Raw genomic sequence first — 129,279 nt, forward strand, 5'->3', positions numbered from 1 at the left:
AGTCCCAAAACAGGCCCAGGTTTGGCTCAAAACTGGACAGAAAGGGCCAAAGCAGGCCCAGATTTCAGTTGAAAAGGGCCAAAAAGGGCAAAGCACGCTGAGATTTGGGTCAAAACAGCCAAAATCCATAAAGCAGGCCCAGATTTGGGTCAAAACTCACCCAAAAAAGGGCCAAAGCAGGCACAGATTTTGGTTGCAAGGGCCAGGAAGGGCCTAAGCAGGCCCAGATTTGGTGAAAACAGTCAAAAAGGGTGAAAGCAGGCCAAGATTTATGTCAAAACTGGGTGGAAAAGGGACAAAGCAGGCCCAGATTTGGGTTGAAACCACCTAGAAAGGGCCAAAGCACGCTGAGATTTGGGTCAAAGCTTTCAAAAAAATGGCTGAAGACGGCCGAGACTTTGGTGGAAATGATCCATAAAAGGCAAAGCACAGTGAGATTTGGATCAAAATGGGCAAAAAGAGTCAAAGCAGGCCCAGATTTGAGGCAAAACTGGACAAAAAAGGGCCAAAGCAGGCCCAGATTTGAGTCGAAAACAGCCAAAAAGGGCTAAAGTAGGTCTACATTTGAATCAACAACGGACAAAAAGAGTTAAGCAGGCCCAGATTTGAGTTGAAAAGGGCCAAAAAGGGCTAAAGTAGGTCTACATTTGAATCAAGAACGGACAAAAAGAGTTAAGCTGGCACAGATTTGAGTTGAAAAGGGGCAAAAAGGGCAAAACACTCTGAGCTTTGGGTCAAAATGGCCAAAAAGGGCCAAAGCAGGCCCAGATTTCAGTTGAAAAGGGACACAAAGGGCCAAAGCACGCTGAGATTGGAGTCAAAATGGCCAAAAAGCGTAAAGCAGGCCCAGATTTGGTCAAAACAGTCGAAAAGGGCGAAAGCAGGCCCAGATTTGGGTCAAAACTGGATAAAAAAGGACCAAAGCAGGCCCAGATTTGAGGTGAAAATAGCCAAAAAGGGCTAAAGTGGGTCCACATTTGAATTGAGAATGGCCAACAAGGGCCAAAGCAGGGCCAGAATTGAGTTGAAAAGGGGCCAAAAAGGGCAAAACAGGCAGGGATTTGGGTCAAAACAGCACAAAAGGATCAAGTAGGCTCAGATTTTGATCAGAACCAGCCAAAAAGCGTAAAGCAGGCCCAGATTTGGGTCAAAACTGGCCCAAAAATGGCCAAATCCAGCCCAGATTTGGGTCACAACTGACCCAAAAGGGGACACAGCACACCCACATTTCGGTCAAAACTGTCAAAAAGGGCCAAAGCAAGCCCAGATTTTGGTGGAAACCAACCAAAAAGGGCAATGCACACTGAGATTTGGATCAAAAAGGGCAAAAAGTGTCAAAGCAGGCCCAGATTTGGGTCAAAACTGGGCAGAAAGGGCCAAAGAAGGCCCAGCTTTTGTGCACACCTGGCCAGAAGAGCCAAAGCCGTCCCGGATTTGGGTCGAAACTGGCCATAAAGGGAAATCCTCCCCCTGGGGAAGGGGCCAGGAAGGGGAAGGGGGCACAAGCGGGGGCTGGTCCCCCGGGAAAGCGGAGCCCCCACCGCCGTTTTTGTCACACCATCAACCACCGTGAGAAGCACAACTAGCACCAGCACAAGCACCCCAACCACCTCCCACGGTGACACAGGGGGTGACAAAATCCCCCGCCGCAGCCCCCTCCTCTGCGGGGCCGCACGCCCCAGCGCCCACAGCCTCAGCTCCTCCCTCCTCTGCCCCAAAAATCTCCAGCCAGTGGGAAAACTCGCCCAGGTTTCCGGCAAAAGTCGGGATATAAAGGACACAAGCATGCCCGAATTTCCTCCCAAAAGACACCTGTAAAACCGCAAAGCGCCTCGTATTTCGGGAAAGACCTGGCATCAGAGCCAAAACATCCCCAGATTTTCAGCACAATCGGCCACAAAGGGCAAAACGCCCCCGTTGTCGGAGCAAAAATGGCCGTGAAGGGCTAAACTCCACCACATTCGGGGCAAAATCGGCCCCAAAGGGGAAAACTGTTGCCATATTTAGACCTAAGTGGCCGGGAAAAACCAAAAACATTGCCGTAGGTTTGCAAAAAGAGCCATTAAGGGAAAAAGCGGTCCCACATTTAGGGCAAAACTGGCCCTAAATGACAGAACAAGTACATTGTGGCTCCAAAACAGGAAAGAACGGGGGAAAATGTTGAAGTAGCCCCAGGTCTGGTGCCAAAAGAGACATCAAGAGCCAAAGCAGGCCCAGCTCCGGGTTGAAACCACCCAAAAAGGGCCAAAGCAGGCCTAGATTTGGGTCAAAAAGGGCCAAAAAGGCCTAGAACAAGCCTAGAGTTTGGTCAAACCAGTCAAAAAGGCCAAAAGAGACCCAGACTTGGGTCAAAAATGGCCAAAAAGGGACAAAACAGACCCAGATTTGAGTCGAACACGGCCAAAAAGGGCCAAAGCAGGTTCATGTTTGAATCAAAAATGGACAAAAAGGGCCAAAGCAGGCCTAGATTTGAGACAAAAATGGCCAAAAGGGCCTAGAAGAAGCCTAGAGTTTGGTCAAAACAGACAAAAAGGCCAAAAGAGACCCAGACTTGGGTCAAAACTAACCAAAAAGGGCCAAAGCAGGCCCAGATTTGGCACAAAATAGCCATAAAGGTCCGAAACAGGCCCAGATTTGAGTCAAAAATAGCCAAAAAGGGCTAAAGTAGGTCCACATTTGAATCGAAAACGATGAAAAGGGCCAAAGCAGGCCCAAATTTCAGTTGAAAAGGGACAAAAAGGGCCAAAGCACACAGAGATTTGGGTCAAACTGGCCAAAAAGCGTAAAGCAGGCCCAGAGTTGTTTTAAAACTGGGCCGAAAATGGGCGAAAGCAGGCCCACAATTTAGTTGAAAAGGGTCAAAAACGGCAAAGCATGCCGAGATTTAGGTCAAAATGACCAGAAAGGATAAAGCAGACCCCGATCTGGGACAAAACCCAAGGAAAAGGGCAACGCAGGCCCAGATTTGGGGCAAAACTTTCAAAAAGGGCCAAAACAGGCACAGATGTTGGTGGAAAAAATCGATAAAAGGCAAAGCACAGTGAGATTTGGGGCAAAATCGGCAAAAAGGGTCAAAGCAGGCTCAGATTTGGGTCAAAACTGGGCAGAAAGGGCCAAAGAAGGCCCAGCTTTTGTGCACACCTGGCCAGAAGAGCCAAAGCCGTCCCGGATTTGGGTCGAAACTGGCCATAAAGGGAAATCCTCCCCCTGGGGAAGGGGCCAGGAAGGGGAAGGGGGCACAAGCGGGGGCTGGTCCCCCGGGAAAGCGGAGCCCCCACCGCCGTTTTTGTCACACCATCAACCACCGTGACAAGTACAACCAGCACAACCAGCACCACAACAACCACCTCCCACGGTGACACAGGGGGTGACAAAATCCCCCGCCGCAGCCCCCTCCTCTGCGGGGCCGCACGCCCCAGCGCCCACAGCCTCAGCTCCTCCCTCCTCTGCCCCAAAAACACTCCTCCACGGCCAAAGCATCCCAATGTGGGGGGAGAAACGGCCAGGAAGGGTGAAACCTGCCCAATAGTTCTTCCTAAGAGAGCCGTAAAGGGCAAATACCGCCCCGGTCTGGGGCCAAAATGCCCAGAAAAGGCACAGAATTGCTCCTCTTCGGGGCAACATCAGCCGTAAAGGGCAAGACTTCCTCAGGCTTGGGCCAAAAAGGGCCACAAAAGGCAGAGAAACACCAAGATTTGGGAGGAAACTGGCCAGAAAGGGCCAAACGGTGCCAGCTTTGGGGCCAAAGTGGCCGGAAAGGGCAAAAACATTCCCACGTATTGGGCAGAAATACTTGTAAATAGAAAAGCATCCCCAGATGGCTGCCAAAAATGGCCCAAAGGGGAAAATAGGCACATATTTAGGGCAGAATTGCGCATAAAAGGAAAAAGTATGGCCACATTTGCGTTACGAATGGCCAATAGAGCCAAAGCAGGCCCAGATTTGGGGAGAGAATGGCCACAGAGGGCTAAATCCTTCCCAGATCTGGGACAGAACTAGCCCAAAGAGACACAACATCACCAGATTTAGGTCAAAAGTGGCCCAACAGGGACAAAACCTGCCCTGATGTGGGTCAAAACTGGCCAGAAGAGGCAAAGTGTGCCCTGGTTTGGGCAAAAGTTGACCATCAATGGAAATCCATCCCCTGATTTGCAGCAAAAATTGCCCAAAAGGGGAAAATCTCCCCCGCTTTAGGGCAAAAGTGGTCATGAAAGGAAAAGCACTCCCAGATTCGGCTCGAGAATGGCCACAATGGGCCAAGGCCTGCCCAGGTTTGGGTCAAAATGGCCAAAGCAGGCCCAGATTTGAGTCAAAATTGGCCCTAAGACACAGTTTATTGCCAAATTTGGGATGAAACTGGCCAAAACAGACCAAAGGATGCTCAAATTTGGGTCAAGAATGGCCCAAAGAGCCAACGCAGGCCCAGATTCCGATTGCGAACGGCCAAAATGGGCCAAAGCCTGCCCAGACTAGGGTGAAAATGGCCAAAGCAGGCCCAGACTTGGCTCAAAACTGACCCAGAGCCAAATCCAGCCCAAATTTGGGGCAGAACTGGGCAAAAAGGGGCCAGAGCACACCCGGATTTGGGTCAAGAATGTCCAGAAGAGCAAAAGCAGGCCCAGATTTGGGTTGAAACCGGACAAAAAGGGGCAATCCCTGCCCAGATTTGGGTCAAGAACGGCCCACGAGGCAAGGCAGGCCCAGATTTGGGGCAGAACTGGACATAAAAGGGCCAAACCGTGCCCAGCTGTGCTGAAAAATTGACGACAAAGGGCAAAAACATACCCAGATTTAGGGCAAAACTGGCCATAAAGGGAAATCCTCCCCCTGGGGAAGGGGCCAGGAAGGGGAAGGGGGCACAAGCGGGGGCTGGTCCCCCGGGAAAGCGGAGCCCCCACCGCCGTTTTTGTCACACCATCAACCACCGTGACAAGTACAACCAGCACAACCACCACCATCTCCCACGGTGACACAGGGGGTGACAAAATCCCCCGCCGCAGCCCCCTCCTCTGCGGGGCCGCACGCCCCAGCGCCCACAGCCTCAGCTCCTCCCTCCTCTGCCCCAAAAATCTCCAGCCAGTGGGAAAACTCGCCCAGGTTTCCGGCAAAAACCGCCACTGAAGGAAGAACAAGCGATATCATTGAGCAGGACGGGGGACAAAGGGCAAAAGCATCCTCGTATTGGGGGCAAAAAGGGTATTAAAATGCAAAACCCCCTCAAACATCCTCCTCAACATGTCCTAAAATCTAAAACCATCTTTGTAATTGGGCCAAAATAATCGTTAAAAAGAAAAAGAATGCAAATATCTGGAGAAAAAAGGCCATAAAGGGCAAAACATCCCAAGACTGGGGTCAAAACTGGCCCTGGGGGACAAAACTTCCCCATGTTTGGAATAAAAGTGGCCACAAAGGGCAAAACATCCCCGTATTTGAGGAAAAAATGGCCATCAAGGGCAAAACATCCCCACACCGGCTGCACGACTGGCCCCAAGATTGACAATCATCTCAGGTTTGGGTCAAAACTGGACCAAAGAGGGACAAAGCAGGCCCAGATTTGGGTCAAAAGCAGCCAAAAAGGGCCAAAGCAGACCTAGATTTGACTTGAAAAGGACCCAAAAGGCCTAGATTTGGTCAAAACAGTCAAAAAGTCCCAAAACAGGCCCAGGTTTGGCTCAAAACTGGACAGAAAGGGCCAAAGCAGGCCCAGATTGGAGTTGAAAAGGGTCAAAAAGGGCAAAGCACACTGAGATTTGGGTCAAAACAGCCAAAATCCATAAAGCAGGCCCAGATTTGGGTCAAAACTCGCCCAAAAAAGGGCCAAAGCAGGCACAGATTTTGGTTGCAAGGGCCAGGAAGGGCCTAAGCAGGCCCAGATTTGGTCAAAACAGTCAAAAAGGGCCAAAGAAAGCCCAGATTAATGTCAAAACTGGGACAAAACCGGACAAAGCAGGCCCATGTTTGTGTTGAAACCACCCAAAAAGGGCCAAAAAGGGAAAAGCACGCTGAGTTTTGGGTTAAAACGGTCAAAAAGTGTAAAGCAGGTCCAGATTTGAGTCAAAATTGACCCCTAAAGGGGCCAGAGCACACCCATATTTGGGTCAAAACTGGAACAAAAAGGGCCAAAGCAGGCGCAGATGTTGCTGGAAACCGACCAAAAAGGGCAAAGCACGACGAGATTTGGATCAAAAAGGGCAAAAAGCGTCAAAGCAGGCCCAGATTCGAGGTGAAAAGGGCCAAAAAGGGCAAAGGATGCTGAGATTTCGATCAAAACCGCAAAAAAGGGCCAAAGCAGGCCCAGATTTGGGTCAGAACTGGCCCAAGAAGGGCGAAAGCAGGCGCAGATTTGGGTTGAAAAGGGCCAAAAAGGGCAAAACACTCTGAGCTTTGGGTCAAAATGGCCAAAAAGGGCCAAAGCAGGCCCAGATTTGGGTCACAACTGACCCAAAAGGGGACACAGCACACCCACATTTCGGTCAAAACTGTCAAAAAGGGCCAAAGCAGGCCCAGATTTTGGTGGAAACCAACCAAAAAGAGCAAAGCACACTGAGATTTGGATCAAAAAGGGCAAAAAGTGTCAAAGCAGGCTCAGATTTGGGTCAAAACTGGGCAGAAAGGGCCAAAGAAGGCCCAGCTTTTGTGCACACCTGGCCAGAAGAGCCAAAGCCGTCCCGGATTTGGGTCGAAACTGGCCATAAAGGGAAATCCTCCCCCTGGGGAAGGGGCCAGGAAGGGGAAGGGGGCACAAGCGGGGGCTGGTCCCCCGGGAAAGCGGAGCCCCCACCGCCGTTTTTGTCACACCATCAACCACCGTGACAAGCACCAGCACCAGCACAACCACCACCATCTCCCACGGTGACACAGGGGGTGACAAAATCCCCCGCCGCAGCCCCCTCCTCTGCGGGGCCGCACGCCCCAGCGCCCACAGCCTCAGCTCCTCCCTCCTCTGCCCCAAAAACACTCCTCCACGGCCAAAGCATCCCAATGTGGGGGGAGAAACGGCCAGGAAGGGTGAAACCTGCCCAATAGTTCTTCCTAAGAGAGCCGTAAAGGGCAAATACCGCCCCGGTCTGGGGCCAAAATGCCCAGAAAAGGCACAGAATTGCTCCTCTTCGGGGCAACATCAGCCGTAAAGGGCAAGGCTTCCTCAGGCTTGGGCCAAAAAGGGCCACAAAAGGCAGAGAAACGCCAAGATTTGGGAGGAAACTGGCCAGAAAGGGCCAAACGGTGCCAGCTTTGGGGCCAAAGTGGCCGGAAAGGGCAAAAACGTTCACAAATATTGGGCAGAAATACTTGTAAATAGAAAAGCATCCCCAGATGGATGCCAAAAATGGCCCAAAGGGGAAAATATTCCCCCACTTAGGGCAAAAACGGTCATAAATGGAAATGCCATCCCAGCTTTGGGTCAAAAAAGGGCTAAAGTAGGTCTACATTTGAATCACAAACAGCCAAAAAGGGCCAAAGCAGGCCTAGACGTGGGTGGAAACCACCCAAAAAGGCCCAAAGCAGGCTTAGAACAGGCTGAAATTTTGGTCAAAACAGCCATAAAGGGCCAAAACAGACCTAGATTTGAGTCAAAATTGGCCAAAGAGGGCCAAAGCAGGCCCAGATTCGAGGTGAAGAGGGCCAAAAAGGGCAAAGGATGCTGAGATTTCGATCAAAACGGTAAAAAGGGCCAAAGCAGGCCAAGATTTGCGTCAGAACTGGCCCAAGAAGGGAGAAAGCAGGCGCAGATTTGGGTTGAAAAGGGCCAAAAAGGGCAAAACACTCTGAGCTTTGGGTCAAAATGGCCAAATAGGGCCAAAGGAGGCCCAGATTTGGGTCACAACTGACCCAAAAGGGGCCAGAGCACACCCACATTTCAGTCAAAACTGTCAAAAAGGGCCAAAGCAGGCACAGATTTTGGTGGAAACCAACCAAAAAGGGCACAGCACACTGAGATTTGGGTCAAAAAGGGCAAAAAGCATAAAGCAGGCCCAGATTTGGGTCAAAACTGGGCAGAAAGGGCCAAAGAAGGCCCAGCTTTTGTGCACACCTGGCCAGAAGAGCCAAAGCCGTCCCGGATTTGGGTCGAAACTGGCCATAAAGGGAAATCCTCCCCCTGGGGAAGGGGCCAGGAAGGGGAAGGGGGCACAAGCGGGGGCTGGTCCCCCGGGAAAGCGGAGCCCCCACCGCCGTTTTTGTCACACCATCAACCACCGTGACAAGCCCAACGAGCACAGCCAGCAACACCCCAACGAGCACCAGCACAACCACAACCACCACCCACGGTGACACAGGGGGTGACAAAATCCCCCGCCGCAGCCCCCTCCTCTGCGGGGCCGCACGCCCCAGCGCCCACAGCCTCAGCTCCTCCCTCCTCTGCCCCAAAAACACTCCTCCACGGCCAAAGCATCCCAATGTGGGGGGAGAAACGGCCAGGAAGGGTGAAACCTGCCCAATAGTTCTTCCTAAGAGAGCCGTAAAGGGCAAATACCGCCCCGGTCTGGGGCCAAAATGCCCAGAAAAGGCACAGAATTGCTCCTCTTCGGGGCAACATCAGCCGTAAAGGGCAAGACTTCCTCAGACTTGGGGCAAAAAGGGCCACAAAAGGCAGAGAAACGCCAAGATTTGGGAGGAAACTGGCCAGAAAGGGCCAAACGGTGCCAGCGTTGGGGCCAAAGTGGCCGGAAAGGGCAAAAACATTCCCACGTATTGGGCAGAAATACTTGTAAATAGAAAAGCATCCCCAGATGGATGCCGAAAAAGGCCCAAAGGGGAAAATATTCCCCGACTTAGGGCAAAAACGGTCATAAATGGAAACGCCATCCCAGCTTTGGGTCAACATTGGCCAAAGCAGGCCCAGACGCGAGTCAAAACTGGCCCTAAGAAGACACAGTTTATTCTGGGAAAAAACGGGGGGAAAACGTTCAAGTAGCCCCCGGTTTGTTGCCAAAGAGACATCAAGAACCAAAGCAGGCCCAGCTCTGGGTCAAAACTGGCCAAAAAGGGGCAAAGCAGGCCCAGATTTGAGTCGAAAATAGCCAAAAAGGGCTAAAGTAGGTCTACATTTGAATCACAAACAGCCAAAAAGGGCCAAAGCAGGCCCAGATGTGGGTGGAAACCACTCAAAAACGCCCAAAGCAGGCTTAGAACAGGCTGAAATTTTGGTCAAAACAGCCATAAAGGGCCGAAACAGACCTAGATTTGAGTCAAAATTGGCCAAAGAGGGCCAAAGCAGGCCCAGATTCAAGGTGAAAAGGGCCAAAAAGGGCAAAGGATGCTGAGATTTCGATAAAAACGGTAAAAAGGGCCAAAGCAGGCCAAGATTTGCGTCAGAACTGGCCCAAGAAGGGCAAAAGCAGGCGCAGATTTGGGTTGAAAAGGGCCAAAAAGGGCAAAACACTCTGAGCTTTGGGTCCAAATGGCCAAATAGGGCCAAAGGAGGCTCAGATTTCGGTCAAAACTGACCCAAAAGGGGCCAGAGCACACCCACATTTCAGTCAAAACTGTCAAAAAGGGCCAAAGCAGGCCCAGATTTTGGTGGAAACCAACCAAAAAGGGCACAGCACACTGAGATTTGGGCCAAACGGTGCCAGCTTTGGGGCCACAGTGGCCGGAAAGGGCAAAAACGTTCACAACTGTTGGGCAGAAATACTTGTAAATAGAAAAGCATCCCCAGATGGATGCCGAAAAAGGCCCAAAGGGGAAAATATTCCCCCACTTAGGGCAAAAACGGTCATAAATGGAAATGCCATCCCAGCTTTGGGTCAACATTGGCCAAAGCAGGCCCAGACGCGAGTCAAAACTGGCCCTAAGAAGACACAGTTTATTCTCGGAAAAAACGGGGGGAAAACGTTCAAGTAGCCCCGGTTTGTTGCCAAAGAGACATCAAGAACCAAAGCAGGCCCAGCTCTGGGTCAAAACTGGCCAAAAAGGGGCAAAGCAGGCTTAGATTTGGGTTGAAAATGGCTAAAAAAGGCCAAAGCAGGCCAAGATTTGGCACAAAACTGGCCCAAAAGGGCCAAAGCAGGTTCACGTTTGAATCAAAAATGGCCAAAAAGGGCCAAAGCAGGCCCAATTTCAGTTGAAAAGGGCCAAAAAGGGCAAAGCATGCTGAGATTTCAGTCAAAATGGCCAAAAAGGGTGGAACAACTGCAGATTTGGTGCCAAAAGAGACATCAAGAGCCAAAGCAGGCCCAGATTTGGGTCAAGAATGGCCCAAGAAGGGCCAAATCAGGCACAGAATTTGGTTGCAAGGGCCAGGAAGGGCCTAAGCAGGCCCAGATTTGGTCAAAACAGTCGAAAAGGGCCAAAGCAGGCCCAGATTTGAGTGGAAAAGGGACAAAAAGGGCTAAAGTAGCTTCACATTTGAATCGAAAACAGCCAAAAACAACTAAAGCAGGCCCAGATTCGAGTTGAAAAGGGCCAAAAAGGGCAAAGGACACTGAGATTTGGGTCAAAATGGACAAAAAGCGTAAAGCAGGCCCACATTTGTGTCAAAACTGGCCCAAAAAGGGACAAAGCAGGCCCAGATTTGAGTGGAAAATAGCCAAATTGGCAAAATTACATCCACATTTGAATTAACAATGGCCAAAAAGAGCTAAAGCAGGCCCAGATTTGAGTTGAAAAGGGCCAAAAAGGGCAAAACACTCTGAGCTTTGGGTCAAAATGGACAAAAAGGGTAAAGCAGGCCCAGATTTGGGTCAAAACTGGCCCAGAAAGAGCCAAATCCAGCCCAGATTTGGGTCACAACTGACCCAAAAGGGGCCAGAGCCCACCCACATTTCGGTCAAAACTGTCAAAAAGGTCCAAAGCAAGCCCAGATTTATGTGGAAAACAACCAAAAAGGGCAAAGCACACTGAGATTTGGATCAAAAAGGGCTAAAAGAGTCAAAGCAGGCCCAGATTTGGGTCAAAACTGGACAAAAAGAGGCCAAAGAAGGCCCAGCTTTTGTGCACACCTGGCCAGAAGAGCCAAAGCCGTCCCGGATTTGGGTCGAAACTGGCCATAAAGGGAAATCCTCCCCCTGGGGAAGGGGCCAGGAAGGGGAAGGGGGCACAAGCGGGGGCTGGTCCCCCGGGAAAGCGGAGCCCCCACCGCCGTTTTTGTCACACCATCAACCACCGTGAGGAGCACAACCACCACCACAACCACCACCACCACCCACGGTGACACATGGGGTGACAAAATCCCCCGCCGCAGCCCCCTCCTCTGTGGGGCCACACGCCCCAGCGCCCACAGCCTCAGCTCCTCCCTCCTCTGCCCCAAAAACACTCCTCCACGGCCAAAGCATCCCAATGTGGGGGGAGAAACGGCCAGGAAGGGTGAAACCTGCCCAATAGTTCTTCCTAAGAGAGCCGTAAAGGGCAAATACCGCCCCGGTCTGGGGCCAAAATGCCCAGAAAAGGCACAGAATTGCTCCTCTTCGGGGCAACATCAGCCGTAAAGGGCAAGACTTCCTCAGGCTTGGGCCAAAAAGGGCCACAAAAGGCAGAGAAACGCCAAGATTTGGGAGGAAACTGGCCAGAAAGGGCCAAACGGTGCCAGCGTTGGGGCCAAAGTGGCCGGAAAGGGCAAAAACGTTCACAACTGTTGGGCAGAAATACTTGTAACTTGAAAAGCATCCCCAGATGGCTGCCAAAAATGGCCCAAAGGGGAAAATAGGCACATATTTAGGGCAGAATTGCGCATAAAAGGAAAAAGTATGGCCACATTTGCGTTACGAATGGCCAATAGAGCCAAAGCAGGCCCAGATTTGGGGAGAGAATGGCCACAGAGGGCTAAATCCTTCCCAGATCTGGGACAGAACTAGCCCAAAGAGACACAACATCACCAGATTTAGGTCAAAAGTGGCCCAACAGGGACAAAACCTGCCCTGATGTGGGTCAAAACTGGCCAGAAGAGGCAAAGTGTGCCCTGGTTTGGGCAAAAGTTGACCATCAATGGAAATCCATCCCCTGAGTTCCAGCAAAAATTGCCCAAAAGGGGAAAATCTCCCCCGCTTTAGGGCAAAAGTGGTCATGAAAGGAAAAGCACTCCCAGATTCGGCTCGAGAATGGCCACAATGGGCCAAGGCCTGCCCAGGTTTGGGTCAAAATGGCCAAAGCGGGTCCAGCTCTGCGTTGAAACTGTCAAAAAGGGCCAAAGCAGGCCCAGATTTGGCTAAAAAATGGCCCCAAAAGGGCTAAAATAGGTCCACGTTTGAATCGAGAACAGTGAAAAGGGCCAAAGCAAGCCCAGATTTCAGTTGAAAAGGGACACAAAGGGCCAAAGCACGCTGAGATTGGAGTCAAAATGGCCAAAAAGCGTAAAGCAGGCCCAGATTTGGTCAAAACTGGATAAAAAAGGACCAAAGCAGGCCCAGATTTGGGTCAAAACTGGATAAAAAAGGACCAAAGCAGGCCCAGATTTGAGGTGAAAATAGCCAAAAAGGGCTAAAGTGGGTCCACATTTGAATCGAGAATGGCCAACAAGGGCCAAAGCAGGCCCAGAATTGAGTTGAAAAGGGGCCAAAAAGGGTAAAACAGGCAGGGATTTGGGTCAAAACAGCAAAAAAGGATCAAGTAGGCTCAGATTTTGATCAGAACCAGACAAAAAGGGTAAAGCAGGCCCAGATTTGGGTCAAAACTGGCCCAAAAATGGCCAAATCCAGCCCAGATTTGGGTCAGAACTGACCCAAAAGGGGACACAGCACACCCACATTTCGGTCAAAACTGTCAAAAAGGGCCAAAGCAGGTGCAGATTTTGGTGGAAACCAACCAAAAAGGGCAAAGCACGACGAGATTTGGATCAAAAAGGGCAAAAAGTGTCAAAGCAGGCTCAGATTTGGGTCAAAACTGGCCAAAAAGGGCCAAAGCAAGCCCAGATTTGAGTCGAAAATAGCCAAAAAGGGCTAAAGTAGGTCTACATTTGAATCAACAATGGCCAAAAAGAGCTAAAGCAGGCCCAGATTTGAGTTGAAAAGGGCCAAAAAGGGCAAAACACTCTGAGCTTTGGGTCAAAATGGCCAAAAAGGGGCAAAGCATGCTGAGATTTGGGTCAAAACTTTCCAAAAAATGGCTGAAGAAGGCCCAGACTTTGGTGGAAATGATCCATAAAAGGCAAAGCTCGCTGAGATTTGGATCAAATTGGGCAAAAAGAGTCAAAGCAGGCTCAGATTTGAGGCAAAACTGGTCAGAAAGGGCCAAAGCAGGTTCACGTTTGAATCAAAAATGGCCAAAAAGGGCCAAAGCAGGCCTAGAATTGAGATAAAAAGGGCCAAAAAGGCCTAGAACAAGCCTAGAGTTTAGTCAAACCAGTCAAAAAGGCCAAAAGAGACCCAGACTTGGGTCAAAGCTAACCAAAAATGGCCAAAGCCGGCCCAGATTTGGCACAAAATAGCCATAAAGGTCCAAAACAGGCCCAGATTTGGCTAAAAAATGGCCCAAAAAGGGCCAAAGCAGGCCCAGATTTGAGTCGAAAACAGCCAAAAAAGGGCTAAAGTAGGTCCACATTTGAATCGAAAACGATGAAAAGGGCCAAAGCAGGCCCAGATTTCAGTTGAAAAGGGATAAAAAGGGCCAAAGCACACAGAGATTTGGGTCAAACTGGCCAAAAAGCGTAAAGCAGGCCCAGATTTGGTCAAAACTGGATAAAAAAGGACCAAAGCAGGCCCAGATTTGGGTCAAAACTGGATAAAAAAGGACCAAAGCAGGCCCAGATTTGAGGTGAAAATAGCCAAAAAGGGCTAAAGTGGGTCCACATTTGAATCGAGAATGGCCAACAAGGGCCAAAGCAGGCCCAGAATTGAGTTGAAAAGGGGCCAAAAAGGGTAAAACAGGCAGGGATTTGGGTCAAAACAGCAAAAAAGGATCAAGTAGGCTCAGATTTTGATCAGAACCAGACAAAAAGGGTAAAGCAGGCCCAGATTTGGGTCAAAACTGGCCCAAAAATGGCCAAATCCAGCCCAGATTTGGGTCAGAACTGACCCAAAAGGGGACACAGCACACCCACATTTCGGTCAAAACTGTCAAAAAGGGCCAAAGCAGGTGCAGATTTTGGTGGAAACCAACCAAAAAGGGCAAAGCACGACGAGATTTGGATCAAAAAGGGCAAAAAGTGTCAAAGCAGGCTCAGATTTGGGTCAAAACTGGCCAAAAAGGGCCAAAGCAAGCCCAGATTTGAGTCGAAAATAGCCAAAAAGGGCTAAAGTAGGTCTACATTTGAATCAACAATGGCCAAAAAGAGCTAAAGCAGGCCCAGATTTGAGTTGAAAAGGGCCAAAAAGGGCAAAACACTCTGAGCTTTGGGTCAAAATGGCCAAAAAGGGGCAAAGCATGCTGAGATTTGGGTCAAAACTTTCCAAAAAATGGCTGAAGAAGGCCCAGACTTTGGTGGAAATGATCCATAAAAGGCAAAGCTCGCTGAGATTTGGATCAAATTGGGCAAAAAGAGTCAAAGCAGGCTCAGATTTGAGGCAAAACTGGTCAGAAAGGGCCAAAGCAGGTTCACGTTTGAATCAAAAATGGCCAAAAAGGGCCAAAGCAGGCCTAGAATTGAGATAAAAAGGGCCAAAAAGGCCTAGAACAAGCCTAGAGTTTAGTCAAACCAGTCAAAAAGGCCAAAAGAGACCCAGACTTGGGTCAAAGCTAACCAAAAATGGCCAAAGCCGGCCCAGATTTGGCACAAAATAGCCATAAAGGTCCAAAACAGGCCCAGATTTGGCTAAAAAATGGCCCAAAAAGGGCCAAAGCAGGCCCAGATTTGAGTCGAAAACAGCCAAAAAAGGGCTAAAGTAGGTCCACATTTGAATCGAAAACGATGAAAAGGGCCAAAGCAGGCCCAGATTTCAGTTGAAAAGGGATAAAAAGGGCCAAAGCACACAGAGATTTGGGTCAAACTGGCCAAAAAGCGTAAAGCAGGCCCAGAGTTGTTTTAAAACGGGGCCGAAAATGGGCAAAAGCAGGCCCAGAATTGAGTTGAAAAGGGTCAAAAACGGCAATGCATGCTGAGATTTGGGTCAAAATGACCAGAAAGGATAAAGCAGACCCAGATTTGGGTCAAAACCCAAGGAAAAGGGCAACGCAGGCCCAGATTTGGGGCAAAACTTTCAAAAAGGGCCAAAACAGGCACAGATTTTGGTGGAAACAATCGATAAAAGGCAAAGCACGCTGAAATTTGGGGCAAAATGGACAAAAAGAGTCAAAGCAGGCTCAGATTTGAGGCAAAACTGGCCCAAAACTGGCCAAAGAAGGCCCAGCTTTTGTGCACACCTGGCCAGAAGAGCCAAAGCCGTCCCGGATTTGGGTCGAAACTGGCCATAAAGGGAAATCCTCCCCCTGGGGAAGGGGCCAGGAAGGGGAAGGGGGCACAAGCGGGGGCTGGTCCCCCGGGAAAGCGGAGCCCCCACCGCCGTTTTTGTCACACCATCAACCACCGTGATAAGCACAACCAGCACCACACCAACAACCACCTCCCACGGTGACACAGGGGGTGACAAAATCCCCCGCCGCAGCCCCCTCCTCTGCGGGGCCGCACGCCCCAGCGCCCACAGCCTCAGCTCCTCCCTCCTCTGCCCCAAAAACACTCCTCCACGGCCAAAGCATCCCAATGTGGGGGGAGAAACGGCCAGGAAGGGTGAAACCTGCCCAATAGTTCTTCCTAAGAGAGCCGTAAAGGGCAAATACCGCCCCGGTCTGGGGCCAAAATGCCCAGAAAAGGCACAGAATTGCTCCTCTTCGGGGCAACATCAGCCGTAAAGGGCAAGACTTCCTCAGGCTTGGGCCAAAAAGGGCCACAAAAGGCAGAGAAATGCCAAGATTTGGGAGGAAACTGGCCAGAAAGGGCCAAACGGTGCCAGCGTTGGGGCCAAAGTGGCCGGAAAGGGCAAAAACGTTCACAAATATTGGGCAGAAATACTTGTAAATAGAAAAGCATCCCCAGATGGCTGCCAAAAATGGCCCAAAGGGGAAAATAGGCACATATTTAGGGCAGAATTGCGCATAAAAGGAAAAAGTATGGCCACCTTTGCGTTACGAATGGCCAATAGAGCCAAAGCAGGCCCAGATTTGGGGAGAGAATGGCCACAGAGGGCTAAATCCTTCCCAGATCTGGGACAGAACTAGCCCAAAGAGACACAACATCACCAGATTTAGGTCAAAAGTGGCCCAACAGGGACAAAACCTGCCCTGATGTGGGTCAAAATTTTTCCGGAAGAGGCAAAGTGTGCCCTGGTTTGGGCAAAAGTTGACCATCAATGGAAATCCATCCCCTGATTTGCAGCAAAAATTGCCCAAAAGGGGAAAATCCCCCCCGCTTTAGGGCAAAAGTGGTCATGAAAGGAAAAGCACTCCCAGATTCGGCTCGAGAATGGCCACAATGGGCCAAGGCCTGCCCAGGTTTGGGTCAAAATGGCCAAAGCGGGTCCAGCTCTGCGTTGAAACTGTCAAAAAGGGCCAAAGCAGGCCCAGATTTGAGTCAAAATTGGCCCTAAGACACAGTTTATTGCCAAATTTGGGATGAAACTGGCCAAAACAGACCAAAGGATGCTCAAATTTGGGTCAAGAATGGCCCAAAGAGCCAACGCAGGCCCAGATTCCGATTGCGAACGGCCAAAATGGGCCAAAGCCTGCCCAGGCTAGGGTGAAAATGGCCAAAGCAGGCCCAGACTTGGCTCAAAACTGGCCCAGAGCCAAATCCAGCCCAAATTTGGGGCAGAACTGGGCAAAAAGGGGCCAGAGCACACCCGGATTTGGGTCAAGAATGTCCAGAAGAGCAACAGCAGGCCCAGATTTGGGTTGAAACCGGACAAAAAGGGGCAATCCCTGCCCAGATTTGGGTCAAGAACGGCCCACGAGGCAAGGCAGGCCCAGATTTGGGGCAGAACTGGACATAAAAGGGCCAAAGAAGGCCCAGCTGTGCTGAAAAATTGACGACAAAGGGCAAAAACATACCCAGATTTAGGGCAAAACTGGCCATAAAGGGAAATCCTCCCCCTGGGGAAGGGGCCAGGAAGGGGAAGGGGGCACAAGCGGGGGCTGGTCCCCCGGGAAAGCGGAGCCCCCACCGCCGTTTTTGTCACACCATCAACCACCGTGATAACCACCACAAGCACCAGCACCCCAACAACCACCTCCCACGGTGACACAGGGGGTGACAAAATCCCCCGCCGCAGCCCCCTCCTCTGCGGGGCCGCACGCCCCAGCGCCCACAGCCTCAGCTCCTCCCTCCTCTGCCCCAAAAATCTCCAGCCAGTGGGAAAACTCGCCCAGGTTTCCGGCAAAAACCGCCACTGAAGGAAGAACAAGCGATATCATTGAGCAGGACGGGGGACAAAGGGCAAAAGCATCCTCGTATTGGGGGCAAAAAGGGTATTAAAATGCAAAACCCCCTCAAACATCCTCCTCAACATGGCCTAAAAACTAAAACCATCTCTGTAATTGGGCCAAAATAATCGTTAAAAAGAAAAAGAATGCAAATATGTGGAGCAAAAAAGGCCATAAAGGGCAAAACATCCCAAGACTGGGGTCAAAACTGGCCCTGGGGGACAAAACTTCACCGTGTTTGGAATAAAAGTGGCCACAAAGGGCAAAACATCCCCGTATTTGAGGAAAAAATGGCCATCAAGGGCAAAACATCCCCACACCGGCTGCACGACTGGCCCCAAGATTGACAATCATCACAGATTTCAGTGAAAATGGCCCAAAAATGCCCAAGGCAGGCCCAGATTTGGCTCAAAACTGGCCAAAAAGGGCCAAAGCAGGCCCAGATTCAAGTCGAAAATAGCCAAAAAGGGCTAAAGTAGGTCCACATTTGAATCAAAAACAGACAAAAAGGGCTAAAGCAGGCCCAGATGGCTGCCAAAAATGGCCCAATGGGGAAAATAGGCACATATTTAGGGCAGAATTGCGCATAAAAGGAAAAAGTATGGCCACATTTGCGTTACGAATGGCCAATAGAGCCAAAGCAGGCCCAGATTTGGGGAGAGAATGGCCACAGAGGGCTAAATCCTTCCCAGATCTGGGACAGAACTAGCCCAAAGAGACACAACATCACCAGATTTAGGTCAAAAGTGGCCCAACAGGGACAAAACCTGCCCTGATGTGGGTCAAAATTTTTCCGGAAGAGGCAAAGTGTGCCCTGGTTTGGGCAAAAGTTGACCATCAATGGAAATCCATCCCCTGAGTTCCAGCAAAAATTGCCCAAAAGGGGAAAATCTCCCCCGCTTTAGGGCAAAAGTGGTCATGAAAGGAAAAGCACTCCCAGATTCGGCTCGAGAATGGCCACAATGGGCCAAGGCCTGCCCAGGTTTGGGTCAAAATGGCCAAAGCGGGTCCAGCTCTGCGTTGAAACTGTCAAAAAGGGCCAAAGCAGGCCCAGATTTGGCTAAAAAATGGCCCCAAAAGGGCTAAAATAGGTCCACGTTTGAATCGAAAACAGTGAAAAGGGCCAAAGCAGGCCCAGATTTCAGTTGAAAAGGGACACAAAGGGCCAAAGCACGCTGAGATTGGAGTCAAAATGGCCAAAAAGCGTAAAGCAGGCCCAGATTTGGTCAAAACAGTCAAAAAGGGAGAAAGCAGGCCCAGATTTGGGTCAAAACTGGATAAAAAAGGACCAAAGCAGGCCCAGATTTGAGGTGAAAAAAGCCAAAAAGGGCTAAAGTGGGTCCACATTTGAATCGAGAATGGCCAACAAGGGCCAAAGCAGGCCCAGAATTGAGTTGAAAAGGGGCCAAAAAGGGCAAAACAGGCAGGGATTTGGGTCAAAACAGCGAAAAAGGATCAAGTAGGCTCAGATTTTGATCAGAACCAGACAAAAAGGGTAAAGCAGGCCCAGATTTGGGTCAAAACTGGCCCCAAAACGGCCAAATCCAGCCCAGATTTGGGTCAGAACTGACCCAAAAGGGGACACAGCACACCCACATTTCAGTCAAAACTGTCAAAAAGGGCCAAAGCAGGCCCAGATTTTGGTGGAAACCAACCAAAATGGACAAAGCACACTGAGATTTGGGTCAAAAAGGGCAAAAAGCGTAAAGCAGGCCCAGATTTGGGTCAAAACTGGGCAGAAAGGGCCAAAGAAGGCCCAGCTTTTGTGCACACCTGGCCAGAAGAGCCAAAGCCGTCCCGGATTTGGGTCGAAACTGGCCATAAAGGGAAATCCTCCCCCTGGGGAAGGGGCCAGGAAGGGGAAGGGGGCACAAGCGGGGGCTGGTCCCCCGGGAAAGCGGAGCCCCCACCGCCGTTTTTGTCACACCATCAACCACCGTGACAAGCCCAACGAGCACAACCAGCACCACCCCAACGAGCACCAGCAGCAGCACAACTACAACCACCTCCCACGGTGACACAGGGGGTGACAAAATCCCCCGCCGCAGCCCCCTCCTCTGCGGGGCCGCACGCCCCAGCGCCCACAGCCTCAGCTCCTCCCTCCTCTGCCCCAAAAATCTCCAGCCAGTGGGAAAACTCGCCCAGGTTTCCGGCAAAAATCGGGATATAAAGGACACAAGCATGCCCGCATTTCCTCCCAAAAGACACCTGTAGAACCGCAAAGCGCCTCGTATTTCGGGAAAGACCTGGCATCAGAGCCAAAACATCCCCAGATTTTCAGCACAATCGGCCACAAAGGGCAAAACGCCCCCGTTGTCGGAGCAAAAATGGCCGTGAAGGGCTAAACTCCACCACATTCGGGGCAAAATCGGCCCCAAAGGGGAAAACTGTTGCCATATTTAGACCTAAGTGGCCGGGAAAAACCAAAAACATTGCCGTAGGTTTGCAAAAAGAGCCATTAAGGGAAAAAGCGGTCCCACATTTAGGGCAAAACTGGCCCTAAATGACAGAACAAGTACATTGTGGCTCCAAAAAGGGAAAGAACGGGGGAAAATGCTGAAGTAGCCCCAGGTCTGGTGCCAAAAGAGACATCAAGAGCCAAAGCAGGCCCAGCTCCGGGTTGAAACCACCCAAAAAGGGCCAAAGCAGGCCTAGATTTGAGTTAAAAAGGGCCAAAAAGGCCTAGAACAAGCCTAGAGTTTGGTCAAAACAGTCAAAAAGGCCAAAAGAGACCCAGACTTGGGTCAAAAGTAACCAAAAAGGGCCAAAGCAGGCCCAGATTTGAGTCAAAAATAGCCAAAAAGGGCTAAAGTAGGTCCACATTTGAATCGAAAATGATGAAAAGGGCCAAAGCAGGCCCAGATTTCAGTTGAAAAGGGACAAAAAGGGCCAAAGCACACAGAGATTTGGGTCAAACTGGCCAAAAAGCGTAAAGCAGGCCCAGAGTTGTTTTAAAACTGGGCCGAAAATGGGCGAAAGCAGGCCCAGAATTGAGTTGAAAAGGGTCAAAAACGGCAAAGCATGCCGAGATTTGGGTCAAAATGGCCAAAAAGGATAAAGCAGACCCCGATCTGGGGCAAAACCCAAAGAAAAGGGCAACGCAGGCCCAGATTTGGGGCAAAACTTTCAAAAAGGGCTAAAGCAGGCACAGATTTTGGTGGAAACAATCGATAAAAGGCAAAGCACAGTGAGATTTGGGGCAAAATCGGCAAAAAGGGTCAAAGCAGGCTCAGATTTGAGGCAAAACTGGCCCAAAAAGGGCCAAAGAAGGCCCAGCTTTTGTGCACACCTGGCCAGAAGAGCCAAAGCCGTCCCGGATTTGGGTCGAAACTGGCCATAAAGGGAAATCCTCCCCCTGGGGAAGGGGCCAGGAAGGGGAAGGGGGCACAAGCGGGGGCTGGTCCCCCGGGAAAGCGGAGCCCCCACCGCCGTTTTTGTCACACCATCAACCACCGTGAGGAGCACAACAAGCACCAGCACCACCACCACCCACGGTGACACAGGGGGTGACAAAATCCCCCGCCGCAGCCCCCTCCTCTGCGGGGCCGCACGCCCCAGCGCCCACAGCCTCAGCTCCTCCCTCCTCTGCCCCAAAAACACTCCTCCACGGCCAAAGCATCCCAATGTGGGGGGAGAAACGGCCAGGAAGGGTGAAACCTGCCCAATAGTTCTTCCTAAGAGAGCCGTAAAGGGCAAATACCGCCCCGGTCTGGGGCCAAAATGCCCAGAAAAGGCACAGAATTGCTCCTCTTCGGGGCAACATCAGCCGTAAAGGGCAAGACTTCCTCAGGCTTGGGCCAAAAAGGGCCACAAAAGGCAGAGAAACGCCAAGATTTGGGAGGAAACTGGCCAGAAAGGGCCAAACGGTGCCAGCGTTGGGGCCAAAGTGGCCGGAAAGGGCAAAAACATTCCCACGTATTGGGCAGAAATACTTGTAAATAGAAAAGCATCCCCAGATGGATGCCGAAAAAGGCCCAAAGGGGAAAATATTCCCCCACTTAGGGCAAAAACGGTCATAAATGGAAATGCCATCCCAGCTTTGGGTCAACATTGGCCAAAGCAGGCCCAGACGCGAGTCAAAACTGGCCCTAAGAAGACACAGTTTATTCTGGGAAAAAACGGGGGGAAAACGTTCAAGTAGCCCCCGGTTTGTTGCCAAAGAGACATCAAGAACCAAAGCAGGCCCAGCTCTGGGTCAAAACTGGCCAAAAAGGGGCAAAGCAGGCCTAGATTTGGGTTGAAAATGGCTAAAAAAGGCCAAAGCAGGCCAAGATTTGGCACAAAACTGGCCCAAAAGGGCCAAAGCAGGTTCACGTTTGAATCAAAAATGGCCAAAAAGGGCCAAAGCAGGCCCAATTTCAGTTGAAAAGGGCCAAAAAGGGCAAAGCATGCTGAGATTTGAGTCAAAATGGCCAAAAAGGGTGGAACAACTGCAGATTTGGTGCCAAAAGAGACATCAAGAGCCAAAGCAGGCCCAGATTTGGGTCAAGAATGGCCCAAGAAGGGCCAAATCAGGCACAGATTTTGGTTGCAAGGGCCAGGAAGGGCCTAAGCAGGCCCAGATTTGGTCAAAACAGTCGAAAAGGGTGAAAGCAGGCCCAGATTTGAGTCGAAAATGGCCAAAAAGGGCTAAAGCAGGTCCACATCTGAATCGAAAAGAGCCAAAAAGGGCCAAAGCAGGCCCAGATTTGAGTGGAAAAGGGACAAAAAGGGCCAAAGTAGCTTCACATTTGAATTGAAAACAGCCAAAAACAACTAAAGCAGGCCCAGATTCGAGTTGAAAAGGGCCAAAAAGGGCAAAGGACGCCGAGATTTGGGTCAAAATGGCCAAAAAGCATAAAGCAGGCCCACATTTGTGTCAAAACTGGCCCAAAAAGGGACAAAGCAGGCCCAGATTTGAGTCGAAAATAGCCAAATTGGCAAAATTACATCCACATTTGAATTAACAATGGCCAAAAAGAGCTAAAGCAGGCCCAGATTTGAGTTGAAAAGGGCCAAAAAGGGCAAAACACTCTGAGCTTTGGGTCAAAATGGCCAAAAAGGGCCAAAGCAGGCCCAGATTTGGGTCAAAACTGGCCCAGAAAGAGCCAAATCCAGCCCAGATTTGGGTCACAACTGACCCAAAAGGGGCCAGAGCACACCCACATTTCGGTCAAAACTGTCAAAAAGGGCCAAAGCAGGCCCAGATTTTGGTGGAAACCAACCAAAAAGGGCAAAGCACGACGAGATTTGGATCAGAAAGGGCAAAAAGTGTCAAAGCAGGCTCAGATTTGGGTCAAAACTGGACAAAAACAGGCCAAAGAAGGCCCAGCTTTTGTGCACACCTGGCCAGAAGAGCCAAAGCCGTCCCGGATTTGGGTCGAAACTGGCCATAAAGGGAAATCCTCCCCCTGGGGAAGGGGCCAGGAAGGGGAAGGGGGCACAAGCGGGGGCTGGTCCCCCGGGAAAGCGGAGCCCCCACCGCCGTTTTTGTCACACCATCAACCACCGTGACAAGCCCAACGAGCACAACCAGCACCACCCCAACCAGCACGAGCACAAGCACAACCACCACCCACGGTGACACAGGGGGTGACAAAATCCCCCGCCGCAGCCCCCTCCTCTGCGGGGCCGCACGCCCCAGCGCCCACAGCCTCAGCTCCTCCCTCCTCTGCCCCAAAAATCTCCAGCCAGTGGGAAAACTCGCCCAGATTTCCGGCAAAAACCGCCACTGAAGGAAGAACAAGCGATATCATTGAGCAGGACGGGGGACAAAGGGCAAAAGCATCCTCGTATTGGGGGCAAAAAGGGTATTAAAATGCAAAACCCCCTCAAACATCCTCCTCAACATGTCCTAAAATCTAAAACCATCTTTGTAATTGGGCCAAAATATGCGCAAATATGGGGTAAAATTGGCCATAAAGGGCAAAACATCCCAAGACTGGGGTCAAAACTGGCCCTGGGGGACAAAACTTCCCCATGTTTGGAATAACAGTGGCCACAAAGGGCAAAACATCCCCGTATTTGAGGAAAAAATGGCCATCGAGGGCAAAACATCCCCACACCAGCTGCACGACTGGCCCCAAGATTGAAAATCATCACAGATTTCAGTGAAAATGGCCCAAAAATGGCCAAAGCAGGCCCAGATTTGGCTCAAAACTGGCCAAAAAGGGCCAAAGCAGGCCCAGATTTGGTTGGAAAGCAGCCAAAAAAGGAAAGTAGGCTCGGCTTTGGGTGAAAATGGACCAAAAATGGCCAAAGCAGGACTAGATTTGAGTTGAAAAGGGCCAAATAAGCCTAGAACAGGCCTCGGTTTGGTCAAAACAGTCAAAAATTCCCAGAACAGGCCCAGATTTGGCTCAAAACTGGCCAAAAAGGGCCAAAGCAGGCCCAGATTTGAGTCCAAAATAGCCAAAAAGGGCTAAAGTAGGTCCACATTTGAATCGAAAGCAGCCAAAAAGGGCTAAAGCAGGGCCAGATTTGAGTTGAAAAGGGGCCGAAAAGGGCAAAACACGCAGGGATTTGGGTCAAAACAGCGAAAAAGGATCAAGTAGGCTCAGTTGTTAAGAGACAAAAAGGGCAAAGGACACTGAGATTTGGGTCAAAATGGCCAAAAAGCGCGAAGCAGGCCCACATTTGTGTCAAAAGTGGCCCAAAAAGGGACAAAGCAGGCCCAGATTTGAGTCGAAAATAGCCAGAAAGGGCTAAAGTAGGTCTACATTTGAATCAACAATGGCCAAAAAGAGTTAAGCAGGCACAGATTTGAGTTGAAAATGGGCAAAAAGGGCAAAACACTCTGAGCTTTGGGTCAAAATGGCCCAAAAGGGCCAAAGCAGGCTCAGATTTGGGTCAAAACTGGCCCAGAAACAGCCAAATCCAGCCCAGATTTGGGTCACAACTGACCCAAAAGGGGACACAGCACACCCACATTTCGGTCAAAACTGTCAAAAAGGGCCAAAGCAGGCCCAGATTTTGGTGGAAACCAACCAAAAAGGGCAAAGCACGACGAGATTTGTATCAAAAAGGGCTAAAAGAGTCAAAGCAGGCTCAGATTTGGGTCAAAACTGTCCCAAAACGGGCCAAAGAAGGCCCAGCTTTTGTGCACACCTGGCCAGAAGAGCCAAAGCCGTCCCGGATTTGGGTCGAAACTGGCCATAAAGGGAAATCCTCCCCCTGGGGAAGGGGCCAGGAAGGGGAAGGGGGCACAAGCGGGGGCTGGTCCCCCGGGAAAGCGGAGCCCCCACCGCCGTTTTTGTCACACCATCAACCACCGTGACAAGCCCAACGAGCACAACCAGCACCAACCCAACCAGCACGAGCAGCAGCACAACTACAACCACCTCCCACGGTGACACAGGGGGTGACAAAATCCCCCGCCGCAGCCCCCTCCTCTGCGGGGCCGCACGCCCCAGCGCCCACAGCCTCAGCTCCTCCCTCCTCTGCCCCAAAAATCTCCAGCCAGTGGGAAAACTCGCCCAGGTTTCCGGCAAAAACCGCCACTGAAGGAAGAACAAGCGATATCATTGAGCAGGACGGGGGACAAAGGGCAAAAGCATCCTCGTATTGGGGGCAAAAAGGGTATTAAAATGCAAAACCCCCTCAAACATCCTCCTCAACATGGCCTAAAAACTAAAACCATCTCTGTAATTGGGCCAAAATAATCGTTAAAAAGAAAAAGAATGCAAATATGTGGAGCAAAAAAGGCCATAAAGGGCAAAACATCCCAAGGGTGGGGTCAAAACTGGCCCTGGGGGACAAAACTTCACCGTGTTTGGAATAAAAGTGGCCACAAAGGGCAAAACATCCCCGTATTTGAGGAAAAAATGGCCATCAAGGGCAAAACATCCCCACACCGGCTGCACGACTGGCCCCAAGATTGACAATCATCACAGATTTCAGTGAAAATGGCCCAAAAATGCCCAAGGCAGGCCCAGATTTGGCTCAAAACTGGCCAAAAAGGGCCAAAGCAGGCCCAGATTCAAGTCGAAAATAGCCAAAAAGGGCTAAAGTAGGTCCACATTTGAATCAAAAACAGACAAAAAGGGCTAAAGCAGGCCCAGATGGCTGCCAAAAATGGCCCAATGGGGAAAATAGGCACATATTTAGGGCAGAATTGCGCATAAAAGGAAAAAGTATGGCCACATTTGCGTTACGAATGGCCAATAGAGCCAAAGCAGGCCCAGATTTGGGGAGAGAATGGCCACAGAGGGCTAAATCCTTCCCAGATCTGGGACAGAACTAGCCCAAAGAGACACAACATCACCAGATTTAGGTCAAAAGTGGCCCAACAGGGACAAAACCTGCCCTGATGTGGGTCAAAATTTTTCCGGAAGAGGCAAAGTGTGCCCTGGTTTGGGCAAAAGTTGACCATCAATGGAAATCCATCCCCTGATTTGCAGCAAAAATTGCCCAAAAGGGGAAAATCTCCCCCGCTTTAGGGCAAAAGTGGTCATGAAAGGAAAAGCACTCCCAGATTCGGCTCGAGAATGGCCACAATGGGCCAAGGCCTGCCCAGGTTTGGGTCAAAATGGCCAAAGCGGGTCCAGCTCTGCGTTGAAACTGTCAAAAAGGGCCAAAGCAGGCCCAGATTTGGCTAAAAAATGGCCCCAAAAGGGCTATAATAGGTCCATGTTTGAATCGAAAACGGTGAAAAGGGCCAAAGCAAGCCCAGATTTCAGTTGAAAAGGGACACAAAGGGCCAAAGCACGCTGAGATTGGAGTCAAAATGGCCAAAAAGCGTAAAGGAGGCCCAGATTTGGTCAAAACAGTCGAAAAGGGCGAAAGCAGGCCCAGATTTGGGTCAAAACTGGATAAAAAAGGACCAAAGCAGGCCCAGATTTGAGGTGAAAATAGCCAAAAAGGGCTAAAGTAGGTCCACATTTGAATCGAGAATGGCCAACAAGGGCCAAAGCAGGCCCAGAATTGAGTTGAAAAGGGGCCAAAAAGGGGCAAAACAGGCAGGGATTTGGGTCAAAACAGCAAAAAAGGATCAAGTAGGCTCAGATTTTGATCAGAACCAGCCAAAAAGGGTAAAGCAGGCCCAGATTTGGGTCAAAAATGGCCAAATCCAGCTCAGATTTGGGTCAAATCTGACCCAAAAGGGGACACAGCACACCCACATTTCGGTCAAAACTGTCAAAAAGGGCCAAAGCAGGCACAGATTTTGGTGGAAAACAACCAAAAAGGGCAAAGCACACTGAGATTTGGATCAAACTGGCCAAAAAGTGTCAAAGCAGGCTCAGATTTGGGTCAAAACTGGGCAGAAAGGGCCAAGGAAGGCCCAGCTTTTGTGCACACCTGGCCAGAAGAGCCAAAGCCGTCCCGGATTTGGGTCGAAACTGGCCATAAAGGGAAATCCTCCCCCTGGGGAAGGGGCCAGGAAGGGGAAGGGGGCACAAGCGGGGGCTGGTCCCCCGGGAAAGCGGAGCCCCCACCGCCGTTTTTGTCACACCATCAACCACCGTGACAAGCCCAACGAGCACAACCAGCACCACCCCAACCAGCACCAGCAGCAGCACAACTACAATCACCACCCACGGTGACACAGGGGGTGACAAAATCCCCCGCCGCAGCCCCCTCCTCTGCGGGGCCGCACGCCCCAGCGCCCACAGCCTCAGCTCCTCCCTCCTCTGCCCCAAAAACACTCCTCCACGGCCAAAGCATCCCAATGTGGGGGGAGAAACGGCCAGGAAGGGTGAAACCTGCCCAATAGTTCTTCCTAAGAGAGCCGTAAAGGGCAAATACCGCCCCGGTCTGGGGCCAAAATGCCCAGAAAAGGCACAGAATTGCTCCTCTGCGGGGCAACATCAGCCGTAAAGGGCAAGACTTCCTCAGGCTTGGGCCAAAAAGGGCCACAAAAGGCAGAGAAACGCCAAGATTTGGGAGGAAACTGGCCAGAAAGGGCCAAACGGTGCCAGCGTTGGGGCCAAAGTGGCCGGAAAGGGCAAAAACACTCCCACGTATTGGGCAGAAATACTTGTAAATAGAAAAGCATCCCCAGATGGATGCCAAAAATGGCCCAGAGGGGAAAATGGGCACATATTTAGGGCAGAATTGCGCATAAAAGGAAAAAGTATGGCCACATTTGCGTTACGAATGGCCAATAGAGCCAAAGCAGGCCCAGATTTGGGGAGAGAATGGCCACAGAGGGCTAAATCCTTCCCAGATCTGGGACAGAACTAGCCCAAAGAGACACAACATCACCAGATTTAGGTCAAAAGTGGCCCAACAGGGACAAAACCTGCCCTGATGTGGGTCAAAACTGGCCAGAAGAGGCAAAGTGTGCCCTGGTTTGGGCAAAAGTTGACCATCAATGGAAATCCATCCCCTGATTTGCGGCAAAAGTGGCCCAAAAGGGGAAAATCTCCCCCGCTTTAGGGCAAAAGTGGTCATGAAAGGAAAAGCACTCCCAGATTCGGCTTGAGAATGGCCACAATGGGCCAAGGCCTTGCCAGGTTTGGGTCAAAATGGCCAAAGCGGGTCCAGCTCTGCGTTGAAACTGTCAAAAAGGGCCAAAGCAGGCCCAGATTTGGCTAAAAAATGGCCCCAAAAGGGCTAAAATAGGTCCACGTTTGAATCGAAAACAGTGAAAAGGGCCAAAGCAGGCCCAGATTTGGCTAAAAAATGGCCCCAAAAGGGCTAAAATAGGTCCACGTTTGAATCGAAAACGGTGAAAAGGGCCAAAGCAAGCCCAGATTTCAGTTGAAAAGGGACACAAAGGGCCAAAGCACGCTGAGATTGGAGTCAAAATGGCCAAAAAGCGTAAAGGAGGCCCAGATTTGGTCAAAACAGTCGAAAAGGGCGAAAGCAGGCCCAGATTTGGGTCAAAACTGGATAAAAAAGGACCAAAGCAGGCCCAGATTTGAGGTGAAAATAGCCAAAAAGGGCTAAAGTGGGTCCACATTTGAATCGAGAATGGCCAACAAGGGCCAAAGCAGGCCCAGAATTGAGTTGAAAAGGGGCCAAAAAGGGTAAAACACGCAGGGATTTGGGTCAAAACAGCGAAAAAGGATCAAGTAGGCTCAGATTTTGATCACAGCCAGGCAAAAAGGGTAAAGCAGGCCCAGATTTGGGTCAAAACTGGCCAAATCCAGCCCAGATTTGGGTCACAACTGACCCAAAAGGGGACACAGCACACCCACATTTCGGTCAAAACTGTCAAAAAGGGCCAAAGCAGGCCCAGATTTTGGTGGAAACCAACCAAAAAGGGCAAAGCACACTGAGATTTGGATCAAAAAGGGCAAAAAGTGTCAAAGCAGGCCCAGATTTGGGTCAAAACTGGACAAAAAAGGGCCAAGGAAGGCCCAGCTTTTGTGCACACCTGGCCAGAAGAGCCAAAGCCGTCCCGGATTTGGGTCGAAACTGGCCATAAAGGGAAATCCTCCCCCTGGGGAAGGGGCCAGGAAGGGGAAGGGGGCACAAGCGGGGGCTGGTCCCCCGGGAAAGCGGAGCCCCCACCGCCGTTTTTGTCACACCATCAACCACCGTGAGAAGCAACAGCAGCACCCCAACTATCTCCCACGGTGACACAGGGGGTGACAAAATCCCCCGCCGCAGCCCCCTCCTCTGCGGGGCCGCACGCCCCAGCGCCCACAGCCTCAGCTCCTCCCTCCTCTGCCCCAAAAATCTCCAGCCAGTGGGAAAACTCGCCCAGATTTCCGGCAAAAACCGCCACTGAAGGAAGAACAAGCGATATCATTGAGCAGGACGGGGGACAAAGGGCAAAAGCATCCTCGTATTGGGGGCAAAAAGGGTATTAAAATGCAAAACCCCCTCAAACATCCTCCTCAACATGTCCTGAAAACTAAAAACATCTTTGTAATTGGGCCAAAATAATCGTTAAAAAGAAAAAGAATGCAAATATCTGGAGAAAAAAGGCCATAAAGGGCAAAACATCCCAAGACGGGGGTCAAAACTGGCCCTGGGGGACAAAACTTCCCCATGTTTGGAATAAAAGTGGCCACAAAGGGCAAAACATCCCCGTATTTGAGGAAAAAATGGCCATCGAGGGCAAAACATCCCCACACCGGCTGCACGACTGGCCCCAAGATTGACAATCATCACAGATTTCAGTGAAAATGGCCCAAAAATGGCCAAAGCAGGCCTAGATTTGAGTTGAAAAGGGCCAAATAAGCCTAGAACAGGCCTCGGTTTGGTCAAAACAGTCAAAAAGTCCCAAAACAGGCCCAGATTTGGCTCAAAACTGTCCAAAAAGGGCCAAAGCAGGCTCAGATTTGAGGCCCAAATAGCCAAAAAGGGCTAAAGTAGGTCCACATTTGAATCGAAAGCAGCCAAAAAGGCCTAAGCAGGGCCAGATTTGAGTTGAAAAGGGACAAAAAGGGCAAAGGACACTGAGATTTGGGTCAAAATGGCCAAAAAGCGTAAAGCAGGCACAGATTTGAGGCAAAACTGGACAAAAAATGGCCAAATAAGGCCCAGATTTGAGTTGAAAATAGCCAAAAAGGGCTAAAGTAGGTCTACATTTGAATCAAGAACGGACAAAAAGGGTTAAGCAGGCACAGATTTGAGTTGAAAAGGGCCAAAAAGGGCAAAACACTCTGAGCTTTGGGTCAAAACTGTCAAATAGGGCCAAAGCTGGCCCAGATTTGGGTCAAAACTGGCCCAAAAAGAGCCAAATCCAGCCCAGATTTGGGTCACAACTGACCCAAAAGGGGACACAGCACACCCACGTTTGGATCAAAACTGTCAAAAAGGGCCAAAGCAGGCCCAGATTTTGGTGGAAACCGACCAAAAAGGGCAAAGCACACTGAGATTTGGATCGAAAAGGGCAAAAAGCGTAAAGCAGGCCCAGATTTGGGTCAAAACTGGGCAGAAAGGGCCAAAGAAGGCCCAGCTTTTGTGCACACCTGGCCAGAAGAGCCAAAGCCGTCCCGGATTTGGGTCGAAACTGGCCATAAAGGGAAATCCTCCCCCTGGGGAAGGGGCCAGGAAGGGGAAGGGGGCACAAGCGGGGGCTGGTCCCCCGGGAAAGCGGAGCCCCCACCGCCGTTTTTGTCACACCATCAACCACCGTGAGAAGCATCAGGACAACAACCATCATCTCCCACGGTGACACAGGGGGTGACAAAATCCCCCGCCGCAGCCCCCTCCTCTGCGGGGCCGCACGCCCCAGCGCCCACAGCCTCAGCTCCTCCCTCCTCTGCCCCAAAAACACTCCTCCACGGCCAAAGCATCCCAATGTGGGGGGAGAAACGGCCAGGAAGGGTGAAACCTGCCCAATAGTTCTTCCTAAGAGAGCCGTAAAGGGCAAATACCGCCCCGGTCTGGGGCCAAAATGCCCAGAAAAGGCACAGAATTGCTCCTCTTCGGGGCAACATCAGCCGTAAAGGGCAAGACTTCCTCAGGCTTGGGCCAAAAAGGGCCACAAAAGGCAGAGAAACGCCAAGATTTGGGAGGAAACTGGCCAGAAAGGGCCAAACGGTGCCAGCTTTGGGGCCAAAGTGGCCGGAAAGGGCAAAAATGTTCACAACTGTTGGGCAGAAATACTTGTAAATAGAAAAGCATCCCCAGATGGATGCCGAAAAAGGCCCAAAGGGGAAAATATTCCCCACTTAGGGCAAAAACGGTCATAAATGGAAATGCCATCCCAGCTTTGGGTCAACATTGGCCAAAGCAGGCCCAGACGCGAGTCAAAACTGGCCCTAAGACGACACAGTTTATTCTGGGAAAAAACGGGGGGAAAACGTTCAAGTAGCCCCGGTTTGTTGCCAAAGAGACATCAAGAACCAAAGCAGGCCCAGCTCTGGGTCAAAACTGGCCAAAAAGGGCCAAAGCAGGCCCAGATTTGAGTCAAAAATAGCCAAAAAGGGCTAAAGTAGGTCTACATTTGAATCACAAACAGCCAAAAAGGCCCAAAGCAGGCTTAGAACAGGCTGAAATTTTGGTCAAAACAGCGATAAAGGGAAAAAAGACCTAGATTTGAGTCAAAATTGGCCAAAGAGGGCCAAAGCAGGCTCAGATTCGAGTGGAAAAGGGCCAAAAAGGGCAAATGACGCTGAGATTTGGGTCAAAACGGCCAAAAAGTGCAAAGCAGGCCCAGATTTGGGTCAAAATTGGCCCCAAAAGGGCCAAAGCAGGCCCAGCTTATGGTCAGAACTGGCCCTAAATTACCCAAAGCAGGCCCGGGTTTGAGTTGAAAATAGCCAAATTGGCAAAATTACATCCACATTTGAATCAACAACGGCCAAAAAGAGCTAAAGCAGGCCCAGATTTGAGTTGAAAAGGGACAAAAAGGGCAAAACACTCTGAGCTTTGGGTCAAAATGGCCAAAAAGGGCCAAAGCAGGCCCAGATTTGGGTCAAAACTGGTCCAAATCGGACTAAATCCAGCCCAGATTTGGGTCACAACTGACCCAAAAGGGGACACAGCACACCCACATTTCGGTCAAAACTTTCAAAAAGGGCCAAAGCAGGCACAGATTTATGTGGAAACCAACCAAAAAGGGCAAAGCACACTGAGATTTGTATCAAAAAGGGCAAAAAGTGTCAAAGCAGGCTCAGATTTGGGTCAAAACTGGGCAGAAAGGGCCAAAGAAGGCCCAGCTTTTGTGCACAGCTGGCCAGAAGAGCCAAAGCCGTCCCGGATTTGGGTCGAAACTGGCCATAAAGGGAAATCCTCCCCCTGGGGAAGGGGCCAGGAAGGGGAAGGGGGCACAAGCGGGGGCTGGTCCCCCGGGAAAGCGGAGCCCCCACCGCCGTTTTTGTCACACCATCAACCACCGTGAGAAGCAACAGCAGCACAACCAGCAACACCCCAACAACCACCTCCCACGGTGACACAGGGGGTGACCAAATCCCCCGCCGCAGCCCCCTCCTCTGCGGGGCCGCACGCCCCAGCGCCCACAGCCTCAGCTCCTCCCTCCTCTGCCCCAAAAACACTCCTCCACGGCCAAAGCATCCCAATGTGGGGGGAGAAACGGCCAGGAAGGGTGAAACCTGCCCAATAGTTCTTCCTAAGAGAGCCGTAAAGGGCAAATACCGCCCCGGTCTGGGGCCAAAATGCCCAGAAAAGGCACAGAATTGCTCCTCTTCGGGGCAACATCAGCCGTAAAGGGCAAGACTTCCTCAGACTTGGGGCAAAAAGGGCCACAAAAGGCAGAGAAACGCCAAGATTTGGGAGGAAACTGGCCAGAAAGGGCCAAACGGTGCCAGCGTTGGGGCCAAAGTGGCCGGAAAGGGCAAAAACATTCCCACGTATTGGGCAGAAATACTTGTAAATAGAAAAGCATCCCCAGATGGCTGCCAAAAAAGGCCCAAAGGGGAAAATATTCCCCGACTTAGGGCAAAAACGGTCATAAATGGAAACGCCATCCCAGCTTTGGGTCAACATTGGCCAAAGCAGGCCCAGACGCGAGTCAAAACTGGCCCTAAGAAGACACAGTTTATTCTGGGAAAAAACGGGGGGAAAACGTTCAAGTAGCCCCCGGTTTGTTGCCAAAGAGACATCAAGAACCAAAGCAGGCCCAGCTCTGGGTCAAAACTGGCCAAAAAGGGGCAAAGCAGGCCCAGATTTGAGTCGAAAATAGCCAAAAAGGGCTAAAGTAGGTCTACATTTGAATCACAAACAGCCAAAAAGGGCCAAAGCAGGCCCAGATTCGAGTGGAAAAGGGCCAAAAAGGGCAAAACACTCTGAGCTTTGGGTCAAAATGGCCAAAATGGGCCAAAGCAGGCCCAGATTTGGGTCAAAACTGGCCCCAAAAAGGGCCAAAGCACGCTGAGATTTGGGTCAAAACTTTCCAAAAAATGGCTGAAGAAGGCCCAGACTTTGGTGGAAATGATCCATAAAAGGCAAAGCTCGCTGAGAGTTGGATCAAATTGGGCAAAAAGAGTCAAAGCAGGCTCAGATTTGAGGCAAAACTGGTCAGAAAGGGCCAAAGCAGGTTCACGTTTGAATCAAAAATGGACAAAAAGGGCCAAAGCAGGCCTAGATTTGAGATAAAAAGGGCCAAAAAGGCCTAGAACAAGCCTAGAGTTTGGTCAAAACAGTCAAAAAGGCCAAAAGAGACCCAGACTTGGGTCAAAACTAACCAAAAAGGGCCAAAGCCGGCCCAGATTTGGCACAAAATAGCCATAAAGGTCCAAAACAGGCCCAGATTTGGCTAAAAAATGGCCCAAAAAGGGACAAAGCAGGCCCAGATTTGAGTCGAAAACAGCCAAAAAAGGCTAAAGTAGGTCCACATTTGAATCGAAAACGATGAAAAGGGCCGAAGCAGGCCCAAATTTCAGTTGAAAAGGGACAAAAAGGGCCAAAGCACACAAAGATTTGGGTCAAACTGGCCAAAAAGCGTAAAGCAGGCCCAGAGTTGTTTTAAAACTGGGCCGAAAATGGGCGAAAGCAGGCCCAGAATTGAGTTGAAAAGGGTCAAAAACGGCAAAGCATGCCGAGATTTAGGTCAAAATGACCAAAAAGGATAAAGCAGACCCCAATCTGGGGCAAAACCCAAGGAAAAGGGCAACGCAGGCCCAGATTTGGGGCAAAACTTTCAAAAAGGGCCAAAACAGGCACAGATTTTGGTGGAAACAATTGATAAAAGGCAAAGCACGCTGAAATTTGGGGCAAAATGGACAAAAAGGGTCAAAGCAGGCTCAGATTTGAGTCAAAACTGTCCCAAAACGGGCCAAAGAAGGCCCAGCTTTTGTGCACAGCTGGCCAGAAGAGCCAAAGCCGTCCCGGATTTGGGTCGAAACTGGCCATAAAGGGAAATCCTCCCCCTGGGGAAGGGGCCAGGAAGGGGAAGGGGGCACAAGCGGGGGCTGGTCCCCCGGGAAAGCGGAGCCCCCACCGCCGTTTTTGTCACACCATCAACCACCGTGAGAAAGCCAACAAGGAGCACCAGCACAAGCACCCCAACAACCACCTCCCACGGTGACACAGGGGGTGACAAAATCCCCCGCCGCAGCCCCCTCCTCTGCGGGGCCGCACGCCCCAGCGCCCACAGCCTCAGCTCCTCCCTCCTCTGCCCCAAAAACACTCCTCCACGGCCAAAGCATCCCAATGTGGGGGGAGAAACGGCCAGGAAGGGTGAAACCTGCCCAATAGTTCTTCCTAAGAGAGCCGTAAAGGGCAAATACCGCCCCGGTCTGGGGCCAAAATGCCCAGAAAAGGCACAGAATTGCTCCTCTTCGGGGCAACATCAGCCGTAAAGGGCAAGACTTCCTCAGGCTTGGGCCAAAAAGGGCCACAAAAGGCAGAGAAACGCCAAGATTTGGGAGGAAACTGGCCAGAAAGGGCCAAACGGTGCCAGCGTTGGGGCCAAAGTGGCCGGAAAGGGCAAAAACGTTCACAACTGTTGGGCAGAAATACTTGTAACTTGAAAAGCATCCCCAGATGGCTGCCAAAAATGGCCCAAAGGGGAAAATAGGCACATATTTAGGGCAGAATTGCGCATAAAAGGAAAAAGTATGGCCACATTTGCGTTACGAATGGCCAATAGAGCCAAAGCAGGCCCAGATTTGGGGAGAGAATGGCCACAGAGGGCTAAATCCTTCCCAGATCTGGGACAGAACTAGCCCAAAGAGACACAACATCACCAGATTTAGGTCAAAAGTGGCCCAACAGGGACAAAACCTGCCCTGATGTGGGTCAAAACTGGCCAGAAGAGGCAAAGTGTGCCCTGGTTTGGGCAAAAGTTGACCATCAATGGAAATCCATCCCCTGATTTGCAGCAAAAGTGGCCCAAAAGGGGAAAATCTCCCCCGCTTTAGGGCAAAAGTGGTCATGAAAGGAAAAGCACTCCCAGATTCGGCTCGAGAATGGCCACAATGGGCCAAGGCCTGCCCAGGTTTGGGTCAAAATGGCCAAAGCAGGCCCAGATTTGAGTCAAAATTGGCCCTAAGACACAGTTTATTGCCAAATTTGGGATGAAACTGGCCAAAACAGACCAAAGGATGCTCAAATTTGGGTCAAGAATGGCCCAAAGAGCCAACGCAGGCCCAGATTCCGATTGCGAACGGCCAAAATGGGCCAAAGCCTGCCCAGACTAGTGTGAAAATGGCCAAAGCAGGCCCAGACTTGGCTCAAAACTGGCCCAGAGCCAAATCCAGCCCAAATTTGGGGCAGAACTGGGCAAAAAGGGGCCAGAGCACACCCGGATTTGGGTCAAGAATGTCCAGAAGAGCAAAAGCAGGCCCAGATTTGGGTTGAAACCGGACAAAAAGGGGCAATCCCTGCCCAGATTTGGGTCAAGAACGGCCCACGAGGCAAGGCAGGCCCAGATTTGGGGCAGAACTGGACATAAAAGGGCCAAACCGTGCCCAGCTGTGCTGAAAAATTGATGACAAAGGGCAAAAACATACCCAGATTTAGGGCAAAACTGGCCATAAAGGGAAATCCTCCCCCTGGGGAAGGGGCCAGGAAGGGGAAGGGGGCACAAGCGGGGGCTGGTCCCCCGGGAAAGCGGAGCCCCCACCGCCGTTTTTGTCACACCATCAACCACCGTGAGAAGCAACAGCAGCACAACCAGCACCACCACAACCATCTCCCACGGTGACACAGGGGGTGACAAAATCCCCCGCCGCAGCCCCCTCCTCTGCGGGGCCGCACGCCCCAGCGCCCACAGCCTCAGCTCCTCCCTCCTCTGCCCCAAAAACACTCCTCCACGGCCAAAGCATCCCAATGTGGGGGGAGAAACGGCCAGGAAGGGTGAAACCTGCCCAATAGTTCTTCCTAAGAGAGCCGTAAAGGGCAAATACCGCCCCGGTCTGGGGCCAAAATGCCCAGAAAAGGCACAGAATTGCTCCTCTTCGGGGCAACATCAGCCCTAAAGGGCAAGACTTCCTCAGGCTTGGGCCAAAAAGGGCCACAAAAGGCAGAGAAACGCCAAGATTTGGGAGGAAACTGGCCAGAAAGGGCCAAACGGTGCCAGCGTTGGGGCCACAGTGGCCGGAAAGGGCAAAAATGTTCACAACTGTTGGGCAGAAATACTTGTAAATAGAAAAGCATCCCCAGATGGATGCCAAAAAAGGCCCAAAGGGGAAAATATTCCCCCACTCAGGTCAAAAACGGTCATAAATGGAAATGCCATCCCAGCTTTGGGTCAACATTGGCCAAAGCAGGCCCAGACGCGAGTCAAAACTGGCCCTAAGACGACACAGTTTATTCTGGGAAAAAACGGGGGGAAAACGTTCAAGTAGCCCCCGGTTTGTTGCCAAAGAGACATCAAGAACCAAAGCAGGCCCAGCCCTGGGTCAAAACTGGCCAAAAATGGACAAAGCAGGCCTAGATTTGGGTTGAAAATGGCTAAAAAAGGCCAAAGCAGACCCAGATTTGGCACAAAACTGGCCAAAAAGGGCCAAAGCAGGTTCACGTTTGAATCAAAAATGGCCAAAAAGGGCCAAAGCAGGCCCAATTTCAGTTGAAAAGGGCCAAAAAGGGCAAAGCATGCGGAGATTTGAGTCAAAACAGGCAAAAAGGGTGAAACAGCTGCAGACTTGGTGCCAAAAGAGACATCAAGAGCCAAAGCAGGCCCAGATTTGGGTCAAGAATGGCCCAAGAAGGGCCAAATCAGGCACAGAATTTGGTTGCAAGGGCCAGGAAGGGCCTAAGCAGGCCCAGATTTGGTCAAAACAGTTGAAAAGGGCGAAAGCAGGCCCAGATTTGAGGTGAAAATAGCCAAAAAGGGCTAAAGCAGGTCAACATCTGAATCGAAAACAGCCAAAAAGGGCCAAAGCCGGCCCAGATTTGAGTGGAAAAGGGACAAAAAGGGCTAAAGTAGCTTCACATTTGAATTGAAAACAGCCAAAAACAACTAAAGCAGGCCCAGATTCGAGTTGAAAAGGGCCAAAGAGGGCAAAGGACGCTGAGATTTGGGTCAAAATGGCCAAAAAGCGTAAAGCAGGCCCACATTTGTGTCAAAACTGGCCCAAAAAGGGACAAAGCAGGCCCAGATTTGAGTCGAAAATAGCCAAATTGGCAAAATCACATCCACATTTGAATTAACAATGGCCAAAAAGAGCTAAAGCAGGCCCAGATTTGAGTTGAAAAGGGCCAAAAAGGGCAAAACACTCTGAGCTTTGGGTCAAAATGGCCAAAAAGGGCCAAAGCAGGCCCAGATTTGGGTCAAAACTGGCCCAGAAAGAGCCAAATCCAGCCCAGATTTGGGTCACAACTGACCCAAAAGGGGACAGAGCACACCCACATTTCGGTCAAAACTGTCAAAAAGGGCCAAAGCAAGCCCAGATTTATGTGGAAAACAACCAAAAAGGGCAAAGCACACTGAGATTTGGATCAAAAAGGGCTAAAAGAGTCAAAGCAGGCTCAGATTTGGGTCAAAACTGGACAAAAACAGGCCAAAGAAGGCGCAGCTTTTGTGCACACCTGGCCAGAAGAGCCAAAGCCGTCCCGGATTTGGGTCGAAACTGGCCATAAAGGGAAATCCTCCCCCTGGGGAAGGGGCCAGGAAGGGGAAGGGGGCACAAGCGGGGGCTGGTCCCCCGGGAAAGCGGAGCCCCCACCGCCGTTTTTGTCACACCATCAACCACCGTGAGAAGCACAACCAGCACCACCCCAACCAGCACCAGCAGCAGCACAACTACAACCACCTCCCACGGTGACACAGGGGGTGACAAAATCCCCCGCCGCAGCCCCCTCCTCTGCGGGGCCGCACGCCCCAGCGCCCACAGCCTCAGCTCCTCCCTCCTCTGCCCCAAAAACACTCCTCCACGGCCAAAGCATCCCAATGTGGGGGGAGAAACGGCCAGGAAGGGTGAAACCTGCCCAATAGTTCTTCCTAAGAGAGCCGTAAAGGGCAAATACCGCCCCGGTCTGGGGCCAAAATGCCCAGAAAAGGCACAGAATTGCTCCTCTTCGGGGCAACATCAGCCGTAAAGGGCAAGACTTCCTCAGGCTTGGGCCAAAAAGGGCCACAAAAGGCAGAGAAACGCCAAGATTTGGGAGGAAACTGGCCAGAAAGGGCCAAACGGTGCCAGCGTTGGGGCCAAAGTGGCCGGAAAGGGCAAAAATGTTCACAACTGTTGGGCAGAAATACTTGTAAATAGAAAAGCATCCCCAGATGGCTGCCAAAAATGGCCCAAAGGGGAAAATGGGCACATATTTAGGGCAGAATTGCGCATAAAAGGAAAAAGTATGGCCACATTTGCGTTACGAATGGCCAATAGAGCCAAAGCAGGCCCAGATTTGGGGAGAGAATGGCCACAGAGGGCTAAATCCTTCCCAGATCTGGGACAGAACTAGCCCAAAGAGACACAACATCACCAGATTTAGGTCAAAAGTGGCCCAACAGGGACAAAACCTGCCCTGATTTGGCTCAAAATTTTTCCGGAAGAGGCAAAGTGTGCCCTGGTTTGGGCAAAAGTTGACCATCAATGGAAATCCATCCCCTGATTTGCAGCAAAAATTGCCCAAAAGGGGAAAATCTCCCCCGCTTTAGGGCAAAAGTGGTCATGAAAGGAAAAGCACTCCCAGATTCGGCTCGAGAATGGCCACAATGGGCCAAGGCCTGCCCAGGTTTGGGTCAAAATGGCCAAAGCGGGTCCAGCTCTGCGTTGAAACTGTCAAAAAGGGCCAAAGCAGGCCCAGATTTGGCTAAAAAATGGCCCCAAAAGGGCTAAAATAGGTCCACGTTTGAATCGAAAACGGTGAAAAGGGCCAAAGCAAGCCCAGATTTCAGTTGAAAAGGGACACAAAGGGCCAAAGCACGCTGAGATTGGAGTCAAAATGGCCAAAAAGCGTAAAGCAGGCCCAGATTTGGTCAAAACAGTCGAAAAGGGTGAAAGCAGGCCCAGATTTGGCTAAAAAATGGCCCCAAAAGGGCTAAAATAGGTCCACGTTTGAATCGAAAACAGTGAAAAGGGCCAAAGCAGGCCCAGATTTCAGTTGAAAAGGGACACAAAGGGCCAAAGCACGCTGAGATTGGAGTCAAAATGGCCAAAAAGCGTAAAGCAGGCCCAGATTTGGTCAAAACAGTCGAAAAGGGCGAAAGCAGGCCCAGATTTGGGTCAAAACTGGATAAAAAAGGACCAAAGCAGGCCCAGATTTGAGGTGAAAATAGCCAAAAAGGGCTAAAGTGGGTGCACATTTGAATCGAGAATGGCCAACAAGGGCCAAAGCAGGCCCAGAATTGAGTTGAAAAGGGGCCAAAAAGGGCAAAACACACAGGGATTTGGGTCAAAACAGCACAAAAGGATCAAGTAGGCTCAGATTTTGATCACAGCCAGACAAAAACGGTAAAGCAGGCCCAGATTTGGGTCAAAAATGGCCAAATCCAGCCCAGATTTGGGTCACAACTGACCCAAAAGGGGACACAGCACACCCACATTTCAGTCAAAACTGTCAAAAAGGGCCAAAGCAGGCCCAGATTTTGGTGGAAACCGACCAAAAAGGGCAAAGCACACTGAGATTTGGACCAAAAAGGGCAAAAAGCGTAAAGCAGGCCCAGATTTGGGTCAAAACTGGCCAAAAACGGGCCAAAGAAGGCCGAGACTTTGTGCACACCTGGCCAGAAGAGCCAAAGCCGTCCCGGATTTGGGTCGAAACTGGCCATAAAGGGAAATCCTCCCCCTGGGGAAGGGGCCAGGAAGGGGAAGGGGGCACAAGCGGGGGCTGGTCCCCCGGGAAAGCGGAGCCCCCACCGCCGTTTTTGTCACACCATCAACCACCGTGAGAAAGCCAACAAGGAGCACCAGCACAAGCACCCCAACCACCTCCCACGGTGACACAGGGGGTGACAAAATCCCCCGCCGCAGCCCCCTCCTCTGCGGGGCCGCACGCCCCAGCGCCCACAGCCTCAGCTCCTCCCTCCTCTGCCCCAAAAATCTCCAGCCAGTGGGAAAACTCGCCCAGATTTCCGGCAAAAACCGCCACTGAAGGAAGAACAAGCGATATCATTGAGCAGGACGGGGGACAAAGGGCAAAAGCATCCTCGTATTGGGGGCAAAAAGGGTATTAAAATGCAAAACCCCCTCAAACATCCTCCTCAACATGTCCTAAAAACTAAAACCGTCTTTGTAATTGGGCCAAAATAATCGTTAAAAAGAAAAAGAATGCAAATATCTGGAGAAAAAGAGGCCATAAAGGGCAAAACATCCCAAGACTGGGGTCAAAACTGGCCCTGGGGGACAAAACTTCCCCATGTTTGGAATAAAAGTGGCCACAAAGGGCAAAACATCCCCGTATTTGAGGAAAAAATGGCCATCAAGGGCAAAACATCCCCACACCGGCTGCACGACTGGCCCCAAGATTGACAATCATCTCAGGTTTGGGTCAAAACTGGACCAAAAATGGCCAAAGCAGGCCCAGATTTGGGTCAAAAGCAGCCAAAAAGGGCCAAAGCAGACCTAGATTTGACTTGAAAAGGACCCAAAAGGCCTAGATTTGGTCAAAACAGTCAAAAAGTCCCAAAACAGGCCCAGGTTTGGCTCAAAACTGGACAGAAAGGGCCAAAGCAGGCCCAGATTGGCGTTGAAAAGGGCCAAAAAGGGCAAAGCACGCTGAGATTTGGGTCAAAACAGCCAAAATCCATAAAGCAGGCCCAGATTTGGGTCAAAACTCGCCCAAAAAAGGGCCAAAGCAGGCACAGATTTTGGTTGCAAGGGCCAGGAAGGGGCTAAGCAGGCCCAGATTTGGTCAAAACAGTCAAAAAGGGCCAAAGAAAGCCCAGATTAATGTCAAAACTGGGACAAAACCAGACAAAGCAGGCCCATGTTTGTGTTGAAACCACCCAAAAAGGGCCAAAAAGGGAAAAGAACGCTGAGGTGTGGGTTAAAACGGTCAAAAAGTGTAAAGCAGGTCCAGATTTGAGTCAAAATTGACCCCTAAAGGGGCCAGAGCACACCCATATTTGGGTCAAAACTGGAACAAAAAGGGCCAAAGCAGGCGCAGATGTTGCTGGAAACCGACCAAAAAGGGCAAAGCACGACGAGATTTGGATCAAAAAGGGCAAAAAGCGTCAAAGCAGGCCCAGATTCGAGGTGAAAAGGGCCAAAAAGGGCAAAGGATGCTGAGATTTCGATCAAAACCGCCAAAAAGGGCCGAAGCAGGCCCAGATTTGGGTCAGAACTGGCCCAAGAAGGGCGAAAGCAGGCGCAGATTTGGGTTGAAAAGGGCCAAAAAGGGCAAAACACTCTGAGCTTTGGGTCAAAATGGCCAAAAAGGGCCAAAGGAGGCCCAGATTTGGGTCACAACTGACCCAAAAGGGGACACAGCACACCCACATTTCGGTCAGAACTGTCAAAAAGGGCCAAAGCAAGCCCAGATTTTGGTGGAAACCAACCAAAAAGGGCAAAGCACACTGAGATTTGGATCAAAAAGGGCAAAAAGTGTCAAAGCAGGCCCAGATTTGGGTCAAAACTGGGCAGAAAGGGCCAAAGAAGGCCCAGCTTTTGTGCACACCTGGCCAGAAGAGCCAAAGCCGTCCCGGATTTGGGTCGAAACTGGCCATAAAGGGAAATCCTCCCCCTGGGGAAGGGGCCAGGAAGGGGAAGGGGGCACAAGCGGGGGCTGGTCCCCCGGGAAAGCGGAGCCCCCACCGCCGTTTTTGTCACACCATCAACCACCGTGACAAGCAGCAGCACCATAACCATCATCTCCCACGGTGACACAGGGGGTGACAAAATCCCCCGCCGCAGCCCCCTCCTCTGCGGGGCCGCACGCCCCAGCGCCCACAGCCTCAGCTCCTCCCTCCTCTGCCCCAAAAATCTCCAGCCAGTGGGAAAACTCGCCCAGATTTCCGGCAAAAACCGCCACTGAAGGAAGAACAAGCGATATCATTGAGCAGGACGGGGGACAAAGGGCAAAAGCATCCTCGTATTGGGGGCAAAAAGGGTATTAAAATGCAAAACCCCCTCAAACATCCTCCTCAACATGTCCTGAAAACTAAAACCATCTTTGTAATTGGGCCAAAATAATCCTTAAAAGCAAAAAGAATGAACATACCTGGAGCAAAAAAGGCCATAAAGGGCAAAACATCCCAAGACTGGGGTCAAAACTGGCCCTGGGGGACAAAACTTCCCCATGTTTGGAATAAAAGTGGCCACAAAGGGCAAAACATCCCCGTATTTGAGGAAAAAATGGCCATCGAGGGCAAAACATCCCCACACCGGCTGCACGACTGGCCCCAAGATTGACAATCATCACAGATTTCAGGGAAAATGGCCCCAAAATGGCCAAAGCAGGCCCAGATTTGGGTGGAAAGCAGCCAAAAAAGGAAAGTAGGCTCGGCTTTGAGTGAAAATGGACCAAAAATGGCCAAAGCAGGCCTAGATTTGGGCCAATAGTAGCCCAACAAGGGCCAAAGCAGGCCTAGATTTGAGTTAAAAAGGGCCAAAAAGGCCTAGAACAAGCCTAGAGTTTGGTCAAAACAGTCAAACAGGCCAAAAGAGACCGAGACTTGGGTCAAAACTAGCCAAAAATGTCCAAAGCAGGCACAGATTTGGCTAAAAAATGGCCCCAAAAGGGCTAAAATAGGTCCACGTTTGAATCGAAAACAGTGAAAAGGGCCAAAGCAAGCCCAGATTTCAGTTGAAAAGGGACACAAAGGGCCAAAGCACGCTGAGATTGGAGTCAAAATGGCCAAAAAGCGTAAAGCAGGCCCAGATTTGGGTCAAAACTGGATAAAAAAGGACCAAAGCAGGCCCAGATTTGAGGTGAAAATAGCCAAAAAGGGCTAAAGTGGGTCCACATTTGAATCGAGAATGGCCAACAAGGGCCAAAGCAGGCCCAGAATTGAGTTGAAAAGGGGCCAAAAAGGGTAAAACACGCAGGGATTTGGGTCAAAACAGCAAAAAAGGATCAAGTAGGTTCAGATTTTGATCAAAACCAGCCAAAAAGGGTAAAGCAGGCCCAGATTTGGGTCAAAAATGGCCAAAAAGGGACAAAACTGACCCAGATTTGAGTCGAACACGGCCCAAAAGGGCCAAAGCAGGTCTAGATTTGGCTCAAAACTGGCCCAAAAGGGCCAAAGCAGGTTCACGTTTGAATCAAAAATGGACAAAAAGGGCCAAAGCAGGCCTAGATTTGAGATAAAAAGGGCCAAAAAGGCCTAGAACAAGCCTAGAGTTTGGTCAAACCAGTCAGAAAGGCCAAAAGAGACCCAGACTTGGGTCAAAACTAACCAAAAAGGGCCAAAGCAGGCCCAGATTTGAGTCAAAACTGGCCCAAAAATGGCCAAATCCAGCCCAGATTTGGGTCACAACTGACCCAAAAGGGGCCAGAGCACACCCACATTTCGGTCAAAACTGTCAAAAAGAGCCAAAGCAGGCCCAGATGTTGGTGGAAACCAACCAAAAAGGGCAAAGCACACTGAGATTTGGATCAAAAAGGGCAGAAAGTGTCAAAGCAGGCCCAGATTTGGGTCAAAACTGTCCCAAAACGGGCCAAAGAAGGCCCAGCTTTTGTGCACACCTGGCCAGAAGAGCCAAAGCCGTCCCGGATTTGGGTCGAAACTGGCCATAAAGGGAAATCCTCCCCCTGGGGAAGGGGCCAGGAAGGGGAAGGGGGCACAAGCGGGGGCTGGTCCCCCGGGAAAGCGGAGCCCCCACCGCCGTTTTTGTCACACCATCAACCACCGTGACAAGCAGCAGCCCAACCAGCACCACCACAACCACCTCCCACGGTGACACAGGGGGTGACAAAATCCCCCGCCGCAGCCCCCTCCTCTGCGGGGCCGCACGCCCCAGCGCCCACAGCCTCAGCTCCTCCCTCCTCTGCCCCCCAGAAGTGCCCCTAAAATATATAAATAACCCCAGAATTGCCCCTAAAATATATAAATAACCCCAGAATTGCCCCCAAACTGGGCATGAAGTGCAAATTATCCTCACGTGTCCATTAAAAATGGCCATAAAATGCCAAAGCATCCCAATATTTCTCCCGAAAAGAGCTGTGAAGGGCAAATACGGACAAACTTAGGGGTAAAAATGGCCCGAAAAGAAATTAAATCGCTCCTCTTCGGGGCAAAATTACCCCTAAAGGGCAAAACATCCCCCAACTCTGCACAAAAATAGCCATGAAATGCAGGGAAATGTCAATATTTAGGAGCAAACGAGCAAGAAAGGGCAAAAGTATTCCCAAAGTTAAGGCATAAATTGTTGCGAAGGGAAAAGCATCCCCGGATTTGTGGGGGGAAAAAATGGTCAAAAAAGGGGAAAATATGCCATTAATCAGCGAAAAAATGGGCGTAAAAGGAAAAGCAGGGCCGGATTTGGGGCAAAAGTGGCCACAAAGGGCCAAAGCAGGCCCGGATTTGGGGCAAAAGTGGGTTCCTCTACAGGCTCTTGGCCACCACGCAAAGGGGTCTGGGCTCCTCAAAAGGCTCTTGGCCACCACGCAAAGGGGTCTGGGGCTCCTCTACAGGCTCTTGGCCACCACGCAAAGGGGTCTGGGCTCCTCAAAAGGCTCGTGGCCACCACGCAAAGGGGTCTGGGGCTCCTCAAAAGGCTCGTGGCCACCACACAAAGGGGTCTGGGGCTCCTCAAAAGGCTCGTGGCCACCACGCAAAGGGGTCTGGGGCTCCTCAAAAGGCTCGTGGCCACCACGCAAAGGGGTCTGGGGCTCCTCAAAAGGCTCTTGGCCACCACACAAAGGGGTCTGGGCCTTCTCCGGAAGCTCGTGGCCACCACGCAAAGGGGTCTGGGCTCCTTGAAAGGCTCTTGGCCACCACACTAAGGGGTCTGGGCTCCTCAAAAGGCTCGTGGCCACCACGCAAAGGGGTCTGGGCTCCTCAAAAGGCTCGTGGCCACCACGCAAAGGGGTCTGGGGCTTCTCTGGAAGCTCTTGGCCACCACACAATGGGGTCTGGGCTCCTTGAAAGGCTCTTGGCCACCACGCAAAGGGGTCTGGGGCTCCTCAAAAGGCTCTTGGCCACCACGTAAAGGGGTCTGGGCTCCTCTACAGGCTCTTGGCCACCACGCAAAGGGGTCTGGGGCTCCTCTACAGGCTCTTGGCCACCACGCAAAGGGGTCTGGGGCTCCTCAAAAGGCTCTTGGACACCACGCAAAGGGGTCTCGGCCTTCTCCAGAAGCTCTTGGCCACCACGCAAAGGGGTCTGGGCCTTCTCCAGAAGCTCTTGGCCACCACACAAAGGGGTCTCGGCCTTCTCCAGAAGCTCTTGGCCACCACACAAAGGGGTCTGGGACTCCTCAAAAGGCTCTTGGCAACCACGTAAAGGGGTCTGGGGCTCCTCAAAAGGCTTGTGGCCACCACGCAAAGGGGTCTGGGCTCCTCAAAAGGCTCGTGGCCACCACGCAAAGGGGTCTGGGGCTCCTCAAAAGGCTCTTGGCCACCACACTAAGGGGTCTGGGCCTTCTCCGGAAGCTCGTGGCCACCACGCAAAGGGGTCTGGGGCTCCTCAAAAGGCTCTTGGCCACCACGCAAAGGGGTCTGGGCCTTCTCCGGAAGCTCGTGGCCACCACGCAAAGGGGTCTGGGCTCCTTGAAAGGCTCTTGGCCACCACACTAAGGGGTCTGGGCTCCTCAAAAGGCTCGTGGCCACCACGCAAAGGGGTCTGGGCTCCTCAAAAGGCTCGTGGCCACCACGCAAAGGGGTCTGGGGCTTCTCTGGAAGCTCTTGGCCACCACGCAAAGGGGTCTGGGCTCCTTGAAAGGCTCTTGGCCACCACGCAAAGGGGTCTGGGCTCCTCAAAAGGCTCGTGGCCACCACGCAAAGGGGTCTGGGGCTCCTCAAAAGGCTCGTGGCCACCACACTAAGGGGTCTGCGGCTCCTCAAAAGGCTCGTGGCCACCACACAAAGGGGTCTGCGGCTCCTCAAAAGGCTCGTGGCCACCACACAAAGGGGTCTGCGGCTCCTCAAAAGGCTCGTGGCCACCACACAAAGGGGTCTGGGGCTCCTCAAAAGGCTCGTGGCCACCACGCAAAGGGGTCTGGGCCTCCTCAAAAGGCTCGTGGCCACCACACTGAGGGGTCTGGGGCTCCTCGAAAGGCTCGTGGCCACCACACTGAGGGGTCTGGGGCTCCTCGAAAGGCTCGTGGCCACCACACTGAGGGGTCTGGGCCTTCTCCGGAAGCTCTTGGCCACCACGCAAAGGGGTCTGGGCTCCTTGAAAGGCTCTTGGCCACCACACTAAGGGGTCTGGGGCTCCTCAAAAAGCTCTTGCAAAGGATCTGAGCTCCTCAAAAGGCTCGTGGCCACCACGCAAAGGGGTCTGGGGCTTCTCCAGAAGCTCTTGGCTGCCACGGAAAGGGGTCTGGGCCTTCTCCAGAAGCTCTTGGCCACCACGCAAAGGGGTCTGGGCTCCTTGAAAGGCTCTTGCAAAGGCTCTCAGCTCCTCGAAAGGCTCTTGGCCACCACAGAAAGGGGTCTAGGGCTTCTTCAGAAGCTCTTGGCCACCACGCAAAGGGGCCTTGGAATGGATCCGAGCTCCTCGAAAGGCTCTTGGCCACCACTCAAAGGGTCTGGGCTCCTCAAAAGGCTCTTGGCCACCACGCCAAGGGGTCTGGGGCTCCTCGAAAGGCTTTTGCGAAGGCTCTCAGCTCCTCAACAGGCTCTTGGCCACCACACTGAGGGGTCTGGGGCTTCTCCGGAAGCTCTTGGCCACCACGCCAAGGGGTCCGGGGTTCCTCGAAAGGCCCTTGCGAGGGATCTGAGCTCCTCGAAAGACTCCGGGGCGCCACGCGCCGACTCCCACCTCCGAGCCCAGCCCGGCCGCGCCATCTGCGCCCACTGGAGCGCGGCGAAGGCTCCACCATCCGTCCCTTGGGGGCCTGGGCGGGAAGACAACCCTCCAACGGTGGGTCGGGGGCGGGTGGGGTTTTTGCCAGCCGCCGGCGGGGCCCGGGGCCACCGTGAGCAGCTTTCGCGCAGTAGTAGGTGGCCGTGTCGTCGTCCCGGAGGCTGTTCATCTGCAGCGTGAGCGTGCTCTGGGAGTTGTCCCTGGAGATGGTGAAGCGCCCCTTGACCGACGGCGCGTAGTTTGTGTAACGACCATCGTCGCTAATACCCGCGACCCACTCCAGCCCCTTCCCGGGCGCCTGTCGCACCCATTCCATGCCGAAGCTGCTGAAGGTGAAGCCGGAGGCCTTGCAGCGGAGGGTGAGGGACCCCCCGGGTGTCTGGAGGCCCCCTCCGGACGCCGCCATCTGCACGGCCGCCATCAGCCCTGGGGAGGGAGGAAGGAGAGAATTGAGTCGCCCGCTCCCGCCATCGCCCCCCATCTCCGCGCCCGGGTGCGGGGGAAAGGGGGTGAGCGGGTCCGGGTCCTACCTGGGAGGGCGGCCAGGAGGAGGAGGAAGGTGGAAGCCAAGTGGACGCCCATGGCGGGACGAGGAGAAAGGGTTGAGGGTGGGGAAGGCCGGGGATGGTGCCACCATGGTGGGACCGGGGGGTTTTAAAGGCCGGCGGGCGGCGGGGATTTGCATGGGAAGGGGTCCGCCCCGCCCCCCCACCCCAACCCCCACCCCCAACCCCCACCTTCGCCGTGGGGGCGGCGGCGTTTGAATGGCAAATCTCTTGCTCGTTAGCGGCGGGAATGCCTAATTGTTTAATTAGGGGGTCTCATGGGAGTTGGGGGGGGGGGGATCGATGGGGGGGGAATCGATGGCAGGTGGGGGCCGAGATTTAGTGTTTGTTTTTAATTGGCCGGGGGGGGGGGGGATTGGAATTGGTGGCAGGTGGCCGCCGAGTTGTTTAATTGCGAGGTCCCGGGGGAATTAATCCATCACGGTCGGACGCGCACCCCCGAAATTTTTAATTGCGACGTCTCCGGGGGGTTAATCACGGTTAGACGCCCCCCAAGTCGTTTAATTGCGAGGTCCCGAGGGAATTCATCAACGCCGTGCGCCCATTTTTTTTAATTGCGATCTCTGGCGGGCGCTAATCAACGATGGCGCGCTCAATTTCTTAATTGCGATAATCTGGAAGGAATTAATCAACGATACGCACTCAATTTTTTAATTGCGATATCCAGAGGGAATTAATCAACGATGGCGCGCTCAATTTCTTAATTGCGATAATCTGGAAGGAATTAATCAACGATACGGGCTCAATTTTTTAATTGTGATATCCAGAGGGTGTTAATCAACGATATACACTCAATTTTTTAATTGCGATCTCTAGAGGGCGTTCATCAATGATTTACACTCAATTTTTTAATTGCGATCTCTAGAGGGAATTAATCAACGATTTACACTCAATTTTTTAATTGCGATCTCTAGAGGGAGTTAATTAACGATACACCCCGAATCGCGATATCTCGCGGCAATTAATCGCTCATACCCCCCCCCCTCCCCCACCCCCGGTTCTTTAATTGCAACGTTGCAATTAACAATTGCACCGCCGTGCCCTGACGGCGGGGGTACATCGAGTTAATTAATTAATTGCCGGCCCCCGCGCCCTCTTCTATCTCCCTCACCCCGCACTCATTAATTGCCGGAGCCCTAATGAATTCTTCACGCCGACGGATTTAATTAACGGCCTCTGCAATGCCCCGGTCGTTTATTCCCCCTGATTAATTTAATTACAGCCTCGCCAGAGCCCTCATCATTTATTTAGACCGGATTTTTTAATTGCGGTCTCTGCGTGCCCTGATCAGTTAATTCCCCCCGATTAATTTAATTACTATCTCTGCGGTGCCCTGATTAATCATTTGCCCCGATTAAATTAATTGCAAGCTCTGCAGTACCCTGATTAATTATTCCCCCTGATTAATTTAATTACAATCCCTGCAGTGCCCTTATCGTTTATTCGCCCTGATTAATTTAATTTAATGCAATATAATTTAATGCAATTTAATTGCAACCTCTGCAGTACCCTGATTAATTATTTGCCCCGATTAAATTAATTGCAAGCTCTGCAGTACCCTGATTAATTATTCCCCCTGATTAATTTAATTACAATCCCTGCAGTGCCCTGATCATTTAATTCCCCCTGATTAATTTAATTGCCATCTCTGCAGTGCCCTGATTAATTATTCCCCCCGATTAATTTAATTGCAACCGCTGCGGTGCCCTGATTAATTATTTGCCCCGATTAAATTAATTGCAAGCTCTGCAGTGCCCTGATTAATTATTCCCTCTGATTAATTTAATTACAATCCCTGCAGTGGCCTGATCATTTAATTCCCCCTAATTAATTTAATTGCAAGCTCTGCAGTGCCCTGATTAATTATTCCCCCCGATTAATTTAATTGCAACCGCTGCGGTGCCCTGATTAATTATTTGCCCCGATTAAATTAATTGCAAGCTCTGCAGTACCCTGATTAATTATTCCCCCTGATTAATTTAATTGGAACCGCTGCGGTGCCCTGATCATTTAATTCCCCCTGATTAATTTAATTACTATCTCTGCGGTGCCCTGATTAATTATTTGCCCCGATTAAATTAATTGCAAGCTCTGCAGTGCCCTGATTAATTATTTACCCCGATTAATTTAATTACAACCTCTGCAGTGCCCTGATCGTTTATTTGCCCTGATTAATTTAATTGCAACCTCTGCGGTGCCCTGATTAATTATTTGCTCCGATTAATTTAATTACAATCTCTGCGGTGCCCTGATCATTTAATCTGCGGTGCCCTGATCATTTAATTCCCCCTGATTAATTTAATTACTGTCTCTGCGGTGCCCTGATTAATTATTTGCCCCGATTAAAATAATTACAATCTCTGCAGTGCCCTGATCATTTAATTCCCCCTGATTAATTTAATTGCAACCTCTGCGGTGCCCTAATTAATTATTTGCCCCGATTAAATTAATTGCAAGCTCTGCAGTACCCTGATTAATTATTTGCCCCGATTAAATTAATTACAATCTCTGCAGTGCCCTGATCATTTATTTCCCCCTGATTAATTTAATTGCAACCTCTGCGGTGCCCTGATTAATTATTTGCTCCGATTAATTTAATTACAATCTCTCCAGAGCCCTGATCGTTTATTCGCCCTGATTAATTTAATTGCAACCTCTGCAGTACCCTGATTAATTATTTGCCCCGATTAAATTAATTACAATCTCTGCAGTGCCCTGATCATTTATTTCCCCCTCATTAATTTAATTGCGGTCTCTGCGGTGCCCTGATTAATTATTGACCCCGATTAATTTAATTGCGGTCTCTCCAGAGCCCTGATCGTTTATTCCCCCTGATTAATTTAATTACAATCTCTGCGGTGCCCTGATCATTTAATTCCCCCTGATTAATTTAATTGCAACCTCTGCGGTGCCCTGATTAATTATTGACCCCGATTAATTTAATTACAATCTCTGCGGCGCCCTTATCATTTATTCGCCCTGATTAATTTAATTGCGGTCTCTGCGGTGCCCTGATTAATTATCGACCCCGATTAATTTAATTGCGAGCTCCGCAGGGCACGTTTGTGTCTTTTTTTTTTTTTATTATTATTATTTTTATTTTTTTTAACGTAATTTTTTAATTGCGGCATTTTGCCGGGCGACTCGTTAATTCTTCGGGCTCGATTATTTAATTGCCGGCTCTGCTGCGCCCCCGTCACTTCTTAATTATTTAATTGCCTTCCCCTGTTGATCGCGGTCGCGTTCTTTAATTGCCGCCGCTGCAGCTGGCCCGCTGCTGACGTCATCGGCTTTGTTTTGGGGTAAAAAGGCCGGAAATGAGGGTTTCGGTTTCTGCCTCCCTTCCCCCCCGCCCTGCTCTAAGGCCTCCCTCGCCCTGGGGCATCGAATTTGGGGAAAATAAGGAGATTTTGGGGGCTCGGGATAAGGACTTGACGCTGGGGATAAGGATTTGGGGCCGATAATGGGATTTTGGGGCCAATCCGCTGGTTTGGGGGCGGGGAATGTTAGGATTTGGGGATGCTGAGGGTGAGGCAAGGATTTGGGGAAAACGTTGAGATTTTTAGTATTGGGGGGGGGGGGGGATGGTGATGCCCAGAGCAAGGAATTGGGGGAGGATGCTGGGATTTTGGGGAAATCCCGGGACGCCCGACGCTTGGGGCGAGGATTTGGGGGAGATGCTCGGGATTTTGGGGGAAAACCGATGTCGGGGCTCAGGAGAGGGCTCTGGGCTCCGAGCAAAGATTTTGGGGAAGATTCCGGGTGTCTGTTGCCCCAATCCGTAGCGGAGCTGCTGAAGGTGGAGCCGGAACCTTTGAAAGAGGCGGGGCAGGACACGGTTTTGGGGCCAAAACAGTCAAGACGTGGGGTAACCGTTCATGTTCTGGGGCAAACGGTTGAGGTTTTGCCCCAAAACCAGTCAAGGGTTTGGGGTAAACATTGAAGATGTGGCCAACGGTGGTTGGATTTGGGGCAAACATTTGAGACTTGGGGCAAAACCAGTCAAGATTTTGGGTGACCGTTCACGTTTTGTGGGAAATTGTTGAGGTTTGGGGCAAAGAGTTGAGGTTTGGGGCAAAACCGGTCAAGGGTGTGTGCCAAAAAATCAAGATTTGGGACAAAATTGGTTGAATCTGCGGCAAACAGTTGAGACTTGGGGCAAAACCAGTCAAGACTTGGGGCAAATCTGTTTGACTCTTGTGATAAATGTTTTGGATTTGGGGTAAATGGTTGTGGTTTGGGGCAAGCAGACGATATTTGGGACGAAAGCCCTCGAGGTTTAGGGTAAAAATGGTCAGGTTTGGGATAAATGGTCAAGGTTTGGAGCAGAAGTGGTCAAGATATTGGTGGAGAGCATTGAAGGTTTGGGGCAAGAAGGGTGGAGGTTTGGGGCAGAAATGGTGGAGGTTTGGTGCCAATCATTTGAGATCTGGGGATAAAATGGTCAAGGATTGGGGCAAATGGTCAAGGATTGGGGCAAATGGTCAAGGATTGGGGCAAATGGTCAAGGATTGGGGCAAACCATGGAGGTCTGGTGAGAAATTTGTCAGGGTTTCATGATAATGGTTGAGATTTGGGGCAAAAATGGTCGACTGGGGCAAAATCGGTCGATGAGGGGATAAAAGTGGTCAAGGTTTGTGGCAAATGCTCCAGATTTGGGCCAAGAAGGGTTGATTTGGGGACACAGCACAGGGATGTTGTTCCATGGAGAAGGGGTTGGTGCCACCACCACCAGCATAACTTTTCGCGCAGTAGTAGGTGGCCGTGTCGTCGTCCCGGAGGCTGTTCATCTGCAGCGTGAGCGTGCTCTGGGAGTCGTCCCTGGAGATGGTGAAGCGCCCCTTGACCGACGGCGCGTATCTTGTGGTACCACCACCATAGCTAATACCTGCGACCCACTCGAGCCCCTTCCCGGGGGCCTGTCGCACCCAGTCCATGGTGAAGCTGCTGAAGGTGAAGCCGGAGGCCTTGCAGCAGAGGGTGAGGGACCCCCCGGGTGTCTGGAGGCCCCCTCCGGACTCCATCAGCTTTTTCCAGGGAAAAAGCGGTCGAGATATTGGCCAAGACCATGGAAGTTTTGGGTCAACATTGGTGGAGGTTTGGGGAAATAATGGTTGAGGTTTCGTGCCAGTCGTTTGAGATTTGGGTCAAAAATGGTCAAGGTTTGGTGCGAATGGTCAAGGTTTGGGGGAAATGGTCAGGAGTTGCTGCAAACCATGGAGGTCTGGGGCAAAAACGGTCAGGGTTTGATGCAAACGGTTGAGATTTGGGGCCAAAACAGTCAAGACGTGGGGTAACCGTTCATGTTCTGGGGCAAGTGGTTCAGGTTTGCCCCAAAATCAGTCAAGGGTTTGCTGTAAACAGTGAAGATTTGGGCAAACATTGGTTGAATTTGGGGCAAACAGTTGAGAGTTGGGGCAAAACCAGTCAAGACTTGGGGCAAAACCATTTGAGTGTTGGGGCAGATGTTTTGCATCTGGAGTAAATGGTTGAGATTAGGGGCAAGCGGATGATATTTGGGACAAAAGCCCTCGAGGTTTAGGGCACAAATGGTCAGGTTTGAGAGAAATGTCAGGGTTTGGAGCAAAAGTGGTCGAGATATTGGTTGAGAGCATTCAAAGTTTGGGTCAAGAAGGGTGGAGGTTTGGGGCACAAATGGTCGAGGTTTGGTGCCGATCATTGGAGATTTGGGGCAAAAATGGTCAAGATTTGCTGCAAATGGTCAAGAGTTGGGTCAAACCATGGAGGTCTGGGGCAAAAACAGTCAGGGTTTGATGCAAACGGTTGAGATTTGGGGCAAAAACGGTCAAGACGTGGGGTGGCTGAGTTGGGTCAAGAAGTGGTTGAGGTTTATCCCAAACCCAGTGAAGGGTTTGGTGTAAACAGTGAAGATTTGGTCCAACATCGGTTGAATTTGGGGCAAACAGTTGAGAGTTGGAGCAAAAGCAGTCACGATTTGGGGCAAAACCATTTGAGAGTTGGGGCAAATGTTTTGTATTTGGGGTAAATGGTTGTGATTTGGGGTAAGCAGACGATATTTGGGACAAAAGCCCTCGAGGTTTAGGGCACAAATGGTCAGGTTTGAGAGAAATAGTCAAGGTTTGGAGCAAAAGTGGTCGAGATATTGGCCAAAACCCATGAAGGTTTGGGGCAAGAAGGGTGGAGGTTTGGGGCAGAAATGGTCGAGGTTTGGTGCCAATCATTTGAGATTTGGGGATAAAATGGTCGAGATTTGGTGCAAATGGTCAAGAGTTGGGTCAAACCATGGAGGTCTGGTGAGAAATCGGTCAGGGTTTGCTGCAACCGGTTGAGGTTTGGGGCAAAAGTGGTCGAGGTTTGTGGCAAATGCTTCAGGTTTGGGTCAATAGCGGTTGATTTGGGGACACAGCACAGGGATGTTGTTCCATGGGGCTGGGGTTGGTGCCACCACCATAAGCATCACCATCAGCATTACCAGCACCACAACCACCACCAGTACGTTTCGCGCAGTAGTAGGTGGCCGTGTCGTCGTCCCGGAGGCTGTTCATCTGCAGCGTGAGCATGCTCTGGGAGTTGTCCCTGGAGATGGTGAAGCGCCCCTTGACCGATGACGCGTACCATGTGCTACCACCAGTGTTAATCTGCGCGACGTACTCCAGCCCCTTCCCGGGGGCCTGTCGCACCCATCCCATGCCTTTGCTGCTGAAGGTGAAGCCGGAGGCCTTGCAGCGGAGGGTGAGGGACCCCCCGGGTGTCTGGAGGCCCCCTCCGGACTCCACCAGCTGCACGGCCGCCATCAGCCCTGGGGAGGGAGGAAGGAGAGAATTGAGTCGCCCGCTCCCGCCGTCGCCCCCCATCTCCGCGCCCGGGTGTGGGGGGAAAAACGGGGGTGAAGCGGGGCCGGGTCCTACCTGGGAGGGCGGCCAGGAGGAGGAGGAAGGTGGAAGCCAAGTGGACGCCCATGGCGGGACGAGGACGTGGAGAGGGCGAAAGGCTGAGGGATGGGGTCTCCAGTGTGGACAGAAGACGTCCGAGGGGGGATCTTCTCAACGCTGACGAACGCTGAGAGGGGGGGTGTCAGGAGGACGGGGCCGGGCTCTTCCCAGTGGTGCCCGGGGACAGGACGAGGGGTGACGGGCACCAACTTGACCGTGGGAAGCTCCACCTCAAGGCGAGGAGGAACCTCTTTGCTGTGGGGGTGGCAGAGCCCTGGCACAGGCTGCCCAGAGAGGTGGGGGAGTCTCCGTCTCCGGAGACATTCCCAACCCGCCCGGACGCGTTCCTGTGCCACCTGCTCTGGGTGACCCTGCTCTGGCCGGGGCTTGGACCGGGTGATCTCCAGAGGTCCCTTCCCCCCCCACCAGTGTGGGATTCTGTGACATTGGCCAAACCCAATGAAGGTTTGGGGCAAGAACGGAGCAGTTGTCCCATTTTTGGGGCAAAAGTGGTCGAGGTTTGGTGCAAATGGTCAAGGTTTGGGGCCAAAGGTCAAGAGTTGTGGCAAACCATGGAGGTCTGGGGCAAAATCGGTCAGAGTTTGATGCCAACGGTTGAGGTTTGGGGCAAAACCGGTCAAGGGTTTGTGGCAAATGTCAACATTTGGGCCAAAATCGGTTGAATTTGAAACAAATGGTTGAGACTTGGGTCAAAACCAGTCAAGTCTTGGGGCAAAACCACTCGAATGCTGGGGCAAATGGTTGGGATTTGGGGCAAATGGTTGAGATTTGGGCAAGCAGACGATATTTGGGACAAAAGCCCTCGAGGTTTAGGGCAAAAATGGTCAGGTTCGGGATAAATGGTCAAGGTTTGGAGCAGAAGTGGTCGAGATATTGGTCGAGAGCATGGAAGGTTTGGGGCAAGAAGGGTGGAGGTTTGGGGCAGAAATGGTGGAGGTTTGGTGCCAATCATTTGAGATTTGGGGATAAAATGGTCAAGGTTTGGGGTGAATGGTCAAGAGTTGGGTCAAACCATGGAGGTCTGGTGAGAAATCGGTCAGGGTTTGATGATAATGGTTGAGATTTGGGGCAAAATCGGTCGATCGGGGACCCAACACAGGGAAGGTGGGACACGGTGTCGGGGTTGGTGCCACCACCATAATAACAACCACCAGCATAACTTTTCGCGCAGTAGTAGGTGGCCGTGTCGTCGTCCCGGAGGCTGTTCATCTGCAGCGTGAGCGTGCTCTGGGAGTTGTCCCTGGAGATGGTGAAGCGCCCCTTGACCGACGGCGCGTAGTAGGCGCTACCACTACTGTAAATACTCGCGACCCACTCGAGCCCCTTCCCGGGGGCCTGTCGCACCCACTGCATGTTGAAGCTGCTGAAGGTGAAGCCGGAGGCCTTGCAGCGGAGGGTGAGGGACCCCCCGGGTGTCTGGAGGCCCCCTCCGGACTCCACCAGCTGCACGGCCGCCATCAGCCCTGGGGAGGGAGGAAGGAAAGAATTGAGTCGCCCGCTCCCGCCATCGCCCCCCATCTCCGTGCCTCCACCAAAAATGGTCGAGGATTGGGTCAAAGGGTTGAGATCTGGGGCAAAAGCTATTGAGGATTAGGGTAAAAATGGTCAAGGTTTTAGGGAAAACGTCGTCGAGATATTGGCCAAGACCATGGAAGGTTTGGGGCAACAACGTTGGAGGTTTGGGGGAAAAAATGGTGAGGTTTAGTGCCAGTCGTTTGAGATTTGGGTCAAAAATGGTCAAGGTTTGGTGCGAATGGTCAAGGTTTGGGGGAAATGGTCAAGAGTTATTGCAAACCATGGAAGTCTGGGGCAAAAACGGTCAGGGTGTGATGCAAACGGTTGAGATTTGGGGCCAAAATGGTCAAGACTTGGGGTAACCGTTCATGTTCTGGGGCAAAGAGTTGAGATTTGTCCTAAAACCAGTCAAGGGTTTGGTGTAAACAGTGAAGATTTGGGCCAACAGTGGTTGAATTTGGGGCGAACGTTTGAGTCTTGGGTCAAGACCAGTCAACATTTTGGGTGACCATTCACGTTTTGTGGGAAATTGTTTAGGTTTGGGGCAAAGAGTTGAGGTTTGGGGCAAAACCGGTCAAGGGTTTGTGGCAAAAAGTCAAGATCTGGGCCAAAATTGGTTGAATTTGAGCAAATGGTTGAAACTTGGATCAAAACCAGTCAAGACTTAGGGCAAAACCATTCAACATTGGGGTAAATGGTTGGTATTTGGGGCAAATGGTTGAGATTAAGGGCAAGCGGATGATATTTGGGACAAAGGCCCTCGAGGTTTAGGGTAAAAATGGTCAGGTTTGACAGAAATAGTCAAGGTTTGGAGCAAAAGTGGTCGAGATATTGGCCAAAACCCATGAAAGTTTGGGGCAAGAAGGGTGGAGGTTTGGGGCACAAATGGTGGAGGTTTGGTGCCAATCATTTGAGATCTGGGGATAAAATGGTCGAGATTTGGTGCAAATGGTCAAGGTTTGTGGCAAACGGTCAAGAGTTGAGTGAAACCATGGAGGTCTGGTGAGAAATCGGTCAGGGTTTGATGATAATGGTTGAGATTTGGGGCAAAAATGGTCGACTGGGGCAAAATTGGTCGATGAGGGGACCCAACACAGGGAAGGTGGGACACGGTGCCGGGGCTGGTGCCACCAATATAACCAGCACCACAAGAACCACCGTAAGCACTTTTCGCGCAGTAGTAGGTGGCCGTGTCGTCGTCCCGGAGGCTGTTCATCTGCAGCGTGACCGTGCTCTGGGAGTTGTCCCTGGAGATGGTGAAGCGCCCCTTGACCGACGGCGCGTAGAAGGTGCTACCACCATAACTGCTAATCTCCGCGATGAACTCGAGCCCCTTCCCGGGGGCCTGTCGCACCCAGAACATGTTGAAGCTGCTGAAGGTGAAGCCGGAGCCCTTGCAGCGGAGGGTGAGGGACCCCCCGGGTGTCTGTTGTCCCCCTCCGGACTCCACCAGCTGCACGGCCTCCATCAGCCCTGGGGAGGGAGGAAGGAGAGAATGGAGTCGCCCGCTCCCGCCGTCGCCCCCCATCTCCGCGCCTCCACCAAAAATGGTCAAGGATTGGGTCAAAGGGTTGAGATTTGGGGCAAAAGCTGTTGAGGTTTAGGGCAAAAATGGTCAAGGTTTGGTGCGAATGGTCAAGGTTTGGGGGAAATGGTCAAGAGTCGTTGCACACCATGGAGATCTGGGGCAAAAACGGTCAGGGTTTGATGCAAACGGTTGATATTTGGGGCCAAAACAGTCAAGACTTGGGGTAACCGTTCATGTTCTGGGGCGAATGGTTGAGATTTGTCCTAAAACCAGTCAATAGTTTAGTGTAAACAGTGAAGATTTGGGCCAACAGTGGTTGAATTTGGGGCGAACGTTTGAGTCTTGGGTCAAAACCAGTCAAGATTTTGGGTGACCATTCACGTTCTGTGGGAAATTGTTGAGGTTTGGGCAAAGACTTGAGGTTTGGGGCAAAACCGGTCAAGGGTTTGTGGCAAAAAGTCAAGATTTGGGACAACATTGGTTGAATTTGAAGCAAATGGTTGAGAATTGGGGCAAAACCATTCAACGTTGGGGTAAATGGTTGGGATTTGGGGCAAATGGTTGTGATTTGGGGTAAGCAGACGATATTTGGGACAAAGGCCCTCGAGGTTTTGGGCACAAATGGTCAGGTTTGACAGAAATAGTCAAGGTTTGGAGCAAAAGTGGTCGAGATATTGGCCAAAACCAATGAAGGTTTGGGTCAAGAAGGGTGGAGGTTTGGGGCAGAAATGGTCGAGGTTTGGTGCCAATCATTTGAGATCTGGGGATAAAATGGTCGAGATTTGGTGCAAATGGCCAAGGTTTGTGGCAAACGGTCAAGAGTTGGGTCAAACCATGGAGGTCTGGTGAGAAATCGGTCAGGGTTTGCTGCAACCGGTTGAGATTTGGGGCAAAAGTGGTCGAGGTTTGTGGCAAATGCTTCAGATTTGGGCCAAGAAGGGTCGATCTGGGGACACGGCACAGGGATGTTGTTCCATGGGGCTGGGGTTGGTGCCACCACCATAAGGATCACCATCAGCATTACCAGCACCATAATCACCACCAGTAGTTTTCGCGCAGTAGTAGGTGGCCGTGTCGTCGTCCCGGAGGCTGTTCATCTGCAGCGTGAGCGTGCTCTGGGAGTTGTCCCTGGAGATGGTGAAGCGCCCCTCGACCGACGGCGCGTAGTAGGTGCTACCACCAGTGTTAATCTGCGCGACGTACTCGAGCCCCTTCCCGGGGGCCTGTCGCATCCATCCCATGCCTTTGCTGCTGAAGTCGAAGCCGGAGCCCTTGCAGCGGAGGGTGAGGGACCCCCCGGGTGTCTGGAGGGCCCCTCCGGACTCCACCAGCTGCACGGCCGCCATCAGCCCTGGGGAGGGAGGAAGGAGAGAATTGAGTCGCCCGCTCCCGCCGTCGGCCCCCATCTCCGCGCCCGGGTGTGGGGGGAAAAACGGGGGTGAAGCGGGGCCGGGTCCTACCTGGGAGGGCGGCCAGGAGGAGGAGGAAGGTGGAAGCCAAGTGGACGCCCATGGCGGGACGAGGACGTGGAGAGGGCGAAAGGCTGAGGGATGGGGTCTCCAGTGTGGACAGAAGACGTCCGAGGGGGGATCTTCTCAACGCTGACGAACGCTGAGAGGGGGGGTGTCAGGAGGACGGGGCCGGGCTCTTCCCAGTGGTGCCCGGGGACAGGACGAGGGGTGACGGGCACCAACTTGACCGTGGGAAGCTCCACCTCAAGGCGAGGAGGAACCTCTTTGCTGTGGGGGTGGCAGAGCCCTGGCACAGGCTGCCCAGAGAGGTGGGGGAGTCTCCGTCTCCGGAGACATTCCCAACCCGCCCGGACGCGTTCCTGTGCCACCTGCTCTGGGTGACCCTGCTCTGGCCGGGGCTTGGACCGGGTGATCTCCAGAGGTCCCTTCCCCTCCCCACCAGTGTGGGATTCTGTGACATTGGCCAAACCCAATGAAGGTTTGGGGCAAGAACGGGGCAGTTGTCCCATTTTTGGGGCAAAAGTGGTCGAGGTTTGGTGCAAATGGTCAAGGTTTGGGGCAAAAGGTCAAGAGCTGTGGCAAACCATGGAGGTCTGGGGCAAAAACGGTCAGAGTTTGATGCCAACGGTTGAGATTTGGGGCCAAAGCGATCAAGACTTGGGGTAACCGTTCATGTTCTGGGGCAAGTGGTTGGGATTTGGGGCAGAGGGTTGGGATTTGAGGCAAAAGCAGTGAAGGTTGGGGCCAAAGCGTTGAGGCTTGGGGCAAGGTTGGGTGTTGGGTGTGGGGCTGAGGGCTGGGTGCAGGGTTTGGGGAAGCTGCTGGGACCCACGGCAGGGATGTTGGGGTCGGTGCCGGGGCGCGGGCTCGGGGCAGGCAGAGGCAGCGGCTGGAGCCGTCCCAGAGGGCCGGGGGCTGCCAGGCATCGCTGCCTCCTGTCCCCGGCGGGGACGCGGCTCGCCGGCGCGTTTCCTGAGCAGACGCCGGCTCAGAGCCGCCACCAGCAGCAGCTTTCGCGCAGTAGTAGGTGGCCGTGTCGTCGTCCCGGAGGCTGTTCATCTGCAGCGTGAGCGTGCTCTGGGAGTTGTCCCTGGAGATGGTGAAGCGCCCCTGCACCGACAGCGCGTAGGCTGTGGTACGACCATCGTTGCCAATACGCGCAACGAACTCGAGCCCCTTCCCGGGCGCCTGTCGCACCCAGTCCATGCCGACGCTGCTGAAGGTGAAGCCGGAGCCCTGGCAGGACACGTCCTGGGACAGGGTCCATGGCTCAGGGTAGAGTTTGGGGGTCCGTTGAAGGCTCTGGTTTGGTGCAGAGAGTGAAGGGTTGTGGCGAAATGGATGGAGATGAGAGGAGAACGGTGGGGGTTTGGGGCAAAACTGGTTGAGGTTTTGGTCAAGTGGGTGAGATTTGGGACAAGGGGAGGATATTTGTGGCAAAAGCCGTTGAGATTTAGGTCAGTGGGGGCCACGTTTGGGTCAAATGGGCAAGGTTTGGAGCAAAAGTGGTCGAGATATTGGCCAAAACCCATGAAGGTTTGGGTCAAGAAGGGTGGAGGTTTGGGGCCACAAATGGTTGAGGTTTGGTGCCAATCATTTGAGATTTGGGGATAAAATGGTCAAGATTTGCTACAAATGGTCAAGGTTTGTGGCAAATGGTCAAGAGTTGGGTCAAACCATGGAGGTCTGGTGAGAAATCAGTCAGGGTTTGGTGCAAACGGTTGAGATTTGGGGTAGAAATAGTTGAGGTTAAGGAGAAATGATTCAGATTTGGGCCAAGAAGGGTCGATCTGGGGACACAGCACAGGGATGTTGTTCCATGGGGCTGGGGTTGGTGCCACCATCACCATCAGCAATTTTCACGCAGTAGTAGGTGGCTGTGTCGTCGTCCCGGAGGCTGTTCATCTGCAGCGTGACCGTGCTCTGGGAGTCGTCCCTGGAGATGGTGAAGCGCCCCTTGACCGATGGCGCGTAGTTTGTGTAACTACCATCGTTGCCAATACGTGCAACGAACTCCAGCCCCTTCCCGGGGGCCTGTCGCACCCAGTCCATCTCGACGCTGCTGAAGGTGAAGCCGGAGGCCTTGCAGCGGAGGGTGAGGGACCCCCCGGGTGTCTGGAGGCCCCCTCCGGACTCCACCAGCTGCACGGCCGCCATCAGCCCTGGGGAGGGAGGAAGGAGAGAATTGAGTCGCCCGCTCCCGCCATCGCCCCCCATCTCCGCGCCTCCACCAAAAACGGTCAAGGGTTGGGTCAAAGGGTTGAGATTTGGGGCAAAAGCTGTTGAGGTTTAGGGCAAAAATGGTCAAGGTTTGGTGCGAATGGTCAAGGTTTGGGGGAAATGGTCAAGAGTTGCTGCAAAGCATGGAAGTCTGGGGCAAAAACTGTCAGGGTTTGATGCAAACGGTTGAGATTTGGGGCCAAAACAGTCAAGACGTGGGGTAACCGTTCACGTTCTGGGGCAAATGGTTGAGGTTTGGCCCAAAACCAGTCAAGGGTTTGCAAAAACAGTGAAGATTTGGGCCAACATTGGTTGAATTTGGGGCAAACGGTTGGGACTTGGGTCAAAACCAGTCAAGATTTTGGGTGACCATTCACGTTTTGTGGGAAATTGTTGAGGTTTGGGGCAAAGAGTTGAGGTTTGGGGCAAAACCGGTCAAGGGTTTGTGGCAAAAAGTCAAGATTTGGGACAAAATTGGTTGAATTTGAACAAATGGTTGAAACTTGGGTCAAAACCAGTCAAGACTTGGGGCAAAACCATTCAACGTTGGGGTAAATGGTTGGGATTTGGGGCAAATGGTTGAGATTAAGGGCAAGCGGACGATATTTGGGACAAAGGCCCTCGAGGTTTAGGGCAAAAATGGCCAGGTTTCACAGAAATAGTCAAGGTTTGGAGCAAAAGTGGTCGAGATATTGGCCAAAACAAATGAAGGTTTGGTGCAAGAAGGGTGGAGGTTTGGGGCAGAAATGGTCGAGGTTTGGTGCCAATCATTTGAGATTTGGCGTGCAAATGGTCAAGTTTTGGTGTAAATGGTCAAGGTTTGTGGCAAACGGTCGAGAGTTGGGTCAAACCATGGAGGTCTGGTGAGAAATCTGTCAGGGTTTGATGATAATGGTTGAGATTTGTGGCAAAAATGGTCGACTGGGGCAAAATTGGTCCATGAGGGGACCCAACACAGGGAAGTTGGGACACGGTGCCGGGGCTGGTGCCACCACCATAAGCAGCACCACCACCGTGAGCAGCTTTCGCGCAGTAGTAGGTGGCCGTGTCGTCGTCCCGGAGGCTGTTCATCTGCAGCGTGAGCGTGCTCTGGGAGTTGTCCCTGGAGATGGTGAAGCGCCCCTTGACCGACGGCGCGTAGAAGGTGCTACCACCATCACTGTTAATACCTGCGACGAACTCAAGCCCCTTCCCGGCGCCTGTCGCACCCAGTTCATGCCGAACCAGCTGAAGGCGAAGCCGGAGGCCTTGCAGGGGTCTGGGCTCGGGGCCGGGGGACAACAAGGTGCCCAGAGATGACTCCAGGTGTTGGGTTTCTGCCCCACGCGAGGAGTTTGGCTCCGTGCAGGGTTCCCGGCTGGTTCCTGGGGTCCGGACTGGGGTCAAGAATTGTGTTCTTGGGGACGATGGTGGAGTCTTGGGTTTGGGAGCCGGGGTCCGAGGGTGGTGGAAGGGTCTAGGAAGGGTGTTGGGGTTCTGGGGAGATGCTGGGAAGAGGGGACACAGTGCAGGGACATTGCGAGCACGGTGCCGGGGTTGGTGCCCCCACTACCATCAGCATAACCATCACCACGACCATCTTTGGCGCAGTAGTAGGTGGCCGTGTCGTCGTCCCGGAGGCTGTTCATCTGCAGCATGACCGTGCTCTGGGAGTTGTCCCTGGAGATGGTGAAGCGCCCCTTGACCGACAGCGCGTAGTAGGTGCTACTACCATCATTCCAAATACTCGCGACGAACTTCAGCCCCTTCCCGGGGGCCTGTCGCACCCATTCCATGGCGACGCTGCTGAAGGTGAAGCCGGAGCCCTTGCAGCGGAGGGTGAGGGACCCCCCGGGTGTCTGGAGGCCCCCTCCGGACTCCACCAGCTGCACGGCCGCCATCAGCCCTGGGGAGGGAGGAAGGAGAGAATTGAGTCGCCCGCTCCCGCCATCGCCCCCCATCTCCGCGCCTCCACCAAAAATGGTCGAGGATTGGGTCAAAGGGTTGAGATTTGGGGCAAAAGCTGTTGAGGTTTAGGGCAAAAATGGTCAAGGTTTGGGGAAAAAGCCATTGAGATATTGGCCAAGACCATGGAAGTTTTGGGGCAACAACGTTGGAGGTTTGGGGGAAAAATGGTTGACGTTTAGTGCCAGTTGTTTGAGATTTGGGTCAAAAATGGTCAAGGTTTGGGGGAAATGGTCAAGGTTTGGGGGAAATGGTCAAGAGTTGTTGCAAACCATGGAAGTCTGGGGCAAAAACGGTCAGAGTTTGATGCAAACGGTTGAGATTTGGGGCCAAAACAGTCAAGACTTGGGGTAACCGTTCATGTTCTGGGGCAAGTGGTTGAGATTTGTCCTAAAACCAGTGAAGGGTTTGGTGTAAACAGTGAAGATTTGGGCCAACATTGGTTGAATTTGGGGCAAACGGTTGGGACTTAGGTCAAAACCAGTCAAAACCAGTCAAGACTTGGGGCAAAACCACTCAACTTTGGGCCAAGTGGTTGCGGTTTGGGGCAAACAGTAGAGATTTATGGCAAGCGGACGATATTTGGGAGAAAAGCCTTGAGGTTTAGGGTAAAAGTAATCAGGTTTGAGAGAAATAGTCAAGGTTTGGAGCAAAAGTGGTCGAGATATTGGTCGAGAGCATTGAAGGTTTGGGGCAAGAAGGGTGGAGGTTTGGGGCACAAATGGTCGAGGTTTGGTGCCAATCATTTGAGATTTGGGGATAAAATGGTCGAGATTTGGTGCAAATGGTCAAGAGTTGGGTCAAACCATGGAGGTCTGGTGAGAAATCGGTCAGGGTTTGCTGCAACCGGTTGAGGTTTGGGGCAAAAGTGGTCGAGGTTTGTGGCAAATGCTTCAGGTTTGGGTCAATAGCGGTTGATTTGGGGACACAGGACAGGGATGTTGTTCCATGGGGCTGGGGTTGGTGCCACCACCATAAGCATCACCATCAGCATTACCAGCACCACAACCACCACCAGTACTTTTCGCGCAGTAGTAGGTGGCCGTGTCGTCGTCCCGGAGGCTGTTCATCTGCAGCGTGAGCGTGCTCTGGGAGTTGTCCCTGGAGATGGTGAAGCGCCCCTTGACCGATGACGCGTACCATGTGCTACCACCAGTGTTAATCTGCGCGACGTACTCCAGCCCCTTCCCCGGGGCCTGTCGCATCCATCCCATGCCTTTGCTGCTGAAGTCGAAGCCGGAGGCCTTGCAGCGGAGGGTGAGGGACCCCCCGGGTGTCTGGAGGCCCCCTCCGGACTCCACCAGCTGCACGGCCGCCATCAGCCCTGGGGAGGGAGGAAGGAGAGAATTGAGTCGCCCGCTCCCGCCGTCGCCCCCCATCTCCGCGCCCGGGTGTGGGGGGAAAAACGGGGGTGAAGCGGGGCCGGGTCCTACCTGGGAGGGCGGCCAGGAGGAGGAGGAAGGTGGAAGCCAAGTGGACGCCCATGGCGGGACGAGGACGTGGCGAGGGCGAAAGGCTGAGGGATGGGGTCTCCAGTGTGGACAGAAGACGTCCGAGGGGGGATCTTCTCAACGCTGACGAACGCTGAGAGGGGGGGTGTCAGGAGGACGGGGCCGGGCTCTTCCCAGTGGTGCCCGGGGACAGGACGAGGGGTGACGGGCACCAACTTGACCGTGGGAAGTTCCACCTCAAGGCGAGGAGGAACCTCTTTGCTGTGGGGGTGGCAGAGCCCTGGCACAGGCTGCCCAGCGAGGTGGGGGAGTCTCCGTCTCCGGAGACATTCCCAACCCGCCCGGACGCGTTCCTGTGCCACCTGCTCTGGGTGACCCTGCTCTGGCCGGGGCTTGGACCGGGTGATCTCCAGAGGTCCCTTCCCCTCCCCACCAGTGTGGGATTCTGTGACATTGGCCAAACCCAATGAAGGTTTGGGGCAAGAATGGAGCAGTTGTCCCATATTTGGGGCAAAAGTGGTCGAGGTTTGGTGCAAATGGTCAAGGTTTGGGGCAAAAGGTCAAGAGCTGTGGCAAACCATGGAAGTCTGGGGCAAAAACGGTCAGAGTTTGATGCCAACGGTTGAGATTTGGGGCCAAAGCGGTCAAGACTTGGGGTAACCGTTCATGTTCTGGGGCAAATGGTTGGGATTTGGGGCAGAGGGTTGGGATTTGAGGCAAAAGCAGTGAAGGTTGGGGCCAAAGCGTTGAGGCTTGGGGCAAGGTTGGGTGTTGGGTGTGGGGCTGAGGGCCGGGTGCGGGGTTTGGGGAAGCTGCTGGGACCCACGGCAGGGATGTTGGGGTCGGTGCCGGGGCGCGGGCTCGGGGCAGGCAGAGGCAGCGGCTGGAGCCGTCCCAGAGGGCCGGGGGCTGCCAGGCATCGCTGCCTCCTGTCCCCCGCGGGGACGCGGCTCGCCGGCGCGTTTCCTGAGCAGACGCCGGCTCAGAGCCGCCACCAGCAGCAGCTTTCGCGCAGTAGTAGGTGGCCGTGTCGTCGTCCCGGAGGCTGTTCATCTGCAGCGTGAGCGTGCTCTGGGAGTTGTCCCTGGAGATGGTGAAGCGCCCCTTGACCGACGGCGCGTAGTAGGTGCTACTACCATCGCTGGCAATACGTGCAACGAACTCCAGCCCCTTCCCGGGGGCCTGTCGCACCCATTGCATGCCGAAGCTGCTGAAGTCGAAGCCGGAGCCCTTGCAGCGGAGGGTGAGGGACCCCCCGGGTGTCTGTTGTCCCCCTCCGGACGCCACCAGCTGCACGGCCGCCATCAGCCCTGGGGAGGGAGGAAGGAGAGAATTGAGTCGCCCGCTCCCGCCATCACCCCCCATCTCCGCGCCTCCACCAGAAATGGTCGAGGATTGGGTCAAAGGGTTGAGATTTGGGGCAAAAGCTGTTGAGGTTTAGGGCAAAAATGGTCAAGGTTTGGGGAAAAAGCCATTGAGATATTGGAAAAGACCATGGAAGGTTTGGGGCAACAACGTTGGAGGTTTGGGGAAAAAAACGGTTGAGGTTTCGTGCCAGTCGTTTGAGATTTGGGTCAAAAATGGTCAAGGTTTGGTGCGAATGGTTAAGGTTTGGGGGAAATGGTCAAGAGTTGCTGCAAACCATGGAAGTCTGGGGCAAAAACAGTCAGGGTTTGATGCAAACGGTTGAGATTTGGGGCCAAAAGAGTCAAGACGTGGGGTAACCGTTCATGTTCTGGGGCAAATGGTTGAGTTTTGTCCTAAAACCATTCAAGGGTTTGGTGTAAACAGTGAAGATTTGGGCCAACAGTGGTTGAATTTGGGGCGAACGTTTGAGTCTTGGGTCAAAACCAGTCAAGATTTTGGGTGACCATTCACGTTTTGTGGGAAATTGTTTAGGTTTGGGGCAAAGAGCTGAGGTTTGGGGCAAAACCGGTCAAGGGTTTGTGGCAAAAAGTCAAGATTTGGGCCAAAATTGGTTAAATTTGAAGCAAATGGTTGAGACTTGGGGCAAAAGCAGTCAAGACTTGGGGGAAAACAATTTGAGTGTTGGGGCAAATGGTTGAGATTTGGGTAAACGGATGATACTTGGGACAAAAGCCCTCGAGGTTTAGGGCACAAATGGTCAGGTTTGGGATAAGTGGTCAAGGTTTGGAGTAGAAGTGTTCCAGATTTTGGTGGAGAGCACTGAAGGTTTGGGTTGAGAAGGGTGGAGGTTTGGGGCAGAAATGGTCGAGGCTTGGTGCCAATCATTTGAGATTTGACACAAAAATGGTCAAGATTTGGTGCAAATGGTCAAGGTTTGTGGCAAACGGTCGAGAGTTGGGTCAAAACATGGAGGTCTGGTGAGAAATCGGTCAGGGTTTGCTGCAACCGGTTGAGATTTGGGGCAAAAGTGGTCGAGGTTTGTGGCAAATGCTTCAGGTTTGGGCCAAGAAGGGTCGATCTGGGGACACGGCACAGGGGTGTTGTTCCATGGAGAAAGGGTTGGTGCCACCACCATAAGCATCACCATCAGCATTACCAGCACCATAATCACCACCAGTACTTTTCGCGCAGTAGTAGGTGGCCGTGTCGTCGTCCCGGAGGCTGTTCATCTGCAGCGTGACCGTGCTCTGGGAGTTGTCCCTGGAGATGGTGAAGCGCCCCTCGACCGAAGGCGCGTAGTAGGCGCTACCCCAACTGTAAATACTCGTGACCCACTCGAACCCCTTCCCGGGCGCCTGTCGCACCCAGTCCATGCCAAAGCTGCTGAAGGTGAAGCCGGAGCCCTGGCAGGACATGTCCTGGGACAGGGTCCATGGCTCAGGGTAGAGTTTGGGGGTCCGTTGAAGGCTCTGGTTTGGTGCAGAGAGTGAAGGGTTGTGGCGAAATGGATGGAGATGAGAGGAGAACGGTGGGGGTTTGGGGCAAAAGTGGTTGAGGTTTTGGTCAAGTGGGTGAGATTTGGGACAAGGGGAGGATATTTGTGGCAAAAGCCGTTGAGATTTAGGTCAGTGGGGGCCACGTTTGGGTCAAATGGCCAAGGTTTGGAGCAAAAGTGGTCGAGATATTGGCCAAAACCCATGAAGGTTTGGGTCAAGAAGGGTGGAGGTTTGGGGCCACAAATGGTTGAGGTTTGGTGACGATCATTTGAGATTTGGGGATAAAATGGTCGAGATTTGCTACAAATGGTCAAGGTTTGTGGCAAACGGTCAAGAGTTGGGTCAAACCATGGAGGTCTGGTGAGAAATCAGTCAGGGTTTGGTGCAAACGGTTGAGATTTGGGGTAGAAATAGTTGAGGTTAAGGAGAAATGCTTCAGATTTGGGCCAAGAAGGGTCGATCTGGGGACACGGCACATGGATGTTGTTCCACGGGGCTGGGGTTGGTGCCACCATCACCATCAGCACTTTTCGCGCAGTAGTAGGTGGCTGTGTCGTCGTCCCGGAGGCTGTTCATCTGCAGCGTGACCGTGCTCTGGGAGTTGTCCTTGGAAATGGTGAAGCGCCCCTTGACTGACGGCGCGTAGCTTGTGGTACCACCACTGCTGGTAATACCCGCGACCCACTCGAGCCCTTTCCCGGGGGCCTGTCGCACCCATTCCATGCGGAAGCTGCTGAAGGTGAAGCCGGAGCCCTTGCAGCGGAGGGTGAGGGACCCCCCGGGTGTCTGGAGGCCCCCTCCGGACTCCACCAGCTGCACGGCCGCCATCAGCCCTGGGGAGGGAGGAAGGAGAGAATTGAGTCGCCCGCTCCCGCCATCGCCCCCCATCTCCGCGCCTCCACCAAAAATGGTCGAGGATTGGGTCAAAGGGTTGAGATTTGGGGCAAAAGCTGCTGAGGATTAGGGTAAAAATGGTCAAGGTTTTAGGGAAAATGTCGTCGAGATATTGGCCAAGACCATGGAAGGTTTGGGGCAACAACGTTGGAGGTTTGGGGGGAAAAAATGGTGAGGTTTAGTGCCAGTCGTTTGAGATTTGGGTCAAAAATGGTCAAGGTTTGGTGCGAATGGTCAAGGTTTGGGGGAAATGGTCAGGAGTTGCTGCAAACCATGGAGGTCTGGGGCAAAAACGGTCAGGGTGTGATGCAAACGGTTGAGATTTGGGGCCAAAATGGTCAAGACTTGGGGTAACCGTTCATGTTCTGGGGCAAATGGTTGAGATTTGTCCTAAAACCACTCAAGGGTTTGGTGTAAACAGTGAAGATTTGGGCCAACAGTGGTTGAATTTGGGGCGAACGTTTGTGTCTTGGGTCAAAACCAGTCAAGATTTTGGGTGACCATTCACGTTCTGTGGGAAATTGTTTAGGTTTGGAGCAAAACCGGTCAAGGGTTTGTGGCAAAAAGTCAAGATTTGGGACAACATTGGTTGAATTTGAAGCAAATGGTTGAGACTTGGGTCAAAACCAGTCGAGACTTGGGGCAAAACCATTTGAGTGTTGGGGCAAACGGTTGAGATTTGGGCAAACGGATGATACTTGGGACAAAAGCCCTCGAAGTTTAGGGCACAAATGGTCAGGTTTGGTATAAGTGGTCAAGGTTTGGAGCAGAAGTGTTCAAGATACTGGTGGAGAGCATTGAAGGTTTGGGTCGAGAAGGGTGGAGGTTTGGGGCCACAAATGGTCGAGGTTTGATGCCAGTCATTTGAGATTTGACGCAAAAATGGTCAAGATTTGGTGCAAATGGTCAAGGTTTGTGGTAAACGGTCGAGAGTTGGGTCAAACCATGGAGGTCTGGTGAGAAATCGGTCAGGGTTTGGTGCAACCGGTTGAGATTTGGGGCAAAAGTGGTCGAGGTTTGTGGCAAATGCTTCAGATTTGGGTCAATAGCTGTTGATCTGGGGACACAGCACAGGGATGTTGTTCCATGGAGAAGGGGTTGGTGCCACCACCATCATAACCACAACCACCAGTAGTTTTCGCGCAGTAGTAGGTGGCCGTGTCGTCGTCCCGGAGGCTGTTCATCTGCAGCGTGAGCATGCTCTGGGAGTTGTCCCTGGAGATGGTGAAGCGCCCCTTGACCGATGGCGCGTAGTTTGGGTAACTACCATCGCTGGCAATACGTGCAATGAACTCCAGCCCCTTCCCGGGGGCCTGTCGCACCCATTCCATGCCGAAGCTGCTGAAGGTGAAGCCGGAGGCCTTGCAGCGGAGGGTGAGGGACCCCCCGGGTGTCTGTTGTCCCCCTCCGGACTCCACCAGCTGCACGGCCGCCATCAGCCCTGGGGAGGGAGGAAGGAGAGAATTGAGTCGCCCGCTCCCGCCATCGCCGCCCATCTCCGTGCCTCCACCAAAAACGGTCAAGGGTTGGGTCAAAGGGTTGAGATTTGGGGCAAAAGCTTTTGAGGTTTAGGGCAAAAATGGTCAAGGTTTGGTGCGAATGGTCAAGGTTTGGGGGAAATGGTCAAGAGTTGTTGCAAACCATGGAAGTCTGGGGCAAAAACAGTCAGCGTTTGATGCAAACGGTTGAGATATGGGGCCAAAACAGTCAAGACTTGGGGTAACCGTTCATGTTCTGGGGCAAATGGTTGAGGTTTGGCCCAAAACCAGTGAAGGGTTTGGTGTAAACAGTGAAGATTTGGGCCAACAGTGGTTGAATTTGGGGCGAACGGTTGGGACTTGGGTCAAAACCAGTCAACATTTTGGGTGACCATTCACGTTTTGTGGGAAATTGTTGAGGTTTGGGGCAAAGAGTTGAGGTTTGGGGCAAAACCGGTCAAGGGTTTGTGGCAAAAAGTCAAAATTTGGGCCAAAATTGGTTGAATTTGAGCAAATGGTTGAAACTTGGATCAAAACCAGTCAAGACTTAGGGCAAAACCATTCAACATTGGGGTAAATGGTTGGTATTTGGGGCAAATGGTTGAGATTAAGGGCAAGCGGATGATATTTGGGACAAAGGCCCTCGAGGTTTAGGGTAAAAATGGTCAGGTTTGACAGAAATAGTCAAGGTTTGGAGCAAAAGTGGTCGAGATATTGGCCAAAACCCATGAAAGTTTGGGGCAAGAAGGGTGGAGGTTTGGGGCACAAATGGTGGAGGTTTGGTGCCAATCATTTGAGATCTGGGGATAAAATGGTCGAGATTTGGTGCAAATGGTCAAGGTTTGTGGCAAACGGTCAAGAGTTGAGTGAAACCATGGAGGTCTGGTGAGAAATCGGTCAGGGTTTGATGATAATGGTTGAGATTTGGGGCAAAAATGGTCGACTGGGGCAAAATTGGTCGATGAGGGGACCCAACACAGGGAAGGTGGGACACGGTGCCGGGGCTGGTGCCACCAATATAACCAGCACCACAAGAACCACCGTAAGCACTTTTCGCGCAGTAGTAGGTGGCCGTGTCGTCGTCCCGGAGGCTGTTCATCTGCAGCGTGAGCGTGCTCTGGGAGTTGTCCCTGGAGATGGTGAAGCGCCCCTTGACCGACGACGCGTAGTTTGTGTAACTACCACTGCTGCTAATACTCGCGACGTACTCGAGCCCCTTCCCGGGGGCCTGTCGCATCCATCCCATGTTGAAGCTGCTGAAGGTGAAGCCGGAGGCCTTGCAGCGGAGGGTGAGGGACCCCCCGGGTGTCTGGAGGCCCCCTCCGGACTCCACCAGCTGCACGGCCGCCATCAGCCCTGGGGAGGGAGGAAGGAGAGAATTGAGTCGCCCGCTCCCGCCGTCGCCCCCCATCTCCATGCCTCCACCAAAAACGGTCAAGGGTTGGGTCAAAGGGTTGAGATTTGGGGCAAAAGCTGTTGAGGTTTAGGGCAAAAATGGTCAAGGTTTGGGGAAAAAGCCGTCGAGATATTGGCCAAAACCAATGAACTTTTGGGGCAAAAATGTTGGAGGTTTGGGGAAAAAACGCTTGAGGTTTAGTGCCAGTCGTTTGAGATTTGGGTCAAAAATGGTCAAGGTTTGGGGGAAATGGTCAAGGTTTTGGGGAAATGGTCAAGAGTTGTTGCAAACCATGGAAGTCTGGGGCAAAAATGCTCAGGGTTTGATGCAAACGATTGAGATTTGGGGCAAAACCGGTCAAGACGTGGGGTAACCGTTCATGTTCTGGGGCAAGTGGTTCAGGTTTGCCCCAAAACCAGTCAAGTGTTTGCTGTAAACAGTGAAGATTTGGGCCAACATTGGTTGAATTTGGGGCAAACAGTTGAGAGTTGGGGCAAAGCCAGTCAAGACTTGGGGCAAAACCATTTGAGTGTTGGGGCAGATGTTTTGGATCTGGGGTAAATGGTTGAGATTAGGGGCAAGCGGATGATATTTGGGACAAAAGCCCTCGAGGTTTAGGGCACAAATGGTCAGGTTTGGGAGAAATAGTCAGGGTTTGGAGCAAAAGTGGTCGAGATATTGGTTGAGAGCATTCAAAGATTGGGTCAAGAAGGGTGGAGGTTTGGGGCACAAATGGTTGAGGTTTGGTGCCAATGGTCAAGGTTTGGGGCAAATGGTCAAGAGTTGGGTCAAACCATGGAGGTCTGGTGAGAAATCGGTCAGGGTTTGCTGCAAACGGTTGAGACTTGGGGCAAAAGTGGTCGAGGTTTGTGGCAAATGCTTCAGATTTGGGCCAAGAAGGGTCGATCTGGGGACACAGCACAGGGATGTTGTTCCATGGAGAAGGGGTTGGTGCCACCACCATAATAACCACAACCACCAGTACTTTTCGCGCAGTAGTAGGTGGCCGTGTCGTCGTCCCGGAGGCTGTTCATCTGCAGCGTGAGCGTGCTCTGGGAGTTGTCCCTGGAGATGGTGAAGCGCCCCTTGACCGACGGCGCGTAGTAGGCGCTACCACTACTGTAAATACCCGCGACCCACTCGAGCCCCTTCCCGGGGGCCTGTCGCACCCACTGCATGGTGAAGCTGCTGAAGGTGAAGCCGGAGGCCTTGCAGCGGAGGGTGAGGGACCCCCCGGGTGTCTGTTGTCCCCCTCCGGACTCCACCAGCTGCACGGCCGCCATCAGCCCTGGGGAGGGAGGAAGGAGAGAATTGAGTCGCCCGCTCCCGCCATCGCCCCCCATCTCCGTGCCTCCACCAAAAACGGTCAAGGGTTGGGTCAAAGGGTTGAGATTTGGGGCAAAAGCTGTTGAGGTTTGGGTCAAAAATGTTCAAGGTTTGGTGCGAATGGTCAAGGTTTGGGGGAAATGGTCAAGAGTTGCTGCAAACCATGGAGGTCTGGGGCAAAAACAGTTAGAGTTTGATGCAAACAGTTGAGATTTGGGGCCAAAAGAGTCAAGACGTGGGGTAACCGTTCATGTTCTGGGGCAAATGGTTGAGGTTTGGCCCAAAACCAGTCAAGGGTATGGTGTAAACAGTGAATATTTGGGCCAACAGTGGTTGAATTTGGGGCGAACGGTTGGGACTTGGGTCAAAACCAGTCAAGATTTTGGGTGACCATTCACGTTTTGTGGGAAATTGTTGAGGTTTGGGGCAAAGACTTGAGGTTTGGGGCAAAACCGGTCAAGGGTTTGTGGCAAAAAGTCAAGATTTGGGACAACATTGGTTGAATTTAAAGCAAATGGTTGAGACTTGGGTCAAAACCAGTCAAGACTTGGGGCAAAACCATTTGAGTGTTGGGGCAAATGGTTGGGATTTGGGCAAGCGGACGATATTTGGGACAAAGGCCCTCGAGGTTTAGGGCACAAATGGTCAGGTTTGGGATAACTGGTCAAGGTTTGGAGCAAAAGTGGTCGAGATATTGGTCGAGAGAATTGAAGGTTTGGGTCGAGAAGGGTGGAGGTTTGGGGCAGAAATGGTCGAGGTTTGGTGCCAATCATTTGAGATTTGACGCAAAAATGGTCAAGATATGGTGCAAATGGTCAAGGTTTGTGGCAAACGGTCGAGAGTTGGGTCAAACCATGGAGGTCTGGTGAGAAATCGGTCAGGGTTTGGTGCAACCGGTTGAGATTAGGGGCAAAAGTGGTCGAGGTTTGTGGCAAATGCTTCAGATTTGGGCCAAGAAGGGTCGATCTGGGGACACGGCACAGGGATGTTGTTCCATGGAGAAGGGGTTGGTGCCACCACCATAATAAGCACAACCACCAGTACTTTTCGCGCAGTAGTAGGTGGCCGTGTCGTCGTCCCGGAGGCTGTTCATCTGCAGCGTGAGCGTGCTCTGGGAGTTGTCCCTGGAGATGGTGAAGCGCCCCTTGACCGACGGCGCGTAGTTTGTGTAACTACCATCACTGGCAATACGTGCAACGAGCTCCAGCCCCTTCCCAGGGGCCTGTCGCACCCATTCCATGCAGAAGCTGCTGAAGGTGAAGCCGGAGGCCTTGCAGCGGAGGGTGAGGGACCCCCCGGGTGTCTGTTGTCCCCCTCCGGACTCCACCAGCTGCACGGCCGCCATCAGCCCTGGGGAGGGAGGAAGGAGAGAATTGAGTCGCCCGCTCCCGCCATCACCCCCCATCTCCGCGCCTCCACCAAAAATGGTCGAGGATTGGGTCAAAGGGTTGAGATTTGGGGCAAAAGCTGTTGAAGTTTAGGGCAAAAATGGTCAAGGTTTGGGGAAAAAGCCATTCAGATATTGGCCAAGACCATGGAAGGTTTGGGGCAATAACGTTGGAGGTTTGGGGAAAAAAACGGTTGAGGTTTCGTGCCAGTCGTTTGAGATTTGGGTCAAAAATGGTCAAGGTTTGGTGCGAATGGTCAAGGTTTGGGGGAAATGGTCAAGAGTTGCTGCAAAGCATGGAAGTCTGGGGCAAAAAGGGTCAGAGTTTGATGCAAACCGTTTAGATTTGGGGCCAAAATGGTCAAGACGTGGGGTAACCGTTCATGTTCTGGGGCAAGTGGTTGAGGTTTGGGGCAAAACCAGTCTAGGGTTTGGTGTAAAGAGTGAAGATTTGGGGTAACAGTGGTTGAATTTGGGGCGAACGTTTGAGTCTTGGGTCAAAACCAGTCAAGATTTTGGGTGACCATTCACGTTTTGTGGGAAACTGTTTAGGTTTGGGGCAAAGAGTTGAGGTTTGGGGCAAAACCGGTCAAGGGTTTGTGGCAAAAAGTCAAGATTTGGGCCAAAATTGGTTGAATTTGAAGCAAATGGTTGAGACTTGGGTCAAAACCAGTCAAGACTTGGCGGAAAACCACTCAACTTTCGGCCAAGTGGTTGCCGTTTGGGGCAAACGGTTGACATTTGAGGCAAGCGGACGATATTTTGGAGAAAAGCCTTGAGGTTTAGGGTAAAAGTAATCAGGTTTGGGGTAAATAGTCAAGGTTTGGAGCAAAAGTGGTCGAGATATTGGTGGAGAGCATTGAAGGTTTGGGGCAAGAAGGGTGGAGGTTTGGGGCACAAATGGTCGAGGTTTGGTGCCAATCACTTGAGATTTGGGGATAAAATGGTCAAGATTTGGTGCAAATGGTCAAGGTTTGGGGCGAATGGTCGAGAGTTGGGTCAAACCATGGAGGTCTGGTGAGAAATCGGTCAGGGTTTGCTGCAACCGGTTGAGATTTGGGGCAAAAGTGGTCGAGGTCTGGGGTAAATGCTTCAGTTTTGGGTCAATAGCGGTTGATTTGGGGACACAGCGCAGGGATGTTGTTCCATGGGGCTGGGGTTGGTGCCACCACCATAAGCATCACCATCAGCATTACCAGCACCACAACCACCATAATCAGCTTTCGCGCAGTAGTAGGTGGCCGTGTCGTCGTCCCGGAGGCTGTTCATCTGCAGCGTGACCGTGCTCTGGGAGTTGTCCCTGGAGATGGTGAAGTGCCCCTTGACCGACGGCGCGTACCATGTGCTACTACCATCATTCCAAATACTGGCGACGATCTCCAGCCCCTTCCCGGGGGCCTGTCGCACCCAAACCATGCCGACGCTGCTGAAGGTGAAGCCGGAGCCCTGGCAGGACACGTCCTGGGACAGGGTCCATGGCTCAGGGTAGATTTTGGGGGCCCGTTCAAGGGTTCTGGGCACCCCGTGGGGGTCTGTGGTGGGTGCGGGGGTGTGGGGAAGGCGCTGGGATGTTGGGATGCAGGACAGGGGGGTTGAGGCTGGGGGCAAAGGGTTCCATCAACGTGTTGGGATGCGGGAAGAGTTTGAGTTGACTGGTGGGACGTACCCTGTGTCACCACCATCACTGTCAATACTCGCGACCCACTGCAGCCCCTTCCCGGGGGCCTGTCACATCCATCCCATGCCGAAGCTGCTGAAGTCGAAGCCGGAGGCCTTGCAGCGGAGGGTGAGGGACCCCCCGGGTGTCTGTTGTCCCCCTCCGGACTCCACCAGCTGCACGGCCGCCATCAGCCCTGGGGAGGGAGGAAGGAGAGAATTGAGTCGCCCGCTCCCGCCATCGCCCCCCATCTCCGCGCCTCCACCAAAAATGGTCGAGGATTGGGTCGAAGGGTTGAGATTTGGGGCAAAAGCTTTTGAGGTTTAAGGCAAAAATGGTCAAGGTTTGGGGAAAAAGTGGTCGAGATATTGGCCAAGACCATGGAAGTGTTGGAGCAACAATGTTGGAGGTTTGGGGAAAAAACGGTTGAGGTTTAGTGCCAGTCGTTTGAGATTTGGGTCAAAAATGGTCAAGATTTGGTGCAAATTGTCAAGGTTTGGGGGAAATGGTCAAGAGTTGTTGCAAACCATGGAAGTCTGGGGCAAAAACAGTCAGAGTTTGATGCAAACGGTTGAGATTTGGGGCCAAAAAGGTCAAGACTTGGGGTAACCGTTCATGTTCTGGGGCAAGTGGTTGAGATTTGTCCCAAAACCAGTCAAGGGTATGGTGTAAACAGTGAAGATTTGGGCCAACATTGGTTGAATTTGGGGCAAACGGTTGGGACTTAGGTCAAAACCAGTCAAGACTTGGGGCAAAACCACTCAACTTTGGGCCAAGTGGTTGCGGTTTGGGGCAAACAATAGAGATTTGTGGCAAGCGGACGATATTTGGGAGAAAAGCCTTGAGGTTTAGGGTAAAAGTAATCAGGTTTGAGAGAAATAGTCAAGGTTTGGAGCAAAAGTGGTCGAGATATTGGTGGAGAGCATTGAAGGTTTGGGGCAAGAAGGGTGGAGGTTTGGGGCAGAAATAGTCGAGGTTTGGTGCCAGTCATTTGAGATTTGGGGATAAAATGGTCAAGATTTGGTGCAAATGGTCAAGGTTTGTGGCAAACGGTCAAGAGTTGGGTCAAGCCATGGAGGTCTGGTGAGAAATCGGTCAGGGTTTGATGATAATGGTTGAGATTTGGGGCAAAAATGGTCGACTGGGGCAAAATTGGTCGATGAGGGGACCCAACACAGGGAAGTTGGGACACGGTGCCGGGGCTGGTGCCACCACCATAACCAGCACCACAACCACCGTAAGCACATTTCGCGCAGTAGTAGGTGGCCGTGTCGTCGTCCCGGAGGCTGTTCATCTGCAGCGTGAGCGTGCTCTGGGAGTTGTCCCTGGAGATGGTGAAGCGCCCCTGGACCGACGGCGCGTAGCCTGTCCAAGCACCACTGCTGCTAATAACCGCGACGAACTCGAGCCCCTTCCCGGGGGCCTGTCGCACCCATTCCATGCAGAAGCTGCTGAAGTCGAAGCCGGAGGCCTTGCAGCGGAGGGTGAGGGACCCCCCGGGTGTCTGGAGGCCCCCTCCGGACGCCACCATCTGCACGGCCGCCATCAGCCCTGGGGAGGGAGGAAGGAGAGAATTGAGTCGCCCGCTCCCGCCGTCGCCCCCCATCTCCGCGCCCGGGTGTGGGGGGAAAAACGGGGGTGAAGCGGGGCCGGGTCCTACCTGGGAGGGCGGCCAGGAGGAGGAGGAAGGTGGAAGCCAAGTGGACGCCCATGGCGGGACGAGGAGGTGGAGAGGGCGAAAGGCTGAGGGATGGGGTCTCCAGTGTGGACAGAAGACGTCCGAGGGGGGATCTTCTCAACGCTGACGAACGCTGAGAGGGGGGGTGTCAGGAGGACGGGGCCGGGCTCTTCCCAGTGGTGCCCGGGGACAGGACGAGGGGTGACGGGCACCAACTTGACCGTGGGAAGTTCCACCTCAAGGCGAGGAGGAACCTCTTTGCTGTGGGGGTGGCAGAGCCCTGGCACAGGCTGCCCAGAGAGGTGGGGGAGTCTCCGTCTCCGGAGACATTCCCAACCCGCCCGGACGCGTTCCTGTGCCACCTGCTCTGGGTGACCCTGCTCTGGCCGGGGCTTGGACCGGGTGATCTCCAGAGGTCCCTTCCCACCCCCACCAGTGTGGGATTCTGTGACATTGGCCAAACCCAATGAAGGTTTGGGGCAAGAACGGAGCAGTTGCCCCATTTTTGGGGCAAAAGTGGTCGAGGTTTGGTGCAAATGGTCAAGGTTTGGGGCCAAAGGTCAAGAGTTGTGGCAAACCATGGAGGTCTGGGGCAAAATCGGTCAGAGTTTGATGCCAACGGTTGAGGTTTGGGGCAAAACCGGTCAAGGGTTTGTGGCAAATGTCAACATTTTGGCCAAAATTGGTTGAATTTGAAACAAATGGTTGAGACTTGGGTCAAAACCAGTCAAGACTTGGGGCAAAACCACTTGGATGCTGGGGCAAATGGTTGGGATTTGGGGCAAATGGTTGAGATTTGGGGAAGCAGACGGTATTTGGGACAAAAGCCCTCGAGGTTTAGGGCAAAAATGGTCAGGTTCGGGATAAGTGGTCAAGGTTTGGAGCAAAAGTGGTCGAGATATTGGTCGAGAGCACGGAAGGTTTGGGGCAAGAAGGGTGGAGGTTTGGGGCGGAAATGGTGGAGGTTTGGTGCCAATCATTTGAGATCTGGGGCGAAAATGGTCAAGGTTTGGTGCAAATGGTCAAGGTTTGTGGCGAATGGTCAAGAGTTGGGTCAAACCACGGAGGTCTGGTGAGAAATCGGTCAGAGTTTGATGATAATGGTTGAGATTTGGGGCGAAATCGGTCGATCGGGGACCCAACACAGGGAAGTTGGGACACGGTGTCGGGGTTGGTGCCACCACCATAATAACAACCACCAGCATAACTTTTTGCGCAGTAGTAGGTGGCCGTGTCGTCGTCCCGGAGGCTGTTCATCTGCAGCGTGACCGTGCTCTGGGAGTTGTCCCTGGAGATGGTGAAGCGCCCCTTGACCGACGGCGCGTATTCTGTGTAACTACCACCGCTGTTAATACTCGCGACAAACTCCAGCCCCTTCCCGGGCGCCTGTCGCACCCAGTCCATGCTGACACTGCTGAAGGTGAAGCCGGAGCCCTGGCAGGACATGTCCTGGGACAGGGTCCATGGCTCAGGGTAGAGTTTGGGGGTCCGTTGAAGGCTCTGGTTTGGTGCAGAGAGTGAAGGGTTGTGGCGAAATGGATGGAGATGAGAGGAGAACGGTGGGGGTTTGGGGCAAAACTGGTTGAGGTTTTGGTCAAGTGGGTGAGATTTGGGACAAGGGGAGGATATTTGTGGCAAAAGCCGTTGAGATTTAGGTCAGTGGGGGCCACGTTTGGGTCAAATGGCCAAGGTTTGGAGCAAAAGTGGTCGAGATATTGGCCAAAACCCATGAAGGTTTGGGTCGAGAAGGGTGGAGGTTTGGGGCCACAAATGGTTGAGGTTTGGGCACGATCATTTGAGATTTGGGGATAAAATGGTCGAGATTTGCTACAAATGGTCAAGGTTTGTGGCAAACGGTCAAGAGTTGGGTCAAACCATGGAGGTCTGGTGAGAAATCAGTCAGGGTTTGGTGCAAACGGTTGAGATTTGGGGTAGAAATAGTTGAGGTTAAGGAGAAATGATTCAGATCTGGGCCAAGAAGGGTCGATCTGGGGACACAGCACAGGGATGTTGTTCCATGGAGAAGGGGTTGGTGGCACCATCACCATCAGCACTTTTCGCGCAGTAGTAGGTGGCTGTGTCGTCGTCCCGGAGGCTGTTCATCTGCAGCGTGACCGTGCTCTGGGAGTTGTCCTTGGAGATGGTGAAGCGCCCCTTGACCGACGGCGCGTAGCTTGTGGTACCACCACTGCTGCTAATACCCGCGACCCACTCGAGCCCTTTCCCGGGGGCCTGTCGCACCCATTCCATGCGGAAGCTGCTGAAGGTGAAGCCGGAGGCCTTGCAGCGGAGGGTGAGGGACCCCCCGGGTGTCTGTTGTCCCCCTCCGGACTCCACCAGCTGCACGGCCGCCATCAGCCCTGGGGAGGGAGGAAGGAGAGAATTGAGTCGCCCGCTCCCGCCATCGCCCCCCATCTCCGTGCCTCCTCCAAAAACGGTCAAGGGTTGGGTCAAAGGGTTGAGATTTGGCGCAAAAGCTGTTGAGGTTTAGGGCAAAAATGGTCAAGGTTTGGTGCGAATGGTCAAGGTTTGGGGGAAATGGTCAAGAGTTGTTGCAAACCATGGAGGTCTGGGGCAAAAACAGTCAGCGTTTGATGCAAACGGTTGAGATTTGGGGCCAAAACAGTCAAGACTTGGGGTAACCGTTCATGTTCTGGGGGCAAAGAGTTGAGATTTGTCCTAAAACCAGTCAAGGGTTTGGTGTAAACAGTGAAGATTTGGGCCAACTATGGTTGAATTTGGGGCAAACATTTGAGTCTTGGGTCAAGACCAGTCAACATTTTGGGTGACCATTCACGTTTTGTGGGAAATTGTTTAGGTTTGGGGCAAAGAGTTGAGGTTTGGGGCAAAACCGGTCAAGGGTTTGTGGCAAAAAGTCAAGATCTGGGCCAAAATTGGTTGAATTTGAGCAAATGGTTGAAACTTGGATCAAAACCAGTCAAGACTTAGGGCAAAACCATTCAACATTGGGGTAAATGGTTGGGATTTGGGGCAAATGGTTGAGATTAAGGGCAAGCGGATGATATTTGGGACAAAGGCCCTCGAGGTTTAGGGTAAAAATGGTCAGGTTTGACAGAAATAGTCAAGGTTTGGAGCAAAAGTGGTCAAGATATTGGCCAAAACCCATGAAAGTTTGGGGCAAGAAGGGTGGAGGTTTGGGGCACAAATGGTGGAGGTTTGGTGCTAATCATTTGAGATCTGGGGATAAAATGGTCGAGATCTGGTGCAAATGGTCAAGGTTTGTGGCAAACGGTCAAGAGTTGAGTGAAACCATGGAGGTCTGGTGAGAAATCGGTCAGGGTTTGATGATAATGGTTGAGATTTGGGGCAAAAATGGTCGACTGGGGCAAAATTGGTCGATGAGGGGACCCAACACAGGGAAGTTGGGACACGGTGCCGGGGCTGGTGCCACCACCATAACCAGCACCACAACCACCGTAAGCACATTTCGCGCAGTAGTAGGTGGCCGTGTCGTCGTCCCGGAGGCTGTTCATCTGCAGCGTGAGCGTGCTCTGGGAGTTGTCCCTGGAGATGGTGAAGCGCCCCTTGACCGACGGCGCGTAGTTTGTGTAACTACCATCGCTGTTAATACTCGCGACGTACTCGAGCCCCTTCCCGGGGGCCTGTCGCATCCATCCCATGCTGAAGCTGCTGAAGGTGAAGCCGGAGGCCTTGCAGCGGAGGGTGAGGGACCCCCCGGGTGTCTGGAGGCCCCCTCCGGACGCCACCAGCTGCACGGCCGCCATCAGCCCTGGGGAGGGAGGAAGGAGAGAATTGAGTCGCCCGCTCCCGCCATCGCCCCCCATCTCCGCGCCCGGGTGTGGGGGAAAGGGGGTGAGCGGGGCCGGGTCCTATCTGGGAGGGCGGCCAAGAGGAGGAGGAGGAAGGCGGAGGGGGCTGATGCGCCGTGGGTGCTGCTGGGGGGGCCCAGGGGGGTCCTATTGGTCAGGGGGATGGTGCAACGGTCGAGGTTTGGTGCCAAGAGTCGAGGTCTGGGGCAACAGCGATCGAGACGAGAGGGAAATGGTGGAGGTACGGGGCAAAAATGGTCAGGTTTGAGTCAAATGGTCAAGAGTTGTTGCAAACCCTGGAGGTCTGGGGCAGAAACGGTCGGGGTTTGATGCCAACGGTTGAGGTTTGGGTCAAAACCGGTGAAGGGTTTGGGGAAAACAGCCAAGATTTGGGCCGACATTGATTGATTTTTGGGCAAACAGATGGCACTTGCAGCAAAACCAGTCAAGATTTGGGGAGAACCAGTTTGTTTTTTGGCACAGATGGTTTAGGTTTGGAGCAAACAGTTGAGGTTTGGCCCAAAACCGGTCATGGGTTTGAGGTAAACGGTCAAGATTTGGGCCAACATTGGTTGAATTGGGGCAAAGGGTTGAGAGTTGGGGCAAAACCCTTTGAGTGTTGGGGCAAATGGTTGGGATTTGGGGCAAACAATTGAGGATTGGGCCCAAAGTGGTCAAGTGTTTCGGGAAAACAGTCAAGATTTGGGCCAAACTTGGTTGAATTTGGAGGAAACTGTTGAGACCTGGGGCAAAACCATTTGAAATTTGGTGGAAAACCATTTGAGATTTTAGGCAAATGGTTGAGATTTGGGGCAAATTGTTGAGATTAGGGGCAAGGGGACGATATTTGGGAGAAAAGCCCTCGAGGTTTGGGGCAAAAGGTCAAGGTTTGGAGCAAAAGTGGTCGAGATATTGGCCAAAACCCATGAAGGTTTGGGTCAAGAAGGGTGGAGGTTTGGGGCACAAATGGTGGAGGTTTGGTGCCAATCATTTGAGATTTGGGGATAAAATGGTCAAGATTTGGTGCAAATGGTCAAGGTTTGTGGCAAACCGTCAAGAGTTGAGTGAAACCATGGAGGTCTGGTGAGAAATCGGTCAGGGTTTGCTGCAACCGGTTGAGATTTGGGGTAGAAAAAGTTGAGGTTAAGGAGAAATGCTTCAGATTTGGGCCAAGAAGGGTCGATCTGGGGACACAGCACAGGGATGTTGTTCCATGGAGAAGGGGTTGGTGCCACCACCACCATCAGCACCTTTCGCGCAGTAGTAGGTGGCCGTGTCGTCGTCCCGGAGGCTGTTCATCTGCAGCGTGAGCGTGCTCTGGGAGTTGTCCCTGGAGATGGTGAAGCGCCCCTTGACCGACGGCGCGTAGCCTGTGTAACCACCACTGCTGCTAATACCCGCGACAAACTCCAGCCCCTTCCCGGGGGCCTGTCGCACCCAGTCCATCTCGACGCTGCTGAAGGTGAAGCCGGAGGCCTTGCAGCGGAGGGTGAGGGACCCCCCGGGTGTCTGTTGTCCCCCTCCGGACTCCACCAGCTGCACGGCCGCCATCAGCCCTGGGGAGGGAGGAAGGAGAGAATTGAGTCGCCCGCTCCCGCCATCGCCCCCCATCTCCGTGCCTCCACCAAAAACGGTCAAGGGTTGGGTCAAAGGGTTGAGATTTGGGGCAAAAGCTGTTGAGGTTTGGGTCAAAAATGTTCAAGGTTTGGTGCGAATGGTCAAGGTTTGGGGGAAATGGTCAAGAGTTGCTGCAAACCATGGAGGTCTGGGGCAAAAACAGTTAGAGTTTGATGCAAACAGTTGAGATTTGGGGCCAAAAGAGTCAAGACGTGGGGTAACCGTTCATGTTCTGGGGCAAATGGTTGAGGTTTGGCCCAAAACCAGTCAAGGGTATGGTGTAAACAGTGAATATTTGGGCCAACAGTGGTTGAATTTGGGGCGAACGGTTGGGACTTGGGTCAAAACCAGTCAAGATTTTGGGTGACCATTCACGTTCTGTGGGAAATTGTTTAGGTTTGGGGCAAAGAGTTGAGGTTTGGGGCAAAACCGGTCAAGGGTTTGTGGCAAAAAGTCAAGATTTGGGACAAAATTGGTTGAATTTGAACAAATGGTTTAAAGTTGGGTCAAAACCAGTCAAGACTTGGGGCAAAAGCATTCAACGTTGGGGTAAATGGTTGGGATTTGGGGCAAATGGTTGAGATTAAGGGCAAGCGGATGATATTTGGGACAAAGGCCCTCGAGGTTTAGGGCACAAATGGTCAGGTTTGACAGAAATAGTCAAGGTTTGGAGCAAAAGTGGTCAAGATATTGGCCAAAACCCATGAAGGTTTGGGTCAAGATGGGTGGAGGTTTGGGGCACAAATGGTGGAGGTTTGGTGCCAATCATTTGAGATTTGGGGATAAAATGGTCGAGATTTGGTGCAAATGGTCAAGGTTTGTGGCAAATAGTCAAGAGTTGAGTGAAACCATGGAGGTCTGGTGAGAAATCGGTCAGGGTTTGATGATAATGGTTGAGATTTGGGGCAAAAATGGTCGACGTCTGGGGCAAAATCGGTCGATGAGGGGACCCAACACAGGGAAGGTGGGACACGGTGTCGGGGCTGGTGCCACCACCATAATAACAACCACCATCACTACATTTCGCGCAGTAGTAGGTGGCCGTGTTGTCGTCCCGGAGGCTGTTCATCTGCAGCGTGAGCGTGCTCTGGGAGTTGTCCCTGGAGATGGTGAAGCGCCCCTTGACCGACGGCGCGTAGAAGGTGCTACCACCATCACTGTTAATACCTGCGACGAACTCAAGCCCCTTCCCGGGCGCCTGTCGCACCCAGTTCATTGCGAACCAGCTGAAGGCGAAGCCGGAGCCCTTGCAGGGGTCTGGGCTCGGGGCCGGGGGACAACAAGGTGCCCATAGATGACTCCAGGTGTTGGGTTTCTGCCCCACGCGAGGAGCTGGGCTCCGTGCAGGGTTCCCGGCTGGCTCCTGGGGTCCGGACTGGGGTCAAGAATTGTGTTCTTGGGGACGATGGTGGAGTCTTGGGTTTGGGAGCCGGGGTCCGAGAGTGGTGGAAGGGTCTAGGAAGGGTGTTGGGGTTTTGGGGAGATGCTGGGAAGAGGGGACACAGTGCAGGGCCATTGCGAGCACGGTGCCGGGGTTGGTGCCCCCACTACCATCAGCATAACCATCACCACGACCATCTTTGGCGCAGTAGTAGGTGGCCGTGTCGTCGTCCCGGAGGCTGTTCATCTGCAGCGTGAGCGTGCTCTGGGAGTTGTCCCTGGAGATGGTGAAGCGCCCCTTGACCGACGGCGCGTAGCTTGTGCTACTACCATCGCTGGCAATACGTGCAACGAACTCCAGCCCCTTCCCGGGGGCCTGTCGCACCCATTCCATGCTGAAGCTGCTGAAGTCGAAGCCGGAGGCCTTGCAGCGGAGGGTGAGGGACCCCCCGGGTGTCTGGAGGCCCCCTCCGGACTCCACCATCTGCACGGCCGCCATCAGCCCTGGGGAGGGAGGAAGGAGAGAATTGAGTCGCCCGCTCCCGCCATCGCCCCCCATCTCCGTGCCTCCACCAGAAATGGTCGAGGATTGGGTCAAAGGGTTGAGATTTGGGGCAAAAGCTGTTGAGGTTTAGGGCAAAAATGGTCAAGGTTTGGGGAAAAAGCCGTTGAGATATTGGCCAAGACCATGGAAGGTTTGGGGCAAAAATGTTGGAGGTTTGGGGAAAAATCGGTTGAGGTTTAGTGCCAGTCGTTTGAGATTTGGGTCAAAAATGGTCAAGGTTTGGGGGAAATGGTCAAGAGTTGCTGCAAACCATGGAAGTCTGGGGCAAAAACGGTCAGAGTTTGATGCAAACGGTTGAGATTTGGGGCCAAAATGGTCAAGACGTGGGGTAACCGTTCATGTTCTCGGACAAGTGGTTGAGGTTTGGGGCAAAACCAGTCAAGGGTTTGGTGTAAACAGTGAAGATTTGGGCCAACATTGGTTGAATTTGGGGCAAACACTTGAGACCTGGGTCAAAACCAGTCAAGATTTTGGGTGACCATTCACGTTCTGTGGGAAATTGTTGAGGTTTGGGGCAAAGAGTTGAGGTTTGGGGCAAAACCGGTCAAGGATTTGTGGCAAAAAGTCAAGATTTGGGACAAAATTGGTTGAATTTGAAGCAAATGGTTGAAACTTGAGAGAAAAGCAGTCAGGATTTGGGGCAAAACCATTTGAGTGTTGGGGCAAATATTTTGGATTTGGGGCAAACAGTTGAGATTAGGGGCAAATGGACGATATTTGGGAGAAAAGCCCTCGATGTTTAGGGCACAAATGGTCAGGTTTGAGAGAAATAGTCAAGGTTTTGAGCAAAAGTGGTCGAGATATTGGTCGAGAGCATTCAGAGATTGGAACAAGAATGGTGGAGGTTTGGGGCAGAAATGGTCGAGGTTTGGTGCCAATCATTTGAGATTTGACGCAAAAATGGTCAAGATCTGGTGCAAATGGTCAAGAGTTGGGTCAAACCATGGAGGTCTGGTGAGAAATCGGTCAGGGTTTGGTGCAAACGGTTGAGGTTTGGGGTAAAAGTGGTCGAGGTTTGTGGCAAATGCTTCAGATCTGGGCCAAGAAGTGTTGATTTGGAGACACAGCACAGGGATGTTGTTCCATGGGGCTGGGGTTGGTGCCACCACCATAAGCATCACCATCAGCATTACCAGCACCATAATCAACACCACTACGTTTCGTGCAGTAGTAGGTGGCCGTGTCGTCGTCCCGGAGGCTGTTCATCTGCAGCGTGAGCGTGCTCTGGGAGTTGTCCCTGGAGATGGTGAAGCGCCCCTTGACCGACGGCGCGTAGAAGGTGCTACCATCAGTGTAAATACCCGCGACCCACTCCAGCCCCTTCCCGGGGGCCTGTCGCACCCAGTCCATCTCGACGCTGCTGAAGGTGAAGCCGGAGGCCTTGCAGCGGAGGGTGAGGGACCCCCCGGGTGTCTGTTGTCCCCCTCCGGACTCCACCAGCTGCACGGCCGCCATCAGCCCTGGGGAGGGAGGAAGGAGAGAATTGAGTCGCCCGCTCCCACCATCGCCCCCCATCTTCGTGCCCCCACCAAAACTGGGCGAGGATTCGGTCAAAGGATTGAGATTTCGGGCAAAAGCTGTTGAGGTTTAGGGCAAAAATAATCAAGGTTTGGGGAAAAAGCCATCCAGATATTGGCCAAAACCAATGAAGTTTTGGGGCAAAAATGTTGGAGGTTTGGGGAAAAAACGGTTGAGGTTTAGTGCCAGTCGTTTGAGATTTGGGTCAAAAATGGTCGAGATTTGGTGCGAATGGTCAAGGTTTGGGGGAAATGGTCAAGAGTTATTGCAAACCATGGAGGTCCGGGGCAAAAAGGGTCAGGGTTTGATGCAAACGGTTGAGATTTGGGGCAAAACCGGTCAAGACGTGGGGTAACCGTTCATGTTCTGGGGCAAATGGTTGAGGTTTGGCCCAAAACCAGTCAAGGGTTTGGTGTAAACAGTGAAGATTTCGGCCAACACTGGTTGAATTTGGGGCAAACGTTTGATACTTGGGTCAAAACCAGTCAAGATTTTGGGTGACCATTCACATTTTGTGGGAAATTGTTTCAGTTTAGAGCAAAGAGTTGAGGTTTGGGGCAAAACTGGTCAAGGGTTTGTGGGAAAAAGTCAAGATTTGGGACAAAATTGGTTGAATTTGAAGGAAATGGTTGAAGCTTGGGTCAAAACCAGTCAATAGTTGGGGCAAAACCATTCAACATTGGGGTAAATGGTTGAGATTAGGGGCAAATGGACGATATTTGGGAGAAAAGCCCTCGAGGTTTAGGGAACAAATGGTCAGGTTTGGGAGAAATAGTCACGGTTTGGAGCAAAAGTGGTCGAGATACTGGCCAAAACCAATGAAGGTTTGGTGCAAGAAGGGTGGAGGTTTGGGGCAAAAATGGTTGAGGTTTGGGGTGAATGGTCAAGAGTTGGGTCAAACCATGGAGGTCTGGTGAGAAATCGGTCAGGGTTTGGTGCAAACGGTTGAGGTTTGGGGCAAAAGTGGTCGAGGTTTGTGGCAAATGCTCCAGATTTGGGCCAAGAAGGGTCGATTTGGGGACACAGCACAGGGATGTTGTTCCATGGGGCTGGGGTTGGTGCCACCACCATAAGCATCACCATCAGCATTACCAGCACCACAACCACCACCACTACTTTTCGCGCAGTAGTAGGTGGCCGTGTCGTCGTCCCGGAGGCTGTTCATCTGCAGCGTGAGCGTGCTCTGGGAGTTGTCCCTGGAGATGGTGAAGCGCCCCTTGACTGACGGCGCGTAGTTTGTGTAACGACCACTGCTGCTAATAGCCGCGACGTACTCCAGCCCCTTCCCGGGGGCCTGTCGCATCCATCCCATGTCGAAGCTGCTGAAGGTGAAGCCAGAGGCCTTGCAGCGGAGGGTGAGGGACCCCCCGGGTGTCTGTTGTCCCCCTCCGGACTCCACCAGCTGCACGGCCGCCATCAGCCCTGGGGAGGGAGGAAGGAGAGAATTGAGTCGCCCGCTCCCGCCATCACCCCCCATCTCCGCGCCTCCACCAAAAATGGTCGAGGATTGGGTCAAAGGGTTGAGATTTGGGGCAAAAGCTGTTGAAGTTTAGGGCAAAAATGGTCAAGGTTTGGGGAAAAAGCCATTCAGATATTGGCCAAGACCATGGAAGGTTTGGGGCAATAACGTTGGAGGTTTGGGGAAAAAAACGGTTGAGGTTTCGTGCCAGTCGTTTGAGATTTGGGTCAAAAATGGTCAAGGTTTGGTGCGAATGGTCAAGGTTTGGGGGAAATGGTCAAGAGTTGCTGCAAAGCATGGAAGTCTGGGGCAAAAAGGGTCAGAGTTTGATGCAAACCGTTTAGATTTGGGGCCAAAATGGTCAAGACGTGGGGTAACCGTTCATGTTCTGGGGCAAGTGGTTGAGGTTTGGGGCAAAACCAGTCTAGGGTTTGGTGTAAAGAGTGAAGATTTGGGGTAACAGTGGTTGAATTTGGGGCGAACGTTTGAGTCTTGGGTCAAAACCAGTCAAGATTTTGGGTGACCATTCACGTTTTGTGGGAAACTGTTTAGGTTTGGGGCAAAGAGTTGAGGTTTGGGGCAAAACCGGTCAAGGGTTTGTGGCAAAAAGTCAAGATTTGGGCCAAAATTGGTTGAATTTGAAGCAAATGGTTGAGACTTGGGTCAAAACCAGTCGAGACTTGGGGGAAAACCACTCAACTTTCGGCCAAGTGGTTGCCGTTTGGGGCAAACGGTTGATTTTTGTGGCAAGCGGACGATATTTTGGAGAAAAGCCTTGAGGTTTAGGGTAAAAGTAATCAGGTTTGGGGTAAATAGTCAAGGTTTGGAGCAAAAGTGGTCGAGATATTGGTGGAGAGCATTGAAGGTTTGGGGCAAGAAGGGTGGAGGTTTGGGGCAGAAATGGTGGAGGTTTCGTGCCAATCATTTGAGATTTGGGGTGAAAATGGTCAAGATTTGGTGCAAATGGTCAAGGGTTGGGGCAAAAGGTAAGGAGTTGGGGCAAACCATGGAGGTCTGGGGCAAAAACAGTCAGAGTTTTGAGCGAAAGCTTGAGATTTGGGGCAAAAGTGGTCGAGGTTTGTGGCAAATGCTTCAGGTTTGGGTCAATAGCGGTTGATTTGGGGACACAGGACAGGGATGTTGTTCCATGGGGCTGGGGTTGGTGCCACCACCATAAGCATCACCATCAGCATTACCAGCACCACAACCACCACCACTACATTTCGCGCAGTAGTAGGTGGCCGTGTCGTCGTCCCGGAGGCTGTTCATCTGCAGCGTGAGCGTGCTCTGGGAGTTGTCCTTGGAGATGGTGAAGCGCCCCTTGACCGATGACGCGTACCATGTGCTACCACCAGTGTTAATCTGCGCGACGTACTCCAGCCCCTTCCCGGGGGCCTGTCGCACCCATTCCATGTTGAAGCTGCTGAAGGTGAAGCCAGAGGCCTTGCAGCGGAGGGTGAGGGACCCCCCGGGTGTCTGTTGTCCCCCTCCGGACGCCACCATCTGCACGGCCGCCATCAGCCCTGGGGAGGGAGGAAGGAGAGAATTGAGTCGCCCGCTCCCGCCGTCGCCCCCCATCTCCGCGCCCGGGTGTGGGGGGAAAAACGGGGGTGAAGCGGGGCCGGGTCCTACCTGGGAGGGCGGCCAGGAGGAGGAGGAAGGTGGAAGCCAAGTGGACGCCCATGGCGGGACGAGGAGGTGGAGAGGGCGAAAGGCTGAGGGATGGGGTCTCCAGTGTGGACAGAAGACGTCCGAGGGGGGATCTTCTCAACGCTGACGAACGCTGAGAGGGGGGGTGTCAGGAGGACGGGGCCGGGCTCTTCCCAGTGGTGCCCGGGGACAGGACGAGGGGTGACGGGCACCAACTTGACCGTGGGAAGCTCCACCTCAAGGCGAGGAGGAACCTCTTTGCTGTGGGGGTGGCAGAGCCCTGGCACAGGCTGCCCAGAGAGGTGGGGGAGTCTCCGTCTCCGGAGACATTCCCAACCCGCCCGGACGCGTTCCTGTGCCACCTGCTCTGGGTGACCCTGCTCTGGCCGGGGCTTGGACCGGGTGATCTCCAGAGGTCCCTTCCCCTCCCCACCAGTGTGGGATTCTGTGACATTGGCCAAACCCAATGAAGGTTTGGGGCAAGAATGGAGCAGTTGTCCCATTTTTGGGGCAAAAGTGGTCGAGGTTTGGTGCAAATGGTCAAGGTTTGGGGCCAAAGGTCAAGAGTTGTGGCAAACCATGGAGGTCTGGGGCAAAATCGGTCAGAGTTTGATGCCAACGGTTGAGGTTTGGGGCAAAACCGGTCAAGGGTTTGTGGCAAATGTCAACATTTGGGCCAAAATTGGTTGAATTTGAAACAAATGGTTGAGACTTGGGTCAAAACCAGTCGAGACTTGGGGCAAAACCACTTGAATGCTGGGGCAAATGGTTGGGATTTGGGGCAAATGGTTGAGATTTGGGGAAGCAGACGGTATTTGGGACAAAAGCCCTCGAGGTTTAGGGCAAAAATGGTCAGGTTCGGGATAAGTGGTCAAGGTTTGGAGCAGAAGTGGTCGAGATATTGGTCGAGAGCATTGAAGGTTTGGGGCAAGAAGGGTGGAGGTTTGGGGCGGAAATGGTGGAGGTTTGGTGCCAATCATTTGAGATCTGGGGTGAAAATGGTCAAGATTTGGTGCAAATGGTCAAGGTTTGTGGCGAATGGTCAAGAGTTGGGTCAAACCACGGAGGTCTGGTGAGAAATCTGTCAGAGTTTGATGATAATGGTTGAGATTTGGGGCAAAATCGGTCGATGAGGGGACCCAACACAGGGAAGGTGGGACACGGTGTCGGGGTTGGTGCCACCACCATAATAACAACCACCAGCATAACTTTTCGCGCAGTAGTAGGTGGCCGTGTCGTCGTCCCGGAGGCTGTTCATCTGCAGCGTGAGCGTGCTCTGGGAGTCGTCCCTGGAGATGGTGAAGCGCCCCTTGACCGACGGCGCGTAGTAGGCGCTACCCCAACTGTAAATACTCGCGACCCACTCAAACCCCTTCCCGGGGGCCTGTCGCACCCATTGCATGTAGGAGCTGCTGAAGGTGAAGCCGGAGCCCTGGCAGGACACGGCTTGGGGCAGGGTCCATGGCTCAGGGTAGAGTTTGGGGGCCCGTTGAAGGCTCTGGTTTGGTGCAGAGAGTGAAGGGTTGTGGCGAAATGGATGGAGATGAGAGGAGAACGGTGGGGGTTTGGGGCAAAACTGGTTGAGGTTTGGGTCAAGTGGGTGAGATTTGGGACAAGGGGAGGATATTTGTGGCAAAAGCCGTTGAGATTTAGGTCAGTGGGGGCCACGTTTGGGTCAAATGGCCAAGGTTTGGAGCAGAAGTGCCTCCACCAAAAAGGGTCGAGGATTGGGTCGAAGGGTTGAGATTTGGGGCAAAAGCTGTTGAGATTTGGGTCAAAAATGGTCAAGGTTTGGTGCGAATGGTCAAGGTTTGGGGGAAATGGTCAAGAGTTGCTGCAAACTGTGGAAGTCTCGGGTAAAACCAGTCAGAGTTTGATGCAAATGGTTTAGATTTGGGGCCAAACTGGTCAAGACTTGGGGTAACCGTTCATGTTCTGGGGCAGATGGTTGAGCTTTGCCCCAAAACCAGTCAAGGGTTTGGTGTAACCAGTAAAGACTTGGGACAACATTGGTTGAATTTGGGGCAAACGTTTGTGTCTTGGGGCAAAACCAGTCAAGATTTTGGGTGACCATTCACGTTCTGTGGGAAATTGTTGAGGTTTGGGGCAAAGAGTTGAGGTTTGGGGCAAAACCGGTCAAGGGTTTGTGCCAAAAAGTCAAGATGTGGGATAAAATTGGTTGAATTTCGGGCAAATGGTTGAGACTTGGGTCAAAACCAGTCAATAGTTGGGGCAAAACCATTCAACATTGGGGTAAATGGTTGGGATTTGGGGCAAGCGGACGATATTTGGGAGAAAAGCCCTCGAGGTTTACGGCACAAATGGTCAGGTTTGAGAAAAATAGTCAAGGGTTGGAGCAAAAGAGGTCGAGATATTGGCCAAAACCCATGAAGGTTTGGGGCTAGAAGGGTGGAGGTTTGGGGCAGAAATGGTGGAGGGTTGGTGCCAATCATTTGAGATTTGGGGCGAAAATGGTCAAGATTTGGTGCAAATGGTCAAGATTTGGGGCGAATGGTCAAGAGTTGGGTCAAACCATGGATGTCTGGTGAGAAATCGGTCAGGGTTTGGTGATAATGGTTGAGATTTGGGGCAAAAATGGTCGACTGGGGCAAAATCGGTCGATGAGGGGACCCAACAAAGGGAAGTTGGGACACGGTGCCGGGGCTGGTGCCACCAACATAACCAGCACCACAACCACCGTAAGCACATTTCGCGCAGTAGTAGGTGGCCGTGTCGTCGTCCCGGAGGCTGTTCATCTGCAGCGTGAGCGTGTTCTGGGAGTTGTCCCTGGAGATGGTGAAGCGCCCCTTGACCGACGGCGCGTAGTAGGTGCCACTACCATAACTGCTAATCTCCGCGACGAACTCCAGCCCCTTCCCGGGGGCCTGTCGCACCCATTCCATGCAGAAGCTGCTGAAGTCGAAGCCGGAGCCCTTGCAGCGGAGGGTGAGGGACCCCCCGGGTGTCTGTTGTCCCCCTCCGGACTCCACCAGCTGCACGGCCGCCATCAGCCCTGGGGAGGGAGGAAGGAGAGAATTGAGTCGCCCGCTCCCACCGTTGTCCCCCCATCTCCGTGCCCCCACCAAAAATGGTCAAGGATTGGGTCAAAGGGTTGAGATTTGGGGCAAAAGCTGTTGAGGTTTAGGGCAAAAATGGTCAAGGTTTGGTGCGAATGGTCAAGGTTTGGGGGAAATGGTCAAGAGTTGCTGCAAACCATGGAGATCTGGGGCAAAAACGGTCAGGGTTTGATGCAAACGGTTGAGATTTGGGGCCAAAACAGTCAAGACGTGGGGTAACCGTTCATGTTCTGGGGGCAAAGAGTTGAGGTTTGGGCCAAAACCAGTGAAGGGTTTGGGGTGAACAGTCAAGATTTGGGACAACAGTAGTTGAATTTGGGGCAAGTGGTTGGGACTTGGGTCAAAACCAGTCAAGATTTTGGGTGACCATTCACGTTTTGTGGGAAATTGTTTAGGTTTGGGGCAAAGAGTTGAGGTTTGGGGCAAAACCGGTCAAGGGATTGTGGCAAAAAGTCAAGATTTGGGCCAAAATTGGTTGAATTTGAAGGAAATGGTTGAGACTTGGGTCAAAACCAGTCAAGACTTGGGGGAAAACCACTCAACTTTCGGCCAAGTGGTTGTGGTTTGGGGCAAACGGTTGAGATTTGTGGCAAGCGGACGATATTTGGGAGAAAAGCCTTGAGGTTTAGGGTAAAAGTAATCAGGTTTGGGGTAAATAGTCAAGGTTTGGAGCAAAAGTGGTCAAGATATTGGTGGAGAGCATTGAAGGTTTGGGGCAAGAAGGGTGGAGGTTTGGGGCAGAAATGGTCGAGGTTTGGTGCCAATCACTTGAGATTTGGGGATAAAATGGTCAAGATTTGGTGCAAATGGTCAAGGTTTGGGGCGAATGGTCAAGAGTTGGGTCAAACCATGGAGGTCTGGTGAGAAATCGGTCAGGGTTTGGTGCAACCGGTTGAGATTTGGGGCAAAAGTGGTCGAGTTTTGTGGCAAATGCTTCAGATTTGGGTCAATAGCTGTTGATCTGGGGACACAGCACAGGGATGTTGTTCCATGGGGCTGGGGTTGGTGCCACCACCATAAGCATCACCATCAGCATTACCAGCACCATAATCACCACCACTACATTTCGCGCAGTAGTAGGTGGCCGTGTCGTCGTCCCGGAGGCTGTTCATCTGCAGCGTGAGCGTGCTCTGGGAGTTGTCCCTGGAGATGGTGAAGCGCCCCTTGACCGACGGCGCGTAGCCTGTGCCACCATCAGTGTAAACACTCGCGACGTACTCGAGCCCCTTCCCGGGGGCCTGTCGCACCCAGAACATGGTGAAGCTGCTGAAGGTGAAGCCGGAGGCCTTGCAGCGGAGGGTGAGGGACCCCCCGGGTGTCTGGAGGCCCCCTCCGGACGCCACCAGCTGCACGGCCGCCATCAGCCCTGGGGAGGGAGGAAGGAGAGAACTGAGTCGCCCGCTCCCGCCATCGCCCCCCATCTCCGTGCCCGGGTGTGGGGGAAAGGGGGTGAGCGGGGCCGGGTCCTACCTGGGAGGGCGGCCAGGAGGAGGAGGATGAGGAAGGCGGAGGGGGCTGATGCGCCATGGGTGCTGCTGGGGGGGCCCGGGGGGGTCCTACTGGTCAGGGGGATGGTGCAACAGTCGAGGTTTGGTGCCAAGAGTCGAGGTCTGGGGCAACAGCGATTGAGACGAGAGGGAAATGGTGGAGGTTCGGGGCAAAAATGGTCAGGTTTGAGTCAAATGGTCAAGAGTTGTTGCAAACCCTGGAGGTCTGGGGCAGAAACGGTCGGGGTTTGATGCCAACGGTTGAGGTTTGGGTCAAAACCGGTCAAGGGTTTGGGGAAAACAGCCAAGATTTGGGCCGACATTGATTGATTTTTGGGCAAACAGATGGCACTTGCAGCAAAACCAGTCAAGATTTGGGGAGAACCCGTTCATGTTTTGGCACAGATGGTTTAGGTTTGGAGCAAACAGTTGAGGTTTGGCCCAAACCCGGTCATGGGTTTGAGGTAAACGGTCAAGATTTGGGCCAACATTGGTTGAATTTGGGGCAAAGGGTTGAGAGTTGGGGCAAAACCCTTTGAGTGTTGGGGCAAATGGTTGGGATTTGGGGCAAACAATTGAGGATTGGGCCCAAAGTGGTCAAGTGTTTGGGGAAAACAGTCAAGATTTGGGCCATACTTGGTTGAATTTGGTGGAAACTGTTGAGACCTGGGGCAAAACCATTTGAAATTTGGGGGAAAACCGTTTGAGATTTTGGGCAAATGGTTGAGATTTTGGGCAAATGGTTGAGATTTGGGGCAAATGGTTGAGATTTGGGGCAAATGGTTGAGATTTGGGGCAAGGGGACAATATTTGGGACAAAAGCCCTCGAGGTTTGGGGCAAAAGGTCAAGGTTTGGAGCAAAAGTGGTCGAGATATTGGCCAAAACCCATGAAGGTTTGGGTCAAGAAGGGTGGAGGTTTGGGGCACAAATGGTTGAGGTTTGGTGCCAATCATTTGAGATTTGGGGATAAAATGGTCAAGATTTGGTGCAAATGGTCAAGGTTTGTGGCAAACCGTCAAGAGTTGAGTGAAACCATGGAGGTCTGGTGAGAAATCGGTCAGGGTTTGCTGCAACCGGTTGAGATTTGGGGTAGAAATAGTTGAGGTTAAGGAGAAATGCTTCAGATTTGGGCCAAGAAGGGTCGATCTGGGGACACGGCACAGGGATGTTGTTCCATGGAGAAGGGGTTGGTGCCACCACCATAATAACCACAACCACCAGTAGTTTTCGCGCAGTAGTAGGTGGCCGTGTCGTCGTCCCGGAGGCTGTTCATCTGCAGCGTGACCGTGCTCTGGGAGTTGTCCCTGGAGATGGTGAAGCGCCCCTTGACCGATGGCGCGTAGTTTGTGTAACTACCACTGCTGCTAATACCCGCGACAAACTCCAGCCCCTTCCCGGGCGCCTGTCGCACCCAGTCCATCTCGAAGCTGCTGAAGGTGAAGCCGGAGGCCTTGCAGCGGAGGGTGAGGGACCCCCCGGGTGTCTGGAGGCCCCCTCCGGACGCCACCAGCTGCACGGCCGCCATCAGCCCTGGGGAGGGAGGAAGGAGAGAATTGAGTCACCCGCTCCCGCCGTCGCCCCCCATCTCCGTGCCCCCACCAAAAAGGGTCGAGGATTGGGTCAAAGGGTTGAGATTTGGGGCAAAAGCTGTTGAGGTTTAGGGCAAAAATGGTCAAGGTTTGGTGCGAATGGTCAAGGTTTGGGGGAAATGGTCAAGAGTTGTTGCAAACCATGGAAGTCTCGGGCAAAACCAGTCAGAGTTTGATGCAAATGGTTTAGATTTGGGGCCAAAGTGGTCAAGACGTGGGGTAACCGTTCATGTTCTGGGGCAGATGGTTGAGCTTTGCCCCAAAACCAGTCAAGGGTTTGGTGTAAACAGTGAAGATTTGGGGTAACAGTGGTTGAATTTGGGGCGAACGTTTGAGTCTTGGGTCAAAACCAGTCAAGATTTTGGGTGACCATTCACGTTTTGTGGGAAATTGTTTAGGTTTGGGGCAAAGAGTTGAGGTTTGGGGCAAAACCGGTCAAGGGTTTGTGGCAAAAAGTCAAGATTTGGGCCAAAATTGGTTGAATTTGAGCAAATGGTTGAGACTTGGGTCAAAACCAGTCAATAGTTGGGGCAAAACCATTCAACATTGGGGTAAATGGTTGGGATTTGGGGCAAGCGGACGATATTTGGGACAAAGGCCCTCGAGGTTTAGGGCACAAACGGTCAGGTTTGAGAGAAATAGTCAAGGTTTGCAGCAAGAGTGGTCGAGATATTGGCCAAAACCCATGAAGGTTTGGGGCAAGAAGGGAGGAGGTTTGGGGCAGAAATAGTTGAGGTTTGGTGCCAATCATTTGAGATTTGGGGCGAAAATGGTCAAGATTTGGTGCAAATGGTCAAGGATTGTGACAAATAGTCAAGAGTTGAGTGAAACCATGGAGGTCTGGTGAGAAATCGGTCAGGGTTTGATGATAATGGTTGAGATTTGGGGCAAAAATGGTTTACGTCTGGGGCAAAATTGGTCGAGGAGGGGACCCAACACAGGGAAGTTGGGACATGGTGTCGGGGAAGGTGCCAGCACCATAACAACAACCACCATCAGCACTTTTCGCGCAGTAGTAGGTGGCCGTGTCGTCGTCCCGGAGGCTGTTCATCTGCAGCGTGAGCGTGCTCTGGGAGTTGTCCCTGGAGATGGTGAAGCGCCCCTTGACCGACGGCGCGTAGACTGTGGTACGACCAGTGTTGCTAATAGTTGCGACGTACTCCAGCCCCTTCCCGGGGGCCTGTCGCATCCATCCCATGGCGACGCTGCTGAAGGTGAAGCCGGAGCCCTTGCAGCGGAGGGTGAGGGACCCCCCGGGTGTCTCTTGTCCCCCCCCAGTCCCACCATGGTGGCACCATCCCAGGCCTTCCCCACCCTCAACCCTTTCTCCTCGTCCCGCCATGGGCGTCCACTTGGCTTCCACCTTCCTCCTCCTCCTGGCCGCCCTCCCAGGTAGGACCCGGCCCCGCTTCACCCCCGTTTTTCCCCCCACACCCGGGCGCGGAGATGGGGGGCGACGGCGGGAGCGGGCGACTCAATTCTCTCCTTCCTCCCTCCCCAGGGCTGATGGTGGCCGTGCAGCTGGTGGAGTCCGGAGGGGGACAACAGACACCCGGGGGGTCCCTCACCCTCCGCTGCAAGGCCTCCGGCTTCACCTTCAGCAGCTTCGGCATGTACTGGGTGCGACAGGCCCCCGGGAAGGGGCTTGAGTGGGTCGCGGGTATTTACAGTGGTGGTAGCACCTACTACGCGCCGTCGGTCAAGGGGCGCTTCACCATCTCCAGGGACAACTCCCAGAGCACGCTCACGCTGCAGATGAACAGCCTCCGGGACGACGACACGGCCACCTACTACTGCGCGAAAGCTGCTTACAGTGGTTGTGGTGCTGGTTATGGTGGTGGCACCAGCCCCGGCACCGTGTCCCAACTTCCCTGTGTTGGGTCCCCTCATCGACCAATTTTGCCCCAGTCGACCATTTTTGCCCCAAATCTCAACCATTATCATCAAACCCTGACCGATTTCTCACCAGACCTCCATGGCTTGACCCAACTCTTGACCGTTTGCCACAAACCTTGACCATTTGCACCAAATCTTGACCATTTTATCCCCAAATCTCAAATGACTGGCACCAAACCTCGACTATTTCTGCCCCAAACCTCCACCCTTCTTGCCCCAAACCTTCAATGCTCTCCACCAATATCTCGACCACTTTTGCTCCAAACCTTGACTATTTCTCTCAAACCTGATTACTTTTACCCTAAACCTCAAGGCTTTTCTCCCAAATATCGTCCGCTTGCCAAAAATCTCTACTGTTTGCCCCAAACCGCAACCACTTGGCCCAAAGTTGAGTGGTTTTGCCCCAAGTCTTGACTGGTTTTGACCTAAGTCCCAACCGTTTGCCCCAAATTCAACCACTGTTGGCCCAAATCTTCACTGTTTACACCAAACCCTTCACTGGTTTTAGGACAAATCTCAACCATTTGCCCCAGAACATGAACGGTTACCCCACGTCTTGACCTTTTTGGCCCCAAATCTCAACCGTTTGCATCAAACTCTGACTGTTTTTGCCCCAGACTTCCATGGTTTGCAACAACTCTTGACCATTTCCCCCAAACCTTGACAATTTGCACCAAATCTTGACCATTTTTGACCCAAATCTCAAACGACTGGCACTAAACCTCAACCGTTTTTTCCCCAAACCTCCAACATTGTTGCTCCAACACTTCCATGGTCTTGGCCAATATCTCGACCGCTTTTTCCCCAAACCTTGACCATTTTTGCCTTAAACCTCAAAAGCTTTTGCCCCAAATCTCAACCCTTTGACCCAATCCTCGACCATTTTTGGTGGAGGCGCGGAGATGGGGGGCGATGGCAGGAGCGGGTGACTCAATTCTCTCCTTCCTCCCTCCCCAGGGCTGATGGCGGCCGTGCAGCTGGTGGAGTCCGGAGGGGGCCTCCAGACACCCGGGGGGTCCCTCACCCTCCGCTGCAAGGCCTCCGGCTTCACCTTCAGCAGCTTCACCATGGGATGGGTGCGACAGGCCCCCGGGAAGGGGCTGGAGTACGTCGCGGGTATTGAGAGTGATGGTGGTGACACAGGGTACGTCCCACCAGTCAACTCAAACTCTTCCCGCATCCCAACACGTTGATGGAACCCTTTGCCCCCAGCCTCAACCCCCCTGTCCTGCATCCCAACATTCCGGCGCCTTCCCCACACCCCCGCACCCACCACAGACCCCCGCGGGGTGCCCAGAACCCTTGAACGGGCCCCCAAAATCTACCCTGAGCCATGGACCCTGTCCCAGGACGTGTCCTGCCAGGGCTCCGGCTTCACCTTCAGCAGCGTCGGCATGGCTTGGGTGCGACAGGCCCCCGGGAAGGGGCTCGAGTCTGTCGCGAGTATTTACAGTGATGGTAGTGGCACCGACTACGCGCCGTCGGTCAAGGGGCGCTTCACCATCTCCAGGGACAACTCCCAGAGCACGCTCACGCTGCAGATGAACAGCCTCCGGGACGACGACACGGCCACCTACTACTGCGCGAAATGTGCTGATGGTGGTTGTGGTGCTGGTAATGCTGATGGTGATGCTTATGGTGGTGGCACCAACCCCAGCCCCATGGAACAACATCCCTGTGCTGTGTCCCCAAATCAACCACTATTAACCCAAACCTGAAGCATTTGCCACAAACCTCGACCACTTTTGCCCCAAACCTCAACCGGTTGCAGCAAACCCTGACCGATTTCTCACCAGACCTCCATGGTTTGACCCAACTCTCGACCGTTTGCCACAAACCTTGACGATTTGCACCAAATCTTGACCATTTTTGCGTCAAACCTCAAATGATTGGCACCAAACCTCGACCATTTCTGCCCCAAACCTCCTCCCTTCTCGACCCAAACCTTCAGTGCTCTCCACCAATATCTTGAACACTTCTGCTCCAAACCTTGACCACTTATCCCGAACCTGACCATTTGTGCCCTAAACCTCGAGGGCTTTTGTCCCAAGTATCATCCGCTTGCCCAAATCTCAACCATTTCCCCAACACTCAAATGGTTTTCCCCCAAGTCTTGACTGGTTTTGACCCAAGTCTCAACCATTTGCTTCGAATTCAACCAATTTTGGCCCAAAACTTGACTTTTTGCCACAAACGCTTGACCAGTTTTGCCCCAAACCTCAGCTCTTCGCCCCAAACCTAAACAATTTCCCACAGAACGTGAATGGTCACCCAAAATCTTGACTGGTTTTGACCCAAGACTCAAATGTTTGCCCCAAATTCAACCAATGTTTGCCCAAATCTTCACTGTTTACACCAAACGCTTGACTGGTTTTAGGACAAATCTCAACCATTTGCCCCAGAACATGAACGGTTACCCCACGTCTTGACTGTTTTGGCCCCAAATCTCAACCGTTTGCATCAAACTCTGACCGGTTTTGCCCCAGACTTCCATGGTTTGCAACAACTCTTGACCATTTCCCCCAAACCTTGACCATTCGCACCAAACCTTGACCATTTTTGACCCAAATCTCAAACGACTGGCACGAAACCTCAACCATTATTTCCCCAAATCTCCACCAATGTTGACCCAAACCTTCAATGGGTTTGGCCAATATCTCGACCGCTTTTTCCCTGGAAAAAGCTGATGGAGTCCAGAGGAGGCCTCCAGACACCCGGGGGGTCCCTCACCCTCCGCTGCCAGGGCTCCGGCTTCACCTTCAGCAGCTTCGCCATGGACTGGGTGCGACAGGCCCCCGGGAAGGGGCTCGAGTTCGTTGCGCGTATTGGCAATGATGGTAGTAGCACAGCCTACGCGCCGTCGGTGAAGGGGCGCTTCACCCTCTCCAGGGACAACTCCCAGAGCACGCTCACGCTGCAGATGAACAGCCTCCGGGACGACGACACGGCCACCTACTACTGCGCGAAAAGTGCTGATGGTGGTTGTTATTATGGTGGTGGCACCTTCCCCGACACCGTGTCCCAACTTCCCTGTGTTGGGTCCCCTCATCGACCGATTTTGCCCCAGTCGACCATTTTTGCCCCAAATCTCAACCATTATCATCAAACCCTGACCGATTTCTCACCAGACCTCCATGGTTTCACTCAACTCTTGACTATTTGCCACAAACCTTGACCATTTGCACCAAATCTTGACCATTTTCGCCCCAAATCTCAAATGACTAGCACCAAACCTCGACCATTTGTGCCCCAAACCTCCTCCCTTCTTGCCCCAAACTTTCATGGGTTTTGGCCAATATCTCGACCACTTTTGCTCCAAACCTTGACTATTTCTGTGAAACCTGACCATTTGTGCCCTAAACCTCGAGGGCCTTTGTCCCAAATATCGTCCGCTTGCCCTTAATCTCAACCATTTGCCCCGAATCCCAACCATTTACCCCAATGTTGAATGGTTTTGCCCCAAGTCTTGACTGGTTTTGACCCAAGTTTCAACCATTTGCTCAAATTCAACCAATGTTGTCCCAAATCTTGACTTTTTGCCACAAACCCTTGACCGGTTTTGCCCCAAACCTCAACTCTTTGCCCCAAACCTAAACAATTTCCCACAAAACGTGGATGGTCACCCGAAATCTTGACTGGTCTTGACCCAAGTCTCAAACGTTCGCCCCAAATTCAACCACTGTTGGCCCAAATCTTCACTGTTTACACCAAACCCTTCACTGGTTTTAGGACAAATCTCAACTCTTTGCCCCCAGAACATGAACGGTTACCCCAAGTCTTGACTGTTTTGGCCCCAAATCTCAACTGTTTGCATCAAACTCTGACTGGTTTTACCCGAGACTTCCATGGTTTGCAACAACTCTTGACCATTTCCCCCAAACCTTGACCATTCGCACCAAACCTTGACCATTTTTGCCCTAAACCTCAACAGCTTTTGCCCCAAATCTCAACCCTTTGACCCAACCCTTGACCGTTTTTGGTGGAGGCACGGAGATGGGGGCGATGGCGGGAGCGGGCGACTCAATTCTCTCCTTCCTCCCTCCCCAGGGCTGATGGCGGCCGTGCAGATGGTGGCGTCCGGAGGGGGACAACAGACACCCGGGGGGTCCCTCACCCTCCGCTGCAAGGCCTCCGGCTTCACCTTCAACAGCTTCAACATGTTCTGGGTGCGACAGGCCCCCGGGAAGGGGCTGGAGATCGTTGCGAGTATTTACAGTGGTGGTAGCACCTTCTACGCGCCGTCGGTCAAGGGGCGCTTCACCATCTCCAAGGACAACTCCCAGAGCACGGTCACGCTGCAGATGAACAGCCTCCGGGACGACGACACGGCCACCTACTACTGCGCGAAAAGTACTGGTGGTTGTGGTTATGATGGTGGTGGCACCAACCCCTTCTCCATGGAACAACATCCCTGTGCTGTGTCCCCAGATCGACCCTTCTTGGCCCAAATCTGAAGCATTTGCCACAAACCTCGACCACTTTTGCCCCAACTCTCAACCGGTTGCACCAAACCCTGACCATTTTTGCCCCAGACCTCCATGGTTTCACCCAACTCTTGACCATTTGCACCAAATCTTGACCATTTTTGCGTCAAATCTCAAATGATCGGCACCAAACCTCGACCATTTGTGCCCCAAACCTCCACCATTCTTGTTCCAATCTTTGAATGCTCTCGACCAATATCTCGACCACTTTTGCTCAAAACCTTGACTATTTCTCTCAAACCTGACCATTTGTGCCCTAAACATCGAGGGCTTTTGTCCCAAATATCCACTTGCCCCTAATCTCAACCGTTTGCCCCAAATCCAAAACATTTACCCCAACACTCAAATGGTTTTGCCCCAAATCCTGACTGCTTTTCCCTCAAGTTTCAACCGTTTGTTTCAAATTCAACCAATTTTATCCCAAATCTTGACTTTTTGCCACAAACCTCTGACCAGTTTTGCCCCAAACCTCAACTCTTTGCCCCAAACCTAAACAATATCCCACAAAACGTGAATGGTCACCCAAAATCTTGACTGGTTTTGACCTAAGTCCCAACCGTTTGCCCCAAATTCAACCACTGTTAGCCCAAATCTTCACTGTTTACACCAAACCTTGACTGGTTTTGCCCCAAACCTCAACTGTTTGCCCCCAGAACATGAAGAGTTACCCCAAGTCTTGACCGTTTTTGCCCCAAATCTCAACCGTTTGCATCAAACTCTGACCATTTTTACTCCAGACTTCCATGGTTTGCAGCAACTCTTGACCATTTCCCCCAAACCTTGACCATTCGCACCAAACCTTGACCATTTTTGACCCAAATCTCAAACAACTGGCACTAAACCTCAACCGTTTTTTCCCCCAAACCTCCAACATTCTTGCCCCAAACCTTCCATGGTCTTGGCCAATATCTCAATGGCTTTTTCCCCAAACCTTGACCATTTTTGCCCTAAACCTCAACAGCTTTTGCCCCAAATCTCAACCCTTCGACCCAACCCTCGACCATTTCTGGTGGAGGCGCGGAGATGGGGGGCGACGGCGGGAGCGGGCGACTCAATTCTCTCCTTCCTCCCTCCCCAGGGCTGATGGCGGCCGTGCAGATGGTGGAGTCCGGAGGGGGCCTCCAGACACCCGGGGGATCCCTCACCCTCCGCTGCAAGGCCTCCGGCTTCACCTTCAGCAGCTACGGCATGGGATGGGTGCGACAGGCCCCCGGGAAGGGGCTCGAGTGGGTCGCGGGTATTTACAGTAGTGGTAGCGCCTACTACGCGCCGTCGGTCAAGGGGCGCTTCACCATCTCCAGGGACGACTCCCAGAGCACGCTCACGCTGCAGATGAACAGCCTCCGGGACGACGACACGGCCACCTACTACTGCGCGAAAACTACTGGTGGTTGTGGTTATGGTGGTGGCAGCAGCCCCGGCACCGTGTCCCCACGTCCCGGCATCTCCCTCAAACCCTTGCACAAAGGCCCAGGTCTCGGAGCAAGTCCGGGCCCTTGCACCGACCACCAAAACCCTTTATCCCCCCCAAAGCCTTGGCTTTTGGCCCAAATCTGGGTCCTGACTGTCTTCTACAGGGGCTCTGGCTCCATCTCCAGCAGCTCCGCCATGGACTGGGGGCAACTCTCCACCTCTTTTGGCCAAAACCTTGACTGTTTATCCCAAACCTGACCATTTTGGCCCTAAAACTCAAGGGCTTTTGTCCCAAATATCATCTGTTTGCCCCAAACCCCAACCATTTGCCCCAACACTCAAATGGTTCTGCCCCAAGTCGTGACTGGTTTTGCCCCAACTCTCAACTGTTTGCCCCAAATTCAACCAACGTTGGCCCAAATCTTCACTGTTTACACCAAACCCTTGACTGGTTTTGGGACGAACCTCAACTGTTTGCCACAAACCGAAACAATTTCCCACAAAACCCGAACGGTCACCCAAAATCTTGACTGGTTTTGACCCACGTCTCAAATGTTTGCCCCAGATTCAACCACTGTGGGCCCAAATCTTGGCTGTTCACTCCAAACCCTTGACCAGTTTTAGGCAAAACCTCAACTATTTGCCCCAAAACATGAAGGATGACCCCAAGTCTTGACTGGTTTTCCCCCAAGTGTCACCTCTTTGCCCCAAATTCAGCCAATGTTGGCCCAAATCTTGACTCTTTACCCCAAACTTTTGACTGGTTTTGGGCCAAACCTCAACTGTTTGCACCAAACCTCGACCACTTTTGCCTCAACCCTTGACGTTTGCAGCAAATCTCGACTGGTTTTGGCCCAAAATCCCTTTCTTCTGTGTCTTGGAACCCTACCCAGAGCCCAGGCCCCTTCCAAGGCCCAGACCCTCCCCCCCAGGACCCCAGATTTTCTCCCCCGAGGTTGGAACCAGCCTGGAGCCAGGAGCAGGGGGAGCTGGGGGGTCTCCCTTCTGCCCCCTCCCCAGGGCTGATGGCGGCCGTGCAGCTGGTGGAGTCCGGAGGGGGACAACAGACACCCGGGGGGTCCCTCACCCTCCGCTGCAAGGGCTCCGGCTTCACCTTCAGCAGCGTTGGCATGGGATGGGTGCGACAGGCGCCCGGGAAGGGGCTCGAGTGGGTCGCGGTTATTAGCAGCAGTGGTGGTTGGACAGGCTACGCGCCGTCGGTCAAGGGGCGCTTCACCATCTCCAAGGACAACTCCCAGAGCACGCTCACGCTGCAGATGAACAGCCTCCGGGACGACGACACGGCCACCTACTACTGCGCGAAATCTGCTTACGGTGGTTGTGGTGCTGGTTATGGTGGTGGCACCAGCCCCGGCACCGTGTCCCAACTTCCCTGTGTTGGGTCCCCTCATCGACCAATTTTGCCCCAGTCGACCATTTTTGCCCCAAATCTCAACCATTATCATCAAACCCTGACCGATTTCTCACCAGACCTCCATGGCTTGACCCAACTCTTGACCGTTTGCCACAAACCTTGACCATTTGCACCAAATCTTGACCATTTTATCCCCAAATCTCAAATGACTGGCACCAAACCTCGACTATTTCTGCCCCAAACCTCCACCCTTCTTGCCCCAAACCTTCAATGCTCTCCACCAATATCTCGACCACTTTTGCTCCAAACCTTGACTATTTCTCTCAAACCTGATTACTTTTACCCTAAACCTCAAGGCTTTTCTCCCAAATATCGTCCGCTTGCCAAAAATCTCTACTGTTTGCCCCAAACCGCAACCACTTGGCCCAAAGTTGAGTGGTTTTGCCCCAAGTCTTGACTGGTTTTGACCTAAGTCCCAACCGTTTGCCCCAAATTCAACCACTGTTGGCCCAAATCTTCACTGTTTACACCAAACCCTTCACTGGTTTTAGGACAAATCTCAACCACTTGCCCCAGAACATGAACGGTTACCCCACGTCTTGACCTTTTTGGCCCCAAATCTCAACCGTTTGCATCAAACTCTGACTGTTTTTGCCCCAGACTTCCATGGTTTGCAACAACTCTTGACCATTTCCCCCAAACCTTGACAATTTGCACCAAATCTTGACCATTTTTGACCCAAATCTCAAACGACTGGCACTAAACCTCAACCGTTTTTTCCCCAAACCTCCAACATTGTTGCTCCAACACTTCCATGGTCTTGGCCAATATCTCGACCGCTTTTTCCCCAAACCTTGACCATTTTTGCCTTAAACCTCAAAAGCTTTTGCCCCAAATCTCAACCCTTTGACCCAATCCTCGACCATTTTTGGTGGAGGCGCGGAGATGGGGGGCGATGGCAGGAGCGGGTGACTCAATTCTCTCCTTCCTCCCTCCCCAGGGCTGATGGCGGCCGTGCAGCTGGTGGAGTCCGGAGGGGGACAACAGACACCCGGGGGGTCCCTCACCCTCCGCTGCAAGGCCTCCGGCTTCACCTTCAGCAGCTTCACCATGGGATGGGTGCGACAGGCCCCCGGGAAGGGGCTGGAGTACGTCGCGGGTATTGAGAGTGATGGTGGTGACACAGGGTACGTCCCACCAGTCAACTCAAACTCTTCCCGCATCCCAACACGTTGATGGAACCCTTTGCCCCCAGCCTCAACCCCCCTGTCCTGCATCCCAACATTCCGGCGCCTTCCCCACACCCCCGCACCCACCACAGACCCCCGCGGGGTGCCCAGAACCCTTGAACGGGCCCCCAAAATCTACCCTGAGCCATGGACCCTGTCCCAGGACGTGTCCTGCCAGGGCTCCGGCTTCACCTTCAGCAGCGTCGGCATGGCTTGGGTGCGACAGGCCCCCGGGAAGGGGCTCGAGTCTGTCGCGAGTATTTACAGTGATGGTAGTGGCACCGACTACGCGCCGTCGGTCAAGGGGCGCTTCACCATCTCCAGGGACAACTCCCAGAGCACGCTCACGCTGCAGATGAACAGCCTCCGGGACGACGACACGGCCACCTACTACTGCGCGAAATGTGCTGATGGTGGTTGTGGTGCTGGTAATGCTGATGGTGATGCTTATGGTGGTGGCACCAACCCCAGCCCCATGGAACAACATCCCTGTGCTGTGTCCCCAAATCAACCACTATTAACCCAAACCTGAAGCATTTGCCACAAACCTCGACCACTTTTGCCCCAAACCTCAACCGGTTGCAGCAAACCCTGACCGATTTCTCACCAGACCTCCATGGTTTGACCCAACTCTCGACCGTTTGCCACAAACCTTGACGATTTGCACCAAATCTTGACCATTTTTGCGTCAAACCTCAAATGATTGGCACCAAACCTCGACCATTTCTGCCCCAAACCTCCTCCCTTCTCGACCCAAACCTTCAGTGCTCTCCACCAATATCTTGAACACTTCTGCTCCAAACCTTGACCACTTATCCCGAACCTGACCATTTGTGCCCTAAACCTCGAGGGCTTTTGTCCCAAGTATCATCCGCTTGCCCAAATCTCAACCATTTCCCCAACACTCAAATGGTTTTCCCCCAAGTCTTGACTGGTTTTGACCCAAGTCTCAACCATTTGCTTCGAATTCAACCAATTTTGGCCCAAAACTTGACTTTTTGCCACAAACCCTTGACCAGTTTTGCCCCAAACCTCAGCTCTTCGCCCCAAACCTAAACAATTTCCCACAGAACGTGAATGGTCACCCAAAATCTTGACTGGTTTTGACCCAAGACTCAAATGTTTGCCCCAAATTCAACCACTGTTGGCCCAAATCTTCACTGTTTACACCAAACGCTTGACTGGTTTTGGGCCAAACCTCAACCACTTGCCCCAGAACATGAACGGTTACCCCAAGTCCTGACTGTTTTGGCCCCAAATCTCAACCGTTTGCATCAAACTCTGACCGTTTTTGCCCCAGACTTCCATGGTTTGCAGCAACTCCTGACCATTTCCCCCAAACCTTGACCATTCGCACCAAACCTTGACCATTTTTGACCCAAATCTCAAACGACTGGCACGAAACCTCAACCATTATTTCCCCAAACCTCCACCAATGTTGACCCAAACCTTCAATGGGTTTGGCCAATATCTCGACCGCTTTTTCCCTGGAAAAAGCTGATGGAGTCCAGAGGAGGCCTCCAGACACCCGGGGGGTCCCTCACCCTCTGCTGCAAGGGCTCCGGCTTCACCTTCAGCAGCTTCGCCATGGACTGGGTGCGACAGGCCCCCGGGAAGGGGCTCGAGTTCGTTGCGCGTATTGGCAATGATGGTAGTAGCACAGCCTACGCGCCGTCGGTGAAGGGGCGCTTCACCATCTCCAGGGACAACTCCCAGAGCACGGTCACGCTGCAGATGAACAGCCTCCGGGACGACGACACGGCCACCTACTACTGCGCGAAATGTAGTGGTGGTGATTATGGTGCTGGTAATGCTGATGGTGATGCTTGTGGTGGTGGCACCAACCCCAGCCCCATGGAACAACACCCCTGTGCTGTGTCCCCAAATCAACCGCTATTGACCCAAACCTGAAGCATTTGCCACAAACCTCGACCACTTTTGCCCCAAACCTCAACCGGTTGCAGCAAACCCTGACCGATTTCTCACCAGACCTCCATGGTTTGACCCAACTCTTGACCATTTGCACCAAATCTCGACCATTTTATCCCCAAATCTCAAATGATTGGCACCAAACCTCCACCATTTCTGCCCCAAACCTCCACCCTTCTTGACCCAAACTTTCATGGGTTTTGGCCAATATCTCGACCACTTTTGCTCCAAACCTTGACTATTTCTGTCAAACCTGACCATTTGTGCCCTAAACCTTGAGGGCTTTTGTCCCAAATATCGTCTGCTTACCCCAAATCACAACCATTTACCCCAAATACAAAACATTTGCCCCAACTCTCAAATGGTTTTGCCCCAAATCGTGACTGCTTTTGCTCCAACTCTCAACTGTTTGCCCCAAATTCAACCGATGTTGGACCAAATCTTCACTGTTTACACCAAACCCTTCACTGGGTTTGGGATAAACCTCAACCACTTCTTGACCCAACTCAGCCACCCCACGTCTTGACCGTTTTTGCCCCAAATCTCAACCGTTTGCATCAAACCCTGACTGTTTTTGCCCCAGACCTCCATGGTTTGACCCAACTCTTGACCATTTGCAGCAAATCTTGACCATTTTTGCCCCAGATCTCCAATGATCGGCACCAAACCTCGACCATTTGTGCCCCAAACCTCCACCCTTCTTGACCCAAACTTTGAATGCTCTCAACCAATATCTCGACCACTTTTGCTCCAAACCCTGACTATTTCTCCCAAACCTGACCATTTGTGCCCTAAACCTCGAGGGCTATTCTCCCAAATATCATCCGCTTGCCCCTAATCTCAACCATTTACTCCAGATGCAAAACATCTGCCCCAACACTCAAATGGTTTTACCCCAAGTCTTGACTGGCTTTGCCCCAACTCTCAACTGTTTGCCCCAAATTCAACCAATGTTTGCCCAAATCTTCACTGTTTACAGCAAACCCTTGATTGGTTTTGGGGCAAACCTGAACCACTTGCCCCAGAACATGAACGGTTACCCCACGTCTTGACTGTTTTGGCCCCAAATCTCAACCGTTTGCATCAAACTCTGACCGTTTTTGCCCCAGACCTCCATGGTTTGCAGCAACTCCTGACCATTTCCCCCAAACCTTGACCATTCGCACCAAACCTTGACCATTTTTGACCCAAATCTCAAACGACTGGCACGAAACCTCAACCATTATTTCCCCAAACCTCCACCAATGTTGACCCAAAACTTCCATGGTCTTGGCCAATATCTCGACCGCTTTTTCCCTGGAAAAAGCTGATGGAGTCCGGAGGGGGCCTCCAGACACCCGGGGGGTCCCTCACCCTCTGCTGCAAGGCCTCCGGCTTCACCTTCAGCAGCTTCGCCATGGACTGGGTGCGACAGGCCCCCGGGAAGGGGCTGGAGTGGGTCGCAGGTATTAGCTATGGTGGTGGTACCACAAGCTACGCGCTGTTGGTGCAGGGGCGCTTCACCATCTCCAAGGACGACTCCCAGAGCACGCTCACGCTGCAGATGAACAGCCTCCGGGACGACGACACGGCCACCTACTACTGCGCGAAATGTTATGCTGGTGGTGGTGGCACCAACCCCTTCTCCATGGAACAACATCCCTGTGCTGTGTCCCCAAATCAACCCTTCTTGGCCCGAATCTGAAGCATTTGCTACAAACCTCGACCACTTTTGTCCCCTCATCGAACAATTTTGCCCCAGTCGACCATTTTTGCCCCAAATCTCAACCATTATCATGAGACCCTGACAAATTTCTCACCAGACCTCCATGGTTTGACCCAACTCTTGACCATTTGCCCCAATCCTTGACCATTTGCACCAAATCTTGACCATTTTATCCCCAGATCTCAAATGATTGGCACCAAACCTCGACCATTTCTGCCCCAAACCTCCACCCTTCTCGACCCAAACCTTCAATGCTCTCCACCAATATCTCGACCACTTTTGCTCCAAACCTTGACCACTTATCCCGAACCTGACCATTTGTGCCCTAAACCTCGAGGGCTTTTGTCCCAAGTATCATCCGCTTGCCCAAATCCCAACCATTTGCCCGAACACTCAAATGGTTTTCCCCCAAGTCTTGACTGGTTTTGACCCAAGTCTCAACCATTTGCTTTAAATTCAACCAATGTTGTCCCAAATCTTGACTTTTTGCCACAAACCCTTGACCGGTTTTGCCCCAAACCTCAACTCTTTGCCCCAAACCTCAACAATTTCCCACAAAACGTGAATGGTCACCCAAAATCTTGACTGGTTTTGACCCAAGTCCCAACCGTTCGCCCCAAATTCAACCACTGTTGGCCCAAATCTTCACTGTTTACACCATACCCTTGACTGGTTTTGGGCCAAACCTCAACCATTTGCCCCAGAACATGAACAGTTACCCCACGTCTTGACTGTTTTGGCCCCAAATCTCAACTGTTTGCATCAAACCATGACTGTTTATTGCCCCAGACTTCCATGGTTTGCAACAACTCTTGACCATTTCCCCCAAACCTTGACCACTCGCACCAAACCTTGACCATTTTTGCCCTAAACCTCAACAGCTTTTGCCCCAAATCTCAACCCTTTGACCCAACCCTTGACCGTTTTTGGTGGAGGCGCGGAGATGGGGGGCGACGGCGGGAGCGGGCGACTCAATTCTCTCCTTCCTCCCTCCCCAGGGCTGATGGCGGCCGTGCAGCTGGTGGAGTCCGGAGGGGGACAACAGACACCCGGGGGGTCCCTCACCCTCCGCTGCAAGGGCTCCGGCTTCACCTTCAGCAGCTTCTGCATGGGATGGATGCGACAGGCCCCCGGGAAGGGGCTCGAGTCCGTTGCGAGTATTACCAGTAGCGGTGGTAGCACCGACTACGCGCCGTCGGTCAAGGGGCGCTTCACCATCTCCAGGGACAACTCCCAGAGCACGCTCACGCTGCAGATGAACAGCCTCCGGGACGACGACACGGCCACCTACTACTGCGCGAAATGTAGTGGTGGTGATTATGGTGCTGGTAATGCTGATGGTGATGCTTATGGTGGTGGCACCAACCCCAGCCCCATGGAACAACATCCCTGTGCCGTGTCCCCAAATCGACCCTTCTTGGCCCAAATCTGAAGCATTTGCCACAAACCTCGACCACTTTTGCCCCAAATCTCAACCGGTTGCACCAAACCCTGACCGATTTCTCACCAGACCTCCATGATTTGACCCAACTCTTGACCATTCTCCCCAAACCTTGTCCATTTGCACCAAATCTTGACCATTTTTGCCCCAAGTCTCAAATGATTGGCACCAAACCTCCACCATTTGTGCCCCAAACCTCCACCCTTCTTGCCCCAAACCTTCAATGCTCTCCACCAATATCTCGGCACTTTTGCTCAGAACCTTGACTATTTCTCTCAAACCTGATTACTTTTACCCTAAACCTCAAGGCTTTTCTCCAAAATATCGTCCGCTTGCCACAAATCTCAACCGTTTGCCCCAAACCGCAACCACTTGGCCCAAAGTTGAGTGGTTTTGCCCCAAGTCTTGACTGGTTTTGACCCAAGTCTCAAACATTCGCCCCAAATTCAACCAATGTTGGCCCAAATCTTCACTGTTTACACCAAACCCTTCACTGGTTTTAGGACAAATCTCAACCATTTGCCCCAGAACTTGAACGGTTACCCCAAGTCTTGACTGTTTTGGCCCCAAATCTCAACTGTTTGCATCAAACTCTGACCATTTTTGCCCCAGACTTCCATGGTTTGCAGCAACTCTTGACCATTTCCCCCAAACCTTGACCATTCGCACCAAACCTTGACCATGTTTGACCCAAATCTCAAACGACTGGCACTAAACCTCAACCGTTTTTCCCCCAAACCTCCAACATTCTTGCCCCAAACCTTCCATGGTCTTGGCCAATATCTCAATGGCTTTTTCCCCACACCTTGACCATTTTTGCCCTAATCCTCAACAGCTTTTGCCCCAGATCTCAACCCTTCGACCCAATCCTTGACCATTTCTGGTGGAGGCGTGGAGATGGGGGGCGATGGCGGGAGCGGGCGACTCAATTCTCTCCTTCCTCCCTCCCCAGGGCTGATGGCGGCCGTGCAGCTGGTGGAGTCCGGAGGGGGCCTCCAGACACCCGGGGGGTCCCTCACCCTCCGCTGCAAGGGCGCCGGCTTCACCTTCAGCAGCTTCACCATGGGATGGGTGCGACAGGCCCCCGGGAAGGGGCTCGAGTGGGTCGCGGTTATTTACAGTAGTGGTAGCGCCTACTACGCGCCGTCGGTCAAGGGGCGCTTCACCATCTCCAGGGACGACTCCCAGAGCACGCTCACGCTGCAGATGAACAGCCTCCGGGACGACGACACGGCCACCTACTACTGCGCGAAAAGTACTGGTGGTTGTGGTTATGGTGGTGGCAGCAGCCCCGGCACCGTGTCCCCACGTCCCGGCATCTCCCTCAAACCCTTGCACAAAGGCCCAGGTCTCGGAGCGAGTCCGGGCCCTCGCACCGACCACAAAACCCTTTATCCCCCCCAAAGCCTTGGCTTTTGGCCCAAATCTGGGTCCTGACTGTCTTCTACAGGGGCTCTGGCTCCATCTCCAGCAGCTCCGCCATGGACTGGGGGCAACTCTCCACCTCTTTTGGCCAAAACCTTCACTGTTTTTCCCAAACCTGACCATTTTGGCCCTAAACCTCGAGGGCTTTTGTCCCAAATATCGTTCGCTTGCCCAAATCTCAACCGTTTGCCCCAAACCCCAACCATTTGCCCCAACACTCTAATGGTTTTGCCCGAAATCTTGACTGTTTGCCCCAAACCTTGACTGCTTTTGGCCTAGATCTCGACTGTTTCTCTCAAACTTTAACCATTTTTGTCCAAAATCTCAACCAGTTTTTGCCCTTGACCGGTTTTGGCCTAAATCTCAACCATTCGTCCCAAACCTTGACTGGTTTTTGCCCCAAAAATCCACCATTTCCCCCAAACCTTGACTGGTTTTGGCCTACATCTTGACTGTTTGTCCCAAACCTTGACTGGTTTTCCCCCCAAAATCCACCATTTGCCCCAAAAATCCACCATTTGCCCCAAACCTTGACTGGTTTTGGCCTAAATCTCAACTGTTTGTCCCAAACCTTGACTGGTTTTTGCCCCAAAAATCCACCATTTGCCCCAAACCTCGACCATTTCCCCTAAACCTTCACTGGTTTTGGCCTAAACCTCGATTGCTTGCACCAAACTTTGACCATTTTTGCCCAAAATCTCAACCAGTTTTTGCCCTTGACGGTTTTGGCCTAAATCTCAACCCTTTGTCCCAAACCTTGACTGGTTTTGGCCTACATCTTGACTGTTTGCAGCAAACTTTGACTGGTTTTGCCTCAAAAATCCACTATTTGCCCCCAAAATCCACCATTTTCTCCAAACCTTGACGGGTTGTGGCCTACATCTCGATTGCTTGCACCAAACTTTGACTGGTTTTGCCCCAAAAATCCACCATTTCCCCCAAGTTTCGACCCTTTTTGCCCCAAACTTTGACCGTTTGCCCCGAAACTTGACCGTTTTTGCCCCAAATCACGATGATTTGCCCCAAACCGCGATCAATCCCAGCATCCTTCCGATGCCCTGAGACTGGATCCCTGCTGGGTACCAGACCCTGGCCCTAATGAACTTAATTATTAGCCTTAATTAAGAGGCCCTGGGGGATAAATTTATTTATTAGCCCTAATACACTTAATTATTAGCCCCAATGACGTCATTATTAGCCATAATTTAGGAGGGATGGGGGGTAAATTTAATTATGAGCCCTAATAAACTTAATTAGTAGCCCCTACTAGTCTTAATTATTATCCCTAATTTAGCGGGGCTGGGGAACAGACTTAATTAGAAGCCCGAATAAACTTAATTCTTAACCCTGATGTAGGTGGGCTGGGGAATAAATAATTAGGGCTGAATTATTAGCCCTCATTTAGGAGGGATGGGGAATAAATTTAATTATTAGCCCTAAAAGACATAATTATTAGCCCTAAAAGATGTAATTATTAGCCTTAGTTTAGGGAGGTTGGGGAATATATTTAATTTTGAGGCCTGACAGACTTAATTATGAGGCCTAATTTATGGGGGCGGGGGGAAAATTTAATTATAAGGTGGAATAAACTCAATTATTAGCCAAAATAGAGGTAATTATTCGCCCTAATAGAGGTACGAGCCCTAACGAGGCGGGAGCCGGGGGGGGTCGGTGGGTAAATTTCATGATACTCCCCCAAAATCCAGGTGCCGAGAGCAGCAGCTGTAATCAACCCCCCGCCGAAAACGAGAAAAAGGCCTAAATTTGGAGGGGGGAGGGGGAAAAAAAGGCCCTTTTTAGGGTTTCGGGGCCACAAATAGCTGTTTTTGGCGGTGGTGGTGGCAGCTGCGCGGGGAAAACCCCCAAAACGGGCGGGTTTAGCAGAGAAAAAGGGGCCGGCACCGCACGCCGCCAGCCCCGAAAATACAGAGATTAGGGGTCAAGTCACATCTTGTTTGGGCGATTTTTATTTTTTTTTTTTTTTGGTAATTTTTACGGATTTTTTTTTTATTATTATTTCTTTATTTTTTTATTTTTTTACCCGTTCGATCCCTTTTTCACGGCGGGTTCTTTTCCGTTCTTCTCCTCGGTTGCTTCTGCTTTTCCCCGTCATTTTTTTTTTTTGCCCCCGAACGCGGATTTTTATGGGACGCGCTGGGTATTTCCTCATCGCCGTTTTACCAAAAATCCATATTATTAATACTATTATTATCTCTCTTTTATATCTTTTTCTCTCTTATTTCTCTCTTTTGTATTTTTTCTCTTCTCTTATTTCTCTCTTTTATATTTTTTCCTCTTTTGTATTTTTTCTCCTATTTCTCTTTTATATTTTTTCCTCTCTTTTGTATTTTTTCTCCTCTCTTATTTCTCTCTTTTATGTTTTTTCCCTCTTTTATATTTTTTCTCTCTTATTTCTCTTTTATATTTATTTCTTTCATATTTTTTCCTCTTTTATATTGTTTTTCTCTTATTTCTCTCTCTCATATTTCTTTTGTATTTTTTTCTCTCTTATTTCTCTCTCATATTTTTTTCTCATATTTCTCTCTTTTATATTTTCTCTCTTTTATATTTTCTCTTTTATATTTTCTCTCTTTTATATTTTTCCTCTCTTATTTCTCTCATATTTTCTCTTTTATATTTTTCCTCTCTTATTTCTCTCATATTTCTCTCTTTTATATTTTTCCTCTCTTATTTCTCTCATATTTCTCTCTTTTACAGTTTTTTCTCTCTTATTTCTCTCATATTTCTCTCTTTTACAGTTTTTTCTCTCTTATTTCTCTCATATTTCTCTCTTTTACAGTTTTTTCTCTCTTATTTCTCTCATATTTCTCTCTTTTACAGTTTTTTCTCTCTTATTTCTCTCATATTTCTCTCTTTTACAGTTTTTCTCTCTTATTTCTCTCATATTTCTCTTTTACAGTTTTTCTCTCATATTTCTCTCATATTTCTCTCTTTTACAGTTTTTCTCTCATATTTCTCTCATATTTCTCTCTTTTATAGTTTTTTCTCTCATATTTCTCTCATATTTCTCTCTTTTATAGTTTTTTCTCTCATATTTCTCTCATATTTCTCTCTTTTATAGTTTTTTCTCTCATATTTCTCTCATATTTCTCTCTTTTATAGATTTTTCTCTCATATTTCTCTCATATTTCTCTCTTTTATAGTTTTTCTCTCATATTTCTCTCATATTTCTCTCTTTTATAGTTTTTTCTCTCATATTTCTCTCATATTTCTCTTTTATAGTTTTTTCTCTCATATTTCTCTCATATTTCTCTCTTTTATAGTTTTTTCTCTCATATTTCTCTCATAGTTTTCTCTCTCATATTTTTTTCTCTCATATTTCTCTCTTTTACAGTTTTTTCTCTCTTATTTCTCTCTCTCATATTTTTTTCCTCATATTTCTCTCTTTTATATTTTTTCCATCTTTTATATTTCTCTCATATTTCTCTCTTATAGTTTTTTCTCTCATGTTTCTCTCTTTTATAGTTTTCTCTCCTATTTCTCTCTCTCATATTTCTCTCTTTTATAGTTTTTTCTCTCTTATTCCCGCTATTTCTCTCATCATTCCCCCACGTCTCGTCTCCCGGGGAGAGATTCCCGGAGAAATTCCACCGTCATTTCCAGGACTGACGTTAACGAACGCCCCCATCACACCTCTGCGCCCCCGTCGTTATTGTAATTAATAATAAATCTCTTTTTTTTTTTTTTTTCCCCCCCTCGTCGGACTTGGCCTATTTTCTGCGTATTTTCCAGTCTCATTTTTACGGGCCGAAAAAGCGCCGTTGGTTTTGGTTTTTTGGTTTTTTTTTTTTAATTAATTTTAGTTTTAATTAATTCATGAATACTCTCCGCACTAACGCTTCTTTTTTATTGTTATTATTTTTTTATTTTTTTGGAGGAATATTAGTGTTAATAATCGCCTTTTTTAGCCGTCTTATCGCCGCTTTTGCCGGAATATTTAGTTATTAATCTCACTATTATTATTCTTCTTCGCTATTTATTTGTTAATCTGTTATTATCACTATTCGCTGTTTATTTATTAATCTTCTTCTCCTCAGCAGAAACGGCTCCGCTTTAACGTTTAATTACCATCATTAGTAACATTTGCCACTTTGTTAGTGCTGCTCTTACCCCAACAGGCCCTTTCTCATTAATTTTTAATTATTATTAATAACAACCACCGGCTCTTGTACGTTTCTGAACGGCGCTACTTTATTGACCGTTATTAATTAGAAAGACTTTATTTCTCATTATTAATTAGACAGACTTTACCATTATTAATTAGACAGACTTTATTTATCATTATTCATTAGAAAGACTTGATCACTATTAATTAAAAATACTTTATTATCATTATTCATTAGAAAGGCTTTACCATTATTCATTAGACAGACTTTATTTATTGTCATTATTCATTAAAGACTTTATTTCTCGTTATTAACTAGAAAGACTTTACCATTATTAATTAGAAAGAGTATTTATTATCATTATTCATTAGAAAGACTATTTATTATCATTATTAATTAGAAAGACGTTCTTTCTCGTTATTAATTAGAAAGACTTTACCATTACTAATTAGAAAGACTTTATTTATCATTATTAATTAGAAAGACTTGATCACTATTAATTAGAAAGACTTTATTATCATTATTAATTAGAAAGACTTTACTTACCATTACTAATTAGAAAGACTTGATCATTATTAATTAGAAAGACGTTATTCCTCGTTATTAATTAGAAAGACTTTACCATTACTAATTAGAAAGACTTTATTTATCATTATTAGAAAGACTTTATCTATCATTATTAATTAGAAAGCTGTTATTTCTCGCTATTAATTAGAAAGACTTGACCGCTACTAATTAGACAGACTTTCTTTATTGCCGTCACTAATTAGAAAGACCTTCTTCTTCGTTATTATTAATTCCAAGCACTTTATTTTTGTTATTAATTACAGAAACTTATTCCACTTTGCTTTATTAGTAGTAGTATTAATATTTATTTTTTATTATTATATTTATTTTTAATATTATTAATATATTTATTTTAGTTTTATTATTAGACTTTAATTATTAATTATTTTTGTTTATCATTTTTACAATAATAAGGGGAATTAAGGCAATTTAAGGGAATAAATAAAGGGAATTTAAAGGGGAAAAGTGGAATAATAGAAGGAGAAAAAGAAAATAAATGGAATAAAAAAAGTGGAATTTAAAGGGGAAAAGTAAAAATAAAAGTAAAATAAAATAAATGGACTAAAATAAAAGATAATAAGGGGAAAAAGGAGGAATTTAAAGGGGAAAAAGGAGGAATTTAAAGGGGAAAAAGGAGGAATTTAAAGGGGAAAAAGGAGGAATTTAAAGGGGAAAAAGGAGGAATTTAAAGGGGAAAAAGGAGGAATTTAAAGGGGAAAAAGGAGGAATTTAAAGGGGAAAAAGGAGGAATTTAAAGGGGAAAAAGGAGGAATTTAAAGGGGAAAAAGGAGGAATTTAAAGGGGAAAAAGGAGGAATTTAAAGGGGAAAAAGGAGGAATTTAAAGGGGAAAAAGGAGTAGATTAGTAGAAGGAGTAAAATAAAATAAATGGACGATAATAAGTAAACTAAGAGAAAAGAAGGGGAATTAAGGCAATTTAAGGGAATAAATTAATGGAATTTAAAGGAAATAAGCGGAATCCCAAGGAAATAAATGGAATTCAAAGGAAATAAATGGAATTAATCGAAGGAGGAGAAGAAGATAAAGGGAATAAGAGGACAGGGAATAAACGGAACGAAATAAGTAAAAGACGGGAAAATAAAGGGAATTAAAGAAAACGAAAGGAAATAAAAAGAAATAAAAAGAAATACCGAAAACTCCAGGGAAGAGACGAAACAAACACAAACGGGAGGTGAAATAACAGCAAGAAACAGCAGCGAAACGCGCAGATCAAATTAAGTACATGCCAAAATAGAAATTAAATAAATACGTTAAAAAAAAAATAAAAGGACTAGAAATAAGTTAAAAGAAATAAAATCAACGGGAGGCGAAGAAATTAAAGTCGAGGGAATAAAATTCAGGAAATAAGTGTTTAAAAATGAACGAACGGCAAGAGACGGGGACAAAAATTCAATAAAAGAAAGAAAATAAATGAAATCAGTGAAATAAAAAGCAAAGCCAAGCAGATTAAAGACAAGAAATGGGAAAAAATAAAGAAAACCCGTTAAATTCACGAAATAAAAAGGAATTAAACGGAATAAAAGCCAATTAAGTAGAATAAATAGGCGAACCACACGCCTAAAAGTCAATGAATTAAAAAGAAAAAAAAAAACAACAAATCAATAAAACTCGATCAAACAGAACGAAGAAAATTAATTCCAATTGAAAACAACATGTTTTGATCCCCTTTATTTACCAAAATCCCCTATTTTGGGGGTTGCAAAACCCCTTGTTTTTCATGTCCCCGTCCCCCCCCCCCCTTTATTTTGCCCAGATTTCATTCAAATTAAGGAAACCGACCCGAAACGCAGCCGCCACCTGGGCGGGATTTTCAGCGCTATTTTGAACCAAACCCGCTTGTTTTCGCCCCAAAAAAAGCTGCATTTGCATGCGGGGGTGGCAGCAGCTGCGCTTCACCGAAACCACCTGATTTTGGCCCAAAATAACAGTGCTGGGGGGGGTTGGGGGGGGGAAGAAGGGAATAAGGAGGGTATGGTGTGCCCCCAAAATGCAAATTTCACCCCAAAATTGCCCCCCCGATTCCTCAAATTTGGACATTTTCATCCCAAACGCGTCAATTTGGAAATTCCAGCCCCGAATCCTAATTTTTTGGGGCAAAATTGCAGGCCCAAATGCCTCATTTTGCAACATTGCAGCCCAAAAGGCCTCGTTTTGCTGATTCCGGCCCCAAATTGTAAGTTTTCTAAAAAACAGCATTATAAAAAAAATGATAATTATTCAAAAGTTTTTATATTTTAAAAAGAAAAAGCAGCTGGGGTCAAATTCCACCCGAAATGGCTCGGTTTGCGAATTCCACCCCGAAATGGCTCAGTTTGCGAATTCCACCCCAAAGGGCATTAGGAAAATTTCCCTCAAAATTGATTATTTTGCACATTTCCCCCCAAATCCCTCGGTTTGCAAACTGTGCCCCCAAATCCCTGGATTTGCCCATCGGGCCCCAAAACTGCACCGAAAATGCCTCGATTTGCAAATTCCACCCCAAAACCCCCCACTGGAATTGACCCTGAAGTTTATTAATTTACCCTAAAATCCCTCAATTTACACCTTTCACCCCAAAACACCAAACGCCCCGAAACTGCACCCAAAATGCCTCGATTTGCTAATTCCCCCTCAAAAACGCGTTATTAAAATTAACCCCCAAATGCGCTCATTTCCAAATTTACCCCCAAATACTTCAATATGCAAATTGCGCCCCCAAAATCCCATATTCCCGGATTTCGCCCCAAAACGTAGCGCCCCCCGGAAATGCACCAAAATGCCGCCATTTACTAATTCCACCCCAAAATACCTTACTAAAGTGCGCCCCAGCGCGTATTGATTTGCTAATCTAACCCCCAAAATGGCTCAATTTGCACATTTTGCCCCAAAAACGCACCGAAACTCCGCGCCTTTTTCCCGCCGGGAGCCGGAAGTGGGCGGGGCCTCCGTGGGAAACGAGGGGGCGGGGCCAAGAGGGGGCAATGAATGAAAGCCCCGCCCCCTCCGGCGAGTATGCCAATGAGGGCGGGTGAAGCCTCCGTTCTGCCTAGCAACGCGTGCTGATTGGCCGCGCGGCGCGGGAGGGGGCGTGGCTTGCTGGGAGCGGCGCCGCACCTGCGCAGATTGACGGGGCGGGGCGGCGGGGGAGCGGGAGCCCGGAAGCGCCTCCCTCCCCTTAGCAACGGCGCCGTTTCCCTTAGCAACCGCCGGGATTTTTTTTTTCCTTAGCAACGGCGCCGTTTTCCTTAGCAACGGGCTTCGGGGAGGGGGGGCGGTTTAAAGTGGGTTTAAAGACGGGGGTGAAGGCGGAGGGGTTAGGGGTCTGAGGGGATCTTGCGGGGGGGAGACAGGCCTCAGGGGGGCGACTAGGCCTCAGGGGGGCGACTAGGCCTCAGGTAGGCCCCGGACGGGGGCGGGGGACAAGGCCTCGGCGGTGGGGTGGACAAAAGGGGATGTGGGGGGGGGACGACAAGAGATGGGGGGGGGGCACCAGAGCCTGGAGGGGGCCAGGGGCTGGGGGGGGCACCAGGTTTTGGGGGAGGCAGCAAGAATTTGGGGGGTGGGAGGGGGGGAAAAGTCTTGGGGAGGGGCGGGGGGGGGACAGGCCTTGGGGGGCAATATGGCGGAGGGGGGGTCACTCCTTTTACCACATTTCTCCTCTTGTTCCCCCCCCCAGGACATCTCGATGCGACGCACCCCCACTTCGGAGCCCCCCCTCTAAGGTAAGAACAATCCCCCCCAAAATGGGGGGGAAAAACCCCACAAAATGGATGATTTCCCCCCAAAATCCCCCCACATCACATCTCACCCCCCCCCCCTTGCTTGAACTCCCCAAAAATAAGTATAACCCCCCCCAAAATAAGTATTTAACTCCCCCGAATAAGTAGACACCCCCCAAAAATACAAAAATAAACCCGCCCCCCCCAAAATAGACACCCCCCAAAAAAAAATAAGAGTATAAACTCAAAAAATAAGTATTTAATCCCGAAAAATAAGTATTTAGCCCCCCCGAAACAAGCAGGCATCCCTAAAAAATAAAACCCCACAAAATAAGCCCGCCCCCCCCAAAAAATAAGTACTTAAGGCCCCCAAAATAAGTATTTAACCCTCCAAAATAAGTATCTAACACGAAAAAATAAGTATTTTACCTCAAAAATAATTAAGCCCAAAGAGTAAGTGGTACACCCCCTAAAAAATGAGACATCCCAAAAAATATATGCCCCAAAAATGAGCTCACGTCCCCAAAAATAAGTAGAAACTCAAAAAAAGAAAGTTTCTAATCCAAAAAATATGTATTTAACCTCCAAAGATAAGTATTTTCCTCAAAAAATGAATATTTTACCTCACAAAATAAGTATTTTACCTCAGAAAAGATGTAAGGCCCAAAAGTAAGCGTACACCCCGAAAAATAAGTAGAAACCCCCCCAAAAGTTTATAACCCCCAAAATATTTAACCCCTCAAATATAAATATTTTACCTCCCAAATCAAGTATTTTACCTCACAAAATAAGTATTTTACCTTAAAAAATAAGTATTTAAGCCCCAAAAGTAAGTGGACACCCCCCAAAAAAAGTTTAGAACCCCCAAAATATTTATTTAACCCCACAAATTAAATATTTACCTCACAAAATAAGTATTTTACGTCAAAAAAAGAAGTGTTTAAGCCCCAAAAGTAAGTGTACACCCCCCCAAAAACGTAGAAATCCCCCCAAATGAGCCAACTCCGCCAAAAATAAGTAGAAACTCCCCCCAAAAAGTTTATAACCCAAAATATATGTATTTCACCCCAAATATAAATATTTTACCTCAAAAATCAAATATTTTACCTCACAAAAGAAGTATTTTACCTTAAAAAATAAGTATTTAAGCCCCAAAAGTAAGTGGACGCCCCCCCAAAAACGTTTATAACCCCAAAAATATTTATTTAACCCACAAATTAAATATTTTACCTCAAAATTTAAATATTTTACCTCCCAAAATAAGTATTTTACGTCATAAAAAGAAGTATTTAAGGCCCAAAAGTGTACACCCCCCCAAGAAAAGCAGACACCTCCCAAAATGAGCCAACCCCCCCAAAATAAGTAGAAACTCAAAAAAAAAGTTTATAATGCAAAAATATTATTTAACCACCTCAAAGTAAGTATTTTACCTCAAAAATTAAGTATTTTACTTCACAAAATAAGTATTTTACCTCAAAAAACAAGTGTTTAAGCATAAAAAGTATGTGTGCACCCCCAAAAAAGTAAGTTCACACCCCCAAAACATAAATATACACCCCAAAAACGAGCCCACCCCCATGAAAAATAAGGTTTTAACAAAAAAAAAAGTATTTAACCCCGCCAAAATAAGCCTTTTACCTCACAAAAGAAGTATTTTACCTCCCCAAATAAGTATTTAAGGTCCAAAAGTAAGTAGGCACCCCGAAAAAATAAACATACGCCCCAAAAATGAGCCGAACCCCCCAAAAAATCCCCCCCCCCCGGGGGCTGAAGGGCGGGAAGGGGTTAAAAGGAGGAAAATGGGGGAAATAAAGGCGGTTTTGGGAAAAAAAAAGGGTTTTTTTTGAAAGGGGGGGGGGGAGGCGTGTCCCTGGTGGGGCCCCGTTTTGGGGGGCTCGGGGACGGGAACGGGGGGGGGGGGTTTGGGGTGTCCCCCCCCCCTTTTTGTCCCTGTCCCCCCCCCCTTTCCTTTGTCACTGCGACACCCCCAATTTTTCCCGTTTTCACCCCAAAAACCGGGGGATGCCTCGTCGCAAGCAGCAGCAGCCACAGCAGCTCCGGGCTCCAACCGCGGTATTTTTTGGGTTGTTTTGGGGTTTTTTTGTTTTTGTTTTTGTTTTTTTTTTTTGGGGGGGGGGTGTCTTTAAATTTGGGGACTCCCCCTCGATTTGGGGGGGTCCTTAGATGTGTGTGTGGGGGGGGGTTGGGTTGGTTTTTTTGGGGAGAAACCCCCAAAAATGAGGTTGGCGGTGTCTCTGCGTGTGTGTGAAGAGATCGGCCCGGCGGGGAAGTTTTTTTTTGGGGGGTTTTGGGCAATTTGAACATTCCCCCCCCCCAAATTGAGGGGGGGGGTTCCCTCTAAATTGAGGGGAGGAGTCCCCAAAATTCAGCCCCCCTCAAAAATCCTCGAATTCCCCCCCAAAAAGAAACTTTAAAAAGTTTGGGGGGGGGGGGGGGGGGATTGAAAAATCCATGCCCCCCCCCCCCAAAAATCGGCGGGATCCCCCCAAAAATCCCGCGGCGACCCCCCAACCTCCCCCCCCCAGAGCCCCCCCCAAAACTCCTCAGGGGCCCCAAATTCCCTCAGAAACACCAAAAAAAGCCCCCCCGGCGCCCCCCAAAAAACACCTCGGGGACCCTCACACCCCCCCCCCGCAGAGCCCCCCAAAAGCCCTCAGTCCCCCCCCCCAGGGACCCCCAAATTCCCTCAGGGACCCCCAAAACCCCCCAGGGTCCCCCCCCCCAAAAACAACCTCGAACCCCCCCCCAAAAAAATAACCCCTGAGCCCCCCCCAAAGGCCCCCCAAATCCTGAGCCCCCCCAAACTGAGCGCCCCCCCGAACCCTGACCCCCCCCCAAATTGACCCCCCCCAAATCCTGAGCCCCCCCAAACCGAGCCCCCCCCAAAACCCTGAGCCCCCCCAAAGCCCCCCCCAGACCGAGCCCCCCCCAAACCCTGACCCCCCCCCAATTTGAGCCCCCCCAAAGCCGCCCCTAAATCCTGAGCCCCCCCCAAAACTGAGGCCCCCCAGAGCCCCCCTCCTTTTTACGTCATCACAACTCCTCCCACCCCCATTACGTCACGCCCCCCCCCCCCCATCCGCCCTTCGTCCCCTCCTCTTCCTCCCGGGGGTGGGATTTTGGGGGGGGGGGGGGGCGCGGGGGGGGGAGGAAACGACCACCCCCCCAATAGCCATGGCGGAGCCGGGAGGTGGGTGGCGGGGGGGGGGGGAGGCGGGGGGGGGAGGAGGATTTGGGGGGAATAAGGGGGATTTTGGGAATGATAATGATGATTTTTAGCGGGGGGGGAGGGGGCTGTTTTGAGGAGAATAAGGGGGGTTTTGGGGGTATAATGGGGATATTTTTCGGGGGGGTTGTGTTTTTTGGGGGGGGGGGGGATAGGGATTTTGGGGGGCTGCCGGAAAGGGGGGGGGAGTGATGGTGTTTTGGGGGGAATAATGGGGATTTTGGGGAAATAATGGGGATTTTGGGGGGGGGGGATGCAGTTTTGGGGAGAATAATGGGGATTTGGGAGAAATAATGGGGATTTGGGGGGGGGGTAACGGGGATTTTGGGGGAAATAATGGGGATTTGGGGGGGGGGGGTGTTGCCGGAGGGGGGCGCTCTTTTGGGGGGGGGATAACGGGGATTCGGGGGAGGAAAATGGTGATTTTTGGGTGGGAGATAACGATTTGGGGGGGTGGGGATTTTTTTTTTTGGGGGGGGGGGCGGTGGGAATGCCGTGGGTTTTTGGGGCAAATAACAGGGATTTTTTGGGGGGGGGGGGGGGCTCCTGGTGGGAGGGAATTTACGGGGAGCCCCCGGGGAGGAATTTTGGGGGGGGAGAAAAGGGATTTTTGGGGGGGGGGGGGGGAAGTGATTTTTGGGGTACAAAAGTGATTTTTTTTTTTTTTGGGGGGGGGGGTGGAGCTCCTGATGGGAGCCCCGGGGAGGAATTTTGGGGGGAGAAAAGGGATTTTTGGCAGGGCATAAAAGTGATTTTTTGGTTTGTTTTTTTTTTTTTTGGGGGGGGGAAGTGATTTTTTGGGGGCGGGACGCCGTTTAGGGGGGTTCTCTGTGAGGATTTTTTGGGGGGAAACGGTGATTTTTGGGGGGGGGTGGTGGTGGGGGGGGTGTCCGACGCCTGATTTTTTTTTTTTCATTTATTTTATTTATTTTTTATTCCGGGGGGGGGGCGGGATGTGTGTGTGTGTGTGGGGGGTGTGTTTGTCGTATCTCCGCAGGCGCCGCCGCTGCCTCCCCGCCCCCCCGTGAAGGTCCGTTCGCCCCCTCTTCCTCCTCCTCCTCCTCCTCCTCCTCCTCCTCGCCGCCCATGGACGCCGACCCCCCCCCGCCCCCCCCGGCCTCGGGGGTCACCCCCCAAACCGGGGGGGCCCCCCTCAACCTGCCCTTGATCCTGGAGGAGCTGCGGGTCCTGCAGCAGCGCCAGCTCCACCAGATGCAGATGACGAAGAGATTTGCCGCCAGGTCCTACTTTTGGGCACCTTGGACCCCCCCAAACCGCCCCCCCCGGCTAAAAAAACGACCCCCCCAAACCCCCTTTTTTCCACCTTTTCCCTCCTTTCCCCGCCGGCGCCCGAGGTTTTAAAGCGGAACCCGCCGGCGGGGCTACCTTTTTCGGGCCGGCGGCGGCGGTTCTCCTTCGTCGTCCTCCCCGCCGGCCCTTTTGCGGCCGAAAAATTTCGGGGGGGGGGATACGGGGGCGACCCCCCCTCCTCCCCCCCACCCCCGGCACGAATGCGGGTTTTGCGGCAAAGGGTTCGGCAGCGAGAGCGCCCGGCAGATCCACCTGCGCTCCCACACCGGGGAGAGGCCCTACAAGTGCAACGTGTGCGGCAACCGATTCACCACCCGGGGCAACCTGAAAGTTCATTTCCATCGGCACCGGGAAAAATACCCCCACGTCCAGATGAACCCCCACCCCGTCCCCCAGCACCTGATTATCTCTGCCGGCGGCCACCCAGCAGCTCAGCGTGGCCGGCCAACGTCTTGCCGGGGCTACCCAACTCCAGGCGGCTACTCAAAACCCCGCCGGGGCCACCCAAAACCTCGCCGCGACCGCCCAAAACGTCGCCGGGGCCAACCAACATCTGGGCGCCGGCGACCAAGTCAAGGGGGCCGGCCAAGCGGTCAACGCGGCCACCCAGCAGCTCGGCGGGGCCACCCAACCGGTCAACGCGGCCACCCAACTCAACACAACCACCCAGCCGGTCAACGCGGCCACTCAACAGGTCAATGCGGCCACTCAACTCAATGCGGCCACCCAACCGGTCAATGTGGCCACCCAACCGGTCAATGCGGCCACCCAACTCAATGCCACCACCCAACCAGTCAACGCGGCCACCCAACCAGTCAACATGGCCACCCAACAGCTCAACGCGGCCACCCAACCTGTCAATGTGACCACCCAACTCAACGCGGCCACCCAACCGGTCAACGCGGCCACCCAACCACTCAACGCGGCCACCCAACCACTCAACGCGGCCACCGGCCACCCAACCACTCAACGCGGCCACCCAACCACTCAACGCGGGCCACCCAACAACTCAACGCACGCGGCCACCCAGCCGGTCAACGCGGCCACCCAACAACTCAATGCGACCACCCAACTCAACGCGGCCACCCAAACCGGTCAACGCGGCCACCCAACTCAACGCGACCACCCAACAACTCAATGTGACCACCCAACCGGTCAACGCGGCCACCCAACCACTCAACGTGGCCACCCAACTCAACGTGGCCACCCAACCGGTCAACGTGGCCACCCAACAACTCAACGCGGCCACCCCAACCGGTCAACGTGACCACCCAACCGGTCAACCACGGCCACCCAGCACCTCAATGTGACCACCCAACCGGTCAACGCGGCCACCCAACAACTCAACGCGACCACCCAACTCAACGCGGCCACCCAACCGGTCAACGCGGCACCCAACACCTCAACGCGGCCACCCAACTCAACGCGCCCGCCCACCACCACCACCACCACCACCAGCTGGCGCTGGCCGCCCAACCCCTGGCGGTGGCCACCCCCGCCGCCCCGCCCTTCCCCAAGCTCCTCCTCCTGAAGGCCGCCGAAGGCAGGTCCAAAGCCGGGGGGGACGAAAACACCCCCCCCGGGCAAAACCCAAACCTGGGCTTTTTTCGCCGGCCGCTGGAAGGGTTCCCCCGTTTTTTTCCAACCCCCCCCCGGGCCCCCCTCCCCCCGCCGCCTCCCCCCCTCCCCCCGCCCTCGGAAACTTCCAAACTTCAACAACTGGTGGAAAAAATTGACCCCCCCCCCGCCGCCGCCGGCGTCGTCGGCGTCATCGTCATCATCGGCGGTGACCCCCCCCCCGGCACCAGTGCCCCGTTTGCCGCCGGGTTTTGAGTTGCCCCCGGGCTTTGAGGTTCCATTTTGGCCAACACGGGGGCGGGGGGGGGCCTGTATTTTTTGGCGGGGGGGGCCGGGGAGGGGAGACCCTTCCGGTGTAAAATTTGCGGCCGGTGTTTCTCCAGCCGGGGCAACCTGCGGGCCCACCTGGCCGGGGGGGGCGGCGGCGGTCACCGCGGGGGGGGGCCGCCCACACCCCCCCCCAAATTCTTGCCCCCTCTGCCCCCAAAAATTGGCCGACGGCCTGCGCCTGCGGCGCCACGTCCGCCTCCACCTGGCGGGGGGGGCGCCCCGCGGCCTCCCCCCGCCGCCCCCCCCGCCGGGGGGCGCCCCCCGAATCGAGGAGGAGGAGGAGGAGGAGGAAGAAGAGGAAGAAGGAGAAGAAGACGACGAGGAGGAGGAAGAGGAGGAGGAAGAGGAAGGCGGCAGCGAGGAGGAAGAAGCCGGGGGGGGGGACGACGACGACTGCGACGACGGACGGCCCCGAACGGGCCCCCCCCGGCCCCGAGGAGGAAAAAGGGGGGGGCGACGAACCCCCCGCCGCGGGGGGGGGACCCCGAAAAGGAGGAAGGAGGAGGAGGAGGAGGAGGAGGAGGAGGGGAGGAAGCAGGTAAAGGGGGGGGGGGGGCCTTAATTAAGGGATTGGGGGGGTCCCTGATTAAGGGGATCGGGGGGGTCACCCCTAATTAAGGGGGTCTGGGGGGGTCCTAATTAAAGGGGGGGTGGGGACGTCCCCCTAATTAAAGGGGGGGTCCCTGATTAAAGGGATTGGGGGGTTCACCCCTAATTAAGGGGGTCTGGGGGGGGTCCCTAATTAAAGGGGGGGGTGAGGGGTCCCCCAAATTAAGGGGGGGGTCCCTAATTAAGGGGATCGGGGGGTTCACCCCCTAATTAAGGGGGTCTGGGGGGGTCCCTAATTAAAGGGGGGGTGGGGGCATCCCCCAAATTAAGGGGGGTGTCCCTAATTAAGGGGATTGGGGGGTTCACCCCCTAATTAAGGGGGTCTGGGGGGTCCCTAATTAAAGGGGGGGGGCCCTAATTAAGGGGATTGGGGTTCACCCCTAATTAAGGGTGTCTGGGGGGGTCCCTAATTAAAGGGGGGGTGAGGGCATCCCCCAAATTAAGGGGGGGGGTCCCTAATTAAGGGGATTGGGGGGTCACCCCCTAATTAAGGGGGTCTGGGGGGGGTCCCTGATTAAGGGGATCGGGGGGGTCACCCCTAATTAAGGGGGTCTGGGGGGTCCCCTAATTAAAGGGGGGGTGGGGGCGTCCCCCAAATTAAGGGGGGGTCCCTAATTAAGGGGATCGGGGGGGTCACCCCTAATTAAGGGGGTCTGGGGGGGTCCCTAATTAAAGGGGGGGTCCCTGATTAAGGGGATTGGGGGGTTCACCCCTAATTAAGGGGGTCTGGGGGGGGTCCCCTAATTAAAGGGGGGGTCCCTGATTAAAGGGATTGGGGGGTTCACCCCCTAATTAAGGGGGTCTGGGGGGGGGTCCCCCTAATTAAAGGGATTGGGGGGTTCATGCCCTAAGTAAGGGGGTCTGGGGGGGTCCCCTAATTAAAGGGGGGGTCCCTAATTAAGGGGATTGGGGGGTTCATGCCCTAATTAAGGGGGTCTGACCCCCCCATTTTTCTTCCCCCGCCTCCCCCCCCCACAGGTCCCCCCAGATTGGACCCGGAGCCCCCCCGCCGGAGCCGGGGAGACGAAGAAGTAGTTTAATTAGTGGGGGGGGGGGGGGGAAGGGGGAAATGGGGGGGGGGGGCACCCAAAATCTCCTCCTCTCTGCACCCTAAAAAAAAAAATACACCCCCCCTTCACCCCAAAATCCCCCCCCCGCACCCCAAAATCCGCCCCCCCCCCCCCCCCATAGACTAGGCCTATTAAAGCCGTTTGCTGACCTTCGCCCCCCCCCTCCTCAGCTTCTTGTCAATGATTTGGGGTTCGGGGGGGCGGCGGCGGGGGGGGGGGGAAGGGATTTTGAGGGGAATCCCCCCCCCTCAAAAAAGAAAGGGGGAACCCCCCCAAAAAAGGGGCGAAACCCCCCCAAAATAGGGTGCCCCCCCCCCCCCCGCCCTCAAAAACCTGGCTCTGTCAGGGCACAAGATGGCGGCCGTTGCTATGGCGCCAAAATGGCGGCGGTTGCCATGGCAGCCGGCGTGGGAGGGGGGGCTCAAAATGGCGGCGGTTGCCATAGCAGCCGGAGCGGGG

The 129,279-nt window shown here is 52.1% G+C and overlaps 4 protein-coding genes, 3 pseudogenes and 31 gene segments (V, D, J or C); 10 read left to right on the top strand and 28 right to left on the bottom strand.

Annotated features, from left to right (window-relative positions):
• Nucleotides 1-51,969: 51,969 nt before the first annotated feature.
• On the bottom strand, nt 51,970-52,568 carry LOC134507659 (immunoglobulin heavy variable 3-23-like). The segment is given in 1 exon segment: nt 51,970-52,568. A coding segment is annotated over 1 exon segment (396 nt).
• A 1,245-nt stretch (nt 52,569-53,813) lies between these two features.
• On the bottom strand, nt 53,814-54,501 carry LOC134507657 (Ig heavy chain V region 914-like). The segment is given in 2 exon segments: nt 53,814-54,268; nt 54,378-54,501. Coding segments are annotated over 2 exon segments (483 nt in total).
• Nucleotides 54,502-55,297: 796 nt separating this feature from the next.
• LOC134507662 (Ig heavy chain V region 914-like) lies at nt 55,298-55,889 on the bottom strand. The segment is given in 1 exon segment: nt 55,298-55,889. A coding segment is annotated over 1 exon segment (510 nt).
• Nucleotides 55,890-58,317: 2,428 nt separating this feature from the next.
• Nucleotides 58,318-59,363, bottom strand: LOC134507658 (Ig heavy chain V region 914-like). The segment is given in 2 exon segments: nt 58,318-58,816; nt 58,926-59,363. Coding segments are annotated over 2 exon segments (483 nt in total).
• A 140-nt stretch (nt 59,364-59,503) lies between these two features.
• LOC134526984 (Ig heavy chain Mem5-like) lies at nt 59,504-60,356 on the bottom strand (the record flags this gene model as incomplete). The annotated part of the segment is given in 2 exon segments: nt 59,504-59,510; nt 59,770-60,356. Coding segments are annotated over 2 exon segments (594 nt in total), but the record flags the coding sequence as incomplete, so codon positions are not given.
• Nucleotides 60,357-60,480: 124 nt separating this feature from the next.
• On the bottom strand, nt 60,481-61,121 carry LOC134526986 (immunoglobulin heavy variable 3-64D-like). The segment is given in 2 exon segments: nt 60,481-60,566; nt 60,776-61,121. Coding segments are annotated over 2 exon segments (405 nt in total).
• A 554-nt stretch (nt 61,122-61,675) lies between these two features.
• LOC134507661 (Ig heavy chain V region X44-like) lies at nt 61,676-62,539 on the bottom strand (the record flags this gene model as incomplete). The annotated part of the segment is given in 1 exon segment: nt 61,676-62,539. A coding segment is annotated over 1 exon segment (569 nt), but the record flags the coding sequence as incomplete, so codon positions are not given.
• An 804-nt stretch (nt 62,540-63,343) lies between these two features.
• LOC134507656 (Ig heavy chain V region 914-like) lies at nt 63,344-64,597 on the bottom strand. The segment is given in 2 exon segments: nt 63,344-64,425; nt 64,535-64,597. Coding segments are annotated over 2 exon segments (483 nt in total).
• A 490-nt stretch (nt 64,598-65,087) lies between these two features.
• LOC134507660 (immunoglobulin gamma-1 heavy chain-like) lies at nt 65,088-65,860 on the bottom strand. The gene has a single exon (XM_063318450.1). The coding sequence runs from the start codon at nt 65,855-65,857 to the stop codon at nt 65,093-65,095; it is 765 nt and encodes a 254-aa protein (XP_063174520.1). The 5' UTR covers nt 65,858-65,860; the 3' UTR covers nt 65,088-65,092.
• A 1,112-nt stretch (nt 65,861-66,972) lies between these two features.
• Nucleotides 66,973-67,335, bottom strand: LOC134526987 (Ig heavy chain V region 914-like). The segment is given in 1 exon segment: nt 66,973-67,335. A coding segment is annotated over 1 exon segment (363 nt).
• Nucleotides 67,336-67,784: 449 nt separating this feature from the next.
• Nucleotides 67,785-68,250, bottom strand: LOC134526988 (immunoglobulin heavy variable 3-23-like). The segment is given in 2 exon segments: nt 67,785-67,849; nt 67,935-68,250. Coding segments are annotated over 2 exon segments (375 nt in total).
• A 1,091-nt stretch (nt 68,251-69,341) lies between these two features.
• Nucleotides 69,342-69,749, bottom strand: LOC134526989 (immunoglobulin heavy variable 3-21-like). The segment is given in 1 exon segment: nt 69,342-69,749. A coding segment is annotated over 1 exon segment (405 nt).
• Nucleotides 69,750-70,394: 645 nt separating this feature from the next.
• On the bottom strand, nt 70,395-71,143 carry LOC134527058 (immunoglobulin heavy variable 3-21-like). The segment is given in 1 exon segment: nt 70,395-71,143. A coding segment is annotated over 1 exon segment (516 nt).
• An 88-nt stretch (nt 71,144-71,231) lies between these two features.
• LOC134507643 (Ig heavy chain V region 914-like) lies at nt 71,232-72,476 on the bottom strand. The segment is given in 1 exon segment: nt 71,232-72,476. A coding segment is annotated over 1 exon segment (402 nt).
• Nucleotides 72,477-74,989: 2,513 nt separating this feature from the next.
• On the bottom strand, nt 74,990-75,748 carry LOC134526990 (immunoglobulin heavy variable 3-23-like). The segment is given in 2 exon segments: nt 74,990-75,343; nt 75,671-75,748. Coding segments are annotated over 2 exon segments (429 nt in total).
• Nucleotides 75,749-76,300: 552 nt separating this feature from the next.
• LOC134527057 (immunoglobulin heavy variable 3-23-like) lies at nt 76,301-77,338 on the bottom strand. The segment is given in 2 exon segments: nt 76,301-77,105; nt 77,215-77,338. Coding segments are annotated over 2 exon segments (570 nt in total).
• An 896-nt stretch (nt 77,339-78,234) lies between these two features.
• On the bottom strand, nt 78,235-78,965 carry LOC134527059 (immunoglobulin heavy variable 3-21-like). The segment is given in 1 exon segment: nt 78,235-78,965. A coding segment is annotated over 1 exon segment (444 nt).
• A 229-nt stretch (nt 78,966-79,194) lies between these two features.
• Nucleotides 79,195-79,590, bottom strand: LOC134526991 (immunoglobulin heavy variable 3-23-like). The segment is given in 1 exon segment: nt 79,195-79,590. A coding segment is annotated over 1 exon segment (393 nt).
• An 875-nt stretch (nt 79,591-80,465) lies between these two features.
• LOC134526992 (immunoglobulin heavy variable 3-21-like) lies at nt 80,466-80,981 on the bottom strand. The segment is given in 1 exon segment: nt 80,466-80,981. A coding segment is annotated over 1 exon segment (513 nt).
• Nucleotides 80,982-81,300: 319 nt separating this feature from the next.
• On the bottom strand, nt 81,301-82,576 carry LOC134526993 (immunoglobulin heavy variable 3-23-like; annotated as a pseudogene).
• An 875-nt stretch (nt 82,577-83,451) lies between these two features.
• LOC134526994 (immunoglobulin gamma-1 heavy chain-like) lies at nt 83,452-84,021 on the bottom strand (the record flags this gene model as incomplete). The annotated part of the gene is made up of 1 exon (XM_063359348.1): nt 83,452-84,021. A coding segment is annotated over one exon (570 nt), but the record flags the coding sequence as incomplete, so codon positions are not given.
• Nucleotides 84,021-84,522, bottom strand: LOC134507670 (immunoglobulin heavy variable 3-74-like). The segment is given in 1 exon segment: nt 84,021-84,522. A coding segment is annotated over 1 exon segment (498 nt).
• A 1,092-nt stretch (nt 84,523-85,614) lies between these two features.
• Nucleotides 85,615-86,043, bottom strand: LOC134526995 (Ig heavy chain V region 914-like). The segment is given in 1 exon segment: nt 85,615-86,043. A coding segment is annotated over 1 exon segment (426 nt).
• Nucleotides 86,044-88,597: 2,554 nt separating this feature from the next.
• LOC134507668 (Ig heavy chain V region 914-like) lies at nt 88,598-90,170 on the bottom strand. The segment is given in 2 exon segments: nt 88,598-89,085; nt 89,195-90,170. Coding segments are annotated over 2 exon segments (483 nt in total).
• An 81-nt stretch (nt 90,171-90,251) lies between these two features.
• LOC134526996 (immunoglobulin heavy variable 3-53-like) lies at nt 90,252-92,115 on the bottom strand. The segment is given in 2 exon segments: nt 90,252-90,710; nt 92,026-92,115. Coding segments are annotated over 2 exon segments (504 nt in total).
• A 969-nt stretch (nt 92,116-93,084) lies between these two features.
• LOC134507669 (Ig heavy chain V region 914-like) lies at nt 93,085-119,856 on the bottom strand. The segment is given in 3 exon segments: nt 93,085-93,655; nt 93,760-93,899; nt 119,853-119,856. A coding segment is annotated over 1 exon segment (426 nt).
• LOC134507654 (immunoglobulin heavy variable 3-23-like) lies at nt 94,656-95,305 on the bottom strand (annotated as a pseudogene).
• LOC134526997 (immunoglobulin heavy variable 3-23-like) lies at nt 96,265-96,708 on the bottom strand. The segment is given in 1 exon segment: nt 96,265-96,708. A coding segment is annotated over 1 exon segment (444 nt).
• Nucleotides 96,671-97,669, top strand: LOC134527055 (Ig heavy chain V region 914-like). The segment is given in 2 exon segments: nt 96,671-96,758; nt 96,868-97,669. Coding segments are annotated over 2 exon segments (567 nt in total).
• LOC134527056 (immunoglobulin heavy variable 3-23-like) lies at nt 98,251-99,342 on the top strand. The segment is given in 1 exon segment: nt 98,251-99,342. A coding segment is annotated over 1 exon segment (324 nt).
• Nucleotides 99,877-100,437, top strand: LOC134526998 (immunoglobulin heavy variable 3-23-like; the record flags this gene model as incomplete). The annotated part of the segment is given in 1 exon segment: nt 99,877-100,437. A coding segment is annotated over 1 exon segment (561 nt), but the record flags the coding sequence as incomplete, so codon positions are not given.
• Nucleotides 101,315-101,716, top strand: LOC134526999 (Ig heavy chain V region 914-like). The segment is given in 1 exon segment: nt 101,315-101,716. A coding segment is annotated over 1 exon segment (402 nt).
• On the top strand, nt 102,798-103,310 carry LOC134527000 (Ig heavy chain V region 914-like; annotated as a pseudogene).
• On the top strand, nt 105,645-107,674 carry LOC134527001 (uncharacterized). Its single transcript, XM_063359350.1, has 3 exons — nt 105,645-105,721; nt 105,875-106,061; nt 107,189-107,674. Exons 1-3 carry the CDS (start codon nt 105,645-105,647, stop codon nt 107,672-107,674), a joined length of 750 nt encoding a protein of 249 aa, XP_063215420.1.
• LOC134527002 (immunoglobulin heavy variable 3-23-like) lies at nt 108,909-109,376 on the top strand (the record flags this gene model as incomplete). The annotated part of the segment is given in 1 exon segment: nt 108,909-109,376. A coding segment is annotated over 1 exon segment (468 nt), but the record flags the coding sequence as incomplete, so codon positions are not given.
• LOC134507632 (immunoglobulin heavy variable 3-23-like) lies at nt 110,398-110,861 on the top strand. The segment is given in 1 exon segment: nt 110,398-110,861. A coding segment is annotated over 1 exon segment (429 nt).
• Nucleotides 111,796-114,218, top strand: LOC134507647 (Ig heavy chain V region 914-like). The segment is given in 1 exon segment: nt 111,796-114,218. A coding segment is annotated over 1 exon segment (480 nt).
• A 4,014-nt stretch (nt 119,857-123,870) lies between the features above and the next one.
• LOC134527005 (sal-like protein 2) lies at nt 123,871-128,844 on the top strand. The gene is given in 11 exon segments (XM_063359351.1): nt 123,871-123,886; nt 124,920-125,141; nt 125,144-125,198; nt 125,287-126,150; nt 126,268-126,370; nt 126,531-126,610; nt 126,667-127,039; nt 127,042-127,109; nt 127,150-127,232; nt 127,267-127,679; nt 128,729-128,844. Coding segments are annotated over 11 exon segments (2,334 nt in total). The 3' UTR covers nt 128,786-128,844.
• The last annotated feature ends 435 nt before the right edge of the window (nt 128,845-129,279 follow it).

The sequence above is a fragment of the Chroicocephalus ridibundus genome, chromosome 25 (assembly GCF_963924245.1).
Source record: "Chroicocephalus ridibundus chromosome 25, bChrRid1.1, whole genome shotgun sequence".
In the NCBI taxonomy this organism is placed as follows: Eukaryota; Metazoa; Chordata; class Aves; order Charadriiformes; family Laridae; genus Chroicocephalus; species Chroicocephalus ridibundus.

What these genes read in the sequence shown, in the direction of transcription:
- LOC134507660 (XM_063318450.1), bottom strand. Translation starts at nt 65,857, where the DNA reads ATGGCGGCCGTGCAGCTGGTGGCGTCCGGAGGGGGACAACAGACACCC.
- LOC134527001 (XM_063359350.1), top strand. Translation starts at nt 105,645, where the DNA reads ATGGGATGGGTGCGACAGGCCCCCGGGAAGGGGCTGGAGTACGTCGCG. An exon ending in AGTGATGGTGGTGACACAGG is followed by an intron (nt 105,722 to 105,874) that starts GTACGTCCCACC and finishes CGGGGTGCCCAG; the next exon opens with AACCCTTGAACGGGCCCCCA. An exon ending in GCACCGACTACGCGCCGTCG is followed by an intron (nt 106,062 to 107,188) that starts GTCAAGGGGCGC and finishes TTATTTCCCCAA; the next exon opens with ACCTCCACCAATGTTGACCC.